The following is a 133,451-nucleotide window of genomic DNA, read 5'->3' as shown; positions in this document are numbered from 1 at the left end:
AAGAATAAAAGCATTTAATTGCAAAACCATAAAGAAGTTTATTAGAGAGCTCATATTCACCATGCAGAAGTAAATTGTCTTTAAATGAGCGAGACTTCCAATTCATTAACCATTATAGGAACATAACTAGACGTTTAACAAAGTGGTGTGCTACGAGCCAGAGCTTTTATGATTATGATAATACGTTAAAATAATGTGATAATAAATACCAATTTGCAACATCAAGCAACATACAGACTATTTTTGTAGGTAAAATTAAAAGGGAAGCAGATGATATCAGAAGCCTCGCAAATTCAAGCTCCAAATGTGTACAAATGTGTTTTTTGAGGTGTGTGTTGATGTTCAAAGAGAGCGGGTCAATGAAATGAAAACCTGGTAGTAGAACAAAAAAATGAAACTAGTGCAGCTGTGTGAGTGAAGAATAGAAACAGAAAGGAAATGAACAATCAGCAGGACAGGTTCTGTCAATAGATCAGTCGATTACATCGATCGAGACGCTCCACCTGTGCGTTTAACCCCTTCTCCTCCCTGGAGTATTACACACTTCCATTTGCTGATGGATGAAGGATTTCCCGCCACTGCCGATGACCTGTCTGACCTGGATTAAGACTTAACAGACGATGCAATATTACAGAATTGTTGAGCATCAGAGGTGGGAATCATTCGACACAGAGGAGGTTCTGACGGGTTGCAGACAGCAGAGTTAAACAATGGCAGATGCAAACCATACAATGCAAGTATAAGTTTTCGAATGAAACTCGAAGAATTTTAATATGGTGGAAAAGTTCATTTATTTCAGTAATTCAACTTAAAAGGTGAAACTAACATATTATATAGACTCATTACATGCAAAGTGAGATATTTCAAGCCTTTATTTGTTATAATTTTGATGATTATGAACAGCTTATGAAAAGCCAAAATTCAAAATTAGAATATTGTGAAAAGGTTTTCATAAGCTGTAAGCCATAATCATCAAAATTATAACAAATAAAAGCTTGAAATATCTCACTTTGCATGTAATGAGTCTATATAATATATTAGTTTGAAATAAATTAACTTTTGCACGATATTCTAAATTTGCGAGTTTCACCTGTATATCAAATATAGCATGAATTTTGCATGAATCCATAAAACAAATCACAGTTTACAACAGAACTACATCCAAATGCACAGACCACCCTCGACACACTTATGCAACGGAGTTGTGAAAACAACCCATTGGTTAAGAGATAATCAGTGCATTCCTGTCAGTTCAGAGGTCAGTCAGAAAACACTTAAAGAATGCATAAGCTTCAGATATGAATCTGTTTAAAACTTTGTGCTTGTTTGTGCACGCATGCAGATGAAATGTAATTCCTGAGATGAGAACGTGAGTGTGTTTAATGTCTGTCCAGTGCATGCTCTCTACAGTGTCTTAAGGCTCCATCGGTCTGAAATATTAATGCATCTTCTGCAGACCCAATGATCACCATCACGAGAGGAGAAGACACTGCAGGAGCTCGGACACACCGATCTGCATGTACCACGAACGTCAAACCCATTCAGGACAGCAAATCGTATCCGCTTTATTCAGTTAAAAACTGAGCTTTTGTATTATTAGTGCATCAGTGTGAAATGATGGTTAAATCCTGAGCATCGTTTAAACACCAGAGCCGGAGTTCATCTCTTTATGACCACAGTGTGGAAGGATAAAAGGAGGAGTGACGACAGAACGATAGATACATAGATGGATGGATGGATGGATGGATAGATAGATAGATAGATAGATAGATAGATAGATAGATAGATAGATAGATAGATAGATAGATAGATAGATAGATAGAGGCGAAAAATCAACGACACACACATAAAGACAGATTTACAAAAGCAGAATAGGACACAGTTAATCTATACTAACAATTATGTGCATAAAAATAAGTTTTATTTGGCATTGTATAATTAATATTAGATAGATAGATAGATGGATGGAAGATAGATGGATGGATGGATGGAAGATAGATGGATGGAAGATAGATGGATGGATGAATGGAGGATGGAAGATAGATAGATAGATAGATAGATAGATAGATAGATAGATAGATAGATAGATAGATAGATAGATAGATGGATAGATGGATGGATGGATGGAAGATAGATAGATGGATGGATGATAGATAGCCTTCCTGTAGCTCAAACATTAGAGCATTGGCGCTTGCAATGCCAAGGTCATGGGTTCGATTCCCAGGGAAAGCAAGAATTGATAATGTGTAGCTTGAAATGCAATGTAAGTCGCTTTGGATAAAAGCGTCTGCCACATGCATAAAAATGTGAATAGATAGATAGATGATAGATACTTTAAAACACATGCAGATACACTGAAATCTAAATAATACCAAAACAGCAGATTTGTAAACTTTTGGAGACTGTCTGTTCTTTTATTTCTGTTGCTATGGTTGTTTCATATCATTAATATTTAATTAATTTGTTCAAACACATGCACAAATAAACAGAATGAGGTATGTGTAGAGGACATTAGTCGTGTTTAACCCAAGAAAACACCAGCAGTCTTCATGAATCACACACCAAAAAGCGTGCTTTGTGCGTGCGTGTGTGTGTGTGTGACCCCGCACTGAACGCATAAAGCTCTCGTGTGTGTAATGTCTGCTGTGTGTCTGATCCCTGAGAGACACAGCGAGAGCAATATAGACAAGAAGACGAGCAGAATACTCAGTTCTAGGTGAGTAGAGATGGTTAGAACAACAGCAGAGGAGATTTTTCTGTGGTTGGCAACAGCGAAGGCGTGAGAATGAAAAAAAGGAGAGAGGAGACTTACTGGAATGGGGAGGAAAGCCAATGGCAACCAACCCACGCAACACCTACATCCCCCATCAGGCGCGCGCGCGCACACACACACACACACACACACACACACACACACACACACACACACACATGAATACTGAATACTGACATGAATACTGACAGAGACGTACATAAGTGTGCACTTACATTATCCTCACACTAAGATTACAAGTATGCAGATGTGAATGCATGGCCAGCGCATTGTCTCGTTGTGCACGAGTGCGCTTTACATTATTATACTGTGGCAGAAACAATCCTCCACTTAATATCTGTGCCTTTAAAACCTGTCCAGTAGACACGAAACGATAGTTGCAATATTATTTTATTCCCATTGTGACATATCCGAGTGAAACGGCTTCTCGAACAACAACAAATGTGGGCGGGGCTTGATTTTGTCTGTGGGGAATTGATTGGATGGTTGTGGTTTGCTATTGGTTGATCTCAATTGAGTGACAGGTTGCCCCGCCCTCGTCATTAGAGAAGATATCACTGCAAGATGGAGGTGAAGTTATTCTGATTCAAGATTAAAAAACAATAGGCTAATGATGTGCACAGATAAATAATTTTTACTGCATTATTCCATTAAAAATACAAATAATTGTGACCATTTTTTTATTCTATCGCTCTGTTGTGCGTTTTAAAATAATTTTTTTTGGCTTTTAGTGTATAATATAAAATATCCATAAATAACAAACAGTTCTCTTTGTGAATATTTAGGTTACGCTAATGCACACTATAGCACCCCTTGTTTCAATGTTGAGAATGAAACCTCGTAGGCTACTCACACTAAACAATATGCGGAAAAAGTGTGCTTGCATATATGATTTTGAACGCATTTGCATTGCATTGCAAGTTACTTTCAAATATCTGTCATTAAAACAGATGTAGCCCTATTATCATGCAGGCATCTAGATATAAAGATGTCGTTTGTTTTTAATAAATGGGCCATAAATAAACAGTTTCCACATGGCTAGCAAAAAAACCAACACTTGCATTGCATTACGAGTTGCTTTGACACATTTCCAAACACAACGTGTGAAATTTGCGTTCACATACTTGCATATATTATGTTTCAGGCCTGATAAACACCAGCTGATTTATACGTTCAAAAACATATTTTTTTTTATCGATGCTACTTACAATCTGAATGAATAACAAGGTCTCATGCCCCAATGCAGTTTATCGTTTTATAGTTGTTTGTGCGATGCAGGGCACTTAAAGGCCAGATTGACAGCAGGTCGCCACACATTATTTGTGGGCGGAATGGCACAGCAAGACGATAATATGTTGCCGTGCCAAGATAAGTGCTGTTTACTGCAAGCATCATCACTTATGGTGTCTCCACCTTCTGTCCATGTGTTAAAATCTCAAAATCAATGCAGTGGCCCCTCCTGAGCGACTAAACTGACCCAGCGTCGAGTTTGGCGATACCGATCAGAGAGTTGATTCTGATCTGAGATCACGGCAGTCAAGAGTCTGGATCCACATATAGATCCACCGCCTTCTTCTGATGTAGAAACACGGCCTGTCCTTCAGTCTGGCCTGCTTTTCAACGTGCTCTCATTTTCTAGTCACAAAAATAGGCCATCGGATCCTATTTTAGTCGAACCACAGTCTATCATGCTCGGAGGAGTTCACTTGGCTAAATCACCACAGCGATTGCTTGAGTTTTCAGCGTGACACTGGAAGGTTTTATGCTGTCTGTGTTTAGTAAAATAAATAAACGGGCAGATTTGAATTGTAAAGTTTTTTTTTTTTTTAGTTTTTAAAAACGAGTGCTCTGTTTTCTTTCTGTCTGTTGTATTAGAAGTTGGATAATAAGTTCAACTTATTAGATAAGTTGATCAATAGATAGATAGATAGATAGATAGATAGATAGATAGATAGATAGATAGATAGATGAAGACCGTCATAATTTTGAGTTTCTTTGTGCTTGTTTATAGTTATCGATGAGCAAACCTCCATTTACTTTGCTTGACTTTAGCACAAGTTTGTTGACTGTCTCATGATGAACGTCCTGCAGTTCCATCATCAGCCACTAGAGGTTGGCAAACTCTTGTCTACAGTAACAGTGAACCTGATTTCACAGAGTACATACTCAACATCTTTGTAGATCCTGGAACAACATTCCAATCATCCAATCAGATTTGAGGGACAAGTTTACAGCTTATGTCAAGTTTAGGCTTAAAACCAGGGTTAGGTGCTACATCAGTGTTTTTTAGGGATAGCCCTAATTAGGGAAGGGTTAGGGATAGGAACTACATTTTCGGACACAGGAATGTTGTTCCATGATCAACAAAATAAACAATTTCCCTGATTTCCCTGGTCTACATGTGTGCATTTTAAGATGTTTGAAGGCCAAAAAATGACACAACAATAGCTTATTGGTCAAGCACAGCCACAAAACAGATGCTTAATCACGGGAGTCAGGTTAAACGTTATATAATCCAATATATAAATCCATATATAATATATAAACTGGATATACAGAAGAGACATGTACAGTAGGCTATATCTAATGCTAGTGATAATGGTGAAATATCAGCATTCTTGGAACTAACATTAACAATGAGCAATAGGCCTACTTATTTAATAGTATGTATTATTCTTTGTTACCATTAGTTAATAAAAATGCAACTATTCATTGTTAGTTGTTAACTCAAGTCCATTAAATAATATTAACAGATGCAAATTTTCACTTTAATAAAGCATTAGTAGGCTACATGTTGAAATTACTGTAACATAAACTAAGAAGATCAACAAATGCTTTAGGAGTTAGGCCAATTGTTCATGTTATAAACAAATGATAACAAATGGAACCTTTTTCTAAATGTTATCAAACAATAATAAAGAATCGGAACATTTTTAATCAATATCGAGGGCATCATTTGGTCCAGAATACATATTTTTTTTAAACAAATGTTTAAAAGTATGAACAGCAAATTGAATACAATAATCTGAATGGCTGTTTGAAATATTTAAATGCTTTTCAGAAACAGAAAGTAGCGCAGCTGATTTGTTTAACACAGTCTCACCCCAAAACGTCACATATGACGGGTCTTGAAAATACGGCAACATACGACGAAAAGGGTACCCTTTAACGTCCATGTGTGACGATTCGGGTTATGGGTAGGTTTAGGTATGCGTTAGGGTACCGCTAGGAGGCGCTGCTGGTGCGCTTATGTCTGCGTCTCATATTGACGTTATAGCAGAGCCCGTCTACGGAGAGCCTGCCCACTCCCTATTAAGTCCTATTGTACCGAATTTTTGGTTGTAGTTCCACCAGAGTTCCACTGGGGGCGATCGCCTGAGTGCAAAATGAATGGGAGTCTATGGAGCTAGACGGCTAAATTTGTCCCTTTCAGCCGATTGCCATTGAGAAATCTCAGATTTGATTGTAGGTTTGGCAAGTTCAACATGGGTTATAGGTCGAAAGTTGAATGAACGAGTACTTATGTTCTTTCGATTTCTTACGGGTTGAGTTGTTGTTGCTCATAACACGCTAGCATTCTGCTAATGAACGCTGATTGGTCAGTGAATGACTGGTTACGACCAGAGATACCGCTTGATGGCATCATGGCATCCGAAGCGGGAACAGAATGTATTCTAGCAGAAACTCTTCTAGCACGTGTGTTTACCTGTGTCAGCTGTGTTGTCGATGCCTCGAGAGAAAAGAAAGTGCAGAGCTGAAAGCACCACAGTGACTGAAGGATTGCCGTAAAGCAGTAATTCTGGTCGCACGATGTGTATGACGTCATTGACATTTTGAAAGACTTTTTAAAGCAAATAAGTGACTCTAAAAAATCTAACACCCAGCAATGTGCAATTTCTTTGCATCTCCTTTCGAATACAACATTCAAATTACTAGACAAAAAATTATATCCTGAGAAAAGTGGATTTTGAGGGGTATAGCTCCATAGACCTCCATTCATTCTGCACTCGTCCTGTGAGCGCCCTCATGTGGAATCAGAGTGGAACTGCAACCAGTCAGAAGCCGGAAGTGTAGCGAGAGTGAACCTTCTCCCCTTATTAGACATTCTCTGGTTATAGGGATCTCCCAGTCACGTGACCCCTAGCCGCGTCAGCCATTTTGACGGAATACATCCGTCAGCTACTCAGTGGCAATGGATCTATTATTAGGGGTGTGTAATATATATTATTATTATACTTATAATAAAGTTATTAGTATCATTATTTTATAATTAGCCTAAGTATTTGCAATACTTTGCACTACAGTATTGATATAATTGCGTGCGCAAAATATCTCAATATTGAACAGAATCTATTTTTTCCCCCACCACTAACGTTATCTATTATTAGCACAGCGGCCGTCAGCTAACTCTTCACGTCATATCATCGCACTTATTAGCATCAGAAAAAGATACAAGAGGAAGATAAAGGAATTAGGAATCATAGATCCATATGAAGCACCACAAGTTCTTTTTTACAGGCATTAAATGTGTAGAAAAACTTCCTGACATTGAGTTCGGTGACATTTACAGCTACCTTATTCACTTCCCATCACGCAAACTTTACACCGGAGCTTCATTAAAAGCATAGCAGGCTATCGGTATCATGTCCGGCTGGGTCAGCAACTATTTGATTTGGACACCAGCGGGGAAGGATTTTTCAATCATCAGCGCAAGGTTGGTCAATGTATTTTAATCACCAAATTATAGTAACGTTACCTGTAATAATTTTTAAACTGAGTTTACAAGGAAAAACACAAAATAAAATCACCTGTTTATTGCCACCAACCACTTGTTTCTCCGTTTTATTTCTTTTGGGATACGGTACAAAGATATTCCTTTTGTATGATCACGTATGTGATCGCATCCAACTGCACAGCATCGCTCGGGCATGATAGGAATATTTCGCGACGAGCTGTAGTATCACTGGCGGTTTAGCATTTTCTATTCCGTCAAGATGGCTGCTCCAAATGGCGTGATGTCACGCGGGACGTCCCTATAGACGAATCCGGCGAAACTACCGGAAGTAAGCGGGCGCCATAACTGAGCTGTTGCTGGGTAGCGTTGCGCCATTGCCTCCTATTGGTTTAGTTGCAACTTGCGTCCACTGGAATAAACAGCCCGCGATTTACGACTGTCACTAACGTGTAACTTTTATAATGTCGAGTGGGAAACATGTTCCGTTATCAATTGTTTCAGTGGTGGCAGTACAATTTCAGTTTGGAAGAGTAAACGTTGTGAGTTACATAAAATACCCCGGGTCGACTGCCTCTGTCCGGTGCCATACGGTTTACACAGATTTCTGTAATGCTGTAAACATAGACGGCCCAATCTGCTGGTATTATTAAAGGTTTAAAATAACAAATTAAATTAAATATAATGCAGTTTTTGTTATAATAATAACAATTATTTAATGACATAAGTAAAAAATATAATAAATATGTAATATAGTGCTCAGCAAAATCTCCTCTCTAGCTATTTTTTCTATTCAATTAACATGCTATGGTCATTAATGGCTTTCCTGAGCTAAATGTAACGTTATGTGACATTGTTCTGCTGTTATATTGACCTCTTTCCATGGTTTAAAAACACTAATTGGTTGATATTATGTATACTTTCTAGCTGTACCTTACCCTTGCCTTTTGCAATGTGAAAATTAGATAAATAATGGACACAAATGAAAAACATGAATTCGTTTATTTGATGTCATTCATTTATTTATTGTTGCCAAATGGACAGATCTTTTTATAGTTTCCTCGTTAGCTAACGTTAGCCTAGCTAGCATAGTTATTGCCAAGCTATTTTCATAAATAATCTCGTTTGTACCTTCATCTGTGACTGGAGGCCACTGTCTAACATCATCAACCCAACAAGTCATTCTGCCTGGCTGTAGCTGTCATCGAGGGTGCGTTATCACGGAGGTTTGTTTACATACCGGTAACAGCTCAGTAATGGCGTCGCCACAAGATGGCAGCCTACACAGAACGCTCGTCGGATTCGTCTATAGGGGAACCCTTTTCGTCTTATGTTGACGTATGCTCAAGACCCGTCAGTATATGACGTTTTGGGGTGAAACCGGGCTGATTTGTTTACAGGGTTACCGGGGTAACAGCTGCATTTCTGTGGTTCCATCAGCGCCATCTACTGTCAGACAGGGAATGTGCGTTTTCATTCTCGTTCCATTGCCATGCTCCTTCTCATCCGTGTTGGGCTTGTTTTAGAGAGCGCACTAATCTTACCCCTGATGAAACCGGCTTTGTTAATGTTTCTTGTCTCGTTGGCAGTTACAAATTGCAACGAATCATGTAAATTATTTATAGCCTAAAATAGTGAAAGAAGGAGTCTCTAGTCACATCTGTACACTTAAAGGGTTAGTTCGCCCATTTAAGACATGAAGTTGTATGCAATCCTTACCAGCACTATAGTGCATACACACTTTGAAGCTTTGAAACGCTTGAAACGAAAATAATTTTTTCACGTAAAAACGTGAAAACTAACCAGGACTACTTTCTTGAAAAACTTCCAGCGGCCAAAACTCTGACCAGGGAGGTGACCACAGAGTGGTCTGTGCGTTTTTACGTGAAAAAATTATTTGCGTTTCAAAGCTTGATTAATTTACATCACAAAAAACACTCCAGACAAAATTCATACCTCAGTTTTAATCGGCACTATTTTCTTTCCATTTCTGTCAATCCACGCTGCTGTCAACGTCAACAGTGCACACGTTCCGATCAGCTGTTGATAGCGCGACTCGCTGACAACATGTCTGACTACGAAACTTCTGATGAAGTGTGTACAATCAAATCGTTTTCTCAGCAAATTGTACCTATATCCTGTTTTTATATTAGACTTCTTTTCACGTGATTTCCACTGGAGTCTAAACATCAGCTTGTTTACCGTACAGTTTAGACATGGGATCATAAAGTTAGTAAATAGAGCTTACCCGTGCTACTGGTACAGCAAAACTCTTTAAAAATAGTTTTTTTTCTTCTTTTTCCTCCTTGGTTGGGGATGTAATCGTCTTCGCTGAAGTGAGCACTGCACACACGAAAATCCTTGATTCTGGATATTAGCTCCCGCAGAGTAGCCGGTGGCAACCAGCCAAAGCTGTCTCATAGCTATATCCGAAACAGGAAAACGATGGAATCTGAACGGGGATCCCGGCACATTCTTGTGGTCACAACCAGGGAATTTACAAGTTCGCACCATTGTTAATTTTCTACTTTTTACGTCGTTGTCATTCGATTGTGTAAACACTACAGAACAGCTGATCGGAACGTGCGCACTGTTGACGTCGACAGCAGCGCAGATTGATAGAAACGGAAAGAAAATAGTGGCAATTAAAACGGTGTTTTTTGTGATGTAAATTAATCGAGCTTTGAAACGCAAATAATTTTTTTCACGTAAAAACACACAGTTTTGAGGCCCCAGAAACTAACCAGGACTACTTTCTTGAAAAACTTCCAGCGGCCAGAACTCTGACCAGGGAGCTGACCACAGAGTGGGTCAGTGTGTATGCACTATAGTGCTGGTAAGGATTGCATACAACTTCATGTCTTAAATTGGCGAACTCAGTGTCGGCTAGTCACATCTGTACACATAAAGAAGAGTCTCGGCTAGTCACATCTGTGCACATAAAGAAGAGTCTCGGCTAGTCACATCTGTACACATAAAGAAGAGTCACGGCTAGTCACATCTGTACACATAAAGAAGAGTCTCGGCTAGTCACATCTGTACACATGAAGAAGAGTCTCGGCTAGTCACATCTGTGCACATAAAGAAGAGTCTCGGCTAGTCACATCTGCACACATAAAGAAGAGTCTCGGCTAGTCACATCTGTGCACATAAAGAAGAGTCTCGGCTAGTCACATCTGTACACATAAAGAAGAGTCTCGGCTAGTCACATCTGCTCACAAAAAGAAGAGTCTCGGCTAGTCACATCTGTACACATAAAGAAGAGTCTCGGCTAGTCACATCTGTACACATGAAGAAGAGTCTCGGCTAGTCACATCTGTGCACATAAAGAAGAGTCTCGGCTAGTCACATCTGTACACATGAAGAAGAGTCTCGGCTAGTCACATCTGTACACATGAAGAAGAGTCTCGGCTAGTCACATCTGTACACATGAAGAAGAGTCTCGGCTGGTCACATCTGTACACATGAAGAAGAGTCTCGGCTAGTCACATCTGTACACATGAAGAAGAGTCTCGGCTAGTCACATCTGTACACATGAAGAAGAGTCTCGGCTAGTCACATCTGTACACATAAAGAAGAGTCTCGGCTAGTCACATCTGTACACATAAAGAAGAGTCTCGGCTAGTCACATCTGTACACATGAAGAAGAGTCACGGCTAGTCACATCTGTACACATAAAGAAGAGTCTCGGCTAGTCACATCTGTACACATAAAGAAGAGTCTCGGCTAGTCACATCTGCACACATGAAGAAGAGTCTCGGCTAGTCACATCTGTGCACATAAAGAAGAGTCTCGGCTAGTCACATCTGTACACATAAAGAAGAGTCTCGGCTAGTCACATCTGCACACATGAAGAAGAGTCTCGGCTAGTCACATCTGTGCACATAAAGAAGAGTCTCGGCAAGTCACATCTGCGCACATAAAGAAAAGTCTCGGCTAGTCACATCTGTACACATAAAGAAGAGTCTCGGCTAGTCACATCTGCTCACAAAAAGAAGAGTCTCGGCTAGTCACATCTGTGCACATAAAGAAGAGTCTCGGCAAGTCACATCTGCGCACATAAAGAAGAGTCTCGGCTAGTCACATCTGCACACATAAAGAAGAGTCTCGGCTAGTCACATCTGTGCACATAAAGAAGAGTCTCGGCTAGTCACATCTGTACACATAAAGAAGAGTCTCGGCTAGTCACATCTGCTCACAAAAAGAAGAGTCTCGGCTAGTCACATCTGTACACATAAAGAAGAGTCTCGGCTAGTCACATCTGTACACATGAAGAAGAGTCTCGGCTAGTCACATCTGTGCACATAAAGAAGAGTCTCGGCTAGTCACATCTGTACACATGAAGAAGAGTCTCGGCTAGTCACATCTGTACACATGAAGAAGAGTCTCGGCTAGTCACATCTGTACACATGAAGAAGAGTCTCGGCTAGTCACATCTGTACACATGAAGAAGAGTCTCGGCTAGTCACATCTGTACACATGAAGAAGAGTCTCGGCTAGTCACATCTGTACACATGAAGAAGAGTCTCGGCTAGTCACATCTGTACACATAAAGAAGAGTCTCGGCTAGTCACATCTGTACACATAAAGAAGAGTCTCGGCTAGTCACATCTGTACACATGAAGAAGAGTCACGGCTAGTCACATCTGTACACATAAAGAAGAGTCTCGGCTAGTCACATCTGTACACATAAAGAAGAGTCTCGGCTAGTCACATCTGCACACATGAAGAAGAGTCTCGGCTAGTCACATCTGTGCACATAAAGAAGAGTCTCGGCTAGTCACATCTGTACACATAAAGAAGAGTCTCGGCTAGTCACATCTGCACACATGAAGAAGAGTCTCGGCTAGTCACATCTGTGCACATAAAGAAGAGTCTCGGCAAGTCACATCTGCGCACATAAAGAAAAGTCTCGGCTAGTCACATCTGTACACATAAAGAAGAGTCTCGGCTAGTCACATCTGCTCACAAAAAGAAGAGTCTCGGCTAGTCACATCTGTGCACATAAAGAAGAGTCTCGGCAAGTCACATCTGCGCACATAAAGAAAAGTCTCGGCTAGTCACATCTGCGCACATAAAGAAGAGTCTCGGCTAGTCACATCTGTGCACATAAAGAAGAGTCTCGGCAAGTCACATCTGTACACATAAAGAAGAGTCTCGGCTAGTCACATCTGCTCACAAAAAGAAGAGTCTCGGCTAGTCACATCTGTGCACATAAAGAAGAGTCTCGGCAAGTCACATCTGCTCACAAAAAGAAGAGTCTCGGCTAGTCACATCTGTGCACATAAAGAAGAGTCTCGGCTAGTCACATCTGTACACATAAAGAAGAGTCTCGGCTAGTCACATCTGTACACATAAAGAAGAGTCTCGGCTAGTCACATCTGTGCACATAAAGAAGAGTCTCGGCTAGTCACATCTGTGCACATAAAGAAGAGTCTCGGCAAGTCACATCTGCGCACATAAAGAAAAGTCTCGGCTAGTCACATCTGTACACATAAAGAAGAGTCTCGGCTAGTCACATCTGCGCACATAAAGAAAAGTCTCGGCTAGTCACATCTGTACACATAAAGAAGAGTCTCGGCAAGTCACATCTGCGCACATAAAGAAAAGTCTCGGCTAGTCACATCTGTACACATAAAGAAGAGTCTCGGCTAGTCACATCTGTACACATAAAGAAGAGTCTCGGCTAGTCACATCTGTACACATAAAGAAGAGTCTCGGCTAGTCACATCTGTACACATAAAGAAGAGTCTCGGCTAGCCACATCTGTACACATGAAGAAGAGTCTCGGCTAGTCACATCTGTGCACATAAAGAAGAGTCTCGGCTAGTCACATCTGTACACATAAAGAAGAGTCTCGGCTAGTCACATCTGTACACATGAAGAAGAGTCTCGGCTAGTCACATCTGTACACATAAAGAAGAGTCTCGGCTAGTCACATCTGTACACATAAAGAAGAGTCTCGGCTAGTCACATCTGTACACATAAAGAAGAGTCTCGGCTAGTCACATCTGTACACATAAAGAAGAGTCTCGGCTAGTCACATCTGTACACATAAAGAAGAGTCTCGGCTAGTCACATCTGCACACAAAAAGAAGAGTCTCGGCTAGTCACATCTGTACACATAAAGAAGAGTCTCGGCTAGTCACATCTGCACACATAAAGAAGAGTCTCGGCTAGTCACATCTGTACACATAAAGAAGAGTCTCGGCTAGTCACATCTGTACACATAAAGAAGAGTCTCGGCTAGTCACATCTGTACACATAAAGAAGAGTCTCGGCTAGTCACATCTGTACACATAAAGAAGAGTCTCGGCTAGTCACATCTGCACACATGAAGAAGAGTCTCGGCTAGTCACATCTGTACACATGAAGAAGAGTCTCGGCTAGTCACATCTGTACACATAAAGAAGAGTCTCGGCTAGTCACATCTGCACACAAAAAGAAGAGTCTCGGCTAGTCACATCTGTACACATAAAGAAGAGTCTCGGCTAGTCACATCTGCACACATAAAGAAGAGTCTCGGCTAGTCACATCTGTACACATAAAGAAGAGTCTCGGCTAGTCACATCTGTACACATAAAGAAGAGTCTCGGCTAGTCACATCTGTACACATAAAGAAGAGTCTCGGCTAGTCACATCTGCACACATAAAGAAGAGTCTCGGCTAGTCACATCTGTACACATAAAGAAGAGTCTCGGCTAGTCACATCTGAACACATAAAGAAGAGTCTCGGCTAGTCACATCTGTACACAAAGAAGAGTCTCGGCTAGTCACATCTGTACACAAAGAAGAGTCTCGGCTAGTCACATCTGTACACATAAAGAAGAGTCTCGGCTAGTCACATCTGTACACATAAAGAAGAGTCTCGGCTAGTCACATCTGTACACATGAAGAAGAGTCTCGGCTAGTCACATCTGTACACAAAGAAGAGTCTCGGCTAGTCACATCTGTACACATAAAGAAGAGTCTCGGCTAGTCACATCTGTACACATAAAGAAGAGTCTCGGCTAGTCACATCTGCACACATAAAGAAGAGTCTCGGCTAGTCACATCTGCACACAAAAAGAAGAGTCTCGGCTAGTCACATCTGTACACATAAAGAAGAGTCTCGGCTAGTCACATCTGCACACAAAAAGAAGAGTCTCGGCTAGTCACATCTGTACACATAAAGAAGAGTCTCGGCTAGTCACATCTGTACACAAAGAAGAGTCTCGACTAGTCACATCTGTACACAAAAAGAAGAGTCTCGGCTAGTCACATCTGTACACATAAAGAAGAGTCTCGGCTAGTCACATCTGCACACAAAAAGAAGAGTCTCGGCTAGTCACATCTGTACACATAAAGAAGAGTCTCGGCTAGTCACATCTGTACACAAAGAAGAGTCTCGGCTAGTCACATCTGTACACATAAAGAAGAGTCTCGGCTAGTCACATCTGTACACATAAAGAAGAGTCTCGGCTAGTCACATCTGCACACATGAAGAAGAGTCTCGGCTAGTCACATCTGTACACATGAAGAAGAGTCTCGGCTAGTCACATCTGTACACATAAAGAAGAGTCTCGGCTAGTCACATCTGTCTGTACACATAAAGAAGAGTCTCGACTAGTCACATCTGTACACATAAAGAAGAGTCTCGACTAGTCACATCTGTACACATAAAGAAGAGTCTCGGCTAGTCACATCTGTACACATAAAGAAGAGTCTCGGCTAGTCACATCTGTACACATAAAGAAGAGTCTCGGCTAGTCACATCTGTACACATAAAGAAGAGTCTCGGCTAGTCACATCTGTACACATAAAGAAGAGTCTCGGCTAGTCACATCTGCACACATGAAGAAGAGTCTCGGCTAGTCACATCTGTACACATAAAGAAGAGTCTCGGCTAGTCACATCTGTACACATGAAGAAGAGTCTCGGCTAGTCACATCTGTACACATAAAGAAGAGTCTCGGCTAGTCACATCTGTACACATAAAGAAGAGTCTCGACTAGTCACATCTGTACACATAAAGAAGAGTCTCGACTAGTCACATCTGTACACATAAAGAAGAGTCTCGGCTAGTCACATCTGTACACATAAAGAAGAGTCTCGGCTAGTCACATCTGTACACATAAAGAAGAGTCTCGGCTAGTCACATCTGTACACATAAAGAAGAGTCTCGGCTAGTCACATCTGTACACATAAAGAAGAGTCTCGACTAGTCACATCTGTACACATAAAGAAGAGTCTCGGCTAGTCACATCTGTACACATAAAGAAGAGTCTCGGCTAGTCACATCTGTACACATAAAGAAGAGTCTCGGCTAGTCACATCTGTACACATAAAGAAGGGTCTCGGCTAGTCAAATCTGTTCACATAAAGAAGAGTCTCGGCTAGTCACATCTGTACACATAAAGAAGAGTCTCGGCTAGTCACATCTGTACACATAAAGAAGAGTCTCGGCTAGTCACATCTGTACACATAAAGAAGAGTCTCGGCTAGTCACATCTGTACACATAAAGAAGAGTCTCGGCTAGTCACATCTGTACACATAAAGAAGAGTCTCGGCTAGTCACATCTGCACACATAAAGAAGAGTCTCGGCTAGTCACATCTGTACACATAAAGAAGAGTCTCGGTTAGTCACATCTGCACACATAAAGAAGAGTCTCGGCTAGTCACATCTGCACACATAAAGAAGAGTCTCGGCTAGTCACATCTGCACACATAAAGAAGAGTCTCGGCTAGTCACATCTGTACACATAAAGAAGAGTCTCGGCTAGTCACATCTGCACACATAAAGAAGAGTCTCGGCTAGTCACATCTGTACACATAAAGAAGAGTCTCGGCTAGTCACATCTGTGCACATAAAGAAGAGTCTCGGCTAGTCACATCTGTACACATAAAGAAGAGTCTCGGCTAGTCACATCTGTACACATAAAGAAGAGTCTCGGCTAGTCACATTTACGTAAATAAAATACGTTAATTTTTAAAATCCACCAAAAATAACAAGCTCCGCTGGCATGTTTGGGATGCACTAATTCTTATCTTGAATACGGTTTAGGATGGATAGTGTATCAATCTGAACAGCATTGTGTTCATAAAACATTGACAGCACAACTTTCCCCATAGCCAAATATCATGAATAACATCATGTGATGACAGATCATTTTGTCTGTGTGTTTTGATGTGACATAAATAAATGCAAATGAATATATATATGATTTACCAGGAACTGTTGATGAGAAGAGGGAGGATCAGCTCAGGCATTTAAACTCATGATCACCACAGCTCGTTGCTCTGAGGAACCAGCGGCTGGATGAGGAGCATCAGACCACATTGTAAGTATTCACCTCTTCTAAAAACAGATTGTTGTAAAGCTCTTCTAGTATATTTCCATCTCAGTATTTTCTCATTGTTCAGTAAACATATCCTTTAAACAATACATTTACTTAGAAGTAAAATTGCATAAGATTTTAAGAAGGGTAACAAAACCCTCCAATTATAATGCACAGTTATCATGCTTTTCACTTTAGATTTCTGTTCCAAATAACTAGTAATTCCTTCTAAAGGATTTAGTAAAACTTGAGTCATTACTAGTGGGTTACCATGATCTTCACTTTAGAATTATTTGCATTAGTCAAATTGGTAACACTTTATCATTAGTCATCAGAGTATTAGTAGACTGTCTTGTTAATATCTGCTAACACTTTATCTGATGCTCCTCAACAGATATTATACTGACTATAAGTAACTTTGCAACTATGTCAACTTATTCTAACCCCAACCAGTCTAAAAATACTCCACTAACACTCTGTTGTAGTTGCAACTTTATTTTGATGGTTCCTTTAACACATTCTGTAGATTATAAGTTGCAACTACAACAGAGTGTTAGTGGAGTATTTAGTGGAGCTGCAACTCAAACTTTGGGTTGCAGCAAAGTTAATTTATTAATAAAGTCACGGGCAGCTGTTTGTGCTCCTAAAGGTTTCGTACAGTATGTGTGTGTGCTTCAATCAAATCAGCGAATTAATATCGAAACATTATTAAACTGACTTGGAACTACCTGTGCATTAACCAATTATATTGCACAGCTTCCAGCCAATCAGAATTGAGTATTCAGACAGACCATGCAAATTATTGAAATTTTAGTTATATTTGTTTTCTTATTATTTTTTTTATTTTTAACATTAGCTATTATGGATATAAATAATTTAAATAAATTCAGCTTCACATTGAGACTACAACAGATCCATATCTTAGAATTTCACAAGTGTTAAAGCACACACACACACACACACACACACACACACACACACACACACACACACACACACACACACACACACACACACACACACACACACACACACACACACACACACACACACACACACACACACACACACACACACACACACACACACACCGAGACTACAACAGATCCATATCTTAGAATTTCACAAGTGTTAAAACACACACACACACACACACACACACACACACACACACACACACACACACACATACACACACAAATGTTATTTCATCAAGGCCACCAAAAAAGTAAAAAGGTTCAAAGAAGTGCAGAGAGCAAAACATTTTGAGGGTTAATCATTTACATTTTGCTTTCATTTAAATGACTGGACATTCCTACTAATATAAAAAATGCTTAGGCTATATTATTACAAAGGGCCTAGCTTATACATTTGTACATTATTTAAGTGCATTACACAACCCATCTTATATAACATTTTAAAGTAATTAACATGACATTTGGCAATATCATCATTGTTAAAAAAAATTCCCAATTTAGTATTTATATCAAGCCACAAAAAATATATTTACAGAAAACAATTCAGGGGAAATTCCTCATTCAAACCTCAACTTCAAGTCAAAAGTTAATTTACAATCCCAATGTAAAAGTCTGAGTTCAACATTACCTCATCTTTGAAGATGTACAATTTGTCCAATAACTATATATAAACTAAAAAGTACCCAATTCTAATTAGACTTTGGTATCGAGAAATAAAATCGAGTTGGCGTCAATTTCCGCGTTAAATTTAATAGAGTCAACAGTAACGTTTAAAGATAGAAGGAAGTCATCAAAACAGTTCTGTGTCAGGGTTGTTTTGATGACTTCATTCTATTTAAAAAAATATGGTTAACACTATTAAATTTAACTGAGACACTGACACCTACTTGGTGTGGATCATTTTCTTCTTTTATTGCATGATAGATGCACATCTATTTATTACATTGCTGAGGTATTCAATGGAAAGTAGAGAACAAGAACAGCCTCTGAAATACTATACATTTTAGGACATCTACTTTGCATGATGTGCGCACTTTAACAATGTTTTGTATTTTTTCCTTCTGCAAGAACAACTATGACGAGTAAAATCTACTACGGCTCGAGTGACAGCTTGAGTGACAACTGCACCGACGTAGACAACGTGTTGAAGCGCTACTACCTGCCCGTCATGTACGGTGCCATCTTCATCGTGGGCGTTGTGGGTAATATCACCGCTCTGCTGGTCTACGTGCTCAAAGTTCGACACTGGAAGAGCAGCACCATCATCATGGTGAACCTCGTCATCACTGACCTTCTCTTTATGGTCAGCTTGCCCTTCTTGATCTACTACTATGTCCTCAATGACACCTGGACGCTGGGGGTCGCCATGTGCCGTTTTGCCCGATTCATGTTCCACTTCAACCTCTACGGCAGCATCCTCTTCCTCACCTGTCTGGCCATCTTCCGGTACGTGGCGATCGTGCATCCGTTGCACACGTACAGCATCAAGCAGAAGCGATGGGGCGTGTTGGCTTGCTTCTTGGTTTGGGTCGTGACGATGGGCGAGTTAAGTCCGATTTTTAACGTGTTTGACGCGGTTCCAGGGGACAATAAGACATACTGCTTGGACTTTGCGAGCAACAAAGTAGAAATCGTCTGGCCATATAGTTGGGCTTTGACCGTACTGGGATATTTGCTTCCTCTGGTCGTGGTCTGTCTTTGCTATTGGCGCATCATTGTAGAGCTAAAGAAGGGTCCTCATATGGGAAGCAAGAAACGGGTTAAAGCAAGGCGACTCATCGTGTTAATATTGACGTGCTTTATTGTTTGCTTTCTTCCCTATCACGTGCTACGAGCTCTGAGAATCTACACGAAACTCACTCTGGAAACCGACTGCATGCTGGACCGTGGCGTTCATGCCGTCTACATTATATTGAGGCCGATCGCTGTACTTAACATAATTTTCAACCTGCCGCTCTACACGCTGTCGGGGGACTTTAAGCAGGCCTTCATGGATCTGTTCAAATGTGACCGGCTCATGAGGATCTTTACATTACCTGTGATCAACAAAACCACGACCAATACCTCATACAATCAAAGCAGCTGAGTCTCAAGCCACTGTTTCAGTCTTACTAGCCAGAGTCAATGCCACTGTGAAATAGTGTCATTTACTAACTCTCATGTCTTTCCAAAGCTTTCTTACTTTTGTGGAATAAAAAAGTTGATATATGATATATGTATATATGATATATGTATTTTGTTGAACTTCTTATAATATTAAGGGATATTCTTAAGCACCAGGCCAAGAAAATAGTCTAAACCCCCTTAATCATAATATAATAATCACCTAAATGTACAGCCTCAAGTGGTTTTATACTGAAAACATAGCTCAACCACTAGAGCCTGGTGCTAACATGAAGTGCATGCATGAAATGACTAAATGCAAGTAACTTTGACTAAAGGTGTCTGACAAATGCATGAACATAAATATGCATGTAACCAACCCAAAGCCATTTCAGGACAAACAACCTTTGTTGCCCTCAACATGTCAATAGCCTATGGGCGCCACAATGGTCAAAATGGCCTTGATGTAAACAAACAATGATGCAAATCTGTAAAGATGGCATTGCATTACTCCTGTTTGTGGCAGCTATATGTCTGTGTTTATTCATTGTGTGCTTGCTTTCCTTTATAAACATTGACTTTATGATGATGGTGTAATGTAATTTGTTTGTCATACAAGATTAACAGCAGTAAAAGTGAATCACATTTGCATTTGCAGCGCCAGAGCTGCTGACCCCATCCAGCCCTCTGTGTAAACCTCCTACTCCCTCTTACCTGATGGGACAGGGCTTACCCAGAGAAGTCTATCACTGCTGTTCCGACTCAGTGAGACTATTGGATAACACTGGGAAAGCGTGTCCTTTCCATTGGAAAAGGAACACGGCAGAAGCAGCCACATCCTTCCCCAAAGGAGTCATATGGAGATAACATATGGACTAACCTCGTGGGGTTGTTTGCATATGGAATTACTGTGTTGACACCAATCTCCTAAGAGATGGGTTCTCCCAAGGGAAGGACACAGGCTTCCGTTTAGGAGCAACCATGTAAAAAAGCAACATATGGGATCCCTGCAGGGTCACACATATGGTACCCAGCCTAGACCCGGTTCTCAAGGATTCAGCGGCATATAGGTCTGGCGACGGACGCTCCACCACGTCCAGCTGCCGAGGGTGACGGAGGACTCAACAGGTTTTTCACTCTGGAGACATAAGCGCAACCGTGGGCGCAGCAAGCTGACAAGAGACGGGCCTCACCCGCCTCGCCCCCCTAAAGAACCTGACAAGCAGGTCGTGCTTCCCAACCAACTTGCCTCCTATGGAGTCATGATATGCAGAAATAGCGGCAGCATAAACTCTAAGGGTGGAGGGAGACAGCCTTTGCTCCAACCCGTTCTGCAGGAAGGATAGCATGATGCTAATCGAACATCTTCAGGGGTCCTCTCGGTGAAAGGAACACCACTCGACGAACAGATTCCACTTCGACGCGTAAGCGTGTCTTGTAGACGGTGCTCCTGCCGAAGTGATGGTGTTAAGTACCTCTAGGGGTAAATCACCTAGAACCTCCACTTCCCGTCCCGGGACCAGACATGGAGATTCCAGAGGTCTGGACGCGGGTGCCATACGGTGCCTCATCTCTGAGAAAGTAGATCCTTCCTCAGAGGAATGTGCCAGGGAGGGGCTGTCGTGAGGAGCATTAGTTCTGGGAACCAGGTCCAGTTGGGCAAGTAGGGCGCAACTAGCAAGACCTGCTCCTTGTCTTCCCTTACTTTGCAAGTAGGCTCACTGGGGGAAATGTATATTTGCGAAGGCCCCGGGGCCAGCTGTGAGCCAGTGCATCCGTGGGAATCAGGGAATAAAACAACTGACAGTGGGTCGTTTCTTGAGAGGCATACAGGTCTACCTGAGCGGCTCCGAAACGAGACCACCTTGTTGGTTGATGTCCGCCACGGTCGCAGTGTTGTCCATGCGGACAAGCACATCTTTGGCCTGTAGCGGCCTCTATAGACGGCTCAGAGCAAGATGTTCTCATTTCGAGGCGTTCTAGGTTGCCCGTCTCGGGGCCTCTAGCTCCTGCGCTTGTACAGCCGAGAACTGCTGGGCATAGTTCTCGACCATGTCGCCGAAGAGGCCGGACTAGGACACGGCTAATTAAGAATCCTGACTTTGTCGGTACCCCTTATGTCGGCCAGATACAGCCAGAGATGGCGTTCCTGGACCACTAGTGTGGACATCACACGACCCAGAGACCACGTAGCAGCCTTCATCGCTTGAAACGCGACGTTTGTCGCGGTACGAAGTTCTTGTAGAACTTCTGGATCGTGACCACCCTCGTGCAGGTCTTTTAGTGCCTTGGCCTTGGCCAGAGGTGGCTTCCCCACAGGACTGATAAGTCTCGCCGGTTAGACCAGACAAGTGCTCACAGGCCCGGGAAGGGAGACACGGATTCCCCCGTGAGGTGGAGTTTGGACACAGTTGCATAGCAACAGCCCATTCCAAGAGGAAATCGATATGTAACCCATTTAGAGGCCCCGCCATCAAGGGTGATGAGGGGGGAAGACTTACTAGGTTGGTTTCGAGCAATAAAAGGTGCCGTCCGCGACTAACTGATCTCTTCATGCACCTCTGGAAAGAAAGTCACTGGGGCGGGGCGCTGAGAACCATCCAGAGAAGCCAATCATCCAGCCTCGAGGGCTCAGGACACGGTAGAGGATTCCACATGAGCCGATCCTCTCTGTGACCCGGGAGAGCATAGCTGTCATTTCTCATTAACTCGGACAATGCTACGGTTCTTGAATGAGTTAACACAGCCAGGCTGTGAAAAAAGTCAGGCTCACCCTTCGATGTAGCGATCGATATCCAGTCATTGGGGGGAGCCCCAAATGATACGACTGGTACACACCTTTGAGATGGTCCAGCCCGTTGCTGAGGGAGTTCCACTGGCACAAGGCTAGGGGGTTGGTTCCCCGAAGGAAGAGCTCTCACCATGATCATCAAATCACCCACGCTACAGCGCGAAGTAACCCTCTGAGAAGGATTAGATCGACGCAGAGTCACGGGCCGAAGGTCTCCTACCTCTTTCGAGGTATTGGAGTCTCGACTGCAACTCCGAGATGGTCATCTTCCATATATATATATAAATAAAAAAAAAAAATGTAAACACTCATAAAATCCATCACAACATGCTACTGCACTAGAGCTCCTAATGTTGCTGAGAATGAGTGAAGGTTAGCCCACAGTGTAGTCAGGCAACTACAAATCCAACACACTTGTAACATTTTTACAATAAGACAATAATTTAAAAAAAAATGCTTTCAGTGGTATCTACACTGTTAAATAGTTTGGAATACAAAGCACAATGTCTGTTAATAAAACACAATTCCAATTAAAGGTTGTATCAGCGATTGTGGGTGACGACGTCACTTCTGTTTGTGTTTGAAGCGAGATCCCAAACAAACCAAGTTAGCTCGCCCCTCCCTCCCGTTTCGTGCATCATGAAAAAAAAACGATCATGCACGCGCATTTCTTAGCTAGAACTACCCAAGTTTAGTCGAGCTTCGCTCAAATTATTTCAAGAAGGATATTTTCACACACAGTTCACATCCAAACAAGTCAGCACTAGCAGCTACTCACCTGTCCAGAAGAAACATTGCAACCTCGGCGTCCGATTATTATTTTTTTTAACTTGAATTTCTTTCCACCGTTCAAACGCCTTACCCGATAACTATACGTGTCTTGGAATAAACACGATGGTATTCCCTCGCCCTAATCCTCCTCCTCTTGGGGATTGACTCAGCCATGTTCAATTTCTCTTGTTGATAGACGCTGGCTTCTTCTTCAGCCCCGACTTCGCGTGCAGCCGTGCACAAGCGCAAAAACTCACAACACCCAGCCCCTGTCGGTGATTGGTTGGAACACTGTTTATTTTGGTTTTGAGTGGTTGGTGAAACCAATTGTTTTTGTGTGCAGATCTCAGAGCCTAGGCTGCCTACAGAGATGAGTTTTTTTGACGGCTTGCTTGTGGAGCGGGCAGCTAGCGGATCGTTAGGAAAGATTAGATGAATGTGATAATTTATGTTTGGGCCTGAAATCTCTGATACAACCTTTAAATATTGTTAAACTGTAATATGTATGTTTAATAGGATACTGGGGCTAATATGAGTGTTATACTCTATTAATGATATACAGTACAACCGCTAGTGCTATATATAGTTGTACATAATTATTTAAAAATAGTAAATAGCGTAGATCATGGGATGGTGGCTACGGGCCCCCACACACTGTCCTTGCATAGGGCCCAAGATTTGGTGCTACAGCACTGTACAGTATAGTACAGTATATACTCCATTCAAAACAGCGGTAACTGTGTTTGAATAATATCTGCATGGCACAATTGACTCTGCAGAGTCAAACTCAAACTTCTCAACAAACAAACAGAACATTTTTACTTTCAGTTGCTCAGTTGATAGTCTTTGCTCTTGCAACAGTGTTACGAAATTCCAGCTGATGTTTATGTTTAGCTGTTTTACAGTAAAGGAAGAGGAAATGTGAAGCCTCCATCAAACCCTAATAAGATGCAAAATAGGGCATGTACAAAATATTTTTGTCTCAATTTATACCTTATATGGAAGGTTTCTTAATCAAACTTTGTGTTGTTTTTTTTGTAATTTACGTGAACTCAAGTCACCACTTTAGTGGAAGGGATTAACTAATGAAATCAAATTAGATGAAGTTCCTTATCGACATTACCTTGTATTAAATCTCATGAATCATCTCAGATTTCATCAGTTGTTCACACACACACACACACACACACACACACACACACACACACACACACACACACACACACACACACACACACACACACACACACACACACACACACACACACACACACACACACACACACACACACACACACACACACACAAGGAAAAGCCTCTCATTGACTGGACGAAAAGGAAGAAGCAGCTTCTGCATATTTATTGTAAATAAACACTTGTTTGGTTTCCAAGGTGATTAAATCTAAGAACAAAATGAAATGGGATTTCCCGGTTAACTGATGAGAAGTCCACTTCCGTGAAATGAAATCACATGGTGTTTCTCGAGATCTGCTTGCAAATTGCAGTTAAGAGTTTGATGGTTTGTGGATATATGCATTGAGACGTTCCTCTGTCCACAAAAGTTTTATATAGTAACCAGTGACAGATAAATATACAATTATGCAACATCACAAAACTGACTTGTGTGATGCTGCATAGTCATTGACCAAGATGTGTGAGACGTGAGTCATTGACATTGCATAAATAACTGTTTCTCAATCTACCTTTGAATGAGGTGAGAATAGAGACGTCTTTCTTTCTTGAACAAACGCCATGAGAAAATGTCTCTTTCACAACAGAAACCATTCCCCCGGTTTCACAGACACGACTCAAGCCTCCCGGACTAAACTGCATGTGTGAGTTGTTTTAGCTGAAAGCAACTTGCACTGATATATCTTAAACATATCTTGAAATATGTCAGTGCCATTGTTTTGTCTCAAGATGAACAGTAATGTTTATTTTTATTTTTCTAAGGCATGTTTATAAAAGCTATAATTTGCTAAACCCTCATTGAACGAAGGCCAAATCCTGGTTTAATCTGAGCCCTGTCTGTGAAACCAGGCCATTGTGATTTACTACATTTCATGTGCGCATAAACTTGGTCTCAGATGTTTCTCCTAAAATTCACTAAGAAGTATAAATAAAAATGCACAATTAATTTATATTTCATGTGATTATTTTCTAATTCATATTCAGAGTTTTAAAGTGAGATCACTCAAGAGAAAGTCTCCATTTGCTTGATGCATGTCATTGCAAGGAGATAATCATAAAAAAAAATCATTCATCTCATTCATGTCATGAATAGTAATAATGAATATATTGGGACATGATCAATATATATGCCGATCATCATGAAAGCACTGAGAGTGTTGCTGCTATACACACCATATACTGTCCTGTAAGTAGAAATACAACAACAACAACAAAAATCTGTGCAGATTTACTGCTAAACAGAAACAATATCGCTAAAGTGGTTTCATAACTGTCACACAGTACGGTGCCATTTCATTTTTGCATTTCACTGATGTGATATTTATTGTTTTATTTCCTGCTTTCACACACAGTTATGTCACTGGTACACACCTGAAGTCTCTGGTGGCACGCGAGGGAGTGAAACCAGTTCACACACTTTCACAGAAAGGTTGTAATGATGTTGTAAATTCAGCTTTACCATCATAGAAATAAATGACATTTTGTAAAACATCAAAACAGAAAAGTTATTTTAAATTGTAATAATATTTCACAATATGACACCAAATAAATGCAAACCTCAAACTTTTAACAGTGATGTTGGTGTGCAGAAGAGATTTCTTTCAGAAGCATTACATTTTTTTCCCCAAAACTCACACTGGTACTCTACGCCTATGTGGTTTCAGTTTTTATTTAAGTGTGAGTATTACTTCCTCTAGTGGTTAAACTGGAGCACTGTCCCTAAGATATATTTTCTCCATGACTATTTGGTTCTATAATTTTTTCAGTGATGACCTTGGCGTCATGCTTTATTTTAACCTAAAAGGAAAAAGCACCGCTTGCAATATATTGTCTACTAACTTCCGTTTTGTACACATGACCTGTCCTCCTGTACATGATCAGTCTATCATGCAAAACACACAACAAAATAATCGTTGGCATCTTGGATGAGAGATAAAAATCATTGTGTTCATAAAACATTGACAGCAGTGGAATTAACGTGGGCTTGTCAGTACACACTTTCCCATAACCAAATATCAAATGAATAAGATCAGACCTGTGCGGCTCTAAATCCCGCCCATAGGATCATGTGTTGATAGATCATATTGCCTGTGTGTTTTGATGTGACATAAATGAATTCAAATGAATGGGACTGACATTTAGCACCCGGAACTGTTGATCATTAGAGGGAGGATCAGCTCAGGCATTTAAACTCATGATCATCACAGTTCGTTGCTCTGAGGAACCAGCGGCTGGATGAGGAGCATCAGACCACATTGTAAGTATTCACCTCTTCTAAAGACAGCTCTTCTAGTGGTTTGGCATTTCATTATTTTGTAATTGTTCAGTAAACATATCCTTTAAACAATACATTTATTTAAGGGTTAGTTAATCCAAAAATGAAAAATGTCTTAATTACCCTTATGTCGTTCTAAACCAGTAAATCTTTATCTCATCTTCGGTACACAAAGGAAGATCTTTTTTTGTGAAATCTGAAAGCTTGTGGTTTAGTCCAAAAGTCTGTAGATACTCGATCGCTTCACGTGATTAAAAGATTTAGTTTTGGCTTTTATTCACATATTAAAGTTCGTCAACTCACACATCAGTTGTGGTAAACGGTAGCTTAAGCATGTTCGGTTGACGCGTGAGAACCAATGAGGTTCATTCTCGTGTTACGCATCACGTTTGAGCTTCTGCAAGAACCAATGAGGTTCATTCTCATGTTACGCATCACGTTTGAGCCTCTGCAAGAACCAATGAGGTTCATTCTCATGTTACGCATCACGTTTGAGCTTCTGAAAGAACCAATGAGGTTCATTCTCATGTTACGCATCACGTTTGAGCTTCTGCACGAACCAATGAGGTTCATTCTCGTGTTACGCATCACGTTTGAGCTTCTGCACGAACCAATGAGGTTCATTCTCGTGTTACGCATCACGTTTGAGCTTCTGCAAGAAACAATGAGGTTCATTCTCGTGTTACGCATCACGTTTGAGCTTCTGAAAGAACCAATGAGGTTCATTCTCATGTTACGCATCACGTTTGAGCTTCTGCAAGAACCAATGAGGTTCATTCTCGTGTTACGCATCACGTTTGAGCTTCTGCAAGAACCAATGAGGTTCATTCTTGTGTTATGCATCACGTTTGAGCTTCTGCAAGAACCAATGAGGTTCATTCTCGTGTTACGCATCACGTTTGAGCTTCTGCAAGAACCAATGAGGTTCATTCTCGTGTTACGCATCACGTTTGAGCTTCAGCGAGAACCAATGAGGTTCATTCTTGTGTTACGCATCACGTTTGAGCTTCTGAAAGAACCAATGAGCTTCATTCTCGTGTTACGCATCACGTTTGAGCTTCTGCAAAAACCAATGAGGTTCATTCTCGTGTTACGCATCACGTTTGAGCTTCTGCAAGAACCAATGAGGTTCATTCTCGTGTTACGCATCACGTTTGAGCTTCTGCAAGAACCAATGAGGTTCATTCTCGTGTTACGCATCACGTTTGAGCTTCTGCAAGAACCAATGAGGTTCATTCTCGTGTTACGCATCACGTTTGAGCTTCTGCAAGAACCAATGAGGTTCATTCTCGTGTTACGCATCACGTTTGAGCTTCTGCAAGAACCAATGAGGTTCATTCTAGTGTTACGCATCACGTTTGAGCTTCAGCGAGAACCAATGAGGTTCATTCTCGTGTTACGCATCACGTTTGAGCTTCTGCAAGAACCAATGAGGTTCATTCTTGTGTTACGCATCACGTTTGAGCTTCTGAAAGAACCAATGAGGTTCATTCTCGTGTTACGCATCACGTTTGAGCTTCTGAAAGAACCAATGAGGTTCATTCTCGTGTTACGCATCACGTTTGAGCTTCTGCAAGAACCAATGAGGTTCATTCTAGTGTTACGCATCACGTTTGAGCTTCAGCGAGAACCAATGAGGTTCATTCTCGTGTTACGCATCACGTTTGAGCTTCTGCAAGAACCAATGAGGTTCATTCTCGTGTTACGCATCACGTTTGAGCCTCTGCAAGAACCAATGAGGTTCATTCTCGTGTTACGCATCACGTTTGAGCTTCTGAAAGAACCAATGAGGTTCATTCTCATGTTACGCATCACGTTTGAGCTTCTGAAAGAACCAATGAGGTTCATTCTCATGTTACGCATCACGTTTGAGCTTCTGCAAGAGCCAATGAGGTTCATTCTCGTGTTACGCATCACGTTTGAGCTTCTGTAAGAACCAATGAGGTTCATTCTCATGTTACGCATCACGTTTGAGCTTCTGTAAGAACCAATGAGGTTCATTCTCATGTTATGCATCACGTTTGAGCTTCTGTAAGAACCAATGAGGTTCATTCTCATGTTACGCTTCACGTTTGAGCTTCTGCAAGAACCAATGAGGTTCATTCTCGTGTTACGCATCACGTTTGAGCTTCTGCAAGAACCAATGAGGTTCATTCTCGTGTTACGCATCACGTTTGAGCTTCTGAAAAAACCAATGAGGTTCATTCTTGTGTTACGCATCACGTTTGAGCTTCTGAAAAAACCAATGAGGTTCATTCTTGTGTTACGCATCACGTTTGAGCTTCTGAAAGAACCAATGAGGTTCATTCTCATGTTATGCATCACGTTTGAGCTTCTGAAAGAACCAATGAGGTTCATTCTCGTGTTACGCATCATATTTGAGCTTCTGAAAGAACCAATGAGCTTCATTCTCGTGTTACGCATCACGTTTGAGCTTCTGAAAGAACCAATGAGCTTCATTCTCGTGTTACGCATCACGTTTGAGCTTCTGAAAGAACCAATGAGCTTCATTCTCGTGTTACGCATCACGTTTGAGCTTCTGCAAGAGCCAATGAGGTTCATTCTCGTGTTACGCATCACGTTTGAGCTTCTGAAAGAACCAATGAGGTTCATTCTCATGTTACGCATCACGTTTGAGCTTCTGAAAGAACCAATGAGGTTCATTCTCATGTTACGCATCACGTTTGAGCTTCTGCAAGAGCCAATGAGGTTAATTCTCGTGTTACGCATCACGTTTGAGCTTCTGTAAGAACCAATGAGGTTCATTCTCATGTTACGCATCACGTTTGAGCTTCTGTAAGAACCAATGAGGTTCATTCTCATGTTATGCATCACGTTTGAGCTTCTGTAAGAACCAATGAGGTTCATTCTCATGTTACGCATCACGTTTGAGCTTCTGCAAGAACCAATGAGGTTCATTCTCGTGTTACGCATCACGTTTGAGCTTCTGCAAGAACCAATGAGGTTCATTCTCGTGTTACGCATCACGTTTGAGCTTCTGAAAGAACCAATGAGGTTCATTCTCATGTTACGCATCACGTTTGAGCTTCTGAAAGAACCAATGAGGTTCATTCTCATGTTACGCATCACGTTTGAGCTTCTGCAAGAGCCAATGAGGTTCATTCTCGTGTTACGCATCACGTTTGAGCTTCTGTAAGAACCAATGAGGTTCATTCTCATGTTACGCATCACGTTTGAGCTTCTGTAAGAACCAATGAGGTTCATTCTCATGTTACGCATCACGTTTGAGCTTCTGTAAGAACCAATGAGGTTCATTCTCATGTTATGCATCACGTTTGAGCTTCTGTAAGAACCAATGAGGTTCATTCTCATGTTACGCATCACGTTTGAGCTTCTGCAAGAGCCAATGAGGTTCATTCTCGTGTTACGCATCACGTTTGAGCTTCTGTAAGAACCAATGAGGTTCATTCTCATGTTACGCATCACGTTTGAGCTTCTGAAAGAACCAATGAGGTTCATTCTCATGTTACGCATCACGTTTGAGCTTCAGCGAGAACCAATGAGGTTCATTCTCGTGTTACGCATCACGTTTGAGCTTCTGCAAGAACCAATGAGGTTCATTCTTGTGTTACGCATCACGTTTGAGCTTCTGCAAGAACCAATGAGGTTCATTCTCGTGTTACGCATCACGTTTGAGCTTCTGCAAGAACCAATGAGGTTCATTCTCGTGTTACGCATCACGTTTGAGCTTCTGCAAGAACCAATGAGGTTCATTCTCGTGTTACGCATCACGTTTGAGCTTCTGCAAGAACCAATGAGGTTCATTCTCGTGTTACGCATCACGTTTGAGCTTCTGCAAGAACCAATGAGGTTCATTCTCGTGTTACGCATCACGTTTGAGCTTCTGCAAGAACCAATGAGGTTCATTCTCGTGTTACGCATCACGTTTGAGCTTCTGAAAGAACCAATGAGGTTCATTCTCGTGTTACGCATCACGTTTGAGCTTCTGCAAGAACCAATGAGGTTCATTATCGTGTTACGCATCACGTTTGAGCTTCTGCTAGAGACAATGAGTTTCATTCTCGTGTTACGCATCACGTTTGAGCTTCTGTAAGAACCAATGAGGTTCATTCTCGTGTTACGCATCACGTTTGAGCTTCTGAAAAAACCAATGAGGTTCATTCTTGTGTTACGCATCACGTTTGAGCTTCTGAAAAAACCAATGAGGTTCATTCTTGTGTTACGCATCACGTTTGAGCTTCTGAAAGAACCAATGAGGTTCATTCTCATGTTATGCATCACGTTTGAGCTTCTGAAAGAACCAATGAGGTTCATTCTCGTGTTACGCATCACGTTTGAGCTTCTGCAAGAACCAATGAGGTTCATTCTCGTGTTACGCATCACGTTTGAGCTTCTGAAAGAACCAATGAGCTTCATTCTCGTGTTACGCATCACGTTTGAGCTTCTGAATGAAACAATGAGGTTCATTCTCATGTTACGCATCATATTTGAGCTTCTGCAAGAACCAATGAGCTTCATTCTCGTGTTACGCATCACGTTTGAGCTTCTGAAAGAACCAATGAGGTTCATTCTCATGTTACGCATCACGTTTGAGCTTCTGCAAGAGCCAATGAGGTTCATTCTCGTGTTACGCATCACGTTTGAGCTTCTGCAAGAACCAATGAGGTTCATTCTCGTGTTACGCATCACGTTTGAGCTTCTGCAAGAACCAATGAGGTTCATTCTCGTGTTACGCATCACGTTTGAGCTTCTGCAAGAACCAATGAGGTTCACCAATTGAACCTTGTTCGCTGATCAACGTTTATATGTGAATAAAAGCCTAAATTCAATCTGTTCATCATAGTGATCAAGTCAAGTATTCAATGGCAAGTAGAGAACAAGAACAGTCTCTGAAATACTATCAATTTTTAGGACATCTACTTTGCATGATGTGCGCTCTTTAACAATGTTTTGTGTGTTTTTCTTCTGCAAGAACAACCATGGCGAGCCACCTTTACTACGGCTCGAGTAACAGCTCAAGCGACAACTGCACCGAAGTGGACAATCTCATGAAGCGCTACTACCTGCCCGTCACGTACGGTGCCATCTTCATCGTGGGCGTTGTGGGTAATATCACCGCTCTGCTGGTCTACGTGCTCAAAGTTCGACACTGGAAGAGCAGCACCATCATCATGGTGAACCTCGTCATCACTGACCTTCTCTTTATGGTCAGCTTGCCCTTCTTGATCTATTACTACGTCCTCGATGACACCTGGACGCTGGGGGTCGTCATGTGCCGCTTTGCCCGATTCATGTACCACTTCAACCTCTACGGCAGCATCCTCTTCCTCACCTGTCTGGCCATCTTCCGGTACGTGGCGATCGTGCATCCGTTGCACACGTACAGCATCAAGCAGAAGCGATGGGGCGTGTTGGCTTGCTTCTTGGTTTGGGTCGTGACGGTGGGCGAGTTAAGTCCGATTTTTAACATGTTTGACACAGTTCCAAGGGACAATAAGACATACTGCTTGGACTTTGCGAGCAACAAAGTAGAAATCGTCTGGCCATATAGTTGGGCTTTGACCGTACTGGGATATTTGCTTCCTCTGGTCGTGGTCTGTCTTTGCTATTGGCGCATCATTGTAGAGCTAAAGAAGGGTCCTCATATGGGAAGCAAGAAACGGGTTAAAGCAAGGCGACTCATCGTGTTGATATTGACGTGCTTTGTTGTTTGCTTTCTTCCCTTTCACGTGCTACGAGCTCTGAGAATCTACACGAAACTCACTCCGGAAACCGACTGCATGCTGGACCGTGGCGTTCATGCCGCCTACATTATCTCGAGGCCAATCGCTGTAATCAACATCATTTTCAACCTGCCGCTCTACACGTTGTCGGGGGACTTTAAGCAGGCCTTTAAGGATCTATTCAAATGTGACCGGCTCATGTCGAAGACTAAGGGGATCATTAAAGTGGCTGTGATCAAGAAACCCACGACCAATACCACATATGTGCAAAGCAGCTGAGTCTCAAGCCACTGTCTTAGTCTTAATGGAACACTCCACTTTTTTTTTGGAAATAGGCTCATTTTCCAGCTCCCTGAGAGTTAAACAGTTTTACCGTTTTCGAATCCATTCAGCCGATCTCCAGGGTCTGGCGGTAGCACTTGTAGCATAGCTTAGCATAGATCATTGAATCTGATTAGACCGTTAGCATCTCTCTTAAAAAAAATTATCAAAGACTTTCGATATTTTTCCTATTTAAAACTTGACTCTTCTGTAGTTACATCGTGTACTAAGACCGACAGAAAATGAAAAGTTGTGATTTTCTAGGCCAATATGACTAGGAACTATTCTCTCATTCCTGCGTAATAATCAAGGAACTGCAGCCGTACAGCAGCGCAATGATATTACACAGCGCCTGAAAATAGTCCCCAGCTCCGTAACTTCCAACGTGACCGGCACTAAGTGTGTAATATCATTGCGCTGCTGGTACGGCAACAGTTCCTTGATTATTACGCAGGAATGAGAGAATAGTTCCTAGTCATATTGGCCTAGAAAATCACAACATTTCATTTTCTGTCGGTCTTTGATTGTCTGAATGGATTCGAACTTTAACTGTTTAACTCTAGGGGAGTTGGAAAATGAGGCTATTTACCAAAAAAGTGGAGTTCCTTTAAGAGCCAGAGTCAATGCCACTGTGAAAACCACTTTATGAAGGGATACTCCACCTAAAAATGTATGTTCTGTCATCATTTACTCACTCCAAACCTGAAGGACTTTCTTACGTTTGTGGAATATAAATACGATACTGAAATATCTGAAACACTTCAAATACTCATTTTCAACATAATACTGTAGATACACAATACCAGTTGCGCTTTCTCTCTCACACACAAACACACACACTGCTCTCACTCACTCGTTTCATTTGCTCCGGATGAATATTGTATAGTATAGTAATTTATAGTATTGAAAATGTAGCTCAACCAGAGCTAACAATACCAAGGTCATGGGTTTGATTCCCAGCAAATGCATCATGAACCGTCATGACGTCTCACAAATGCATGAACATAAATGTGTGTGTAATCAAACCAAAGCCATTTCATGACAAACCACCCTCAGCATGTCAATAGCCTATGGGCGCCACAATGGTCAAAAAATGGCCCTGATGCAAACAAACAATGATGCTTATCTGTAAAGATGATATTGCAATGTTCCTGTGTGTTTGGGGCAGCTGTATGTCTGTTTTTATTCATTGTGTGCTTGCTTTCCTTCATAAACCTTGACTTAATGATGATGGCGTTGTGTAATTTGTTTGCCATACAAGATTAACAGCAGTAAAAGTACTTAAAAAAACATTTGCATTGTTTACTTTTTGGTATGTACAGAGACAAACATTTCAATCAGAGATATAATATATAACTGTTTGAATAATATCTGCATGGCACAATTGACTTCTCAACCAACAAACTGATGCTATTTTATTCAGAACATTTTTACTTTCAGTTGCTCAGTTGATAGTCTTTGTTTTACATAACCTGATGGAAACTGGCTCATTCATATGGTCTGAATGGAGTAACTGGTTAAACAAATTCATCAGAAAAAAAGTAGTCGTATAACAGTGTTCTACGCAATTCCAGCTGATGTTTAGATGCATGTTTTACAGTAAAGGAAGAGGAAATGTGAAGCCTCCATCAAAACCCAATTGATATGCAAATCAGGGAATTTTGTCACAGTTCACACATTTTACAGAAGATTTCTAAATCAAATGTTTAACATAAGCTATTGTTTTTAAACTGTTTTTTTTTCTTCTTTTTTTTCTCGTGAATTTAGTGGAAGGGATTACTATGTTATGAAATCAAATTAGACTAAGTTCCTCGTCGACTTTACCTTGTATTAAATATCTCATGAATCATCTCAGATTTCACCAGTTGTTCACACACACACACACACACACACACACACACACACACACACACACACACACACACACACACGAGGAAACACCTCTCATTATTATAAATAAACACTTGTTTAGTCACCAAGGTGATTCAATGGTGTTCACCAAGGTGATACTGGTGTTCCACAAGGATCTATCCTGGGCCCTTTACTTTTTACTTTATACATAAACGATCTTCCTTCAGTCTGTCCTAATACTAATATTCAAATGTATGCAGATGACACTGTTATTTATATACACGGACGTAGTGTGTCACAAGTTGCAAACGACCTTACAGAATCCCTGGTTCATGTTGCAGCTTGGCTAGAACATTGCTGCTTACAGTTAAACATCTCTAAAACAGTGTGCATGTTTTTCACCAAAACTAAGAATTTAAGTATAGTGCCAGATGTATCTGTATCAGGTGAAAAATTACAAGTTGTATCTGAATATAAGTACCTTGGTATTCTGATTGATTCTAAATTGTCATTTAAGGCACAGGTTAAAAAGGTCTGTAACCAGGTCAGATTTAGTTTATCAAATTTTAGATTTATTCGTGATTATATGTCGTCTAATGCCGCTTTAATGTATATGCAGTCAATGATTGTTTCTAATATTACCTACTGTTTAACTACTTGGTCACACGCTAATATCACTACTCTGAAACCACTAGAGTCTTTGTATAAACAATCATTAAAAACTCTTGATAAGAAATCAGTTAGGTTTCATCATTGTTCCATATTAGAAAAATACAACTTACTAAACTGGGATAACTTGATCAAATATGTACATATTTGTTTGATGTTTAAGACTATACATAGCCTGTCTTCACCACTAAAACAGTTTGTGAATGTTAGAACAACTACTCAACGATTTACAAGGGGTGGGGAAAGAGAGGATTGTATTATCCCTTTCAAAAAATGTAAATTTAGCCAGGCTGTATTTTCGGTAAAAGCTGCAATGGAATGGAACTGCGTCCCACTAAACATTAGACGATTAGATGCGTTTGGTCCATTCCAGTTTCAGCTTAAAAAATGGTTACTGACTACTCAACACTGTCAACATTAGCATTGTATCTTTGACAATGGACTTTGTTGTGTTGGTTTCTGCTCTGCTTTTATCTTTCTCTCTATTTTTATTACCATTATTTTTAATTTCTATGCGTTTTGTGTATGCATGTATGTGTATGTGTATGTATATATATGTATATACGTGTCTATGCGGATATATGTATATGCTTATATATGTGTGTATTTATGTGTATATGTATATATGGTCATATGATGTGTATATGTGTGATGTTTTGTCTCTGTTTTTAGGGTGACTTTTTCTTAACATTCTGTCAAGGGTCTACAGATGTAAAATAGCCTTTTAGGCTAATTCTGGCACATTTACATTTATGTTTATTAATGTGCATTGCCCCTGTAAACACAATAAAATGAAAAAAATCTAAGAAAAAAATGAAACAGGTTTTTCCAAGCTTCCCGGTTAACTGTATGAGAAGTCCACATCCGTGAAATGAAATCACATGGTGTTTCTCGAGATCTGCTTGCAAATTGCAGTTAAGAGTTTGATGGTTTGTGGATATATGCATGGAGACGTTCCTCTGTCCACAAAAGTTTTATATAGTAACCAGTGACAGCTAAATATACAATTATGCAACATCACAAAACACTGACTTCTGTGATGCTGCATGGCGTGAGTCATTGACATTGCATAAATAACTGTTTCTCAATCTACCTTTGAATGAGGTGAGAACAGAGACGTCTTTCTTTCTTGAACAAACGCCATGAGAAAATTTCTCTTTCACAACAGAAACCATTCCCCCAGTTTCACAGACAAGACTCAAGCCTCCCGGACTAAACTGCATGTGTGAGTTGTTTTAACCGAAATCAACTTGCACTGATATATCTTAAACATATATATCAGTGCCATTGTTTTTGTCTTTTTTTTAAAGGCATGTTTATAAAAGCTACTTAAATGCCTTAATTGAACGAAGGCCAAATCCTGGTTTAATCTGAGCCCTGTCTGTGAAACCAGGCCATTGGGATTTATATTTCATGTGCGTATAAACTTGGTCTCAGATGTTTCTCCTAAAATAACTTAACTTATAGTTGACAGGTAAGAATATAGAAATTTGTGGGTAAGAATTTGATGAGAAATTTTTGAATTCATATTCAGAGGTATTTTTCTCAAGTCAAGTCAAGAATATTTGTATAGCGATTTCACAATACAGATTGTATCAAAGCAGCTTCACAGTATTAAATTAAAATAATAATAAAATGTCCATGTTTGGTAATGCTAATCAACAGTATTATTCATTGATTAATTAAATTGAATATCCCCAACTGAGCAAGCCAAAGGCAACAGTGGCAAGGAAACGACAAACTCCATCAGGTGACCTAATGGAGAAAAAAAACAAAACCTTGGGAGAACCCAGGCTCAGTCGGGGGCCAGTTCTCCTCTGGCGGTTATGAACTTTCTCAAAAGAAAAAAAGTCTCCATTTGCTCTCCATTTTATGTCATTGTAGGAGAAAAAAACTGAGATAATAAAGAAATCTCACTCCTGTCATGGACAGTGATAATGGATATATTGGGCCATGATCAATATATACCGATCATCATCATGAAAGCATTGAGAGTGTTGCTATACACACCATATACTGTTCTGTAAATAAATAAATAAATCTGTGCAGGTTTACTGCTAAACGGAAACAATATCGCTAAAGTGGTTTCATAGCCGTCACACAGTACGGTGCCATTTCATTTTTGCATTTCACTGATGTGATATTTATTGTTTTATTTCCTGCTTTCACACACAGTTATGTCACTGGTACACACCTGAAGTCTCTGGTGGCACGCGAGGGAGTGAAACCAGTTCACACACTTATAAAGGTTGCTCATAAAACTGACATATTAAAACAATTGGTATTCTAAAAATATACAAAAGGTATGTATCTACTCAGCTGTTAGGAATGATAATTGGCATAAAAGATGACAGTAAAGAATGTTACAAATACAGATTATATTTCAAATAAATGTTGTTCTTTTGAACTTTCTTATTCATCAACGAAACTTGAAAAACTAAATGTATCATCGTTTCCACAAAAATATGAAGCAGCACGACTGTTTTCAACATTGATAATAATTATAAATGTTTCTTGAGCATCAGATCCTCATATTATACTGATTTCTGGAGGATCATGTGACACTGAAGACTGCAGTAATGATGCTGAAAATTCAGCTTTGATCACAGGAATAGTATTTATTCACAAAGAAAACAGCTATTTTAAAATGTAATAATATTTCACTGATTTTACAATATTTTTTTATCAAATAAAAATGCAGGCTTGGTAAGCAGAATATACATAAGAGAGATCACAAAAACAAAGATAATCTTACAAACTTTTAAATGTGTATATATGTGTATATTTTAGATGCTGTAACTGGTCACAATGTTTAGTGTTCACTAGTTAAACCGGTTGTGTGGTGTGACAAAAAAGTAAAAGAGCAACTTTTCAGTCTCAATAAATATGAGCTTGCCAAAACTTTAATAATTAAATAATAAACTGAAAAATGTAAAATGTCAACTACCCATCTCTTAACTTTAGAGCTTTATGATGATTATACATTAATACGCATTTTTAATAAAAGTCTCAGCTCTCAATCATCAACTGGAGTTGAAACAAGATTGCAAGTGAGATACAATTGTGGCGTTACTTTATCAGAAGTGTGGAAAACCTCAAAAAAACCTCACGCTGCTTTCTAGTGAAACTAAACAATACAAATGTGTACAATGCAAAATATTCATTCTGATTTTGAAATCATATGGGAAACTGCAGTGAAATAGCTATGCAGAAATCTTATAATTCTAGCAGAACAGGCTTAACAGGTTTATTGTGTATTTTTACACAGGTTTATACCATCACCTTTGGCTTTTGTTTGCTTAGTTGAGGACACTTAATATTCAACAATACAACAGAAATGAACCATCACTGAACTTATTAAAGCTGGACACTGTCTTCTAGATCTACAGCAGAAACACAAAGCAAAATGATGTCCAAAACACGTCTTTTCAACGTCTTTGTCACAAAAGTTGGACGTTGAAAAGACGTCCACTGAGGAGCCAGAATGAACGTTTTTATGACGTCCGTGTTCTGCACGTCCGATATAGACGTTCATCGAACCTTCGTACAAGATTAAAAACTAGTTCAAATGTGGCCATTGTGGACATACTTTCAACATAATTTATGGTCACATTTAGACATAATTACTTTGACTATTGCTGTCAGATGATCTTAGTGAGAATTAACAGAGGTTTAGATGTTGATATTTGTTTCATTGTCACCATTGTTGTGATCAGTGTTTGCTCTAGTTGGGCTCTTGTTCCCTTTCTTTTTACTTTAGCTTTTCTTAGACTGCTTTAACTGTGTGTTTGTAACACAATTGTTGTTGCAGAGAAAGCCAAGAAAAAGTATGAGGTTTTATCAGCTCAATGTTGATGATGACATAACCATTACAAAATGGGCATCTAATATTGTATTTAAACTTGTGTGTTTATATATGGCATTCGTAACCACCAACCTTGTGGGCCTGCAGTATTGCAATAGCATTACAATTATCACTTAGGTAGAAAAAAGCATGTGCACATGATGTTTTTGAGGAAATTTATGATGAAGTCACACACAGACATAGATATCTTGGATATGAATCACAACAATGGTGACAATCAAAACAAAAAAGCTTGGGAATTAAGGATGAGTTTTGTACTATGAAAGCTACCCATCATGCATTGCAGCATGAAGCTTTTTTTTAGTGTCACAATTGTTGTGAATCATATGCAAATTATTGATGTCTGTGTGTGAAAATGATACATTTGCTCAAAACATCATGAGCACATGCTTTTTATACACCTTCAAATAAGTGATAATTTTTATGCGTTTGGTACCAATATTGCAGTTCCAAAAGGTTGGTGGTTATGAATGCCAAAGCATCTGACAACATTAGATTCTTGTTTTGTGATTATATCATCATCAATAAGCTGCAAACACCTGACCATACTTATTATTTGCTTTCAGTGCCACAATAATTGTGTTATACAAACACAGTTAAAGCTGGCAAACAAAAACTAAAGTAAAAAGAAAGGGAACAAGAGCCCAACTAAAGCAAACACTGATCACAACACTGGTGACACTTCCAATGAAACAAATATCAACATCTAAACCTCTGTTAATTCTCACTAAGATCATCTGACAGCAATAGTCAAAGTAATTATGTCTAAATGTGACCATAAATTATGTTGAAAGTATGTCCACAATGGCCACATTTGAACTAGTTTTTAACCTTGTACGAAGGTTCGATGAACATCTATATCGGACGTGCAGAACACGGACGTCATAAAAACGTTCATTCTGGCTCCTCAGTGGACGTCTTTTCAACATCCGACTTTTGTGACAAAGACGTTGAAAAGACGTGTTTTGGACATAATTTTGCTTAGTGGGAAACTTTGTTGCATTATTGTCCAGTTATCACTGTAAAAAAAACAAACAGTTTCTTCTCAGTGAGCATTTAATCTTGTTTAGGCCTGCTCATGACACAAAGTAACACAGCCTATTTGACCTGTTGAGACATGCACCCGTAAGCTGTTTGTGACATTAAAAAAGCATGAAAATGGTCTGTTTCTCCCATTAAAATCTGTTGTATAACATTATCAGACCATGAATATATTGCAAGGAGCTTTTCTAACCTCCTAAAAATCCCAACCTCCATTATTAGTCAACAAATAAACATTACATTCTCATTCATCTCTTATTCCCTAAAATGAAACCTCATCTCAACAAGAAGACGCCTCAAAGTTTGTACTTCCCCACACAATCATGTTTGAAGTCAGTCAACACGCGCCCTTTGTTCAAATCTAGACCGCATTATAAATAAATAAAACATTTTACCACATTGTGCTAACAATTAAATACATGGAAAGCATTGTCATGTTAATTAAAATGATAGTTTCTTGCACGCAAGTTCACATTTGTAAGTGTACATCCTTCTTACTTCTGGGAAATTACAGCTGTAAACACACACACACACATTCACACACTGACCTCTACACATCCAAACCACAATTAACATGTTCTCGGCCGAAGAGCTAACCCAAGTCCGCTTTCACTTGTTTTTCTATGTGCAAGAGAACAATGCGGTATTTGATACCAAACTCAGCTGGCATGAAAATGTCACGTCAGGTCACTTACGGGAAGTAATTAAACCCAAAAATTAGAGCAGGCGAGAAATGTGAGGTAAAATCTGCTGGGAAATGAATCGGCAAGACTATTCCCCGTCTCTATTCATGCAGGAGTGGAAACATGGCGTTATATCTGCTGCTGTTTCCAGCGGGTTTCGTCCTTCAGTGCAATTGGCCACACATCTACGTAGGCGAGGTTCCTAAGAAAGAAAGCCACAAAGGCCTCAATACAGAAATACACAACATCGTACTGCTAAAAATGAACCAGCTTTAAGGTACACCAGCCAAGCAAATATAAAAGTGACAGAGAGACGCCGAAATGATTTTATTTCAGTCACTTTGCTAACATGGACTGAGCAAGGGTAAATGTTTAAGGTTGGATAGTTAAATATTTGAATGTTGAATTATTTGGACAAGAGTTTTTAATCAGCCCACATGATTTCGGTGACCTTACCAGTCACCCGACTTTCTGAGTATAGACGTGAAAATGCACTTTCCAAACTGAAATGGTTGTAATTTATGAATGCTTTGGTATATACAGACGTAAGGTTGGTCTCTTTTTAAAGAAGACAGCAGATTATTGCTAAAGTAAAAAGCACTTCAAAAAATTAAAGTGTAAAAAAGTTGTAGAAGTTTAAGTTTACTGTAAAACAAATGCATTGAAAATGTAAACGAATGTAATATAAAACATTTTATATTTTAAAGAAAATATATATTTTTTACAAAATTATTTTTACTCTTTCAAATCAAAGCCATTTGTCTAAGTTAATTTCACAGAAATTTAAGTTCATATGAGATTTTGTGTAGGCGTAATACCAAAAATAGCCACCAGGTAACACCCATATTCTATTTAATTAATTTGATGCGTTAACAAATTAATACATTTCTGACACAATATCACTTCTATCACAAAACAGTCACCAAATGTGGAGTCTCAGACCTTTCCGACAATGTGTTTTGTCAAGATTTAAAAAGTTTTGATTGTAAAAGTTTTATAATATGAAACATGACACCGCCCACTAGGGGGAGGAGCTAAAATGATTTAAATGATTAGTTCACTTTCAAATAAAAATTTCCTGATAATTTACTCATCCCTATGTCATCCAAGATGTCCACGTCTTTCTTTCTTTAGTCGAAAATAAATTAAGGTTTTTGAGGAAAACATTCATGTTTTTTCTCTCCATATAATGGACTTCAATGGCAACCAACGGTTTGAAGGTCCAATGCAGCTTCAAAGTCTCGACACGATCCCAGCCAAGGAATAAGAGTCTTATCTAGCGAAACCATCAGTAATTTTCTAAAAATAAATAAAAATGATATACTTTTTATCCACAAATGCCTGGTACCCTCTCTGAGATGCGCCACGGATTACGTCATCACGTTGGAAAGACGTGTTTACAAAGCGAACGGGCAAAGACTAATACACGTACCAATAATGATATGCACACGTAAAGACCATTTTAAACAATAAACTGACACAAATACATATAAATATGTGTCATTCAACATACATACATCACACTTGTAAACACTGGGTCGGTACTTCCGACTATGTCTTGCGTGACCTTTCCAACGTGATGACGTAATGCGCGGCGCATCTCAGAGACGGCACAAGACGGGCATTTGTGGTTAAAAAGTAAATAATTTTTATTTCTTTTTAGAAAATGACAGATCTTTTTGATAGATAAGGCCCTTATTTCTCGACTGGGATCGTGTCGAGACTTTGAAGCTGCACTGAGACTCACATTTGGACCTTCAAACCGTTGGTTGCCATTGAGGTCCATTATATGGAGAAAAATCCTGTAATGTTTTCCTCGAAAATCTTAATTTATTTTCGACTAAAGAAAGAAAGACGTGGCCATCTTGGATGACATGGGGGTGAGTAAATTATCAGGAAATTGAAAGTGAACTAATCCTTTAAAGAATGACAAACAAGCGTTGACAAACAAACACAAAAAAATCCTATGGGTTTTTAATGGGGCCAGTGGTGAGCAGAGATGTTTCAGTGGTGAGACCGACTAACAGTTCACAGACTGCTTTCACATTAGTAATTTGCTAATGAAGTTACAAAGACAAAATAAAACAAGAATAAAAGCAAATAAGCAAAACTTGAAGGAATTCTTTGGGTTAAGGTCAATCAGCATTTGTGAGAATGTTGTTTACCATAAAAAATATATTTGAACTTATCCCTTTATTTATTTATTTTTGTGGAAAGATAAAGCAAAAAAAGGTACATTAATTATTCTGTTCACAAGTATTTTTCTGAGCTGTAAAGCTGTTTAAGTAATCATTTCTACAGTACTTTACTTGTGTTAACAAGCACGTGTTGTGGCTAAACTATTGAAACAGCGAGTGTTTTAACATTTATTGATTGGCCCCATTCACTTCCATTGTACTGTACGGTTTAATACCCCAATGCAACCAAGATTTTTTTTTTTTTTTAAGGAGGGACTTAACAGTGAGAAAACAGTGGAAAATGTATTTTGTAGTAATCAACTTTACGGCACAAATGCTGTCGACTGAGCTAAACTTGTACCTGGGAAATTCCTTGAGGTTAAGATAATACCATATGGTTAAAAATTCAAGCAGCTTTGGTATGATCAGCACTAAATGTGTAGGTGATGTTTAAATGAAACATTTGGTGATGTTTAAAAAAAAAAAAAACCTTCAATGGTAGCTACATTTGACATAATTTAACTTCAGAAGTTTCGGTTACACTTTATTTTAAAGTCTCCCTGTGGTGAAAATCCAGCTTTTAGTGTTGTTTATATGTCTGTAAGTTCATAAGTGGACAGCATTGCTGAGTATTTTCTGCTTAAAACTGCAGTGAACCAAAGACAGTCTCAAAAACACGGTTAGAAATCGCTGGTGTTTCTGACGTCACACACTACCTTGTAACCAATCAGATCAACGTGTGATCGTCAACCAGTGGATCTCTGAGCGAGTGAGTGAGTGGAGGCGGGCTCATTTGCATATTCATAGAACCGCGTATACTAAATGAGGCAAGGGCGTCGAGTTACATTCAAGATATTTTAAGGCATGAATATTTTTTTTTTCCAATGACAAAACCTTTAAATATGTCATTTTGGTGATCAAAGATAAGTTTTAAGGGATACAATTATTGACTACAGAGAGACTTTAATGTGTCAATGTTACAGTGTAATTATGCATTTAGGTAATATTAATATTAATTAACTACACATACTTACTATAGGGTAAGGATTAGGGTTTGGTTTAGGGTTAGTTGCATGTAACATGTAACGTGCAACAAGGACACTGTAATATAAAGTGTTACCGAAGTTTCTTATATAAAGTGGTACCGAAGTTTCTTATATAAAAAAGAATTGCATGTCAAATGTCACATCAAATTACATAAATTTGATCGCTCTGTGAGTCAGTGTACTAATTAAACATAATGTGAATGTCTGATATGTTTAGAGTTTAAATAAGAGTCCTCAAACAGTGCACAGGTAACCAGCACTTAAGATTATCAGTAACATTTGGCATCATCACATTACATTTTGAGTTGTACATTAGATCATTACAGAGAGAAGTATACAAACAAGAAAACTCCAAGTGTACACACTAACAAGAGGCCGAGATTGAGGACAATTTTGGTTTTTGGAGGTTCTCTGAGCATCTCGGTTGCACTCCTGATTTCATCTCCAAAAGCTGAATCCGCTTCCTCTGAGCTTTTACTAAAACCACAGAACCAATCCAAACATTTCACACATCGTCTCTTCACTCTTCCTGCATGTTTGTGGGTGTGTTGAGACTCCAAGTGGCCATTTGGAAGTATTTCAGGGCCTGTTTGAACAACCTGAGAAGATGGTTTCATTTCCACGTCATCCGATGTCTTCTCTTTTTTAGTTTCTTCTGAAATCTGATGAAGTTTGTCTTCATCTCCCTTCTCTTTCGTGTGCGCATCTGCGTGTGTATTCCTGTTGCGTAGTCCCCACAAAGTAGTCGTAGCAATTTGTTCCTTGCTTGGTGGATTTGTGCAAAGACTGACGACTACTGTCACAAGCCCTGAAACCCAAAACAACACAGCCGCCACATACATGAAGTGAATATCCTTGATGAAGGACGGACGGTCATCAGTCGTGTCGCAGTCCGGCTCTCTATAGACAAAGGCAAGAATTAGTCTTGTGGCTCCAAGTAAGAAGCCCACAATGCCACCCCAGAATGCACCGGTTTCATTGCAACGTTTCCAAAGGACGCCAAGCAGGAAAAGTGCAGCAATGGGTGGCGTAAGATAATCAGAAACCTCCTGAATGTAGAGGAACATCTGACCACCTTGCAACTCAATGACGAATGGGACCCAAGCTATGCTAACGGCCACTATGAAGACCACAAACAAGCGTCCCACCATCATGAGCTCTTTGGAGGAAGCTTGACGGCGTACCATCTTATAGATATCAAGGGTGAAGATAGTACTGGCGCTGTTAAAGATGGAGTCCAGGTCGCTCATGAGAGCGGCGAGCATCACGGCCATCATCAAGCCTCGTAATCCCACGGGCATGATGTTCATGACGAGGCGAGGATATGCGATGTTTGTGCAACCGGCTTTGCTGTTGCAAACTTGCATGCAGTGCTCTGGACTAATGCAAGCAAGCTCATCAGCAAAAAGCACACGCGAGATCATCCCTGGAATCACTATGATAAACATCGGGAGGACTTTTAGGACGCCGGCCATCAAAGTCGACCCTTTAGCGTGGGCAATATTACGGGCTGCAAGGACTCTCTGGACTATGACCTGGTCGGCGCACCAGTACCAGATCGAGGCTGGAGTCTGGCCTAGAAGAAAAGCAGGCCACGGCAAGTCTTTGTCCATAGGACCTCTTAAGATCTTAAACGAATCTGGTTTGGGAAGCACATGGCAGGAATTCGTGTAAGTGACGTTACTTTTTAGCTCGATGGCAGTGATGTTGGGAATGGCGTTCATGTATCTGGTGTGCAAACCCTCGAGACCTCCAACCTTAGCTAAACTGATACCCATCAGGCACAAAGCGCCCGATATCATGAGGAATGCCTGCAGGGTGTCCGTGTAGATGACCGCCGCTAGTCCGCCAGTGACCGTGAGAAGAGCAGTCATGGTGATTAGCAGGATCACGGACACGTAGAGGTTCCAGCCGAGGGATTCCTGGATGAAAAGCGCCCCGGAGTAAAGATCCACGGAGAGCTTGGTGAAGATGTAGAGGAGGAGAGTTAGGCACGCGAAGAAAACTTTCAGCCGCTTCCCACCGAATCTTTTGGAGAGGTACTCCGGCATGGTGTAGACACCGGAGTGGATGTAGACCGGGATGAAGACCCAGCCCAGGAGCTGGAGGAGTAAAATCGCATTAAACTCCCATGCAGCGACGGCCAAACCGCTCGCAGCTCCTGAGCCGGCGAGGCCGATGAAGTGCTCGCTGCCGATGTTACTGACGAACAGCGACGCACCGATCATCATCCAGTTCATGGAGCGGCCGGCGAGGAAGTATCCGCTCACGGTTCCTCGATTTGCCCTCCACATCGCAAAAAACCCAAAGCACAGGACAAGAACGAAGTACATGGCAACGACAGCGATATCTGCTGCTTCCATTGTTGATGCCATTTTTTATTTGTTGATGGATCAAGACATAGGATTCGGTGGGCCACATGTAGCAAATAATTCTAAAGGAGGGACAACAAAATGTACATTTAGCAAATATGGTACAGATCAGGAAATAAAAGTACAACTTTTTAGTATTTTAGTCGAATTTTAGTGTTACAATTTATGAAATACTGTCCTTTTCATTTGTTACTGTACTTGCATTTTTCCCTTTACATTTATTTTAATTTTTTGTGAGCTCACATTAACTGCAGCTAAAAATATTATTGATATTCTTAAAGTCCCCCTGTAGTAAAAAATCTAGTTTTTAATGTTGTTTATGTGTCTATGGGGTGTTTTTAATATGCTTTAAGACAAGCCACGTACACACTCATTTGCATATTCATAGAACCACATTCAAGCTATTTTAAGTCATGAAGATTTTTTTTTTCCAGGGGAAAAAAACTTTAAATATTTAATTTTGGTGACCAAACATGAGTTTTAAGGGATACAATTATTGACTACAGGGGGACTTAAAAAAATATATATATATTTTTTATCCTCGCCTTTTTAATTCCATGCTCTGCAACACATAATATGTTGTAAATATGCAAAACATCTGCTTTTTTAGAAATTAATAAAAATAAAATAAAAATCAGTTGAAGTGAAATAACCTCAAACTTATTTTTTATTTTTTTAGTTGTTTGTGGATGATGTTGATGTTAATGTGATGAACTGCAGGACAACTTAAGGAGAACTGACTTCATACATCCCTCAAAATCACCACATGTGTCAAAAATGAAAAATATCTAGTTCAGTCATGAAACTCCAGAGGGCCTGTACACTTATACATGTAAGTTAAAATCGTAATGTTTTTAAATAATGTATAAAATCATTAAAAAATAAATAATAATATCATCCATGAAAAGTAAATTTGCATGTTATTTGTCATCTACCATCAAACCAGAAGATTATTTAAAAGTTAACCATCGTTATTTAAATGCAGAATTAAACGTTAAATCCGTTATACAACTTGATAAGCACTAAGAAACACCCTGCACAATAATAACAATAAAACATATGGAAAACTAGCTGAAATTAGCGTCACAATTCATGAACAGTCTTACCAGAGATCGATGTGATTTCTAAACGTTAACAACTCAAACTTAAAACTTACCAGAGATGCTGTCAGTGCACTTGAACCTGTGTGTGTGTGTGTGTGTGTGAGGAGGAAACTGTTTATCTCCTCCATCCATTTACTGCCCCCCGCGCGCGTCCGCGCTCATGACGTCATCGAACCCGCGCATCCGTTCAGCCCCCGAGCCCACCCGCGGGAAGTGATGTGATGATGATGTGGTACAGTGATGTCGTCAGAGACTCGAAGCCTGACACAGTTCTCCAAGCCAGGATCGCTAAAGAAGTCATTAAAGTTAATATAAAATAAAAAGAATGATATTTTGTTAGCCTTTATGGAAAAATTATTTATATTGTAATGATTGCCTCACTAGATTTACTAAATTTTATGAATCTGGTATGCATTTAGGAAAAAGGAAGAATTTTGTTTTACTTTTTTTTTCTCTGTTTATTGTTCTTTCTTGTATGACTTGTTATTTTGTTTAAAGATACGTGATATCTGTCATCCTGAAGCAATATTGTTGTACGATGATGATTACTGTATAATTTGAATTCTTTGTTAAAAATAATACTAAAAAAAAATAATTCTCCAAGCCAGGTACATTATTACTAGGGTAGGCCTATACTATTGATTAGAATGAAACATATATAACACATATATGAAACATATAACACACACACACACACACACACACACACACATATTAACATTTGAAGTGGATCAAAAAAAGTTCATCAAGCCGTCCTAAGACAAGAACGGGTATTGTTCAAAATGCTTTAATTACTTTGAAAAATAGTAGACTTAGTAGACTACTGAATGATTAACATTAAATATATGCAACATGTCCATTTTTTAAAAAACTTTTTTGTAAGTATACAGAGCAGGACTATTTAATGTATTGTTTATAATAAAATATCAATGATAATATGACATAAGCCTATATTATATCCTATTTCATGAGGTTGACATGTGACTCAAAGAATAGTACAAGGCTTTTTTTTATAGTGTGCTTTAATTTTTATGGGTTACTGATAATCTAAACAGACAGACTTAACTATAGGCTACTGCATTATTATGAATCACTAAAATCACTATCTATGTATTAAATAGAGAATGTTTTTTGTACGCTGTCTAAACAAGATCCCATATCAATTTACAGGTAGTCACCATGGTATTTTGTCATTATTACCATAGTTGTCATTAGACACAACATCATCTAACTGTTTTCATAACGATCTCCTCATGTTCAGCATACTAGCTGTGAGTGCTAGATAGCCAGAAGAGATAACCTAACCCAAGAATGATTACACCACAGCAACAGGAACATGACATGAGATAACATTTCCATCTTCACAACATGTGGGGGAAATGTTTTCACATGGAAAGTGCTATTTTGGTGAAGCAACATTTGTGTCTGTATTTGTCTTGATTAAGCATTTGTTGTATCCCAACTATTATATTGTAATATATTTAATTTATGTGTGTGAGTGTTTAATATGTGTGTGTGTGCACTAAACGCAAGTGGCAGTGCAATGACTGCAACTACATATAATCACCAGATGGTGGCAGCATTGTCTTTCAGTTCAGAAGTTTCCACGAAGAAGTGTTATATAATCACCGAGTAGTAGTTAGTACATGAGAAGATAAAGATCTTTTTGTTGTATGAGGCCAGGTGTGACTATGTAGGTCAAGGCTATAAACATACAACACTAGTGTGGAATCACAATCTGTTTAGTGCTGTACGGTGTGTGTAGCGTATCATAATGTAAATTACAGTCCAGCTCTTTACAATAACATAACATTAGTAATATGTCAGTTTTTTGGACATGCAAGGTGACTGGACATGTACAGGCGAAACTGGAAAAATTAGAATATCGTGCAAAAGTTAAGTTAATTTCAGTAATTCAACTTAAAAGGTGAAACTAATATATTATATAGACTCATTACATGCAAAGTGAGATATTTCAAGCCTTTATTTGTTATAATTTTGATGATTATGGCTTACAGCTTATGAAAACCTTTTCACAATATTCCAATTTTGAATTCATAATCATCAAAATTATAACAAATAAAGGCTTGAAATATCTCACTTTGCATGTAATGAGTCTATATAATATATTAGTTCCACCTTTTAAGTTGAATTACTGAAATAAATCAACTTTTGCACCATATTCTAATTTTTCGAGATTCACCTGTTTTTCCGGACACAGATCATGATATGGTATTATTCCGTACTTTTTGCTTTTTATGTAATGGTGGGAATTTCTAGCATGACAGCTTTTGAAAACAGTACACCCCCCCCCCCCCCCCCCCCCCCCCCCCCTGCAGTAGAGTTTTGATTGACAGCTCTCCTTCAGTGTGCACTAGGGGGCAGAAGAGCTCAAAGCTGACAGTGTTCAAACATGTAGTGAAGACCAAAGCAGCGTCTGAGGACGTGTGCTGCAAACCCTCAGGCTATTTCTGCAGTAGTATACTAACATATTACTCTTACTAGTTTGGCAGTATAGTATGCACTTGCCCACTTTTGCCCAGTATGCAAATATTCTATATGCATACTTTGCATATTTTGTTGGTTATGGTATTCCACAATGCAGAGCACTTTCCAAAATGATCAATAACAGAAAGTCACCATTCACTTTCATTGCATGAATGCGGTCAGCTTGTATATGCATTTTGCTTGAATATGCAAAATCATATGGATTTCACAAGACATGAGAGTGGATAAATGATGACAGGATAACATAAAAACCTCCAAAATCTTATTTCGAGGTGTTCTTCATCTTAAATCGTTAGTTTAAAAATAGTTTTGCTATAGTGACACTTCCTCTGACCGCAGCTTCAGGCCCCAGAAGCCATTGAACACAAATAGAAGGAAGAGAAATAGGTTAGTCGAACCCTTGGGTTGTCTGAACACCGGCTCCGACTGATTCTGTGTGTGTGTGTGTGTGTGTGTGTGTAGTAGAGGACGACAGAAGATCCCTCCATCTATGTGCACTTTCTTGCTGGCATTGTGCATTATGATTATTGTTGGCTCTGTGATGAATAGCTTATGCTCTTCTATTGCAAGTCGCTTTGGATAAAAGCATCTGCTAAATGAATAAATGGAAAAATGTAGAGATAGAGATCACAACAATTAGCACCATTTGTGCTACAGACATGAATGATACCTCAAATAATACATCGTTTCTTGATTAATATTTTGTTACATTGCATTTAAGTGTGCATTTTATCAGTGCATGCAGGTCCTGGGAATCAAACCTATGACATTGGTGTTACTAATGCCTGTTACTAATGCCTTGTGAAGATACACAGTTGCAAAAACTGCAGAGCAACACCCAGATAGCCACATAACAACACCCTGGCAACCATCTGGAACACACTAGTAGCAACACCTTAGCAACATAACAATGCTTTGGCAACCCTCTAGAAGACCCTAGCAACCACAGAGTAACATTCTAGCAAACAGCCACAATATTATAACGGTTAAAGGGGTCATGAACAGTCTTTAAAAAAATATATATTGTTGTCTGAGGTCAACTTATGACGTTCGCTTGGTTTTTACATTTAAAAACATCAAAATGAATAAGTAATCGGCTATTTTCTACCCTGGTTTTGAGCCTAGCTCTTAAAATACTCGTTTTTTTATGGGCGTGCCGCATTGAAGACATGGAAGTAAAGACTTTAAAACGAGCCGCTCATTCATAAATTCGTAAGATCTTTCCTTCATGCTGTGGAAACACAAACCGGGATCAGAACACAAGGAGCGCAGCGCGGGACAGGGGCGGGGCTACAGAAGGGGCGGGGCTACATTTAAATTCAAACGTGGCACATACTCAGTATAGTTGTGCTTGATGAAATGGCTTCATTCAGCTGCAAGCACTGGACACATGCACAACGACTTTCACTCTTTGTAGGTCAATGACATCCACTGGAGCTCGACAGAGACCGTGGCATAAAAGAGCAGTTCTTCCTCAAAGCCGTCAGAGAGTGAGCGTTTGCTTCATGTGGTGTGGGCCACAAAACTTCACACACATTATAATAATGAGGACATGCTATTTTTGTCACACAACCAACAATGAAAGCATGCAAGGCCTCAGCAGTGCCCGCGACGCTCGCTGCTTTACGCAAGAGTTCGAGTGCTAAACGCGCTAAGACACTTATCATGAACGCTAATGATGGACAGCAGTGGACATGTTTCTATTACAAGAGCAGGACATGTTTCTGATAACCACGGGCACACACGGAGCTCATCAGACCATTTTAGAAAACCAAAAGACGTGTGTTCATGAGAAATGATTGAAAAGAGGAAGAACAAATAAACGTTTCTCAGAAATGCATTAGAATGTATGTGAACATCCCAGATGAAGATGCTCTTTCATATCTCAGGACACTTATAAGCAACATTATTTTGGTATTGTTTATATGCAATTAAATATTTTATATTTTAATTTTTTTCTCAGATTTTTGTTTTAGTTTTAGCAATTTTACTCTTCAACTTAAACATTTTTATTACATTTAGCTGCAAGGCAAAAAAAAAAAAAATCTAATATTTAGCATAGCCTATTTTATGTTTCAGCTTTATTTAAATTACCTAGGCTAGGCCTATTTTAGATTTAGTTTTAATTAATGTCAGCACTGTTTATTGAGCTCTCACAGCCCGATCTCACGAAAGTGCGTATCTATACGACGAAAGCTATTTCTCGTGCCATTTATACGGCAAAAATAGTTTTTGCGTGCACGATACGCAGTTTTCGCGGTTTTTGACGCATTTGCACTTTGTGGCGTGTAATATGCACGCACTCCCCACCCCTAATCCTACCCAAGGGTTTTCAGTGCGTATAGCATAGGCCTAAGCATGCAAAAAAAATGTTTTGGCGTATAAATGGTACGAGAAATAACATTTGTGGTATAGAAATGTTTCTCCTAAAATGAATAAGAACAGACCTGAGTGACTGTAGTCATCTGAGTTCATATCTGATATCTTAGATTAATGACTGGTATATTGAGCACAGTTTGAGATATTGTTAAAATGCATGTGATGCAAAAAAAGTCTCCATTCACTCTTTAATCTCATTGCAGTCTTGGAGAAAATCTGTTATATTAAAGACATCTTGTTATTTGTCTTTCCCATGAAGTGATTAACAGTATAGCCTACACTCTAAAAAATGCTGGGTTGTTTCAACCCAAATTTGGGTCAAATATGGACAAACCCAGCCGTTGGGTTCACTTTTTTTAACTAAAAATGTTAACCCAACGGTTGGGTTCGTCCATATTTGACCTAGGTTTGGGTTAAAACAACCCAGCATTTTTTAGAGTGTATGTTGTAACCCTGTCAGTTTAGTCCACAAATAAACGTACGATTGATGCGTTTGATGTTTAAAGTTGGACTTTTTAACCATCACTCACTTTAATCTTTAAATGAACAGCTTAGAGAATTACTGCAGACAATATTTGAAGCAACTAAAAGACAGTTACAGCTCCTCTGAAACACCAGACTTAAATATGCCACTGCATTAATAGCAGAATATCAAAGCGAGTGTTTCTCAGAACGCACTTCACTATTCTTAGACCGGCCATGAAACTGATTTGTATTAAACACAAGGAGACGGATAGCTTTACAAGAAACCTGAATATGCTGCAGAAACCTAGTCTGATTGTATCTTCTCAGTTGGCCTTTAGCATTCTCCGTCCAAACAGAAAATAGTTTATGGTTTGGTTTAATGTGCGGGCCGTCCTGTCCGCTTAGTTTACTTGCGCCGAGTGTTGTATATGGCCGGGAAGGATGTTTAGAGTGGTTTTGTGAACATGAGGTGCGCCGACGAGGATCCTTCTGCTGCCTTGAATGGATCCCAAGACTCACTCTACTCCACAATCTGCATGATATTCTGCTCATCTGTCATGAGCGTATCACTAGCTTTATATATTCAATTTGAATGAGGTGTAGGTTGTACTTCTGCAGTTTGCAATATGAAATCTACATGTGAAACTCGAAAAATTAGAATATCATGCAAAAGTTCATTTATTTCAGTAATTCAACTTAAAAGGTGAAACTAATATATTATATAGACTCATTACATGCAAAGTGAGATATTTCAACCCTTTATTTGTTAATTTTGATGATTATGGCTTATAGCTTATGAAAATATTCTAATTTTGAATTTGGGGATTTCATAAGCTGTAAGCCATAATCATCACAATTATAACAAATAAAGGCTTGAAATATCTCACTTTGCATGTAATGAGTCTATATAATATATTAGTTTCCCATTTTAAGTTGAATTACTGAAATAAATGAACTTTTGCATGAGTTTCACTGTAGTGTGCAGCATAATGACCTTATTTGCAGTAATGTGCACTGTGAAATACCGTCTGTAACCCACAATGCATCTTCCATTTCCAATTTTGAACCAGAACTAATGTCAACTTCAGTATTTTAACACAATCAGATTTAATTTTTTAACCATCTGGCATTTTAAATCCAATCTTGTGTAAATATATACCTATCTGGCAGAAATAAGGTGATCCGAAATTAGGCAACTTCTTGACTTCTTCAAAAAATTACAAAGTAAAAAATTTTTTTTTTGGTGTTGATAACTGAATGTCCCTTGAATTAAACATGCATGTAAAAAGGGTAATATGACATAAATGTAGCATGCTGTACTGGGTGCGTTCCCGCCATGTTGTAGCCTAATTACCGTAATTACAAGATTGTAAAAGCGCTCATGCCCTCAGAGACGGTAATTACAGCTTGTACCACGTGACCGCTGCAGCGTTGAGAACATAAACCACTTAACTGTACTGTATGATATATTAATTATTTTGAGATTTAATCCCATGATACTTGTGCAATGACGCTAATCCGAGTCCACAAGACGGAGGGAAGTAAGCGAGTAAAGGGCATAAATGTGAAGTGGAACAGCCATGGTGTGAACGCAGCAACTGTTTTGAAATAATAGGCATTTGGAGTTCGTGTACAGCTTCGTCATCTCGTTAATTCTGTAATTACAACATGGGCGTGAACACTGCAAATGTGATGAGTAATGTGCATTTTTAAAGGATTTTAAACCCAATTTTGGGTCAAATATGGACAAACCCAAACGTTGGATCAAAAATGCAATTAAAAAATTTAACCCAATGGCTGGGTGTGTCCATATTTAACCAACCCAGCATTTTTTAGAGCGCAGAAATCACTTTTAAGGACTACAACAAACGGCTGGTAGGAACTACAATGAGCTCCCGGGCTGGTGACATCACAAAATGGAGGATAACATCATATCCACTGTATAAAAAAAAAACATACCACCCTGAACCGTCCTGTAATTCCATGTTTGATATTTGTTCAGCACAATCCTCTTGTTTGTTAACATTGTCGGGCTCTAACTGCTTTGAAAAAACGAAGACTTAAAGTCCACATGGTATACAAATTTACCATATTTACTTTGTTTGCCTAAATTGATCGTTTTTTTGGTGAACAATTCATCCATGCAAGTCAATCCACACAAAAAAATGTTTGGCTTCGTAATCTTTAATTAAAATCTGAAAATGCCCCTCTGATGTCGGTTTGACGGTTTGGTGTCTGCTTAACATCCGTAACCACGCCCCTCAAACTGACAGTAGACAGGCTGAATGAAACACCTACTTTTCTAGATCCAATCAGGTGCTAGTTGGAAAAAAGCCACGCCCACTATTTTTCCTCATTTAGTATTCCGTTTCTCTCGGAAATACGTCACAACACTGAGATAAAGTCGGTATAATGTGTCATGCTGACTTTAAAACGGAGAAGTTTAGAAACTCTGCCGACCCCGTTTTGCGTTTTGAATCTCCGGAGGGCGTTTTAGTGAAGACGGTCAAAACGGAGGACTTTAGAAACGATGACGCAGAAGCTCACGCTCGGCTCTATGATTGGGTGTCATCAGTCATGGCGTATCCTTCCCTGATTCGTCAGCCACCCGTCACATGACCCGTCCCCGGGAAGAGATCATACAAAAGCAGCTTGGACTACGTAACATTGGAGACTGCAACATGGATAACGAATCACAAGCGTTACTGACGTTGATGTCTTTGCTAGCAGCTGTTGTGCAAGTCAATTCTGCATTTTACAATGATAACTACCTACATGCGCCTGTTTACACCGGCACGCGCACGCCCAGTGTTGGTGAGTGGTCACGTGATCCACGTTTTCAGTCGTTTTAATGTGGACGGAGATCAATTCTAATACGCAGCTAAAACGCTGGTGTGGACTGAGATCGTATTCGTTTTAATTCTCCGTTTCTAAACGAGGTTTAGAGCTCGAGGTTATGAAGGGGCGGGACATTTCCCGAACACGTGCTAAACGCTGCCAATCACAACACACTGGACCAGCTAACCAATCACAGCACATTTCGTATTTCAGAAGGAGGGGCTTCATCGAAAACGACGTGTTCAACCAGACTGGGGAGAGAGGAGCTTTAATAATGTAAAATACATGAAGAATAATGCGTTTTTTGAACAAATAAGCATGAAAACGTATTCTAGTATATGGCAAAAACAAAATCAAGACTTTGTAAAAGGGTATATTAGGACCCCTTTAAAAACCGTTAGGCCTATATACTAAATATCAACAGCATGTTTGTGTGCAAATCAGAAACTTTAAGGGTTAAACGAAGCCTTTTCAGTCTGGCATGGAAAGTGTCATATGGATGGGAGCGACTGCAGAGACTCGATGGCAACACACACTCGCTCAGTGATGGATGGATGTGTGCCCTGTGCAGCAGACGGCCTTACAAGGAGAGCTGGACCTGTTTGAGCACAGGCACATCGATCCAGCATTGTCAGCGTAGAGTTATATCTCGCCCATAGACTTTTTTAATGTTTTTGAAAGAATTTCTATTCTGCTCACCAATGCAGAAGTAGTTTGAGCAAAAATACAGTAAAAATTTAAATATTATTAATATTTAAAACCGCTGTTTTCTATGTAAATATATTTTAAAGTGTAATTTGTATCCTGTGATCAAAGCTGAATTATCAGCATCATTACATTAGTCTTCAGTGTCACATGATCCTTCAGAAATCATTCTAATATGTGGATTTGCTGCATTTCATTATCAATGTTGAACAGTCGTGCTGCTTCATATTTTAATAGAAACCAGGATACATTTTATTTTTTTCAGGATTCTTTGATGAATAGAAGGTTCAAAAGAACAGCATTTATTTGAAATAGAATCTTTTGTAACATTATAAATGTCACTTTTGATCAATTTAATGCATCCTTGCTGAATAAAAGTATTCAAAAATCGTACTGCCTACATACTGTATGGTAATGTACTATATATTCATTAATATATACAAAAACACAAAAAGTATAACCGTTATAACACTTTTTCTCCTTTTGAATTTGCAGTGAAATATGACCGATAAGTCTTTTAATAAATGTGCATACCGTGCAAATATATTCATAAGCATGCACAATATGTGTTGGCACAGTGACTAACTTGAGTGTAAATCTGTGCAGAGCTCCGTTCCTCTCCACTGTTCCTCTCCATGCTGGGTTGACATTGTTGCCATGACGTTGACGAGACACCAAAGGATTCCTCGTCTGTCTGAGCGCTGCGGTTTAACATTTACACTGAGGAGTGATGTTCTCATTACACTCCTCACCGTATTTCACCACTCAGTCCTGAGACTTTAAAAGCCACTGGAAAATGGAACAATGTTTATGAGTTAGCGACAGTATACCAGAGATCAAATGAAGACGCCTCTTTCCAAAATTGACCATGGTACTGTCATAGTATTTTGAGCACGATACCATAGTAAAACATGTTGTTTTGAACATGCACCAAGATAATTCTTTGTTTTTTTTCCAGCACTACGATAATATTTGTAATACTGTATCATGGTGTAAAATTCTGATAATCATATACAGGTGAAACTCGAAAAATTTTAATCTCGTGCAAAAGTTCATTTATTAAAGTAATTCAACTTAAAAGGCCCTATCTTGCACCCAGCGCAATTGACTTTGTACACCGACGCATGTATCAATCCTATTTTACACCCGCGCACAGAGGACTTTTCCCTCCACAGACGCACGTCGGTAAATTAGGAAATGACTTTGTGCTCCCGGGGGCGGTTCAGCAAAAAGAGGAGTGTGTTCCGGCACAAACGTTCCCTGGTGATATTTTGCAGATTCAGAAAACAACTCCGCCACTGACCAGGAGAAACAGAGTCTAAAGACAGTGGCGCGTTGCGCGTTAGTGATATGCTATTTTAAGGGCGCATGCTTGGCCATTATGTAGCGTGTTAACGCGCATCCACTTTGATTCTCTTATCTAAACAGACGCAGCAGTTTTCATTTTTGCAAATCATACATTATTACAAGGAAAAATATTACCACACGAGGGAAATCATTGTTGTGTCCATGAAGATGTGAAAAAAATAGGCATAAATATAGCAACACATTTACCCAAATTATTATACGCCTGTTTAACCGAAGCTAATTTGTGTTTCTCCATCATCCCCAATGTCACTTCTCTGTGTTTTACGGCCCTGACGAGAACGTCGGTCTCCTCGGCTGTGAACCGCTCCTGGCGTGCGCTGGCAAACCCGCCGTTATAATAGCAATCCGCCGTTATAATAGCGATCCGCCGTTATAATAGCGATCCGCCGTTATAATAGCAATCCGCCATGGAACAAGCGCGCCGGCTCTTAAAGGGAATGTGAGAGGACGCTCTGATTGGTTTATTTCACGTTACGTCCAAACCACACCTATGAGTAATGAAGCGACTTCAGACCAACACATTTTAGATTTGCGTCGGGCGTAAGAGTCGTTTATCCCGCCGGTATAATAGCAACAGCGCCCGGGATCCGCCCACAAAGTTACTTGCGTTTCGCGTTTGATACTTGCGTTTCAGAGCGTTACAATAGGGCCCAAAAGTTGAAAATAATATATTATATAGACTCATTACATGCAAAGTGAGATATTTAAAGCCTCTATTTGTTATAATTTTGATGATTATTGTTTACAGCTTATGAAAACCTTTTCACAATATATTTTTGAATTTGGGGTTTTTCATAAACTATAAGCCATAATCATCAAAATTATAACAAATAAAGCCTTGAAATATCTCACTTTGCATGTAATGAGTCTATATAATATATTAGTTTTACCTTTTAAGTTGAATTACTGAACTTTTGCATGAAATTGACATTTTTTGAGTTTCATCTGTACTGTATATATTCGAGAACTTGTACTTGCATTGTATTGTTTGCATCTGCCATAAACTCTGCTGTCTGCAACCCATCATAACCTCCTCTGGGTCGAATGATCCCCACCTCTGATGCTCATACCATGGTTTAAAATGATGATAATCATATAAAAGTATTGCACAACAATTGCTATGGTTTTTGCGCTGGTGGTTAATACATGTTTCTATATGAGGTTCAGGGTTGCCTCAAGAGCAGAACTGCAAATATAAGTGAGAGTGTCAAATTAGAGTGAATTCGAGAAGAGCGACAGACTGCAGCTAAAAAAAGAAAAGCAGAGGAAAGTGGAACATGCTGCAACACAGAGCGAACAAATTGCCCGTCACACAGTTGACGAACGTCTTTCCAGTCCCACACAGCCAATCAGCAGCAATTACAGCCGAAGAGTTTCCCAGCGAGAGGAAAAAGATCAGAAATAAGCAGGTGAAGAAGAGACTGTCATTTCCTTTCGTTTTTGCCAAAACCTTATTGACACATGCATAAAAAATATACGGTGCCATCATATATAGAACTCTTCACAAATGACGTGTGGTCATTAAGATATGACAATTATCATAAATAATGTGCTATTTCAGATTTATCTGCACACGACCCCATGCGAAAGGATACAATTTATAAATTTGCAAGTGGATGCCTGTGGCAAACTACATTTGCATTTCCACAAAGAAAAAGCTGAATTTGCAAGGCAGCAACATAATTGTACAAGTTTTAGATGAGTTTAGGTTTTAGTTCTCGGCTGTACAGTACAGTTCAATATATAGGTATATATATATATATATATATATATATATATATATATATATATATATATATATATATATATATTATAATAATAAATGAATAAATGTAACGTTAGTAATGTTAGAAAAGATTTCTATTTCAAATAAATGCTGTTATTTTGAACTTTCTATTCATCGAAGAATGAAGCAGCACAACTATTTTCAACATTGATAATAATCATAAATGTTTCTTGAGCATCAAATCATCATATTATCCTGATTTCTGAAGGATCATGTGACACTGAAGACTGGAGTAATGATGCTGAACATTCAGCTTTGATCACAGGAATAAATTACACTTTACTATATATTCAGATAGAAAACAGCTGTTTTAAAATTGTAATAATATTTCACAATATTACTGTTTTTGATCAAATAAATGCAGCATTCGTGAGCAGAAGAGACTTCTTTTAAAACCATTAAAAATCTTACAGGCACCAAACTTTTGAACCAATCGTAATGAGTTATACACATATGCAAGATGAGGCAGTTAATATTATAACATTTTGAATTTATTATTATTATTATTGATAATTTATTACTTTTTGAAAACAAAAGCACTGGACCATGACGTCATATCCTGTTCCTTCTAAAATAACTCTGTATTAATTTTACATGCTTATTATCTATTGTGTCCACCTTTAATCAGTTGGTTAACCGTGTCACTCATTCAATAACCCACTCCACAGTCTTTCACCAATCACAGTTCAGTATGCAAATAAAATTCAAGAGCGAAGACCAATCGCTGTTCAGTTTGCATGATGACAATGGTGAACATTCTAACAGTTTCAAAGGGACGGTTTCCTCATTTTCTTAAAAAGTATAAAGTTTACAAAACCCAACAAGCACACTTGAGACTGACATCATCTAGAAGAGAAAGTTGGAGAGGAGTCTGTATAGCTTTAGGGCTGAATTAAATGGCAGAAGTTTAATACTGAGGAAAAGAGATTGAGAACAAACCCAGAGCAGAATGTTTGCAGAGTGCAAACACTGAATCTCCTCTATCTTTCATGTGGGGGCTTTTTTTGTTCAGGAATGGAGATAAAGGCCCTCAGAAGCAGACAAAGGCCGACCGATGCCCTTGAGGCGTCACTGCACACAAGCGTCCTTGTTACTGGGGGTCTTTTGGCCTTAATGCACGGCGTTGAGTTTCAGCTCTACTTGCTCAAGCTGTTAGCGGAGCTTCAAGTCCAGGCCCAAGGCCCAAAGATTCATCCTAAGCGAATCGTGACCTCTGTGTGACTCGAACTAACTGTGTGTAGCAGTCAATGAGTCGACATTTCTCCAGCTCGAGGGGCGGCCACACATTCATACCCATGTACAGTAAAGGCAGGGCTGTACAGTGCGACATATACCAGTGAAACTCGAAAAATAAGAATATCGCGCATAAGTTCAGAAATTCAACTTAAAAGGTGAAACTAATATATTATATAGACTCATTTCATGCAAAGTGAGATATTTCAAGCCTTTATTTATTCTAAGTTTGAGGATTATGGCAGTTTATGAAAACCCCAAATTCAAAATTACAATATTGTGAAAAGGTTTTCATAAGCTGTAGACCATAATCATCAAAATGATAACAAATAAAGGCTTGAAATATCTCACTTTGCATGTAATGAGTCTATATAATATATTAGTTTCACCTTTTAAGTTGAATTACTGAAATAAATGAACTTTTGCACGATATTCTAATGTTTCGAATTTCACCTATATATGTTGCACGTGCTACGAAAAAATTGGTCTGTGCGATGAATACATTTACCACTGTAGCACACGTGCGATACAGTTTTGCATGTTCATAACACTTTCATAACACTTCATAACATGCTTGTTTGTGTGTGAGATTGATTGCGCACTACTTGGTACAGTAGTCGTAGTCTTTTGAGTGATTAATGGATAATCATCCTAAATGGATAACTATAATGTATGGCGGAATAGCACTTGTAATGTAACTACTCGTGTAACTGTATTTAAATAGGGAAACGTGGAGGTGTTTGGTCGCTTCTAACTTCATCTCTGTTTGGTCCCTAATGAATAAGCTGGGCTAAGCTAAGTGCTATCAAAGTGTCACCGCGCGCCAGAGCGATTAAGAAGAGGTATGTATAAACTTGTCTTAGTTAAGGGAATAACAGTTTAATATGAAAAAACGGTGGAGTATCCCTTTAAAACTCGTGTCCCGGCTGCATTGAGCCATTTTGTCTAACTCCATTTCCCACAATTCCTAAGTAACGCTCCCATAATTTCTACGCAGCTGCTAGTTGACGAGAAAATGAAGTGCTATTTTCAAGTAATCCACGAAAACCCCAAAAACTAGCCCGTGAGGAAGAATCGACAGAAGCCATTTTTTTCAGCATCGGAAGAATTGATACAACTAGGTTACTAGTCGACTCAAAACAATGACTAACTCTTTAATACAAGAATTTAAGTGATTTTAGTATCAATCAATTTTAGCCGAGGGACAAAGATTGAATGCTGTTTTTTGTTTTCAGTCATGATTGTAACAATAGTTCTGATTAAAGAGATAGAATGCGTTTATAAAGACTATTGAGAGAGAAATATGAGGTAATATTGTAAAGGTAACGGAGATAATTGCAGTCGCATTGCATATAGTGTTTTTGTCTGTCTCTGACTCTGAACTGCAAAGGCCGCCTCTGCGCTTGTAAACACGGGCTGTGTGAGAATGTGCGTAGGACTTTTATCTCTTAAGTTGGGTGATTCTGACCCCGCTTGGGTGATTAGGAACATTAACATCACTGATTCACCTCCTGGCTGATCATCCAACGCTCTTTCTCACATCAGTGCCTGTTTACACTACAGAAAGAGAAACTTTGAGGCTAGATTTACAAAGGTTGTTACAGACAAACTAGGTTTGCTCTGATGGAGTATGTAGTTACTAGGGTGTTACTATGCAGTCGCTATGGTGTTCTGGGTGGTTGCTAAGATGCTCAGAATGTTGTGGAGTTGCTAGGGTGTTCCTATGCAGTTGCTATGGTGTTTCGGGCAGTTATGGTGCTTAAAGTGGTTTATTGGCTTGTTCTTGGTCTTTGCTACAGTATATTGTTTTGGTAGTTGCTAGGGCATTTATATGCAGTTATTATGGTGTTCTAGTTGGTTGCTATGATGCTCAAAGTCTTGTAGAGTTGCAAGGGCTGGTCGTGTCTAAAAGTCAAAGTGGTTTATTGGCTTGTTCTTGGTATTTGCTACAGTAGATTGTTTTGTTAGTTGCTAGGGCGTTTCTATGCAGTTGTTATGGCATTCTAGTTGGTTGCTATGATGCTCAGTGTTTTGTTGAATTGCTAGGGCACTTTTATGCAGTTGCTACATTGTTCAAAGTGGTTTCTAAGCTGTCTCTAGGATGTTCTTGATCTTTGCTGCAGTCGAATGTTGTAAGTAGTTGCTAGGGTGTATCTAAGCAGTTGCTATGGTGTTCAAAGTGGTTTCCAGACTTTTGCTAGGATGCTCTTAGTGATTTTTTTTATTGTTGTAGGTAGTTGCTAGGGCATTTCTATATTGTTGCTATAGTGTTCTGGGTGGTTGCTACGATTGTTAAAGTGGTTTCCAGGCAGATGCTAAGATGCTATTAGTGCTTACTAGAGTGTTGTATGCAGTTGTTAGGGCGTTTCTATGCAGTTGTCATGGTGTTCAGGGTGTTTTTTAGGCTGTTGCTAGGTAGCATTTTTTTTTTGTGTTCACTGCAGAGTTGCTAATCAGTTCCTTAGGTGTTACTAAACAGTTTTAACATTGTGAATTCATCCTTCTTATATCTTGTATCTTATTTTATATTTTTTTTTTCTTCTCTCATGTTCGAAATAAAGATTTCAATCAATAAAAATAAAATAAAAAAATCAATCCTGTATCTAAAAAAAATACTACTTTTTCGATAAATCTTCAAACATGATATAATCTTTCAGGTCTAAATTAATTTCTATTAATGCTTAACATGTAGTGTGACCGCCCCTATCGCATTACAGTTCACCAGTTGATAATGCTTGGCTAGTTAGAGGGATGGGTTGGTCAGAATTGTTCGACTCTGGATGGGTTGGAGAACCAAACTGAATGATGCACACAGTACGACAATGAACAACGTCACAAAATCACAGATAAAACATCGTCTCTCCCACTGTGACATGGGTTCAGCTCCTCCCACGTCTTGCAGAAGGAGAGTAGCACCATATTCAGAAGAATCATGGTATAAACTAGTATCTTTAAACCCTGATCTGGAAGCAAACAGTCTCTTTGGAGCTTGATGTAGTGTAATATAATCCTTCAATTTGTCAAAATCTGCTTGGATCTTGGCAGGTATCTCCTCCGAGTGTAAAAAAGTCTTCGTTAACACTTCTTGTTTCAATGCAGACTGTTGATAAATCCAACAAAAGTGTTCCCGGCTGATATAAGAATGTGTTTAGTGCAATATTTGAGTAATTCTCCCTGGTCGTTGACTCTGATTCAGTAGTTATTTCCTCTGAGAATGTAGTTGCTCCTTCCAGGCGGTGCATAATGTGACGGGACGTGTCCCAGCGTTTATCAGTTGTCACCACGCCGTCCAGGACGGAAGAGGACAACTGTACTGTCTTTGTCAATCCATCTCCAGCTCCATGAGTTTGTTGCGAGAGCGTGGAGTAGCTGTAGCTGTTTTACAGCAGCAGTGAGCACAGACCAGGCCCAGGACCAGAGAGAAGACACCCACAGTTACCGAAGCAAAGATCCCGTACAGCAACGGCAGCTTCATCGAGTCCCACACTGAATATATGCACATAAAGAAGTTAGTGTGCATTCATAAAGAATAATGATAAAAAACAAGACAAATTAGTTATGATTTAAACAGCTTTAGAGCTAAATACAAGTTTTAATATCATTTATAATAATTTAAATGTTAACATGCATGCATGCATCAATGCTTGCATAAATTCATAAATAAATATTTAAATAAAGATTTTGCATGTGCATTAAGAATATGTCATGAAAGCATGATATCAGATCTTTGATAGATGTGATGTTTTTCTTCTGTCATATGACTTCATAAGCCTGGGAAAAAGTCGAAAGATTTTAATGGTGTTTTTGGGCCTCTTTTTGGCGCTTGAGAGATTCACTATGAATTGTTGTACGGAAAAGAGCTGTGTGAACAATTTCAAATGTTTCTCCTATTTATCTTCTAGTTTTTTTAAAGACTTCCTGAAGACTAAAAGGATGACAATCCAACTTTTCCTCTACCAAGCAAATGCACAAGCTGTTTTAATATTACACATGCATGCTCCAACATGCATTGATACGTTTTGCAAGACTGTAATATTGTCATGGGAGTGAGTGTCAAATGCTGGCAGCCTCCCATTAGTGTATAAAAACCTGTTAAACTTGCATGACTTTGTCTGAGTGTTACATTAGCAATTCTGTGAACTCCTGTTACTCATCTTAGAACTTGTTCAGTTACAGTACAGGCACTTACATGCGAACTTCACGTTGAGGAACACTCTCTGTGAGGAGACGTCCGGCGCTTTGCTCCAGATCCCGGTGGCGGGCGAGCGGATCCAGGGTGTGACGGTGCAGTGATAGTCTCCGGCGTCACTGTCCTGTGTGCTGTGGACGTTCATGGCGAATCTTCTGGGTCCCAGGCGCTCCAGGCTGCAGTCGCTGCTGTCGTTGCGAGGGGTTTTGTGCACGACGCCCCAGCGGTCCATACTGGCCAACAGGGTCTGGCTGCTGGAACCCCTCAGACGACTCAGGATCCACTTCATCTCGTACGCTACATCATCTGATGGGGAAGAAATCACAGAATTATCATTAATACACACTGCAAAATAAAGCTGCGAGGGCGTTTTACCACAGTTAAAGGAAGTTAAGCTCGAACAACGGCATTTGGTGATTGGTGAAAAATGTATTTCCCCCTTTCCCTCTTCTTTTGTTCCAAAGCAGATACAATCTGGATGACAGTGAGGAATGTACAATGGAAGTCAATGGTGCCAATCTGCAAACGTTAAGCCACAAGACGTAAACAATATGAGAGTTAACACTATTTTACATTGCTTACTAAGTTATATCCAATTTTACTACAATATTGCCATGACAACAGAATACTTTAAACCCTAAATTGACTGTAAAAATTATTATTTAAAAAGTAAATTTAAATAAGTGTAAATAAATGTATTTTAAAAAATGTGCGTAAATAAATGCATTTGAAAAAATGTGCATGAATTATTGCATTTTTTTTTTAAATCCATAAAAAAATGCATTAACAAATGCATTTAAAAAATGGCATAAACACATGCATTTACAAAAATGCACAAATAAAAGCATTTAAAGAATGCATACATGCATACATGAGCTTAACTTGTGTAAAACCTGGAATATACTTTTAAGAGGTGTTCATCCTCTGCTCAGTGTGCAGAGAGTAGTGAAGTGAACACTGCGTAGAGACCCTGTGAATTTAGTTACAGAGCTCCATCGAATTACAAATTCTGGCATGTGTTTTTTTCCCTCTCAATATAAAACAATAACCTTGTGTCATAAGAAGATATTAAGTTTAAGACTTAAATCTACCTCAATCTGGAGCATAAAAATCTGAGAAAAAAATGCATCTAGATACAAAAATACTACCAACGAGGACATATTTTTAAACTGCAAATCTCAAAAAACCCTTTCATTTGAGATGCATTAATTTAAAGATCTTCCACCACGTTTTCTAGCATAGCTTATTATTACGGAGGTCGTGCCAAGATCTCATCAAATTGCAAATCTTTCGGCTCCATTTCTTGCAAAAGTCTTTTCCCCTCACTAACACATACTGGTTCAAAGAACACAAGATCAATTAGAAGATGTGGCATGTCCAATAAAAATAACGCTTTCCATCTCCCGTCACTGTAATGGCAACGAAATGCACATCTATGCACAGATGTGGCTGACGCTGTTGAGAGAAAGAGTGAAAGCGACGACTATAAAGCCATGATGGTCCCAAACTAGCAATTAGACTGACTGTATGACGGCCCACTGCTGTCAAACCCACGCACTGACTCAAAGACCTGAGCAGCGGCGTCCTTTACAACGACCCCCTCTCCAGTGTTACACAGATGAGGAAGACAAAGTGGAGAAGAGGAGGAGGAAAACAGAATATGAGAAAAAGAAAAAAATGACCAAAGCATTACAGGAACTTAACCTAGAAGAAAATGTTATCGCTCTTTATAGCTCAGGAAACGTGTATGTAATTTTACAACATATTTGCTATGACAACAGAATGCTGTAAACCCTAAAACTACTATAAAAAATGATCATTTAAACAGCTTTACAACTAAAATAATGCACAAGTTTTACTAGAAGAATTAATATAAATGCACTACTAGATAAATGCACAAATAATCAAATGGATAAATAAAATGCACAAATTAATATATAAATGCATAAATAAAAATAAATAGATCCATAAAGAAATGCATGAATAAACAAATAAAATGGAAAAATGGACTCGGTGAGTGAACGGCAGTGTAATTGACTGAGTGACTGAGTGAGTGACTGAGTGACTGAGTGAGTGATTGATTGAGTGAGTGACTGAGCGAGTGAGTGATTGATTGAGTGAGTGAGTGACTGAGTGAGTGACTGAGTGAGTGAGTGACTGAGTGAGTGAGTGAGTGAGTGAGTGACTGAGTGAGTGACTGAGTGAGTGAGTGAGTGACTGAGTGAGTGATTGATTGAGTGAGTGACTGAGCGAGTGAGTGATTGATTGAGTGAGTGACTGAGCGAGTGAGTGATTGATTGAGTGAGTGAGTGAGTGAGTGAGTGAGTGAGTGAATGACTGAGTGACTGAGTGAGTGACTGAGCGAGTGAGTGAGTGACTGAGCGAGTGAGTGAATGACTGAGTGAGTGAGTGAGTGAATGACTGAGTGACTGAGTGAGTGACTGAGTGAGTGAGTGAGTGACTGAGCGAGTGAGTGAATGACTGAGTGAGTGACTGAGCGAGTGAGTGAATGACTGAGTGAGTGAGTGAGTGACTGAGTGAGTGATTGACTGAGTGAGTGACTGAGTGAGTGAGTGAGTGAGTGTGATTGACTGAGTGAGTGAGTGAGTGATTGACTGAGTGAGTGAATGACTGAGTGAGTGAGTGAGTGAGTGACTGAGTGAGTAAGTGATTGACTGATTGACTGAGTGACTGAGTGATTGACTGAGTGACTGAGTGAGTGAGTGAATGACTGAGTGAGTGACTGAGTGAGTGAGTGATTGACTGAGTGACTGAGTGAGTGAGTGAGTGAGTGAGTGATTGACTGAGTGAGTGAGTGACTGAGTGAGTGAGTGATTGACTGAGTGAGTGACTGAGTGAGTGACTGAGTGAGTGAATGACTGAGTGAGTGAGTGACTGAGTGAGTGAGTGATTGACTGAGTGAGTGAGTGAGTGACTGAGTGAGTGAATGACTGAGTGACTGAGTGAGTGAGTGAGTGAGTGAGTGAGTGACTGAGTGAGTGAGTGATTGACTGAGTGACTGAGCGAGTGAGTGATTGACTGAGTGACTGAGTGAGTGAGTGAATGACTGAGTGAGTGACTGAGTGAGTGAGTGACTGAGTGAGTGAGTGACTGAATGAGGGAGTGAGTGAACAACAGTATAATTGAGTGAGTGACTGAGCGAACAACAGTATAATTGAGTGAGTGACTGAGCGAGTGAGTGAATAACTGAGCGAGTGAGTGAGTGAGTGACTGAATGAGGGAGTGAGTGAACAACAGTATAATTGAGTGAGTGACTGAGCGAACAACAGTATAATTGAGTGAGTGACTGAGCGAGTGAGTGAATAACTGAGCGAGTGAGTGAATGACTGAGCGAGTGAGTGAATGAATTAGTGAGTGAATGAATGACTTAGTGACTGAGCGAGTGAGTAAATGACTGAGTGAGTGAGTGAATGACAGTGTAATTGAGTGAGTGACTGAGCGAGTGAGTAAATTACTGAGTGAGTGAACGACAGTGTAATTGACTGAGTGAGTGAGTGGATGACTTGGTGACTGAATGAGCGAGTGAGTAAATTACTGAGTGAGTGAGTGAGTGAGTGAGTATATAACTGAGGGAGTGAACAACAGTGTAATTGAGTGAGTGATTGATTGAGTGAGTGAATGACTGACTGAATGAGGGAGTGAGTGAACGACAGTGTAATTGAGTTAGTGACTGAGCGAGTGAGTGAGTGACTTAGTGAATGAGTGAGTGAGTGAATGACTGAGCGAGTGAGTGAGTGAATGACTGAGCGAGTGAGTGAATGACTGAGCGAGTGAGTGAATGACTGAGCGAGTGAGTGAATGACTGAGCGAGTGAGTGAATGACTGAGCGAGTGAGTGAATGACTGAGCGAGTGAGTGAATGACTGAGCGAGTGAGTGAATGACTTAGTGAATGAGTGAGTGAGTGAATGACTTAGTGACTGAGCGAGGGAGTGAATGACTGAGCGAGTGAGAGAATGACTTAGTGAATGAGTGAGGGAGTGAATGACTGAGCGAGTGAGTGAGTGACTGAGCGAGTGAGTGAGTGACTGAGCGAGTGAGTGAGTGACTGAGCGAGCGAGTGAGTGACTGAGCGAGCGAGTGAGTGACTGAGCGAGCGAGTGAGTGACTGAGCGAGTGAGTGAATGACTGAGCGAGTGAGTGAATGACTGAGCGAGTGAGTGAATGACTTAGTGAATGAGTGAGTGAGTGAATGACTTAGTGACTGAGCGAGGGAGTGAATGACTTAGTGACTGAGCGAGTGAGTGAATGACTGAGCGAGTGAGTGAATGACTTAGTGAATGAGTGAGTGAGTGAATGACTTAGTGAATGAGTGAGGGAGTGAATGACTGAGCGAGTGAGTGAGTGACTGAGCGAGTGAGTGACTGAGCGAGTGAGTGAGTGACTGAGCGAGTGAGTGAGTGACTGAGCGAGTGAGTGAGTGACTGAGCGAGCGAGTGAGTGACTGAGCGAGTGAGTGAGTGACTGAGCGAGTGAGGGACTGAGCGAGTGAGCGACTGAGAGAATGAGTGACTCAATGAGGGAGTGAGTGAACAACAGTGTAATTGAGTAAATTACTGACTGAGTGAGTGAGTGTGTGAGTGAGTGAGTGAGTGAGTGTGTGACTGACTGAGTGAGTGTGTGAGTGAGTGAGTGACTGAGTGAGTGTGTGTGTGAGTGAGTGACTGACTGAGTGAGTGAGTGAGTGAGTGAGTGAGTGACTGAGTGAGTGACTGACTGAGTGTGTGAGTGAGTGAGTGATTGACTTAGTGACTGAGCGAGGGAGTGAATGACTGAGCGAGTGAGAGAATGACTTAGTGAATGAGTGAGGGATTGAATGACTGAGCGAGTGAGTGAGTGACTGAGCGAGTGAGGGACTGAGCGAGTGAGTGAGTGACTGAGCGAGTGAGTGAGTGACTGAGCGAGTGAGTGAATGACTGAGCGAGTGAGTGAGTGACTGAGCGAGTGAGGGACTGAGCGAGTGAGTGAGTGACTGAGCGAGTGAGTGAGTGACTGAGCGAGCGAGTGAGTGAGTGACTGAGCGAGCGAGTGAGTGAGTGACTGAGCGAGCGAGTGAGTGACTGAGCGAGTGAGTGAGCGACTGAGAGAATGAGTGACTCAATGAGGGAGTGAGTGAACAACAGTGTAATTGAGTAAATTACTGACTGAGTGAGTGAGTGAGTGTGTGAGTGAGTGAGTGAGTGAGTGAGTGAGTGAGTGAGTGAGTGAGTGAGTGAGTGAGTGAGTGAGTGACTGACTGAGTGAGTGTGTGAGTGAGTGACTGAGTGAGTGTGTGTGTGAGTGAGTGACTGACTGAGTGTGTGAGTGACTGACTGAGTGAGTGTGTGAGTGACTGACTGACTGAGTGAGTGACTGACTGACTGAGTGAGTGACTGACTGAGTGAGTGAGTGAGTGACTGACTGACTGAGTGACTGACTGACTGAGTGAGTGAGTGAGTGACTGACTGAGTGAGTGACTGACTGACTGAGTGAGTGAGTGAGTGACTGACTGACTGAGTGACTGACTGACTGAGTGAGTGACTGAGTGAGTGACTGACTGAGTGACTGACTGAGTGAGTGACTGAGTGAGTGAGTGACTGACTGAGTGAGTGAGTGAGTGAGTGACTGACTGACTGAGTGAGTGACTGACTGACTGAGTGAGTGACTGACTGAGTGACTGACTGACTGACTGAGTGAGTGAGTGAGTGACTGACTGACTGAGTGACTGACTGACTGAGTGACTGAGTGAGTGACTGACTGAGTGACTGACTGAGTGAGTGACTGAGTGAGTGACTGACTGAGTGAGTGACTGACTGACTGAGTGAGTGACTGACTGACTGACTGAGTGAGTGACTGACTGACTGACTGAGTGACTGACTGAGTGAGTGATTGATTGACTGACTGAGTGATTGATTGATTGAGTGAGTGACTGACTGACTGACTGAGTGACTGACTGACTGAGTGAGTGACTGAGTGAGTGACTGACTGAGTGACTGACTGAGTGAGTGACTGACTGAGTGACTGACTGACTGAGTGAGTGACTGACTGACTGAGTGACTGACTGACTGAGTGAGTGACTGACTGAGTGAGTGACTGACTGAGTGACTGACTGACTGACTGACTGAGTGACTGACTGAGTGAGTGATTGATTGACTGACTGACTGACTGATTGATTGATTGAGTGAGTGACTGACTGACTGAGTGAGTGAGTGAGTGACTGACTGACTGACTGAGTGAGTGAGTGACTGAGTGACTGATTGATTGACTGAGTGAGTGACTGACTGAGTGATTGATTGATTGAGTGAGTGACTGACTGACTGAGTGACTGAGTGAGTGAGTGAGTGTGTGAGTGACTGAGTGAGATGGAAATCCCAGTTATGCTTCTTTTAAGAATTAACTTGATCTCAGATGTTCCTCCTGAAATATATCGTTAATAAAATAAAAACAGACATAAATTAGTCAATAACTGATAAATTAAGAAGACAGAGCAATACAATTAATGTGAGCACATTGTTGAGGACGAGATGCATGTGAGATTGAGTCGTTTGTTCAGGAGAAACATCTGAGAAGCAGGAGACTCTCCATTTAATCTCAATGCCGTCTATGAGAAACAACTGAGCTAATAAAGATCTCATTGGTGATTTATTTTTAATCCTGTGATGAACATATAAAGATGTACAGAGAACAAAAGTGCACTGACCTGGAGAGCAATAGATTTGAGTCATATTCGATATCCTGCTAATTACAGTTATTCTGAGGATTCGTCAGAGAGGATTGTGGGTAATGCGGTTAATTATAAGCCCAGTGCTCATGTTTGACCAGGCTGCTATTGTGCTACGAGAAATCCTTGGACGTCTAATTTATAGCGACGACTGTTTGAGGGTGATGTGAATGTTAAAATGAAAAAATATCTTGTTGCTATGTAATTTCACCCTCCTTCCATGTACATCTGTGGTATTTCATCACCAGTTTTACCGTCTAGCAGGCGAAAATCATAAATCCGACAGGGATTTGTTCGAGTATGAGCACTAGTACCAGTGAAACACATTTTTGAGGACTGATGTGCATCTAATCGGTGGATGATCAACTCTTCCGGTAATGGCAAGGTTTAATCTTTACGACGTGTCGAGTCATTCCCTTGCGTTTGAGAGAGCGAGACGCTCTCAAGCAGAAATGCTAAGGCTCCATTATCCCTCCTACGATCTCCATCCCGTGTCCATCCTGAACTAATGTGTTTGGAACTTGACTTAGAATAATGAGGAAAGGGTCAGCGGTTGGAGTGCGTTTGATAGAGTTTGTGGGGAAGGAGCGGACGAGGTCACAGCAAGGCATTGTGGGATATGAGCTGACAAACACACGCACACATCTGGCCTGAGGGACTTATAAATAGCGAAAAGCCATTCAATTTAATGTGCTCAACCCCAATGATTTGCACAGGGGTCACAGATTTTTGTGAATCCTCCAAACGCACATGACAGACTTCCGAAGGCCTATTCAAACACATTTTCACTCTGAGACAAAATTCTAAAGTTAACATTGAATAATGTTTATTATTCCGTTTGTAATAATGTATATTATATCTTTATGAAATTAAATAATTTCTCATTTTCTTTCACTAACCAGTTAGATAAAATATTAAATTGAAAATTGAAAAAGTAAAATATTAAATGTATTAAGAATAAATACAAATATTAAAAACATAAAATAAAAAGTGTAAAAAAAAACATTTATTTCAGTAATTCAACTTAAAAGGTGAAACTAATATATTATATAGACTCATTACATGCAAAGTGAGATATTTCAAGCCTTTATTTGTTATAATTGTGATGATTATGGCTTACAGATTATGAAAACCCCAAATTCAAGATTAGAATATTGTGAAAAGGTTTTCATAAGCTGTAAGCCATAATCATTAAAATAGTTTCACCTTTTAAGTTGAATTACTGAAATAAATGAACTTTTGCACGATATTCTAATTTTTCGAGTTTCACCTGTATATATATATATATATATAGGCCTATATATCATTTTATTTTACAGTTTCATTAATTTACTCAAATTGTGTGTGTATATATATTCGATTTTCAATGTGGTCTCAGACATTTGAACCCACAGTATATCATAAGCATGTGTGGAGGGAGAAGCAAAGGCACGTCCCGCTGGTAGAGACACAGACGGAGACTAGGACCTGCTCTTTTCTGGGACAGCAGCAAACACGGTTGAAGAGCCACCGCCGAGGGGAAGTACATGCTGTTCATCCCCTGAGATTACAGTGTTACTGATGCGGCAAGACTTTGGCCTTAGGAGAAAATAAAGCAGCAGAGAATGAGAGCTAATAGTGGAATGATAGATTACAGCGAGTTAAAGCATTCGCACAGATAAAATAACACGGCAGGATGTGTCTCCAGGAAGAAAGTTGTTCGGATTTCAGCTGTCACACTTTGATCTCAACATGACGTGATAATACTGTTATATACACACACACATACTCATAACAAAACACACACAGGCTCATAAACACACGAGAATAGGAAAGAAAACTCATAAAAAAGATCTCATTTGAGTGTTGTTATTGCAAGCTAAAATTAAAACCATTAAAAATTGTTTTTATTAACTGAAATAATGAGGGGAAAAAAACTATTATAAGTATTCAATGAAAAACGTAAACGTAATGGAAAATTAGAACTGTCGCCTTGGCAACTAGTAGAAGTACTAAAATAACAAAAAACAGAAATAAATCTAAATACATTTTTTTTTTTAAAAATCCAAAACCTTATAAGAATGACAAAGCACCTACCAATTACAAAAACTAAAACTGAAAATATAAAAATAAAAGCTAAATAAAAATAAAAAATATAATATTGTATAAATAAATCTGACATAAGATTAAAAGACATTAAATATAGTGCTCACGTGACTTTATCTGCATGTAAAGTGTGTATATTAAGTTTAGGATGTGTGCGCTCAGAAAACTGATACGGCTTTAAAACGCATGCAGATATAAACTTTCATGATGATGAAGAACTAATGTCACGTCAGCGCAATACAGATGATAATCAAAAACAAACATGTTTTGTTTGTTGTTTCTGGAGTGTCGGAGAGGCTCCGCCCTCTTCTAGAAAGGGGGCGGAGCAGCAGCTCATTTGCATTTAAAGATACACACATGACAACAGCTTGTTTTTCCTTCCACCCAGAAAGGGGCATTTACAGCATGATCTGAGGAGATGCTGAAACTTTGCAGACACATTCTGGGAAGAACGGAGACATTACATCTTGTAAAAAAGGCGCATAAATGACAGAGCATTTTTACGCTATAAATCCATAATTTATGAGGATGATGTCTTGATCGTCACGCAGTGTGACATGTTAGTGCATGCTGAAAAACACACACTGGGTGACCCAGTTTCACATGACATCCGTTAATGAAGTCTTTTTCCCAACATTAAACATTCATTTCCACGTTAGTACCGCCACTAAGAACAAGTGCAGACACGTCCGGACCCGATTCCAGTAACATCCTGATTAAAATCAATTATTGCCTCATTTCGACCAACATTTAACCTCTGACAGGTTACAAATATTTCCAAGAAAAAACGTCATCATGAAAGTGAAATGTGAAAAGTGACTGCAAGAGTCGAAATGTTTGCGTCATCCAACATGTTTTTGCATTTTTTTGTGTCAGTCGCACACACACCTTTAAGAAACTATTAGACTTTCACTTTAGTTATATCATTTCTTTTTTACATTTCAAAAAGCGAGTTGACTTCAGTAAATATTAAAGTCTCAAGTATGTGTACTCTCACAAATAAAACAAATCTAAATCTAAAACAACTACTCAAAAAAGGGATTACCAACTGAACACCTCTACAGAATTACATGTAAATGATATTGTGCAGCCAGTCGATTATTATTGCAAAATAAATGCTGACTGCTTAACTTGATGTACTTAACTAAATCTACTACTAACTACTAAACTACTAAAAATGACAATAACAGACAACCAATTCATCAAATGGGAAATCTAAAAAATCTAAACTAATTCAAAATATAAATATAAAAGTATCTCATATATATTAAAACTGTAAAAGCTCATGCTGTGTATCACAAGTAATAAATTAAAGTACATGATGTTGTCCATCTAGTTTAATCGTTCACTTTGTTCATTATAAAAACACATTAAGGGCCCTATTGTAACGATCTGAAACGCAAGTATCAAACGCGAAACGCAAGTAACTTTGTGGGTGGATCCTGGCGCTGTTGCTATTATACCGGCGGGATAAACGACTCTTGCGCCCGACGCAAATCTAAAGTGTGTTGGTCTGAAGTCGCTTCATTACTCATAGGTGTGGTTTGGGCGTAACGTAAAATAAACCAATCAGATCGTCCTCTCACATTCCCTTTAAGAGCCGGCGCGCTTGTTCCACGGCGGATTGCTATTATAACGGCGGGTTTGCCAGCGCACTTACATGATGGTAACGGTGATTTCCTAGTCTTCAGAATTTAGTTTCCTAGTTCTTGACGGACAACACACTTTACCTGATGTCCTCATATACTGATGTGTCTCGCCACTATTGACCAAACAGGTTTGATCCGTCATTACTACAATTAGCCTGAATAATTTGCGTAAATGTGTAAGCTAGATTTATGCCTATTTTTTCACATCTTCATGGACACTACAATGATTTCCCTCGTGTGGAAATTTGTTTCCTTGTAATTATGTATGGTTTTCAAAAATATGAAGTGCTGCGTCTGTGTAGATGAGAGAATCAAAGTGTGTGTGTGTTGTTCACGCTACATTATGGCCAAGCACGCGCGTTTAAAATAGCGTATGACTAACGCGCCAGCGCCACTGTCTTTAGACTGGGTTTCTCTTGGTCAGTGGCGGAGTTGTTTTCTGAAACTGCAGAATATCACCAGGGAATGTTTGCGCCGGAACACACTCCTCTTTTCACTGAACCGCCCCTCCGAGCGCAAGTTCATTCCCTAATTTACCGACGTGCGTCTGTGGAGGGAAAAGTCCGCTGTGCGCGGGTGCAAAACAGGAATGATACATGCGTCGTGTACAAAGTCATTTGCACTGGGTGCAAGATAGGGCCCTAAACATATTGTGGTTATAAGAGGTTGTGACTGTGACACAAAACAACAATAAAAAGCAAAATAGTTCAAAGTTAATGGAGAATATAAAGTCTGTATTTCTCGATGTACCTCTCAGATATTCTCTTTTCCTTTCACAGCACACATGAGCCAAAATCTCTGAATAGGGATAGATGTTAGGTGGACCAAAACCTCATTGTTTGAGCTAACCTCGCTTGAGCAAATTTACTCTAGCAGTGTGAACAATCTTTCATTGAGTAATGATGCATCAAACCGTGTGACGGTAAACACACCTAAAGGAAGTCGATTACGGAAATGGGTGATAAATCAACAGTAAAGTAAAGTAAGCACGTGTGTGATATGCCTCAAAACCGCTTGATCTTTAGGGTTGGAGAATAAAAGAGAATAAAGTGAGGATTGTGTTGCAGAAACTCGATGTCAACAAACCGGTTTGAGCGTGCAGAACTCAAACAGAGCTCGAGTTTCTCATGTCTAGTGCTTGTTTGTGGAACAAAGATCCACATGCTACATGCAAACACAAGCACATCTGCAGAAACTTCCTCTGCGTCTCGCTGTGAAGCGGCTGATATCGGCCGGTGTGTGTGGAACATCTCAGGAACAGGGTTTGCATGATCTTTCTCAGCTGTGCCGAAGTGTTTAATGACCAGCGCAAGGCTGATAACAGCAGTCAGCACGAGCCACGCTTGGAAAAATAACTGGAACATTGCATAAGATGAATAGATTTTAACTTGAAAACTACTGTGATGTCTTGTCAATTTACTGTTTTCACTGTAATGCTTCCTTTTTAAATGGAAGCCACGGAATCAAGAATAAAAAAATTTAATTGCGACTTTTTATCTTACAATTCAGAATTCGCACTTGTTTCAATTCTTACAATTCTGAGAAAAAAGTGAGTTTCTCACAATTGCGTGAAATAAAGTTGAAATAAAAGTAGCAATTTACTTTTTTACTTTTTATTCCGCGGCAGAATCAAGCTTCAATATTTACCATAATTAAAGGGATACTTCACCTATGGAAAAATTAATGTGTATTTAAAAATGGTAATTTATGTAGTAGAAATGTGAAATTATTTTTGAATTTGGAGCCTTCTAGACTGAAGAGAGAAAAGCCAGAAAATGTATTTGTGGCTCATGTGGATGAAAGACAACAACTCCCAGAATGCACTTGCTTCGCTGCCCTACGAGGCCACTCCCAAGCCACGCCTACCGGAGAGATCGCAGTTAAACAACAAGCCTAGGCTACTAGTGAGTCTCCGTGACGAGTCTTTAGCGTTCTCCAGTCGCCATTCATCATGTTTTACTGCGGCGAGCAGGACGAGACTGACGGCCGCGGGAGAACGCCGGTCTCGTATCTCTCACGGAGGAGCGGGAATTTTTCTTAGCAATGTTAAAACGCACATCAACCGATCACTTGTTTAGCGTTCATGTAAACACTACATTCATATTCCCCAATCGGGATGAATTCAGTTAGAGTGAAACAAAAGGTGTGCATGTAAACAATGAATGGCGACTGCAGAAAGAAAAAGCAGAATCCCGGACATTTTGGACGATCTCGACGGCCGGACATGTCCGGGAAAAAGAGGATTGTAACCGCTACTACTCAGCTTTCTCCACAGAACAAGAGCCCGTTAGCTTAGCTTCCAATAAAAGATGGCTGATACTATTTATGCATTCTGTGAGTGAGATCCAGCCTCTATGGGCGGGTTGAAAACATGCGGATCTAGCGCCCTCAACTGGCTGGAGTCTCTCGCCTAAAAAAAAAAAAGCCACCAATGACGCAAAATGACGATCTTTGCATCATCGGAAGATTTTTTACAGACAAAATATACATAAATCTCTCGTCTCAGGGGGATATGAGGGAGGGAAGCATGGTTATTTTAAAAATACTAACTACAAGTTTTCTACTGATACAAAGGTTAATGCCAAATCCTGAAGTATCCCTTTAAATGCATGAAACATCAATGAGATATACAGTAGAAGAAAAGGTGAAAATTTAACTTATAGTTTTGAAGGTCTGAGAAACCATAGATGCCTTTAATAATGTATTTTTATAAAGATATTTGCTAGATAAAGAGATAGCACTATCCTTAAAAAAATCACTGCCGTTTTCCAATTAAAATATATCGACATCTTCAAAACAAGATCAATTTAATTGAGCAACAAACTGCATTAGATATAAATATATATTGAATTATGTTTATTTTCATGTTTAAAAACATGAATCTAACAAGACTTAGTTCATGCTTAAAACTCTTCACTATAAAGTAATTAAACTGAGATTTATTTTACACTTGTAGTGTAAAGTAATTCATACTGAGCATTAATCTGTTGTTTTATGTGCAGTTGTGTATGTGTACTCGCCTGTGTTGGGAGACGTGCCGCTCACACTGACGTCACACACCATCTTAGCAGTTTCCCAGGGGAAAACACTCGTTGTGTCGGAACTGATGGACACACCAAACGTGGGACCTTCAAAACAGGACAAAAATAGCATCATTCCAGCCTTATAAGATTGACATATATATATATATATATATATATATATATATATATATATATATATATATATATATATATATATATATATATAGAGAAAGTTAAAAACAGCAGCATTTATTTGGAATAGAAAATTGTGCAACATTATAAATGTAGTTTATATACTTATAAACTCATAGACTTTAGTTTAGGGTCCAATTTGGACATGTTTTCATTTATAAGCATATGTAGAAGTATTCTGTATTGTTCATGTTACCTAAAGTAGTTAACTAATCTTAACTAATGAAACCAGGTGTTACCGTAATTTGGACATGTTTTCATTAAAGGATTAGTTCACTTTTAAAGTGAAAATTCTGTCATCATATACTCACCCTTAAGTTGGTTCAAACCTGTATGAATTTCTTTCCTCTGCTGAACACAAAGGAAGATATTTAGAAGAATGTCAGTAACCAGACAGTTTTTGGTTCCCATTGACTTCAATAGTAGGAAAAAAATATACTATGGAAGTCAATGGGAACCAAAAACTGTCTGGTTACTGACATTCTTCTAAATATCTTCCTGTGTGTTCAGCAGAGGAAAGAAATTCATACAGGTTTGAAACAACTTAAGGGTGAGTATATGATGACAGAATGTTTATTTTAAAAGTGAACTAATCCTTTAATAAGCCTATGTAGAAGTACTCTGTATTGTTCATGTTACCTAAAGTAGTTAACTAATCTTAACTAATAAAACCTAATTGTAAAGTGCTACCGTAATTTGGACATGTTTGGTCATGAGATTCAAATCCTCTACCTTTGTGTGCGAAAGCGACCTGAACCTTATTGGACACTCCTTTGGCCATCTCGACCCAGTCTTCCCCGGCCTGCTTCGTCCAGGCTTTCATTTCACACGAGTAGAAGCCGCGATCGGACACTTGCACGGCTTGGATACGAAACTGAAACTCCCTCTTCCCGGTCTTCACCAGCATCAGGCCGTCCCGTCGGCCCGGCTCGCCCCAGTCCTCCAGCTGAAGAACCGTTTCCGGGCCCAGCGAGGCCAGCTTGCGGCTGGGAGACCCGACGGCCTCCTCGGACCGGACGAGGATGGAGAAGGAGGCTCCCGGCGGGAGGTTTTGCACGTTGGCCTGGCAGCTCATCTCAAACGTGGAGCCAGTGGCCGTAGCTTCACGGAGACGACGGGCTACGACACCGAGAACAGGACCTGTGAGAGATCTCATTATTAATATCTCAACTGTTCATCCAAGCCAGGAATGAGATTACATGGAGATTTTAATGTCTATACGTGAGGTTTCTCTCCTCCGACCGTTCATAATCACTGAGATGCAAAAGTCAGAGATCTCAATATTATGAACTCAAACATTCTCATCAAGTTGAGCTGCTATCCATATTGCTACAAGCTATAAATATTAACAAACAATACAATGCAAATGATACACCAAGCGTAATAAAATTAAAGTAAATATTTTTTATTAAATAATAATATAAATTATGTGATTATCATTTATATTATAATTATAATAAATAAATAAATCATATCATTATTATTATTAATTATGTGACTTATTATTTATATAATATAAACAATAATACATATTTAAATAATAATAACATTAACATAATAATAGCATAAACATAATAATACTACTTATTATTAGTATTATTATTAATTATGTGTTTATTATTTATTATAATAATAATAATTGAAATAAATACTAATCATCATTAGTAACATTATATAATAATAATATAAATAATTATACATATTTAAATAATGTGATTATTATTTATATTATAATTATTATAATAACAAATATTAGTATTGTATTATTATAATCAATGATGTGATTATTATTAATATTAATAATATAAATAAATATAAAACAATAATAACAACATTAACATTATTATTATTATTATTAATAATAATAATAATTATTATTATTATTGTGATCATTATTTATATTACAATTATGATCATATAAATATAATAAATCTTAAAATAAATTATTATAATAATTGTATTATTGTTATTATTAATTATATAATATTAATATAAATTATTAATATTATCATTATTATTTGTAAAAGCACTTTGTGTATTCAGACCTCCGTTGGCTCTCCTCCTAGTGCGTTTAAGGAGAAACCTCTGAGACAAACTTGAAACTTGAAACTGAGAGCTGGGAACTCGGAGCTCTGAATGAATGTGCGCAGCGATACCGAAAGAAAGAAAGTTATTGGTCTTGTGTGTTACATAAGACAATTTATTGCCAAGTCTCTTGGAATATGAAAAAGTGTCCCAATATAGGAGCGACAATATTAGATAATGGCAAAATTATGCCAAATGTTCTTAGAGGTCATTAAAGCAGCAATTGCAGCGGCATAACAGTGTTGAGCATAACCGTACGGCATGTCAGAATAAACTGCACCCTGTGGAGAACGGCACCAGTCCAGCGGCTCACAAAACACATCAGAATATAATCATTTGTAGTGTACCTCCTCATGAAACTGAGTTCTCCATTACAGAAGACGTTGCTGGTTGAAGTCAACCGGTGCAAATGCTTCCATGCATACATGTATTGCGTTCAGGTAATTATAGAAATGATGCAGGAAATCAACGAGCTGGGATGTCATATGTCAGACCAGAATAGAAGCGTGAACATCTGAGCTGCAGTATTCACAGGTGTCGGAGGCAAACCAGACACCTTATGTGTCTGATATTGGTAACACTTTAATATTGGTAAACTACCTCAATTTACAGGAAATAAGAATGAACAATCCTTCTACAGCAGCATTTATTAATCTTAGTTCATATTAATTTCAACATTTACTAATAGTTAATGCACTGTGAGCCAACATGAGCAAACAATGAACAGCTGTATTGTTATTAACTAACATTAACAAAAATGAATAAATACTGAAACAAATGTTTTTTCTTATTGTTAGATCATGTCATTAACTAATGTTAACTAATGAACCGTATTGTAAAGTGTTACCTTGATACAGGTAAGACTTGAAAAAGTATAATATTGTGCAAAAGTTCATTTATTTCAGTAATTCAACTTAAAAGGTGAAACAAATATATTATATAGACTCATTACATGCAAAGTGAGATATTTCAAGCATTTATTTGTTATAATTTTGATGATTATGACTTACAGCTTATGAAAACCTTTTCACAATATTCTAATTTTGAATTTGGGGTTTTCATAAGCCATAATCATCCAAAAATTATAACAAATAAAGGCTTGAAATATCTCACTTTGCATGTAATGAGTCTATATAATATATTAGTTTCACCTTTTAAGTTGAATTACTGAAATAAATGAACTTTTGCACAATATTATACTTTTTCGAATTTTACCTGTATCAAGGTAACACTTCACAATAAGGTTTATTAGTTAACATTTCCTACTAAAACGTGCAAACCCCCAGAAGATCACCTAAGCGTTTAAATGCATGCACACTTACGCTTGTTAGCAAAGCTGACTTTAAGCGCTGGGGTCAAACGCTCCACAACCTTTTTCCAGTTCCCATGACGAGTCGGGATCCACGCCGTTACGCCACACGTATATTCCCCAGCGTCGGCGTCCGTCGTGTGAAGGAGGCGGAGCCTAAATGTGGAAGGCTCCGCCCTGGTCGCTGTAATAAGCCCCGCCTCCATGCGATTCTTGTACGTCTTGCCTGGCACGAGGGTCCCGTTCTCATCCAATGACGCGATAGTGCGAGAAGACACTGGAACGTCACCAGGAACAGCGTCTCGGTAAAGCCACGACACTCCCAGGCGTCCGCTGCGAAGATTGGACACGTTTGTAACTTTGCATTCCAGCTCCGTCGGGTCGCCGAAGAACTTTGCGTTCGCAGATGAGTTTAGGACAACGGTGTAGTCTGGATCTGTGAGAGACACAGAGACAATACTCAAAATAAATACAACACACACATTAAATAATGATGTAGAGTAGATTTGCACATTTTTAAAGCATGCCGTGCATGATGGGATGTGTGTTTTAGCACATTGCTTGCAGTAATGCGTTTTGAGTGTTGTGATGTTTCCATATGGTGTTATGGTGCTCACTAGTTCAAGTCAAAATTGATTCTTGCCTTAATAAACACCAAATAAAACATCCCCTTGTGGTGAAAATCAAGCTTTTAATGTTGTTTATATCATGTCTGTGTGGTTTTTTTAATATGTTTTAAGACAAAGCATGTGTAAGTTCATAAGTCGACAGCATTGCTGAGTATTTTCTGCTTAAAACTGCAGTGAACCAAAGACAGTCTCAAAAACACGGTTTGAAATCGCTGGTGTTTCTGACGTCACACACTACCTTGTAACCAATCAGATCAACGTGTGATCGTCAACCAGTGGATATCTGAGTGAGTGAGTGAGTGGAGGCGGGGCTCATTTGCATATTCATAGAACCGCGTATACTAAATGAGGCAAGGGTGTCGAGTTACATTCAAGATATTTTAAGGCATGAAGATTTTTTTTTCCAAGGAAAAACGCTTAAATATGTCATTTTGGTGATCAAAGATGAGTTTTAAGGGATAAAATGATTGACTACAGGACTTAAAGTTGTAAATCTAAGTTTCACACTTCATGTCGGGCTGTTCATTGCCTCCACGTCGTGCATTAAAATCATTGAACCAAACAGTTTCTGGTCCACATTGCCTTCCACAATACGGGGGAAAAAATACTATGGGAGTCAATGGGCACCAGATACTGTCAGAATCTCTTTAACTCTGTCCCCGCCAGCATTATTTTTAAGTTGCTAGTCAAGCGCCAGCATTTTTTAATCATTAATATTTTTGGCTGAACTATCCCAAAGTGACTCAGTCCGTGTCTGTTGAAGAAAAGTAAGCTGGATTAATGATTAAATGGTGATGAAAACTAATTCTTAAGCAGCGAAAAGAATGACAAATGTTCCTCACACACCTCCAAACATCCACTCACGTGCACATTCACACACTCATCGTTGCTGTCTCTAGGCTCTCAGCGCACCAGTGTCAAGTGTGTGTGGGCAGCCGGCCCGGTCAGTGAAGGACTCCCTGCGTCTCTTCCTCTACAGCTGGGACCTTCATGCTCGGGTGAGCAGTGCTAGAGACACACGGAGACTTACAGCGGGCCAAAGCCAGTGCTATTCTCCCACACGGACAACCTTGACATAATCACATGACGTAAATAGCTCAGGAAAACACATGAGAGAAGCACGGGAACACAGGAAAATCATCCAGACAATCGTTGGCATACACAACCCACTGAGCATCACATGTGGTGGTGGGTTTTGCGTTAAGCTTTTTGGACGTCACGCCGGCTGAGTCACTGCGACCATCTGTGCGTTGTGGCTCTCATCCGCATCACTTCCTGTTCGCTAAGCCCCTCCCACTTATAGCCATTTACTTTGGGGAACATCTTATTGGCTCTGATAAAGACTACTGAACACATTCAGCAGAAATAGTCTAGACCAGATAACCCAGCTGGTGCTTAAACTTAGTCTTAGCGCTGGTTACCAGGGTACGGTGTGTTTTGAGCACTTTTAACCCACTTGTGCTGAGTTTATATTTTTATTTTATCGGAATGGTTAGAGAAAACATGGTAAAGATTTTGACACTTGCAGTGTGAACACAAAAAAAATTAAAGCTGCAAGAAGCATTTATCGGGGTTCAAGCTTTTAAGGCCTTTAAGCAGATTAGCATCAAAAGACATTAAGATTTATTTAGCAAGTATTTAACCACTTACGTCATAGATGGAAAATACCATTTACAGCCAATACAGGCAATTTACCATAAGAAATATATGGTTTTCAAAGCTTTTTGACAGTTATAGCGCCACCTATGGTCCGATCTCCATAAAACTTTGCATGCTTGTTTATTATGTCACATATGCCCACCAATTTTCATGAAGTTTTCGTTTAGGATTTATAGGCTTTCGAGTGTATTTTGTCATGCCCCTTTTCTAAATGACCCTGTTACAGCCACCCAAATGCACCTATGGGCCAATCGGGGTCAGACTCTGATAGGTTCTCCCCAAATTGAGGCCTACCATCTGGCCTGGTTTCAAGTCTCTAGGCCTCACGGTTTGGCCTGCACGATCAGTTTTACAAATCCTTACAATTACAATAGGGTTTCAGCATTTAATGCTTGAACCCCTAAAAATCATGGACATGATTCAAAAAGGTTAAATGGTCCTGAAAACAATAGTCAGACTTGTATTAGTCACAGTAAAAAATGAGCGTATTGGGAATGAATGAGAAACTAATTTTTATCTAGTGGAGACTATTGGTACTGCGGCCAAACAAAATCTCGCTAAAAGCTCATTTTATGAAATAATGACCTCAAATTTGGAGCTTGTTTAGATTTATGGCTTTGATTTTCTCACAGTTTTAGAGTAAAACGTGTTTTGGAAAATAAAAAAATATATATTTTTATTTTAGTGCATTTTTCCTAATAATAATTTAAAAAAAAAAATGTATAACTATTTTCAAGTTCAGTTTTTTTTTACTTTTTTTAAAGTTGAAGCTGGAAGTTTCATTTTCAGGTCTATGCTCAAAAAGTGAATAAATGGATTATAACTCCTGCATACATATAAATGAATACCATAAAATCACCTAAAAATGCAAAATATTAAATAAAAAAACATTATTGCTCTAAAATATAGTACAATCATTTCAAATTCTGTAACTTTTGACCATCAAACGAAGAGCATCAAAGGGTTAATACAAAAAAATGTGCTCAAAAATAAAAAATGTTTCTAGATAGACTTTGTTTGATTGACTAAGTTTGACTTTGGATTGCAGACATTGGCAAATCTTCGAGATCTTGTATGAAACACAAGATGGGGTCTTTATACTGAGATACAGAAGAATTAAAATCTCCTATCTATAGGAAAAGCAGCTGAGATATTAAAGTTAATAGTCAATTTAACCTGCTTGTGGAAGCAAAAACCAGCATTTCTCATATAAAACTAGACAATTTAGATGGTTCAACCCAGCCCCAGTCATTGGTAACTAAAATTAAATTAAAAATAGCAAAAATAAATAATATTAGAAGCAAATATTTTAAATTAAATGCTTAGAAATAGACATAAAACAGAAGTTGTAGTAAAAAATTCAAAATTAAACAAATTAAAAATAAAACATACAAAATCGACAAAAGCATTAACAAAATTACGACTCTAAGATTAAAATGAAAGCTGATTAATAATAAAAAAATTTCAGCATTGCCAGTCAACTAATAACTTTTTTAAGTTAGTTACTGAGTCTGTTTCTTTAGCTGAAGACCTTTCTCATTCCGAGCACAGCTTGGTTATGAACTTTTGGGATCAAGTGAGGAGAACCAGGCAGCGAAAGAGAGAGTTCCAGTTAAAGAAAGATAAATAAAGACAGGACGAGAGCAGGTCTACAAAGTGTTTCTTTACAGAGCAGACAAGATGAATGTCTGAGCGGAGCTCTATAGCCGGTCGCTATGGACGGGAACCGAGTGTCCTGGGAACGAAACGAGGCTCTCAAAGTGACTGTCAATCACGGTTCATTAAGAGCCTCTCCACTCCAGACATTCAATCTGCATTATCAGACTTTATCTCACACTCGCTCTCTCCTTTCAGCGTGCTTTTGTCTCCGTCTTCCTCTCTCCATTTGGTTCTCTCGCACTTTCTTCTGGTTTTCTGCACACCTGTCTGAAGAATGAGCCGTTGGAGCATCAGGTTAGTCCTCGTGTGTTTGGTGGAGTTGTTATTCAAATACAGAGAGACGGATGAGACGAGAAAGCGGAGTGTAGATTACAGGTCACATGATCCGGGCCGTTTCTCATCAGCACTGAACTGGAGATTAGTAACCAATGGACACCTGATCATCTCGAAATTATTGGGAATAGAAGAGACTCACTTACGGTGGTAGGATCAGAATATAACTAAATACGACTAGAACACGTAACTGACTGAAGAAACACTTAAATTAAAATTATTTTATAAAAAAAAGTGAATCAAAATATACAGAAAGAGAATCAATAAATAAATAATAATTTTATGAATCAGAATAAAATATAACTATTATATATAGTTATATATAACTATTATATATTATAATAAATAATATGTTATCAATATGTTATCAATTTATTAATTTAATTTGATTTAAAAAACATTATGGAATACTTAAATAATTAATAATTAAATATAAATTATAAAAATATTAATAAATATATAAATAATCAAAATATAAATTGAATAATCAAAATATAATTTTAGAAATCAGAATACAGAATAAATAAACAGAATAAATCAATATATAATTATAATTTTGATTAATAAATGAAAATGTAAATTTGGAAATCAAAACAGAATAGAGAAACCTCTCTTCTTAAATAAATCAGAAAAGAAGGTTAATAAAATAAAAATAAAAATATAATGTTATAAAATAAAATATAAAAAGTTAAAATAATTGAAAACCAAGCAACTCATGAATACACACACACGCACACACGCACACACACTCGCGCACACACACGCACACACTATAACACTATAGAGACTAGAATTAACGTGCTGGTTGCTGGGCTCACCGGGTCTTAAAGTCATTAACGCTAATGAGTTTGAGCAAGTCATCCATCAGTGCAAGACAACATGAAAAACGTCTCCTGAAATCCTGACAGAGACTTCAGCTGTTTCCACAACAATGAGATGTGTGAGCATATGGCATGGGTTCAGGCGGTACAGTACGTCAGCGTGATGTTAGTGCACTTCACTGCTTTGATCGAGAGTCGTCCACAAACACACTGCTCTTCAACACCGGATGATCACGCCAAATACTACAGAGTGTGCGACGACATTTATTACACTCATCAGACACACGATAGCAGACGACAGCACCTTCACTATCAAGACAACACAGACTTTGATCTCGCAATGCAAAAATAGGCCACAAACAAACGTGCTACACACACACACACACACACGTTTCTCCGAGGAGACGAAATAAAGACATCCAGATCACGTGTATTAAAGAGCTCAATGATACACTCTAAAAAATTATGTGTTGTTTTAACCCAAATATTTGGGTAAAATATGGACAAACCCAAACGTTGGGTTAAAAATTTAATTTAAAAATGTAACCCAACGGCTGGGTTTGTCCATATTTGACCCAAAACCCAGCATTTTTTAGAGTGAAGAGCAAACACAACAAGACAAATATACAAGAACAAGAACTGAGTCATTTGGCACTCGTCTGAAAACAATGTTGGAAGGAGAGATACACACGTCAAAAGCTGTGGATTGGATATTACACACTGTGCATTGTCCGTTCTGTCAAGATGAAAATGTCTTTATTAGTGGCGTTTGCAAAGTCAAGCATCACTAGCTATTGCTCATGTCACTACAATCAAAAATAAAGCTTCTCAATAGGAATCAATGGTTCCATGAAGAACCTTCAACATCTATGGAACCTTTTCATTCTACAAAAGGTTCTTTAGAATATTAAAATGGTTCTTTAAAGAACGGTTCTCCGAACTGTGAGTGTGAACAGCAGCGTTATATTCTGATTAACATAGAAAAAAATATTTTATTTTTAAAGTTGGAAATAAAAAGCAGATTATTGTAGAAGGTACTATTAAGAAAATACTATTTCAGTCTTTTTACTTCAAAATTTTACATTAAATTGAATGTTTTACTTGCGGTTTCTTCGCAATTATTTTTAAAATTTACTAGCAATTTCTGTGAAAAAAATTTCAAAGTAAGTCCTACTCCAATTTTTATTCAGTGCACAAACACTTGGTCAAATAGTAAATTTTAAGACTATTTATGAACCTTTCATTAAAACCTTTTGACGCATGAACTATATTTATAGTCGATACTTTCAATAACTCTTATCTTAATACTCTTATTGTGAGGCCATCACGATTACCTTCCCTACTAATGATCCCGTTCAAAATATTTTATTCAACAAAGATGCACTAAGTACACTAATTACACTTGACACCAATTTTGGGTCAAATATGGACAAATCCAGCCGTTGGGTTACATTTTTAAATTACATTTTTAACCCAACGTTTGGGGTTTGTCCAAATTTGACCCAAAATTGGGTTGAAACAACCCAGCATTTTTTAGAGTGTATATTTATAATGTTAAAGATTTGATTTCAAATAAAAGCTGTTCTTCTGAACTTTCTGTTCATCAAAGAATCTTGAAAAATAAAAAGAATCAGTTTAACGACTGTTTTCAACATTGATAATAATCATAAATGTTTCTTGAGCATCAAATCATCATATTAGACTGATTTCTGAAGGATCATGTGACACTGAAGACTGGAGTAATGATGCTGAATAAATTACACTTTACTATATATTCACATAAGACAGTTATTTTAAATTGTAATAATATTTCACAATATTACAGTTTTTACTGTAAATAAATGTAGCTTTGAAGAGTCTTTTTTAAAGGAACACAGTAAAGCAAAGATTATTGGTAAATTTTATATCATAAAAAAAACTACTAATTTATTGATTGATTAGTTTATCATCCCCACGGGGATATTTTTGCTTGAGTTTCAACATGCGTACACACAAAGAACCAACAATGTACATAAATACAAAAACACCCAATATTTTTTTTTTACTAGTTTCTAATTTACTAGAAGTTTCTACACCATCAAACTTGTAAATCCTACATCAAATATGTTTCCAGGTGATTATATATTGCCTAGAGTTTGCTCATAAAGATGCATCCCAGAAGGCAAGAGTAATCATGCTGGCCTTTTAGCAAAGCGTCTAAAGAGAAGGAAGTGAGAAAATAAAGGAGAGAACAATAATACTTTTCAGCGTCCCACACAAAAACATGTTCTCAAGTTCAAACATTAGCAGTTCTACAGGTCGGCGTTTCGGCATGAGACCGGTTTCTTGGAACCGCGTGGAGGAACGAGAGCCAAAATGTTCAAAGCTGATCTTACGAGTGTAAAAGTTGCTCTTTTAAAGAGGACCGCTTTTTTTTATGCTTTTTCACATGTTTATCTGTCTTTAGTGCGTAATGTTGCTGAAAAAGTCCCTCCAGCAACAGTTATTCTCTATATGAGTGTCAGTAGCCGCGTTTCCATTATACTTCAAATTGCGTAAATTGAAATAGCGAATTGAAAATACGCTTAAAGGTACACTGTGTAGTTTTTTAAGTATTTTATTAGCTAAAATCAATGTCTTTATTCATAAATATGTCCTCATTGGTGTAAAATTACCTCTGCCAATTACTATTACCTCTGACTTATCCTCGTAAGCAAATCATTTCTTATCTTTATTTACATGCGACAGGTAACTCCATAGAAGCAAAAAATTTATTTAAAAGGAAACGTGACCGGAGAATTAAAAAAACGAGGGTAAATATGGGGATAGCTTTTCCCAGGTGGAAAGAGCTAATGAAGGAGAAAGACTTTGAAAGGGACACTGAAGTTTAGAGCTTTCTTCTCGACAGGTAAGTCAATGTTACGTGTCTAAATTTCAAGCTTTTTTTCATTGCTTGGTTGTGTAATTCATTATGCATAACAGTAGAACATGTAGTTAACCTCGATGAAGTGCTATTGGAAGACATGTTGTCATCGCTTCTTGGTACGTAACGGCTACCGTAGTTGCAACACGCATTTGAAAAAGCGAGGCGCTAGAGAGCACTATTCGTTTTACAATTTCGTCGCTAGATGGGAGAAATTCGTACACATTGTACCTTTAAATGAAACACGTCAATTTTGCAAAAACTCACATTTATCGCAAAAACGTTTTTACGCTCGCATGAGGAGGTTTTTCACGCAATTCAAAAAAGGAATGTTTCGCAAATCTGCGATGGAAACAGTTTTTGTGCATTTACAGTCACCTGACGTAGATGACGCAGTGTGATTGGATAGCATACGAGACATATTTCTTTATTAAATTCATAAAAGACAAAATATTTACAGGAATACTGGATTCTAAACCTCAAAGAAATGCCACAATCACGAGCTTGCAGCAGAAATAAAGGAGAAACACCCAGAAACACATATGTGCCGCTCACATGGATCTTTCCTTGCCATTAATGCTTGGATATCAAGCCTACGTCTCCTTCCGTTAAAAATAATGGCTAGTGCGGAGACTGAGATATATATATAAATCATATCAACTGATCGCGAGAGGGAAAAAATTACGTTTTAGTCGCATAACTTTGGTTAATGGAAACGCCTTCATTACGCAATTGTTTGTTATCGAAATTTTGAAAAAATCGCAAAAGCTTTGCGCAAATCTGTAAAGGAAACGCGTCTACTGTTTCTGAACTCCTGAAACGCCTCCATTGTAGTCTTGAGTTTTATCCGGGAACGAACACGTCACAATATGCCTAATTTAAATCATTAATATGCAGAATAAAGGGGCGGGGCCTGGTTGAGATAGTTAGTAATGTGTTGAAACTGGCGGTTATGGTAAGGGGCGGGACATATTCCAAACACACTAGAAGCGCTCGACCAATCACAACACACTGATCCAGCCAGCGAATCAGAGCACAGTGTGCTATTCAGAAGGAGGGGCTTCATAGAGACAGGAAGTAAACAGAGTGTTACTGACAGACCGGGAAGAGAGGAGCCGCAACAATGGAGAATATGAGGAAAATAATTAACATTCAAGCAGGAAAACCTGTTCTAGTAGAGCCTAGAAACATCATCAAGACTTTGTAAAAGGGCATAATAGGTCATATTTAAAGATCTGGAAACACAATGAGATTCTCTTTAACGTTTTTACAGACGTTTGTGCTCACATAATGCAATAATAGCATTTAATTCTCAGAGATTAAAGAGCTTGTGTAAGTACAGTACGTGTGTGAGCGGGTGTGGATTTACCACACAAACACTAATGCTCTTCAAATTATTATTTTTAATGCAGTAAAAGTCAAGAGTCCTGCGATCTGGAGGCAATTTCTTTATAGATTAATCTGCTGTTGTGCTAGTGTTTCCAGATGTGTACCAACCAAGATGTTTATCGTCACATCACTTCGAGAAGTCACAGACAATACGTGATGTATTTTTATGGCTCAGGTTGTTTGTGTGCAATGCTGGTGGGGATTTCTTACATTAAAACCCATTGAAACCCACTAAGCCATACCTAAATCTAACTTTTTGTTCTCTAGGAAATTTGAGAAAAAAAGAAAAAAAAACATGCCAAATACTAAAGGAAACCACTTGGACAGCAATTTGGGATCAGTGAGATTTAAAACAATGTTTTTGAAAGAAGTCTATTATGCTCACCAAGGCTGCAATTATTTAATATAAAATACAGTAAAAACAGTAATATTGTGAAATATTATTAGTATTTGAAATAATTTATTTCTGTTTGAATATAAAGTACATTATAATTTATATCCTGTGATCAAAGCTGAATTTTCAGCATCATTACTCCAGTCTTCAGTGTCACATGATCCTCCAGAAATCAGTATAATATGAGGATTTAATGCTCAAGAAACATTTATTATTATTATCAATGTTGAAAAAGCAAAGAACACAAATGGAGTGGAGAAGGTAACATGTACAGAGGCGTCAACATGTTCACTGTCTCCTGCCGCTGAGCCGAATGGATATCGCCGGTGCTGACGAGAGAATGAACACAAGAAATATACATATTTAATCTCTACATACATTTATATTTTCCTTTATGAGTAGAATCTAACTGAAGTATATTCCCAGAGTGTTTAGGAACACTTAAAGGGGTACTTCAATGCTGGAAAAATGGGCTTTCAATAAAAACTGCGCTGTCTTTTACAGTAGAGAGGCTTTTTTTTTATTGCAGCTACCAAAACAAAGTCTCTTGACTAGAGAAAACAAAGAAGTTGTTTTCCCTTTTGCCAAATACTATAGGTAGGGAAACTTCAACACCCATAATGCACTGGGCATGTTGCCAACCAAGGCAAATCCCACAAGTCTCTGAATGAATGAATGAATGAGGCATTTAGTGCTTTTCATTTGTACTACTGTACACCCAAAGCACTTTACAGTCTCCTCAACCACCACCAGTGTGAGCATCCACTGGCCACAGTACAGCGGCGCCAGCGCGCTCACCACACACCAGATACAGGTGGAGAGAGAGGAGAGAGCCAGTTCAGTGGATGGGGATTATTAGGAGGCCATGATTGGCAAGGGCCATTGGAGGGAACGTGGCCAGGACACCGGGGTTACACCCCTACAGTCTACTATCTGTCTACACTGTGTTGAAATAAACAGCATTTAATGCATTCCAACAGTGTGTGATCATGAAATGCATATAAATCTGCAGGGGTTTATGAATGTGTGTGATCATAAGTGTTGTTTATATACCATTATAGATTCATATTTTGATATTTTCAGCTTCAGTTTCATTTTTAGTCATTTTGTTATGTGCTTTTGTTATTTTTATTAGGATTTTTTTATATTTTATATTACTATTTAGATTGTACAAGTCAAACACGGCTAATGAAGACGCATTACACAAAGTTAGCATGACTTTTATGATATTTTCTGTCAATTTTGGATCTTGACAATCTGCTGTAACAAAATTCAACATGTTTCAAAATCAACGAGACGAGTAAGCAACTCCAGAGCTTCCCTTTTACGGTGAACTACTCCTTCTCTTCCTCTGTATCTCCGCACAGAATAAACAGGTTGAAGCTCTTCTCTGTTAATCACGCTGACAACGAGATCCCGAGCAATTAACTGTGACGTCTACATGAGCGACTGGCTTTTAGCCTGTAGATCTCGACAGCGGTTCTCCATCAGAACGGCCACCCACAGGCCTTTGATGCATTAGTACACACACACACACACAGACACACAGACACACAGACACACAGACACACACACACACACACAGACTCAGACACAGACACAGACACAGACACAGACACAGACACAGACACAGACACACACACACACACACACACACACACACACACACACACACACACACACACACACACACACACACACACACACACACACACACACACACACACACACACACACACACACGCACACACGCACACACACACACACACACAGGTCTAGCTGAGATTTTATACTTATACAGTATACGGTTATTAGGGCTGGACAATATTCTGAATATTCTCACACTTTTGTGACCCTGGACCACAAAACCAGTCATGGGTCAATTTTTTTTTACAATTTAGATTTATACATAATCTGAAAGCTGAATAAATAATATTTCCATTGATGTGTGGTTTGTTAGGATAGGACAATATTTTGGTCGAGATACAACTATTGAAAATTTGGAATCTGAGGAGCAAAAAAATGTAAACATTGAGAAAATCTCCTTTAAAGTTGTGCATTTATGTTCACGATTGTGCTGCATTCACTCACAAAAATACATGTTTTACATATTTAAGGTAGGAGATTTACTAAATATCTTTATGGAACATGATCTTTACTTAATATCCTCATGATTTTTGGCATAAAAGAAAAATCTATAATTTTGACCCATACAATGTATAGTTGCTATTGCCACAGATATACCCGTGCGGCTCCAGACTGGGTTTGTGATCCAGGGTCACATTTGTGATCATTTGGCAACATGAACATTTTTGTAAGATTTTTTTATGATATAATTGATTTATTATGTCTTCTCAGATACATAAACTTCAAAACCAAAAATGGTGATTAATTTCCATTAAACTGCCTATGTAAGAAACTGTTAATCGAATGTTAATGTTAATCGAAGTCAATTTTCACATATTTAAATATTTTAGTCAAAAATATATATAGGCAAGTATATACTACCGTTCACATGTTTGGGGTTGGTAAGATTTTTTAAATTGAAATGCTCACCAAGTCTGCATTTATTTGATTAATATACAGGACAGATTTAGAAATATATATATATATTTTTTTAAATAGCCGTTTTCTATGTGAATATATAGTAAAATGTAATTTATTCCTGTGATTAAAGCTGGATTTTCAGCATCATTACTCCAGTCTTCAGTGTCACATGATCCTTCAGAAATCAGTATAATATGATGATTTGCTGCTCAACAAACATGTATGATTATTATCAATGTTGAAAACAGTCGTGTTGTGGAAACTGTGATATATTTAATTTTTTAGGATTCTTTCAGTAAAAAGTTCAAAAGAACAGCATTTACTTGAAATTAAATCTTTTGTAACATTATACATGTCTTTACTGTCACTGTTGAACAAGAGTAAATAAAGTTGTGTTTAAAAACAATTATTCTCAGTGGGAAAAGTGTGGAAAATATGGCTTGCTTATTTTTAAAAACATTTACTGTGTGTTAGTTAAATATCGTGCCAGCAATTACTGAATGATTCATCAAACATATTTACAAAAAAAAAACTAAATTAAAGCCATTTCAGAGAGAATAAATAAATAATGAGATATATGCATACCATTAAAAAGCTGAAAATTATATCTGAGCAATATCATCCAGCCCTAATTGTCTGCGAATCCTCTTTTAATAGACAACCCAAGGCCATCGACAGAAACACTCAGCTGACATATGGAAAGATATTTTCAAGTGCACGAATATAAACGACATATGCTTTTAATGTCATTTAAATACCAAATAATCAACATCAAATTAATATTTTATGGATGAGGCCATCAGCTCTGGGTGAAGCAGAACGCATTCATACGCACTGGTAACGAGCCTCAGATGGCATTTTCTTGAAATGTCACCCACAAAATGCGAGATGCAACGGGGTGTTCATGATTGTTAAGAGTCGTGACTGATGCAGTGTCAGCCGCGTTTACATTACCCTTCAAATTGTGCAAATTGAAATTGCGAATTGAAAACAATTACGTAAATTACGCAAAAAACTCCCATTTATCTCAAAAATATTTTTACGCTCACAAGAGGTGGTTGTTCAGGCAATTCGAAAAAGAAATATTTCGCAAATCGGTTTCAAACAGTTTTTGCGCATTTACAGTCACCTGACGTAGATGTCTCGTATTCTGTGTTTGGACAGAATACGAGACATAGTTGTTTATTAAATTCATAAAAGACAAAAGATTTATAGGAATACTGGATTCTAAACCTCAAAGAAACGCCACAATCACGACCCCGAAGCAGAAATGAGTGAGAAACACCCAGAAACTCCTCATATGAGCCGCTCACAGTATAAGGGTCTTTCCTTGTCATTAATGATTGGATAACACACACACACACACGTCTCCTTCCGTTAATAATAATAATGTCTAGTGAACGAAACCTACCAACGTTCGTTGCCATGATTTTTTAAATGACTTCTCGCGAGAGGAAAAAATTACGATTTAGTAGCATAACATCGGTTAATGGAAACGCCGTCATTTCGCAATAGTTTTGTATGAATATTTAGAAGAAAAAAAATGGAAACGTGGCTAATTACGTGAAAAACTCCCATTTATCTCAAAAAAGTTTTTACGCTTGCATGAGGAGGTTTTTTCAATTTAAAAATAAATATTTAGCAAAACTGCAATGGAAACAGTTTTTGCGCATTTACAGTCACCTGACGTAGATGACGCGGTGTGTTTGGACAGAATATTGGACAGAGTTGTTTATTAAATTCAGACAAAATAAGACAAAATATTTACAGGAATATTGGATTCTAAACCTCAAAGAAATGCCACAATCACGACCTCGAAGCAGAAATGAGGGAGAAACACCCAAAAAATCCTCATATGAGCCGCTCACAGTATAAGGCCCTGTTTACACGAGAACGCTCGCGGGTGAAAACGTAAAAATATTTTATCGGATGTGCCTTTCGTTTACACGGCGACGGCGTTTTTGGGGCTTAAAAACGCAAAAAAAAGTGAAACCACCCTCCAGAGTGGAAATCTTAAAAACGCTCCACCGTTCCCGTCTAAAGGGTAAAAACGGTAAAAATGCAAAAGTCTGCTAGACAGTGAAGGCGTCGCGTACGCATTTACGTCACAGGCATGCGCCAGTACAGGAAAATAACAAAACATTATCAAACTAAAATATAGCATTAATTTCATTAAAAAAAATAAATAAATAAAAATCTGTCATTTTTGAGCGACACGTGAAGAGCGCCGAGGGTTAAAGCAGCGGCTTTACCATATTAAACATGACAAACTGTGTCAGCGTCTCTTTCACTTTCAGTGCTTCACATCGCCACCTAGCCGTCTGGAGTGCACACTACATCCAATTTCACACACTTTTGCGTCACCATATGCACGCAGATTTTCCCCCCATAACGCTCGTCTAAACGCAGAATAAAAAGTGATAACGCAACGCCACTTTTGGGTTTTCTCTTCAAATCGTTTCCATGTAAACATAGCCTGAGAGTCTTTCCTTGTCATTAATGATTGGATAACACAACTACGTCTCCTTCCGTTAATAATAACGGCTAGTGCAGCGCCTGAGATATATATAAACCTACTAACGCCCATGCCATGATTTTTGGGATGGTTTATCGTGAGAGGAAAATATTATGTTTTAGTTGCATAGCATCGGTTAATGGAAACGCCGTCATTTCGCAATAATTTTTTTTGACGACATTTACAAAAGTTTAGCGCAAATCTGCAATGGAAACGCGGCTGGTGAAACGAGGATGATTTCTCTTACTTTGCTTGATAACGTGAACTCGTACGGGGTCAGAAATCTTCTCCGCGGCCTGGTACCATCGTCCACTCATTTGCTGAACCCACACGCTCACTTTACAGGAGTAGAGTCCCGTGTCGGACATCTCCACGCCGTGAACTCTCAACTGGAAATCCCACTTCCCCAAGCGCCTCACGTCCACGAGCTCAGACGAGCTGTTCCTCAGGCCGTCCCGGCTCAGGTGTGCCAGCGTGCGGCTGGTGTTCAGCATCCACGTCACCTCCAGCTCCACGGACAGCTCGGCGTGGACCGAGACCGAACAGGTGAGCAGCAGCGGCTCTCCGGCGGATAACGTGCTGTCGTCCTGAACCACAACCGTCAGGGAGTTCGCTGAGGATTTCAGAAACAAAAATCACTCAGATCGTAATGATACAAAATACATAACCAGACTTTTTTTTTTGGGGGGGGGGGGGGGGTACACTGGTAACACATGTTACATGTACTTACCATAGTAATAACAGTAAATTATGCATAATTACAATCAACTAACCCTCAACCAAACCCTAATCATACCCTAACCCTATAGTAAGTACATGTAGTTGCTTAATATTACTCAGTACTTAAATATATAATTACACAGTAACTATGACACCTTAAAATAGTGTAACCCTTTATTTGAAGGTGACGTAGTTACATTGTACTTACTCAAATAAGTATTAATTAAATACTTACTCTAGCAATAACAGTAAATACCAGCCATAAACCCCATGTTGTTCCTTGGGTTATACTTTATTTGGTAACACTTTATTTTACATACGTTACATGTACTTACCATAGCAATAACAGTAAATTATGCATAATTAATAACAAGTAACTAACCCTAAACCAAACCCTAGCCGTAACTCTATAGCAAGTATACATGTAGTTAATTCATACGGTAACACTTTATTTTACAGTGTCCTTACATGTACTTACAATAGTAATTACAGTAAATTATGCATAATTACAATGCAACTAACCCTCAACCAAACCCTAATCCTACCATGTAGTTAATTATTATTACTCAGTACTTAAATATGTAATTACACTGTAACAATGACACCTTAAAATAAGGTGTAACCCCTTTATTTGAAGGTGATATATAGCTGAGGATTTCAAAAGGCAGAGATGGAACAAAAATAACAAAAATAAATACATGACTTTTTCAGCCATAAACCTCATGTTGTTTTTTGGGTTACACTTTATTTGAATGTGACGTAGTTACATGGTACTTACTCAAATAAGCATTAATTAACTATATGTACTTACTATAGAGTTACGGTTAGGGCTTGGGTTAGTTGTAATTATGCATAATTCACTGTTATTATACGTATAGTAAGTACATGTATTAACGTGTAACTACGTCACCATTAAATAAAGGGTTACACTATTTTAAGGTATCATTGTTAAAGTGTAATTATATATTTAAGTACTGAGTAATATTAAGCAACTACATGGTAAGGTTAGGGTTTGGTTGAGAGTTAGTTGCATGTAATTATGCATAATTTACTGTTATTACTATGGTAAGTACATGTAACATGTAACAAGGACACTGTAAAATAAAGTGTTACCGTATTAATGAACTACATGTATACTTACAGTTAAGGTTTGGTTTAGTTACTTGTAATTATGCATAATCTAGTGTTATTTTATAGTACGTATATGTAGTAACGTGTAACTTCACCTTAAAATAAAGTGTTACCGTTTATTATTACCTAAAGATATTAAAAATATTTTTTTAATGGCGTAGCCTTGGGAACTAAGTAAAATAAAATGACGTTGAAAAAAAATATAAAAAAAATTATAAAAATTTAAGCTAAATAAAATTAAAATTAAAACTACTAAATATGAATTTGAATAAATATGAATAAATTAATTTAAAAAAACTATTTTATATACACTCTTAAAAATGCTGAGTTGTTTCAACCCAATTTTGGGTAAAATATGGACAAACTCAAATGTTGGGTTAAAAATGTAATGTAAAAATTTAACCCAACGGCTGGGTTTGTCTATATTTTACCCAAAATTTGGTTGAAACAACTCAGCATTTTTTAGAGTGTATATATATATATATATATATATATATATATATATATATATATATATATATATATATATATATATATATATATATATATATATATAAAGAAAAAGTTAAATGCGTGTTATTTTAATATTATTTTTATACTATTATAGAATTTATACATATACATCAAAATTATATATAACACACATTTAACTTTTTCTTCAAAACAAAGAAATAGTTACAAAAAAAACATAACACTAATAGTCATTGTGATTTATGAGGAATGTGAGGAACAGACCCAAACTTTATAATCATTTTCATGTTAGTTCTGATGTTAACGGCCCCGATACACTTCAAGCGGAAACGAAGAGTGAACTGGTGTGACGTCATATCAAACTAAATCAACCAAACCCTAGTTCGTTCTGGAGTTTGAAACTTCGCTTGCAAATGCGAACTTTCCGGAAATGTCAGTTCTAGCCCGGCTGGCAAACCTGCGTTTTATGGCACTTTCAAGGCCTGCGTTTATGGCCTTTTTTTTGCTGTTTCTACTATTATACTTTTGTTATATGAAAAAGAGCAGGAGGAAGAATCTGCAGAACATCTACTTTTGAGTTTAGACAAAAAAAGAAAGAAAGTAATTTGGGTTTGCAATAACATGCGTGAGGAAACGGGGGAACTATTCCTTTAATTTCTCCAAGCAAACTCTCAATCATTTCTCTGGGGAACAATGTGATGTTCAGTACGTCTCGCTTAGATCGCACAGTCTGCTTTGTGTTCTCTTAACATCTTTCGGTTACAATCTCACACAACACAAAGTCTCTGAGAGTTTGTGTAACGTCTGCTGGATGTTCTCTCCCGCAGTCGTCCTGATTTTAATTAAAAGCTCTGCAGTAACATTGACAGTGTATATGGTAACCAGACAGGAATTTCACCGGCAACGAGGATTCACACAGCCTGGTTTATGAGAAAGGTCTGAAGACATTAAACAAGAGAAAACTGGACAATAGAGCAGATCTATTCTTCTCAAGGGAGACGTTGGAAGGATTGAATAACCATAATCGAAACTCTTTCGTTTCTCTTTTTCCTCCAAATGCAACTTATTTATCATATGAGCAAATTACATAACAGCGATTCATCATAAGTACTTTTATCATATCAAATCAGATTATTTCATGGCATAATCTTTGATCATGAATCTATAGTTTCCCAGGAGAGCACAACAACACAACTAAACCGATAAGCAAAAACACAACAGAATAAAGCAATAATGCAACAGAATTAAAAGAATAGTTCACTCACAAATGTTCACGTCAGAATTTTCACTAGATTCACTTTTCCTTTTAACCACACTTTAATATTAATAGATGTTTGTTTTTCAAGATTTGACAATGCATAATGTTTTACAGAATTTGAATGTAATTTATAATTGAATTTCATACATAATTTAATTTAATGCATAATAAAAAACGAATAAAGTTTAATTTGATTTAGTGCATAATTTAATATACAATTAAAAAATATATATAATATAATTTAATTTAATGCGTAATTTAACATATAATTTTAACAAAATAATAATAATATAATAATTAATTTAATGTAATGCATAATTTAAAATACACAATTTAAAAAACAAACTATTATAATTTATACTTCAATGTAATGCATATTTTAATAAACATAATTAAGAAACTCATATTTTATTTATAATTTCATTTCATTGAATGCATAATTTAATTTACACCATTTTAAAAAACAAACTAATATAATTTATACTTTATTGTGATGCATAATTTTATATACATCATTGAAAAAAATCTAATAATTTATCATTTATAATTTAAATCATGTATTATATAATTTATAATACATGATTTAATTTACATAATTAAAAAAGTAAACTTAATAAAAATGACAAAAACCTTTGTTTAAAAAATTTAAAAATTAAGCTAATTAAAAATATTATAATAGTATATAAATACAAGTAAAATATGAAAATCTAAAAATATAGATGCATTTTGTCTCCAATGTTTCTCTTAAAAAATGAGAAATGTAAATAAACATAATTATGTGTTGCATCACTTTTTACAAATATTTCGACTGAATTAATTCCATCGCGTTGTGGCTTCATTCTGTTGTGCTCCAGACTATTTCTATCATGTTGCACCTCTTCTGATGCAGAAATGATCTCACCTGTGGGGGTGACCGTCACTTCCCCCATTTCCATCGTCTTCTCCTGAATCCGCTTCCAGACTCCCTGCTCTCTCGTCCACAGTCTGGCGGAGCACACGTACATCCCACCATCTTCCGGCATCGCTCCGGAGAGCACGAGACTGTGCGAGACTCCGTTTCCCATTTCTAGACGCATCCCGCCATCAGTGTAGCGTCCCGTGAACCCGTCGCCCACCGCCACACCCAGATCTGGACCACAGGTCAGCAGGTCCTCTAGTAGAGACGAGCCCTTCTGGACCGACCAGGTTAACGACAGGTAAATTCCTTCGATGAAGCTTCGGGAGACGTTGCACAGGAGTCTAATGGATCCGCCCTCGGGAACCGCCGGGTTTGGGGTGTCGGGAGCCACAATGAGACTGTTAGGAACGACTGAAAGATAAAGGGTGCATCAGTGTCTTTCCTCTTTTTAATTCAAAACATTATAAGCTGTTAAAGTTTTACATGCAAAAATAAAAAAAGCATTCCAAGGCAAATGCAACCAGTGATTATAACTGGTTTGAACGACACTTTGTCTGTTTTAACACTCAAGAATTACAGTAATCATACAGCAGGAAATGTCATTGCACACCGTCATCAAACCGTTGGACTAAGCTTATATACAGACACACATATAAATGGAAAGATACAATAGTCTGACAATAAAAGCCAACTTTGTGTCTGCCAGGTCTAACCACATGAACATCATTCATCACCAGTGACAGAACCAGATCGACAAGTTTAACCAACCGTGTGGAAACTGCCATTCTGCCGGAAAACAAGTTAGCTCTCTCCACACAGTGCTTTACGGGCTATATCACAATTAAATATGAATTGTTGGCCCAAATCCACGAGCATGCAAAATTATAAAAAATGAGAGGAATCTATAATTATGAATGTGGGCTGTATATCGAGTTTACTTGTTTCACTAGTCTCATGTTTCAAAACTGTATGTATTTTCTTCCATTGTAAGTGTGTAAATAGACGGAGAGAGGGAAGGACGAACATATGGAGGGATGGATGGTAAGTTGGACAGATGGCTAGATAGATGGAGGGATGGATAGACAGACAGACGGATGAATGATGGATGGATGGATAGACAGATGAATGATGGATGGACGGATGGATGGATAGACAGATGAATGATGGATGGATGGATAGACAGATGAATGATGGATGGACGGATGGATGGATAGACAGATGAATGATGGATGGATGGATGGATGGATGGTAAGTTGGACAGATGGCTAGATAGATGGAGGGATGGATGGATAGACAGACAGACGGATGAATGATGGATGGATGGATAGACAGATGAATGATGGATGGACGGATGGATGGATGATGGATGAATGATGGATGGATGGTAAGTTGGACAGATGGCTAGATAGATGGGAGGGATGGATGGATAGACAGACAGACAGACGGATGAATGATGGATGGATGGATGGTAAGTTGGACAGATGGCTAGATAGATGGAGGGATGAATGATGGACGACGGATGGATAGACAGCCAGACGAATTATTGATGGACGGATGGATAGACAGATGGACTGATGGATGGATAGGTGGATGGATGGATGGATGGACATATGAATGATGGATGGATGGATGGTTGGATGGATGAATGATGGATGGATGGATGATGGATGGATGGATGGATGGATGGATGGATGAATGATTGATGGATGGATGGATGGATGATGGATGGATGGATGAATGATGGATGGATGAATGATTGATGGATTGATGGATGAATGATAGATGGATGGATGAATGATGGATGGATGGTAAGTTGGACAGATGCTAGATAGATGGAGGGATGAATGATGGACGATGAATGGATTGACAGAAAGACGGATGACTGATGGACGGATGGATGGATGGATGGGTGGGTGGGTGGATGGATGGATGGATTGATTGACAGATGAATGATGGATGGATGGATAGACAGATAAACTGATGGATGGATAGAAAGTTGGACAGATAGCTAGATGGATGGGTTGATAGACGGATGAATGATGGACGGATGGATGGATGGATGGATGGATGGATGGATGGACTGATGAATGATGGATGGATGGATGGATGGATGGATGGATGGATGGATGGATGGATGGATGGATGGATGGACTGATGAATGATGGATGGATGGATGGATTGATAGACGACGGACAGAGAGACAGATAAATGGATGGATGGTTGGACAGATGGATGATAGATGGATAGATGAACAGATGGATGATAGATGGATAGATGAACAGATGAATAGATAGACAAATGGACGGATGGATGGACCAAAGTAACATAAATAAGTTAACTAGCCTGAGACGCTGTACTGGTCTTGGCTGGTAAATGAACTGTGATTCATATGATTTTTCATATGATTACGCCTCAACCTTCTACAGTGAGTGTGTGTTACGCCTCAACCTGCTACAGTGAGTGTGTGTTACGCCTCAACCTTCTACAGTGAGTGTGTGTTACGCCTCAACCTTCTACAGTGAGTGTGTGTTACGCCTCAACCTGCTACAGTGAGTGTGTGTTACGCCTCAACCTTCTACAGTGAGTGTGTGTTACGCCTCAACCTTCTACAGTGTGTTACGCCTCAACCTTCTACAGTGAGTGTGTGTTACGCCTCAACCTGCTACAGTGAGTGTGTGTTACGCCTCAACCTTCTACAGTGAGTGTGTGTTACGCCTCAACCTTCTACAGTGAGTGTGTGTTACGCCTCAACCTTCTACAGTGTGTTACGCCTCAACCTTCTACAGTGAGTGTGTGTTACGCCTCAACCTGCTACAGTGAGTGTGTGTTACGCCTCAACCTTCTACAGTGAGTGTGTGTTACGCCTCAACCTTCTACAGTGAGTGTGTGTTACGCCTCAACCTTCTACAGTGAGTGTGTGTTACGCCTCAACCTGCTACAGTGAGTGTGTGTTACGCCTCAACCTTCTACAGTGTGTTACGCCTCAACCTTCTACAGTGAGTGTGTGTTACGCCTCAACCTGCTACAGTGAGTGTGTGTTACGCCTCAACCTTCTACAGTGAGTGTGTGTTACGCCTCAACCTTCTACAGTGAGTGTGTGTTACGCCTCAACCGTCTACAGTGAGTGTGTGTTACGCCTCAACCGTCTACAGTGAGTGTGTGTTACGCCTCAACCTTCTACCGTGAGTGTGTGTTACGCCTCAACCTGCTACAGTGAGTGTGTGTTACGCCTCAACCTTGTACAGTGAGTGTGTGTTACGCCTCAACCTGCGACAGTGAGTGTGTGTTACGCCTCAACCTGCTACAGTGAGTGTGTGTTACGCCTCAACCTGCTACAGTGAGTGTGTGTTACGCCTCAACCTTGTACAGTGAGTGTGTGTTACGCCTCAACCTGCTACAGTGAGTGTGTGTTACGCCTCAACCTTCTACAGTGAGTGTGTGTTACGCCTCAACCTTCTACAGTGAGTGTGTGTTACGCCTCAACCTGCTACAGTGAGTGTGTGTTACGCCTCAACCTTCTACAGTGAGTGTGTGTTACGCCTCAACCGTCTACAGTGAGTGTGTGTTACGCCTCAACCTGCTACAGTGAGTGTGTGTTACGCCTCAACCTTCTACAGTGAGTGTGTGTTACGCCTCAACCTTCTACAGTGAGTGTGTGTTACGCCTCAACCTTCTACAGTGAGTGTGTGTTACGCCTCAACCTGCCACAGTGAGTGTGTGTTCCGCCTCAACCTTCTACAGTGAGTGTGTGTTACGCCTCAACCTTCTACAGTGAGTGTGTGTTACGGCTCAAACCAGCGGACAGGAGGGAAGTTAGTGTGATACTAGTGTTCATCAGGAACACCGCTTATCTACAGCACAGCATGTCCCGCTGAGAGAGGAGACATGAAGACAAACCCGACAGGCCTCAGAAATGCTGTAACAGGAGTGGTTTCAAGAAGTCACCATCATCAGACAGACCTTTAGCAGATCACCATACAATATCTTCAATACGGAGTCAATGTTCGTTCGAGTTCACATTGCGATCTCTGACTTTGATAGCAATCTGAGCACAGTCTGAGACGCTGTTGAGATTACTGGACTCTTTCTGAGAGGCATTTGCATTTAATCCCATTGCTGTCAGGAGAAACAATTAAGATGTTTTACATGTCCTGTGGGTTCTTACTCAAATCTGCTGTGATTACACTAATTTTCAAGACGTTCAGTCAGTGCTCATGAACTAAAGATAATGATAATATCATTAACCCAGTGAATTTTGCATAATGAACGCTGTTGGCATTCAGAGAGACGTGCTAGTCCACAGATAGAAATAATTAAGTTTCCACTGCAAAAATGGTTTTGAACAAATTAAACAAAAGCCGTTAGCAATTAATGCATTGCACAACTTTTTTTTAGAGAATGATCTTTTAAATGTGTTTGTATTAAAAACATTACTTTTGTATGAAATATTTTCTGCTCATGCATTATGCATTTGTACGCAATGTTTTACGCCGGATGAGTTTTAACTACTTAAAACTGCATATACATAATCACCTTGCAGCTGGACATCTGCTTCATATTGATATTAAACAATATTTTTGAATTGCATAAAATTACTTACCGTAATTTAGACAGGCTTTTAGCAGATAAGCATAAAATCTTGAGATATTTTGAAGTAATATTTCACAATATTAATGTTTTTACAGTGATAAATAAATGCAGCCTTGGTGAGCACACAAGATACATCTTTTAAAAACATTTTTAAAAATCCAAATTATCCTAAACTTTTGATTGCAGAAATGTAAATTAACATAATTAAGTCTTAAAGAAAGAATCAACCGATGGATGGATGGATGGATGGATGGATGGATGGATGGATGGATGGATGGATGGATGGATGGATGGATGGATGGATGGATGGATGGATGATAATATCATTAACCCAGTGAATTTTGCATAATGAACGCTGTTGGCATTCAGAGAGACGTGCTAGTCCACAGATAGAAATAATTACGTTTCCACTGCAAAAAGGGTTTTGAACACATTAAACAAAAGCCGTTAGCAATTAATGCATTGCACGACTCTTTTTAAGAATGATATTTTAAATGTGTGTTTGCATTAAAATCATTAGTTCTGTATGAAATCTTGTCTGCTCATGCATTCTGCATTTGTATGCAATGTTTTACGTCGGATGAGTTTGAACTCTTTAATGGAGGGGTTGATTATGATTTCACTTTTCTAGCTGTAGTTAGTGTGTAATGTTGCTGTTTGATCATAAACAACATCTGCAAAGTTACGATGCTCAAAGTTCAAAGCAAAGGAAGATATTTTTGATACTTTTTAAGGACTACAACAAACGGCTGGTAGGAACTACACGAGCTTCCTCCCGGGTTAGTGACATCACCAACCATAAAATTTACATAAACCCCGCCCCTGGGAACGCGATTTATATATTATCATGACAGAATATCCTAATCAGTGACTATAAGATAACTACACATAAGCTTCATAAATTCATCAACTAACCATTCAGAAATGTCCTGTTCTTCTACATGTTGTCACTTCTTCTTGAGTCTTTCCATCATTGTCTGAATCCGGTTTGAACATAAAATTCTAAAAGTTTTTGAAAATTGCAGTGTGTGTGTGTGTGTGTGTGAGGTAAAAGGACATGAGCTCTTGAAGCTCCGCCCCCTGTGCCGGGAGCAGCAGCTCATTTGCATTTAAAGGGACAGACACAAAATGGTTCGTTTTTGCTCGCCCTCAAAAAGTGACAATTTTAACATGCGATTATTGCGATATAAAAATATCTGTGGTGTATTTTGAGCTAAAACTTCACACACACACTCTGGGGACATCAGAGACTTATTTTACATCTTGTGAAAAGGGCATTAAAACCACCTCTTTAAAACAGCATACACATGCTCACCTTGCAGCTGGACATCTGCTTTATAGTTTCCACTTATAATGGAGTCAGTGCTCGGGGTACTGCAGTGGTAGGTGGCGCTGTCACTAACTCGAGCCTCTTGAATTCTCAGTTCCACTGCGTTGTCCGCTAGTTGGGACACACTAATGTCGCGGCTCCTTATGCGGTCCTGAAGAGGGCGATCTGAGAATGTTTGGTCAAACGTTGAGATCACATTGATGGATTCTGTCCCTCGCGTTACCGTCCATTCGAAGTTCTGCTCACTCGGGCCCTCATAGTCCGAAACATTACAGCGAATAGACAACGGCTGGCCCTCGACCCGGAGCAAAGGGCCCCGAGACACCGTCACCGACCTGCAGTGGCATAAACCTTTAAAACACAAACACAACAGAGCTTTATTGATTGCTCTTTATATCATATTTCATTTAAATTATGTCAATATGAAATGGTGTTGGTAGAGCATTTAATGTGTGAAGAACAATCAACGTCAGTAGGGACTTTTATTGTGGTTTATTATGGTTTTATCCATAGTGTAACCCGTAGTTGTTTCCTTAAAGAGCCGTTTCTACTTGATTGAACCCATTCCACTTGGTATAAATTAATGTATTTAGGTGATTTTGGCTAGAGTAAAGCCAGTTCATTCAGAAAGGATTTTAGCAGATTTTAGCAGATCAGCATACAATCTTGTAATATTTTGTAATAATATTTTTGATCAAATAAATGCAGCATTGGTGAGAGACTTGTTTAAAAAAAAACTATTTTATCAAAACTTTTGACCGGAGAACATGAGTGAGTCTTACAGTAAAGAATCAAACCCCTTTTATTGTGATTTATTATGATTTTATCCACACCGTAAAACGGTAACCTGCAATTGTTTACTAAAAGAGCTATTTCTACATGACTGAACCCATAAAAACTTGTTTTGTTGGTAAAATGAATGGATTTAGAAGATTTAGCTATATTAAACTATATTTTTGACTTGCATCAAATTACTTAATATAGACAGGCTTTTAGCAGATCAGCATAAAATCTTGAGATATTTTGAAGTAATATTTCACAATATGAATGTTTTCACATTAATAAATAAATGCAGCCTTGGTGAGCACAAGATACATCTTTTAAAAATCCAAATTATTCTAAACTTTCGGAGAAACGTACATGAAAATAATTAAGTCTTAAAGAAATAATAAACCCAAGGTGGGATGGATGGATGGATGGATGGATGGATGGATGGATGGATGGATGGATGGATGGATGGATGGATGGATGGATGGATGGATGGATGGATGGATGGATGGATGGATGGATGGATGGATGGATGGATGGATGGATGGATGGATGGATGGATGGATGGATGGATGGATGGATGGATGGATGGATTGATGGATGGATGGATGGATGGATGGACGGATGGCTAGATAGACGGATGGATGGAAACACAGTTGGCTAGATAGACGGATAGACAGATGGATGGATGGTTGGATGGATGGATGGATGGAAAGACAGTTGGCTAGATAGACGATGGATGGATGGATGGATGGATTGAAAGACAGTTGGCTAGATAGACGGATGGATGGATGGATGGATGGATGGATGGATGGATGGACGGATAGATAGATGGATGGATGGAAGGATGGATAGAAAGACAGTTGGCTAGATAGACGGATAGATAGACGGATAGATAGACGGATGGGTGGATGGATGGATGGATGGATGGAAAGACAGTTGGCTAGATAGACGGATAGATGGATGGATGGATAGACAGATAGATGGATGGATGGATGGATGGATGGATGGATGGAAAGACAGTTGGCTAGATAGACGGATAGAAGGATGGATGGATGGATGGATGGATGGATGGATGGATGGATGGGTGGATGGATTGAAAGACAGTTGGCTAGGTAGATGGATGGATGGATGGATGGATGGATGGATGGATGGATGGATGGAAAGACAGTTGGCTAGGTGGGTGGATGGATGGATGGATGGAAAGACAGTTGGCTAGATAGACGGATAGATAGACGGATGGATGGATGGATGTATGGTTTGAAAGACAGTTGGATAGATAGATATATGGATAGACGGATGGATGGATGGATGGATGGATGGACAGACAGATAGATTAAAGAGCTATTTTTACCTGTTTTAACCCATAATACTTTTTATTGGTATAAATTAATGTATTTAGGCGATTTAGGTGATATTAAATAATATTTTTGACTTGAATAATAAAAAAAACAGTTAATTTAGATGTTATCCTTTTTCGGATACCAGTTTTCTTCAGTGCACGTGTAACTGAGGAAGCATCACTAATTCACTAATCTGATAACCTGATTTCTGAGTTTCATAAGCACACAAGTGCATGCTGACTATAGTTTGGCATATGGCACTTTACAATGGGATTATGAGGATTATCTTCAAAGCACATGATGGCACTTTCATAAAAGACCCCAAATGCAAATGAATCGCCATGCTAATGATAACTCTGTCTCTCTCACCCCACTAGACTTGCAAATGACACCAAACGAAAAAAGACTATCCTAAAATATTCCTTTCTCACAGGAAAGCTCCTGAAACACAGGCTGACACGTTGAAGGAACCTTCTGGCAACTTCAAACCTCGAGGAGACACAGGAGAAATGTGTTTGTAAAACCTTGTTATTTTCACCACATACTCATTTATTTTCTTTTGTGCTTATTAAAAGTCCATTGGGATTCCTGTCAGCATGGGGAAATAACACAATCTTAATGTTCAGCTTTGAAGTCGATAGAGCTAGTGTTTAAGAGACCGGTCTATATTATAAATGAATAGAACAGCAAGAAAATAGAGGAGAGGTTATTATATATATATATATATACCCTACATGAAGTAAAAAAGGTTTGATTACATGCATGAGAATATGTGCATATGCAAATAAATGCAATTTAGTGTTGACCATGTAAATCTAAGACTGGTAAGAAATCAAGACATACATTTCTATAATAAGAGGTTTATTTGGACTCATGTAACATACAACGCATCAGAACAGTAAACAGGTTCACCCTTATTTTCTCTTTGGCTTGATCTGAGTAAAAAATGAACTGTCCTTCAAAGATTTTTTGCAGTATTTTTCGGTTCAACAAAGAATGTTTTCATAAACAGCAGTTTTGGCTGCGCAGCGTTCACGATTTGCTATAAGGCTCTTTGAAGATTAAAACGTTTTTGGTGTTTCATGACAGGTTCTTCAGATCAGTGTTTTGGATTCTGGGTATACTGAAGGTTTTCTACAGAATTAGAGAATAAACTGTTCTTTGCAGAACTTACAGTGATTATCTATTACATGAAACCTTTTCCATTCAGATTTGAACCTTAAAGTATCAGGTTACCTGCCATTCATGTCACAACACTCAGCTTCCAACTTTCATTTTGTCATGGCATGTCATGTTAATTATAAATGTTAATTATTTAATATTTTGCTAGTCTTTCATTTTTATTGACTACTATTTTTGACCATGAAAATAAAAAATAATAAAAAAATCAATACAATTTTATAATAATGACAATACAAGCATTAGTCATTTTATATGCAAATGCTACACTTTGTATTACCGTAAGTAAGATACTATAAACTTTGCATTTTTGACCACACAATTAAACAAAACAAAATCTAGGCAGAACAGTTCAATAATGATGCTCACTCATTCAATATGCAAATACTATCAATATGCATAGGCTATATGTACTACTCCCTTTGAGGTATTTACTATGAAATTTGACCATGCAAATCTAATAATAGTAAGAAATCAAGGCAGAACAATACTATAATGTTTGGGAGATTTAATTAGATCTCATTTTATATGCAAACATATCAATATGCCTATGCTATATTTCTATTGAAAGTAGGCTACTTAGTTATACATTTTGACCATGTAAATAAACATTTTATAATGATTGATGTTGAATTAGATCTCATGTTGTGCAAAGCAGCGATTTTTTGTAACGCTGTAGAAAGTGAAATCTACTCAATTTGACCCTTAATATCACTAACCTGTCATCAGGTTCATATTAAATCAAAGCTAATTTACACGTCGCCACGAGAAGCATATTTTTTAGTCACCTTTAGAGAAAACACTTTGACTGTTTCTGACTATTTGCCCTGACAGGAACGCTGTTACTCGTGTCGATACATCATGCTGAGGGTTTGTCTGTGTGTTCTGTTCCCGAAGGAAACTCACCGACAGCGGCGAACAGCAGGATCAGCGCGCGCGTCTTTCCCATGTCCACCGCTTACTCCTGATATGAGCTGAAGACGGACTGAAGGACAGGCAGGCAGACAGACAGGTTCACACACACACACACACACACACACACACATACACCTGTGATCAGGAGAGAGAGAAAGACCCTCGCTGGGATGACGTCAGGATCGCAGTGTGTGAGAGCGAACGTGAGATGACTGACGCGCGCGCGCCCGTGATTGATTCAAGCTCGTGGAGGTTTAACGACCGAATGACGGAAGTGAAGCGGGATTCCCTACGTCTCTCTCTCTCTCTCTCTCTCTCTCTCTCTCTCTCTCTCTCTCTCTCTCTCTCTCTCTCTCTCTCTCTCTCTCTCTCTCTCTCTCTCTCTCTCTCCCTCTCTCTCTCCCTCTCTCTCTCTCTCTCTCTCTCTCTCTCTCTAGGACAGACAGACAGACAGACAGATAGACAGACAGACAGACAGACAGATAGATAGATAGATAGATAGATAGATAGATAGATAGATAGACAGACAGATAGATAGATAGATAGATAGATAGATAGATAGATAGATAGATAGATAGATAGATAGATAGATAGATAGATAGATAGATAGACAGATAGATCGATCGATCGATCGATAGATAGATAGATAGATAGATAGATAGATAGATAGATAGATAGATAGATAGATAGATAGATAGATAGATAGATAGATAGATAGATAGATTATTCAGTAACCTATTATTGCAATTTTAGTAATATATAAGTTCCAGTTCCATTCTGCAATCATAACTATATTCTGTTTAGTAGAAAAATGACTTTTTTGAATTGAGTTATCATTCTCTCAGCTCAGCAATGTCGAGGCGTATAAGCCTACTATGCCATCTAGTGTTGAGAAACCTACAGTTATAGTAGACACTTCCTAAATGTGACTTTCAGTACCCTTGAGGGACAACCTTACAGAATAACCTGGAGTACACCGACTCACTTCATGTTTTTGGTTCACTTCTTGTTTGCCCAGCAACATTCTGGCTGTCGACTCTGAGCCATTGACCCCTAACCCTAACCCTAACCCAAACCCATATCGGCTCATTCAGTGTATATATGAGCATTGATTATTACACTGCAATCTTGAATTTGTGGTGCATCTTTATTATCAAGAGTCAGTTACTGTGCCGCTATCTTGGTACATAAGTGAGGTTTCAGTTCGGAGAAAACAGAGAGAACTGAGAATAAAATGTTAATCGATTCTGTATTTCCTTCTGCTTCTACAATCAGATGGAGACCGCTGCATTTTGAGAGATTAAAGCTCTATACACACATTGTCTGTTAGCATTTCTCAAAAAAAGTGTTTAAAGTCCTCCTGTAGTCAATAATTGTATCCCTCAAAACTCATGTTTGATCACCAAAATAACATATTTAAACGTTTTTTTTCCTTGAAAATACCTTGAATGTAACTCTACTTATTACACCCTTGCCTCATTTAGTATACGCGGTTCTATGAGTATGCAAATGAGCCCCGCCTCCACTCACTCACACCAGTTCAGAGATGCAGTCCCTTTTATTTAGAATATAGGCTGTACAAATGTCATTTACATCTTTTAGTTTGTTCTCCCATCTAGCGGTGAAATTGTATTTTGCATTTAAACGAATAGTGCTCTCTAGCGCCTCACTTTTTCAAATGCGTGTTGCAACTACGGTAGCCGTTATGTACAAGAAGCGATGACAACATGTATTCCAATAGCACTTCATCGAGTTTTCTTTCGGGTGATGAAGTTCGTTATTTCAAACAAACTGCAACTTGACACACAACGAACATGAATCTTGAATCTTGATCCTGCATTATGAAGTAGCCGGGACAGTGCCAAGCGCCTCTCTCTGATCTCCTTGTCCGTCTCAGCCAGCCCGATCTCACGGCAATTCGTACGAATTTTACGAGGTGGCTAATTCGTAGCAATTCATACGACCTCACTCGTAAGAATTTGTAAGTTTTTTGCTAAATCGTACATATTTTACAAGTTGCCAAAATCGTATGAATTCATACGAATGACCTACCCCTGACCCCGCCCCTAAACCCATCACGTGGGTTTAGACAAATCGTACAAATTCATACAAGTGAGGTCGTACGAATTAGCCACCTTTTAATCACTTGTACAAATTCGTACGAATTGGTCGTGAGATATAGCGTTGTCTCAGCTGGTTTCAGTCACGTGACGCTGGCTCTGAGCGAAAACGCGGTGTGGAAACGTGTTAGTGCTTTTTGTCCCCTAATATAGTTTTTCAAAATGGCGGAACGACATGGAAGCCTCCTTGGACTTACCCGTCCCATGTAAATAAAGGTAATCAATTATCCGCGTATACGAGGATAAGTTGGATCATTGGCAGAGGTAAACACCAATGAGGACATATTTATGAATAAAGACATTGATTTTAGCTAATAAAATACTTAAAATAACTACCCTTACAGAAAAGACACGTGTGTTTTTGCACATGTGAAATTCATGTGGTTTTTCTGTAAGGGTACACAGTGTACCTTTAAGGAGAAAATACTCAGCATTGGTGTTGACTTGTGAATTTACACATGGTTTGTCTGAAAGCATATTAAAAACATCACATAGGGGGGACAGGGGGACTTTAAACACGTTTCCTCTTCAATAACGTTGTTTAATTGCATGCACACAGTGAGGCATACAGCCCATTTGCACAACTTCACCTTGACACATACATCATACTTTCAATAACTGTCCCCAGCAGTTTCGTATTTGTGTTTCTGGTGTACTAAAAAAGTGATAAACTTATTTTAGCCACTTCCTGTGGACAACCAAAAACAGGAAACTCCTACATATAAAATGAGTAAATCTACGCCACAGTCTTGTCATTTCCATGAGTAAAAACAATCAAAAAAAGTGTTTGCTTTTTATATTTTTATATCAGTTTTACATTCTCCTGAAAAAAAAAAACTGCTCACACATAATGTGCTTTGTGGCTTCCTTAGAGGTGTATCAATCTCACGCAGAAGAGATTAAAGTGTTTCTTATTTCCATGATGACAAATTTCTGACCAACACCAAGATTAGCACGCACTTCTCTATTATCATAACCGTGGAAAAAAGATCTCATGATGATGATGATGATGATGATGATGATTAATTGGAAAAATTGCCACGATGTGCATTCAACTTTTCTGGCTTCACTAGTGCATTTTGTAATGTTTTTTATTAATCATCCCTTCAAGTTTAATGCATTCAGACAGTCCTTTCAGACATTTTTACATAGACAATATTCAAAACTTTTCTTCGTTCTTTATTGTGTAAACGCATCACTTACAGTATTTTCCTCAAAATTCATTATTACTTTTAGCTTAATATATTTATTAATAACTTGCTTTCTTTGCCCAACTGAAAAAGTTGAAAGAGTCAATATTTTCTAATATTTATTAATTTTCTAATTAATATAGAAAATTCTAATATTTACCTGATGTTTTTTCCAACTTCACTGCATTTTCGCATTTTACTTGAATCTGACAGGCCAAATTTATCACAATATAGGATGCTGTCATTTGCAGGCAATTGTTCTAATTGTGTATGGAATATTTATGCATGTCACATAATTTATTTTTATTAAGTGCTAACAGAACAAATGCTTTAGAAAAAAATCTCAATTTACCACATGACTGGCACACAAGAGTAAACTTTTTCTCATGCATTATTATTTTTTTACCATTTTAGAACAAGCTATGGAGCAACATTCACTGTGTGGCTGGGATTAATAATCTGATAGGGAAACAAGTTGAACTCTTAAATGCAGTTTTCATCTTCAGAGGCCATCATCTCCCACGCACAGGAAAACAGCAAACAATAGCAGAAAAGCTGACATGACTGTGGGTGAAATGAGAATGCAGTTAACCACATCCCTGAGGCCTTCACATGCTGGTTAGATGTGTAGATTTTAAGTGTAAAAACGTCACCACGGAGCACAAGAACCGAAATGAGTTTTGCATAAAGCATTTGTATTTGCACCATGATTCGGTGCAATTGTTACAGCACTGTCAAAACCAATTTATGTTGTGTCTTTATATTGTCAGAAGTCCTTAAAGGAGAAATAATGCAAAAGACAGAACTTAAAACTTTTTAATAATTTAAATAAACTATTTAAAATCATAAGAATTGCTATATGCAAAAAACTAAAATATATAAATGCCTTTATTTAATGTAATAAATGCAAATTGTACACCTAAATAATGATACACAGGAGGATAAGGGAAACAAATCGGGTTAGTTGTAGGCTATATACATAGGCTAAGGATGATTCCCTCTCAAACAGCTGTCATGTTGTCTAGAATAGATAGCCTAATAAATAACAAATTATGCATCCACAGCAACAGATGTAAGTATAATATTCAAGAGCTCTGTTGTATTGTTTAAAGAGACGAATAAGAACATGAGAGAAATGACCTTGAAATGAATAATTCGTGTAAGAATTACAATCGTTCACTCACGCTCACCTTAAAAACAAACAATTTTGAGGTTGTTTTTCATTTAGGCTATAGATACATTTCTCGGCCTCTTTAAACTCTAAAAAAAGATATATATATATTCGTAGACAAGTGATAATCTATTATTTTAAAGCTACACTGTGTTACTTTTGGCGCAATCGCGGTTGAAGCATAAAACTACTCGCGGAGGAACATTGTTTATTATGTGAGTTGTGCTTCGGCTCCGCTGCGCGGATGAATCTGATGGCTTGAGGCGCGCGCTGTGGCCATGTTTGTTTACAATGATCGCTTTATCAGTGCTAATGTCAGTAACGACATCAAAACTTTCCCAGTAACGAAAGACAGACGGAAATTCCCCCAAAATATGTCATATGAGCAGATAAGTAGGCTATCTTATATCCCGTTGTTGTTATTTGGACCTATTGAAAACAATTGTTGCCAATTTAACAAATGCTATTAATATCAGATAATGTTGGAAACTATAACTTGGGATGGCAAGAAATTGGTATTGTTTCTGTAATGTATTACAGTTACCATCCGAAATATTGTTTTGTGAACCTAGTCAGTGAGTTCACAGCAAATGCGATGCACATTACGTTGATTCGTGTTTTATTACATTTTTTCCCCTTTATTTACTGATATGAGGTAAACGCACGGAATAATAAAAATATCCAGTTTATTAATTAATATAAAGCACACATTAGTATAAATAATTGTTATAGGCCAAAAGAAGATTGGATTTTGTAAAAAAGTTAATATTTTACATTGTAATTCGTTGTAAAGACTTGGAGTATATAGCGCACATGTTGTAAAGACTATTATTATGGTAAGCTTGTAAATCTATTTTCCTTGTATGGACAAGAACAGCTTGTACATTCTGCCTAATGCAAAAAAATAAAAATAGTTTAGTAATAATAGCTAACAGTTGTGTTAACTGTTATCATTTTTAGAAAACTCTATTTTATAATTACACTCTTACAATCAATATATGGCTTATAGTCAATGAAAATCCTTCTAGGAAAGTCTCATATAGCTACTATGGTTTAGTCTCATTCCATTGGTCGGTACGGCTCTTGATTCCTCTTGTTTCTGTGGTGATTGCTCCTCGGCTGAGGTAATGGAGGCGGGTCGTCCTCGTCGTCCTGAGGCGGTGGAGGGGGTCGAGCACGGATCTGGGCTTTGGGTTGAGTCTGGCTTCGAGGAGGGGTTTCCGGAGATGGGCTGCAGGGCATTGAGTCTTCTTGCGGGACGGGGGGCGCCGGTTGCCCTCTAGCGGTCTGTTTGGATCTGCTTGTACCGTTATGACCTGGGGTAAGTTCTGCTAGCCTGAACTCTTCCTCATCTGGAAGATATCAAAGACAAGATGTTCATCAACTGGCATTGTTCAGATGTGTGTGATCTAGACTGTAAAGTTAATCTGTTATGTGAGATGTGGACTGATGAGGATTTTTCAGAGAGATCATATTTTACATAATATGATATAGCAGCTAGTAATATACCTGTATCAAGTTCTTGATTTGTGTAATCCTGTTGTTGTATCTCTTTAGAAATAAAGACATTTATAAAACCATGAATCCAAGTAGCCTAACCAACAGATTGTTTAGTGTTTGCGTCTACTGGCAATTAATATATTAAATTAATACCAAGTAACGCTTATTCTACATACAGTGGACAGTGGATATGATACATTTGTCTAGTTTTTTAAAAGTGGATTCTTGGAAAACCTGTTTTTAGTGCCGATTGTTCTGTAAAATGCCACAGAAAACCACATAAAGACGTTTGTATACAGGATATTATGCGGAGCTCGGTTATATCCGTTTTCTAGATCTGTCTGGTGCCGCCTAAACAAAGAGATCTGGCAAATGCATTACGTAACAGTGGCCTAACATATTCATAATGTACAAATGTTAAGCATAAAACTTTTCTTTTTTTTTAAGAATCATTGTCAACATGTTGAATCTAACACATATGAGAAACATGACACTGTGGTAAAACGCTTCACTTTCCTGTTTTAAACTTGTTAATTATAACAACCAGTTTCTGAGCAGACACATTTGAACGTTAATTTTTTTTAATGATTTTATTTAAATGCCTGTATTTAAGAGTTGGCATTTAAATATGCTGAGAATTGTGCCGGGAACTTTTCAAGCTCAACCAGGACAACCACAGCTTCAGTTTGATCTTTTGTTGAAAACACAAATGCTCATTGATTTATTTTAGAGGCGATGATGAAGACGTCACTGACCTTGTTGACGCTTCGTACGTTGCCGACAGCTTTTACACGAACAGATGATGAGAACACAGGTCAGCAGAAGCAGAAGGCCTCCTCCGCCGGCTAGGATGCTAGTCATGATCCAGAAATCAAAGCCAAAGAGTTTACCAAAACCTGGACCTGAACCTGTAAGACACGAACCGCATGAAATCAATAACAGACAAGTGGATCAAACTGCATCTATGTAATACGATCCAACGTGATTTCATGAGAGAGTCAAATGTTTGCACACACTTTATTCTTAATTAACTTTAAAAAACAATTTGATCTGAAAACTTCCATTTAAATGCTTAGAATTATTGTGTAGGCTAATATAGTTGTGTAAATGTATTCATTTCATTTTAATGTCTTCTGCTGGATGATTTGGATTGGATAGGGAAGTAAAGCATCATCAAGTGTGCAGCATGCACGTTCCTCCTTCAATAATCTACAGTACGACCCAGTACAGTACCAAGTGAACCATTTTTAATGTAGTCTGGGTTGTGTTTTCTCTCACTTTGCATAGTTTTGTACCTTGGGAATGTCAAGTATGTTGGCAAATTCATATACCATTGAGTCGAATGAACACACCATTTGGCATGCATAAATTAAGCATTATTTATCTTAACCTTTTTTTTTTTTTTTTGGTCACCACAAAATTCCCAGACTTGTGTCATTTCATAGTTTGTTGACTTTGATATTGAATGAAGAACATGGTAAAGAAATTTTTTTTTAATTTCAAATATAAAAAGTAAGTGTTTGTGCGGCCTTAACATGCTTGAAATGTGAAACTGTATTAACTTGGATATTTGAGTTATCTCAGCAAGTTCAATCCAGAGAAAAAAATTCTAATGATACATTTTAAGTTGTGATAGCTAATTGCATACATTTTTTAACTGTGAATAAATGTGTCCAAAACCTTTGACTTATCTTCATAAGTACACAGTTTAACACCATTTTGCAGAGTCAACGTGAAAAATACTGTTGTTTTACTGTCATAGATTCACGATTGTACGTCAGCAGCGAAAACAGGAAACGGCCCAAAAACCAGTTCATACAGTATATGGAACAAAAGTGAAATCGTGAAAAGTGCCAGAGCTGCACATCTTAATGTTTTACGTAATTTTTCAAGTTCAGATCTGTTTAAACCCTCAAAGGTCTAAATTTAGATGTTTCCTTACAGACAACAAGAGCATGTTTAACCATTTCAAGCATAAAACGCATTAAATAGGACATACTTACATGACACTGTAATACTATCACTTTTGTCTTTGCTGACAGGATTGTGTGCCTCGCATGAGTACGGTTTATTCTCCTGTACTTGAATATATGACAAGAACACTTGAGGTTTATTTTCATTCTGGATAATTTTGTCTTCTTTATACCAGGATAGAGTCAGATCTTTTGTGTTTCTGATGTCACAGGAGAGAGTCGCATTCCCATCTTTTGTGCAGCTGATCTTCACAGCAGGTTTAGGGGCCTTTTCTGTACCAGAAACATGGCAGTTATTTCCTGTAACTACTATAGAAATATACAGTCTGATTTTGTAATTATTATTGTGTTTGAAGGGTAGAAATATTTGTCATCTTACCGTAAACTTTAATTTCCACATCTCCTCTACCAAGCTCTGTACCCTCATTATTAAATGTGTTGAATGTATATTTGCCCGTGTCCTTCAGACTAACACTTGAAAATCTCAATGATCCGTCTTCTTCCATAGATACACCGTCATATTTTCCTTTGACAGTCCCATCTTTCCTGCGAAGAACGTTGCCGTGTGTGTCATGGACCCATCTTAACTCAAAAGGTTTCACATTGTTTCTTGTTGTCAGCTTAATGATGCAGGACGTTCCCACTAGTAGATCTTTTCCACATGTCTCTGTTGAGACTATAATAAATAAAATCATATTAGTATTTAATAAAACTCAACAGGGTTCAACTGCTCTTGTTTGGTTCACTATGAGGAAAAAGTGTAAAAAAAGTGAATGAATAATTCTCAGGGTGGTTAGTCAGACACTAACTTTAGACAACACAGTTCAATATTATATTGCCACCAAAAACAAGTTAATTTAACACACCCTGACTCCTAACAACAACAGGATCTGTCGTCACACTATACGGGGAAAGTTGTCACAATAAGGGATCTGCGCAGGGCAGCCTATATATTAAATCAGAACTTAAACAGTAAAATTATTATAAAAACAGCTGAAAGGTAAAAGGCCACTTAAATACCAAACCATTGTTATGGCCAACAGAACTTAAAGTTGTGTAAAATTACGACACATATGCCCTGACCTGACATTTATATATCTATAAAGAAACTGTTCAAATCTGCCTTTGTTATATAACGACTTGTGTTTCTCTTGTGTTCCTCTGTTTATCCAACAGATAGTTACCAAAAATAATATGATACTGAAACTTCACAAAAAAAATATATTCTAATTTAAGACAGTTTTGAACTAGATGTTTGAAACCAACAAATCAGTGCTGGATAAAATAAGCATTTGTTAAATATGACTTTTGACTCAAAACCTTATAGTTTCTGAAATACAGACTTTCTGCTAAAAAAATAAAGGTTCCAAAAGCGAGTTTGAGCAGCGACAGAAAAAAACACATTTTGCGTCCCCAAAGAACCTCTCAGTCAAAAGCTCGTAAGAAGCATTTCTTTCTTATTTCGAGGAACATTTAAATAATCTAAAGAACCTTTTTCCACTACAAATAACTTTTTGTCGGATTTAAAGATTCCATCCATGTTAAACTTCACAGAAACATAAATACCAATACAAGACCTTTATTTTTAAGAGAGTAACACTATAATTTAACTACATATCTAAATGTTCGACTTTCTGTGAGTGTCTTCTATTAAAGGTTGACACGAACAAACACTCACAGCAGTTTGCATGTAAACGTCACTCGATTTGCATTTAAAAGTGTCCAAAAATTACAGTAGAGGTGCATTTGTTCAAGTGTCCACTATAATATCGCATTTGCTTTAAGGGAATATTTTAACTGATCTACCACTTAAAAATGGCCTTCACTAGTGTTTCTGACAAAGGCGGATTTAGATGTTACAGTGACTTGATCAAATTGAGTTGATATAAAATAACGCAGTATCAAATGCTAATATGAATGACTATTCTTGATATCTTTTAATCGCATCGCAATATTTGATCTCAACTACAAAATATATATTTACAAAATATACAAGAAAAACTGTTTCTCCACTTCAGTCTATTAACATATCTATACAAAATGAAGTCAGAACTTACCAGAGAGTGCAGCGAAGCCACAGAGGAACAAAAGTAAGAGATTGTATTGGCAGCTCATTGCTCTTCTGAACACAGCAAATGTTCCAGAACCTTTTTCACAATCAACTGGAGGAAACAGAAAGAATTTCCTGTTTGGCGATCAGAGAGTTGGCGGTTATATGCAGTCAGAATCATGAAGTAAAGAAGATGTCAGTTGTGCAGAAATTGAGACGGCGCTTCACAGGTGTGGAAGGATGTTATCTGCTTTACGAGCAGATGTTTGTGTCTAACAGATATAGAATAGATCTGATGGTTTGAGATGTTGGCCAGCTATTTTTATCTTTGGTCTTGCGGACTAGAAAGCTGGCAAGCACTGATTTATGAATAAATAAATATATTTGATACTATTTATATATAGAAAAGACTGATGGAAAGGTTTGTTGTTGATGTTTTTCATATTATCTCATATTGGATCTAGGACAGTGGTTCTCAACTGGTGGATCACGACCCAAAAATGGTTTGCATGTCTGTAGCAGTGACCTGGTGGCTTAAATACATAATTGCGTGACAATTTAAAAGTCATACAATGCTGCCATCTTGTGAGCAACTTTTCTTTGTGCATTAAAGGGGAACTGTTATGCCCTTTTACAAAGTCTTGATGTTGTTTTCAGGCTCTACTAGAACAGGTTTTCCTGCTTGAATGTTGATTATTTCCTCATATTCTCCATTTTTGCAGCTCCTCTCTTCCCAATCTGTTAGTAACGCTCTGTTCACTTCCTGTCTCTGAAGCCCCTCCTTCTGAAAAGCACACTGTGCTCTGATTGGTCGGCTGGAGCCGTGTGTTGTGATTGGTCAAGAGCTTTGAGTGTGCAAAGGCGGCACTTTATTAGGCTACAAAGCTAAAGTTCAAAAGCCTAAGTATATAAAGTTATGAAACTACAGATTCATGAGACCAGAGATCGCCCGTTAGATTTACAAGGGGAATTATATCTCATGTTTTTAACCACTACAGAGACATCAGAGTCAGCAGCAAACGCCAGAAGGACAAGACAAGGTAAGGCTGTTCACAGCAGGGTAAATAAGCGCTCGTTGATCGCCTAGATCTCACAACTACCAATACGTCAGATAAAATGTTCAAATATATGCTATATTTATCAATAAACCACAGATTTGAATTTTACGCCCCACTTCAAGTTATGCCCCTTCAAGTTACCCGCCATTTCAAGTTACACCCCTTTATTTTACGCCCCACTTCAAGTTACGCCCCTTCAAGTTACGCCCCACTTCAAGTTACGCCCCTTCAAGTTACGGTCCCGAGATCACTACTGCGCAGACTCAGGTACCGAGATCACTACTGCGCAGATTCGGTCCCGAGATCGCTACTGCGCAGACTCAGGTCCCGAGATCGCTACTGCGCAGACTCAGGTCCCGAGATCACTACTGCGCAGATTCGGTCCCGAGATCGCTACTGCGCAGACTCAGGTCCCGAGATCGCTACTGCTCAGACTCCGGTCCCGAGATCGCTACTGCGCAGATTCGGTCCCGAGATCGCTACTGCGCAGACTTAGGTCCCGAAATCGCTACTGCGCAGATTCGGTCCCTAGATCGCTACTGCGCAGATTCGGTCCCGAGATCGCTACTGCTCAGACTCAGATCCCGAGATCGCTACTGCGCAGATTCGGTACCGAGATCACTACTGCGCAGACTCAGGTCCCGAGATCACTACTGTGCAGATTCGGTCCCGAGATCGCTACTGCGCAGACTCAGGTATCGAGATCGCTACTGCGCAGATTCGGTCCCGAGATCGCTACTGCGCAGACTCAGGTCCCGAGATCACTACTGCGCAGATTCGGTCCCGAGATCGCTACTGCGCAGATTCGGTCCCGAGATCGCTACTGCGCAGATTCGGTTCCGAGATCGCTACTGCGCAGATTTGGTCCCGAGATCGCTACTGCGCAGATTCGGTCCCTAGATCGCTACTGCGCAGATTCGGTCCCGAGATCGCTACTGCGCAGATTCGGTCCCGAGATCGCTACTGCGCAGATTCGGTCCCGAGATCACTACTGCGCAGATTCGGCCCCGAGATCACTACTGCGCAGATTCGGTCCCGAGATCGCTACTGCGCAGATTCGGTCCCGAGATCGCTACTGCGCAGATTCGGTCCCGAGATCGCTACTGCGCAGATTCGGTCCCGAGATCAATACTGCGCAGATTCGGCCCCGAGATCGCTACAACGCAGATTCGGTCCCGAGATCGCTACTGCGCAGATTCGGTTCCGAGATCGCTACTGCGCAGATTCGGTCCCGAGATCACTACTGCGCAGATTCGGTCCCGAGATCGCTACTGCGCAGACTCAGGTACCGAGATCGCTACTGCGCAGATTCGATCCCGAGATCACTACTGCGCAGATTCGATCCCGAGATCACTACTGCGCAGACTCAGGTCTCGAGATCGCTACTGCTCAGATTCGGTCCCGAGATCGCTACTGCGCAGACTCAGGTCCCGAGATCACTACTGCGCAGATTCGGCCCCGAGATCACTACTGCGCAGATTCGGTCCCGAGATCACTACTGCGCAGATTCGGGCCCGTGATCACTACTGCGCAGATTCGGTCCCGAGATCGCTACTGCGCAGACTCAGGTCCCGAGATCACTACTGCGCAGATTCGGCCCCGAGATCACTACTGCGCAGATTCGGTCCCGAGATCACTACTGCGCAGATTCGGGCCCGTGATCACTACTGCGCAGATTCGGGCCCGTGATCACTACTGCGCAGATTCGGTCCCGAGATCGCTACTGCGCAGATTTGGTCCCGAGATCACTACTGCGCAGATTCGGTCCCGAGATCGCTACTGCGCAGATTCGGTCCCGAGATCGCTACTGCGCAGATTCGGTCCCGAGATCGCTACTGCGCAGATTCGGTCCCGAGATCGCTACTGCACAGATTCGGTCTCGAGATCGCTACTGCACAGATTTGGTCCCGAGATCGCTACTGCACAGATTTGGTCTCGAGATCGCTACTGCGCAGACTCAGGTCTCGAGATCGCTACTGCACAGATTCGGTCCCGAGATCGCTACTGCACAGATTTGGTCCCGAGATCGCTACTGCACAGATTTGGTCCCGAGATCGCTACTGCGCAGACTCAGGTCTCGAGATCGCTACTGCACAGATTTGGTCCCGAGATCGCTACTGCACAGATTTGGTCCCGAGATCGCTACTGCACAGATTCGGTCCTGAGATCGCTACTGCGCAGATTCGGTCCCGAGATCGCTACTGCACAGATTCGGTCCCGAGATCGCTACTGCACAGATTCGGTCCTGAGATCGCTACTGCGCAGATTCGGTCCCGAGATCGCTACTGCACAGATTCGGTCCTGAGATCGCTACTGCGCAGATTCGGTCCTGAGATCGCTACTGCACAGATTCGGTCCTGAGATCGCTACTGCACAGATTCGGTCCTGAGATCGCTACTGCACAGATTCGGTCCTGAGATCGCTACTGCACAGATTCGGTCCTGAGATCGCTACTGCGCAGATTCGGTCCCGAGATCGCTACTGCACAGATTCGGTCCCGAGATCGCTACTGCACAGATTCGGTCCTGAGATCGCTACTGCGCAGATTCGGTCCCGAGATCGCTACTGCACAGATTCGGTCCTGAGATCGCTACTGCGCAGATTCGGTCCTGAGATCGCTACTGCGCAGATTCGGTCCCGAGATCGCTACTGCACAGATTCGGTCCCGAGATCGCTACTGCGCAGATTCGGTCCCGAGATCGCTACTGCACAGATTCGGTCCCGAGATCGCTACTGCGCAGATTCGGTCTCGAGATCGCTACTGCACAGACTCAGGTCTCGAGATCGCTACTGCTCAGACTCAGGTTCCAAGATGTCAGCGCCATATCGGGACACTGGCGGCTTCACTTCTCACCAATGGAAGAGAGCGAAAGGGCGTCGGCCCTCTTTTTTTACAGTCAATGTGTGGGACACTCAGCGAGACTGTTACGGTGTGTGTCTTGTGATGACGTCATGACTCTGTTTCTTTTCTTTGTGTCTGAGTTCATTATTAGGTCCGCACCTGTGTGTCATTATACACCTGTGCCTTGTTAGAGTCTCTACTGCGCTTTTGATCCACTATAAAGGACACTGAAGCGGAGCATGGCAGGAGAGAGGAGAATCAGCAAACAAGCTTTTCGTTTTCTTTTGATTTAGTTAATTTACTTTGCTGTACGTTTTGTTAATGTCTGTTACCTTCATATTATTTGAAGTTTAGTATGCCTGTATCTGTGATACGTGTTTCGTGAGTTTTTATATGTTTTGTGAGTGTAATAAATGTTAACGCAGCGTACTCGTGTTTCACGTGTCCTTCTTTATGTTGTGAAACCCTTACGTAGCCACTTTTAACAAAAGGTTACAAACGCTTTGATCTGCCCTTGCTGCAATGTAAATATGCAGCAATATGACTCATACACACGTTTATCTTGGGAAAATATTCTTACTGCTGTCTCTATTCGAGCTGGCATCTTACGACAACATCTCGTTTTGAGTTTGACATATCGTGTGGTTCTGTGTGATTTGGACTACTTCAAGTTACGCCCCTCTCTTGCAGTCCGCAGACAGACCCATCTCACGCTCTTGCATCACCAAATCACTGTAAAATGTAGGTACCCAGGGTACTGTCTACACTGTAATGTAGATTATGATACGTTTTGCTAATGAAATAAAAAGTTTGCTTATTTGCAGATCAATATATATATAGGTAGTTAAATGTCTGTGTTTATCTTTCTTATTAGTGCTGAAGAATGACTAAAACTGGCTAGAAAAAAACATTGATTAGTGCTTTTTACTATTTAAGTACTTTAAAAATGAATTACCTTTGTACTTTTACTAAGGTAATTCTGAAAATGAATAGGCCTAATTATAATTTACTGGATATTATTGGATAATATTTTATTGGGGTATCTGTACTTTTACTCAAGTTGCCTACTTCATCCACCACTGCTAAAAAGAAAAATAGTTATTTAATATTTAATAATAGTCTTAGTTATTTTTCTTGAACCTTAATTAGTAGAGAATGAATAGTAGTTATTCAGGAGGTAAGACAGAATTAATTAGTTATTGATTAACTAACTGTTACTTAACACAATCATACAATTATATTACATAGCCTACTGATTCGTTAACACGTCTTCCTTAGTAGTTAACAGTAGGGAGTGACTTAAGTGTTAATGAAGAATAACCTGTTAGATCTTCAGTAATTCATTATTGGTTATGCAGAAACAGTTTTCTAAAGCGTTACCGTTTATCTGTCAAACGATCACACGTGAATCGGTAGACTACATGTCGAGGCATGCACATTTAATTGCACAAAGCTCAATAATACACTTAAAACATCGAGAAATCAGAGAAACTTACTTTGATGGTCATGTACTAATACTTTTAACACCAAAACGCCAACGAACATCCAAATAACTTCTAGTGCGCAGCTGCCGTTCTGGAAGCATCGGGTATCGCACTCAAAAATAACCATCAAAGTCCCTCAATAGAAGTCTTCTTTCTCCGGGAGCTTTTTATACTCTTAGAGAAAGGATATAGCCCATAAACATTTTTCACACAATCAAGCAGAGGTTCTCTTGTATTTCTGTCTGCCACAAGAGGGCACGAAAGATCATGAAGCTCAACCTACAGACTCGAGACAGACGCCAGCTCTGTTACATGCCTTCACTAGATTATACACACAAACCCAAGGAGATCGAAAGAGAAGAAGAAAAGCAGTGAAGATGTTCTTCAGATGTTCTCATATTCTCTGGATCTTGATCCTCTCGGTTTCAGGTAATACTTCAGATTTTAGTACAAAAACATATAGTGCTGTGATGGTAATGATATCAGGAAGTTATATCATGGTTATTTAGCATTTACAAAACACCCTAAGACACTCAACGCTTCAGAAAAAAAAATATTACGAGTATTATTAAAGTGCATGATACATGTCGACATTTTTTAATTTTTGGTCATTTTGAGTATAAGAAGTCTTAGCTTTAAAATAAAATCAAACCTCTTAAATTGTAAATGTTTAATTTGGTGACTTGGAGTTTCAAGAGTGGTTCAAAATTACAGCCAAGAAAGTCAATTGCACTTTGAATTTGATTGAATATCTTAAATCTGACAATTAAGTAGAACTGACAGAAAACATTTAGAAAACTAAGCGTCTGTTAAAACAATGATGGAAACTCCGTTTTTTTAACATTGTTTTGGGGAAAAAATATACTAGCATAGTCAAAGTTGCTTATAAGTTTCCTGCTGTCAATATAATGTGGCAATATATACTTTCTCTCCTCAGGCGATAATGTGATGAAAGCGGTGAACAATGACATCGCGTTCACTCCAGTGTCTGGATCTGTGTCTCCCCGCACCACCAGCATTACATGGAAACACAGAGACAATGCTGGAGTTGTTGTGAAGGTCATTGAATGGGACCGGGAGGAGGACAGCACTGAAATTCCCAACCCCAAATTCAGATCCCACGCAAGCCTGGACAAACACACTGGAGAACTCACTTTAAAATATCTACAGCTCACACACACTGGAGTTTATACCGTCGACATCAACAGTAAAGAGCAAAGAAAGCAATTCTCTCTGACTGTCATTGGTGAGTCAAAATAACCTGCACATTTCATTTTCATCATCATAATTATCTACATATTACAGCTGTGTTAAATAATGTATAAATAATACAACTATGTATTAGTTCTGGGTCATATAACAAAAATGTATTTAAAAAAATTTTTTTTATTTTTTTATTATCATTTTCTTTTTGATGGACACACACGTGTATTTTTTATATAGTTTTATTATAGTGTGAATTGCCTTTTATTGTCTCATGTAAAAAAAAAAATGTGTGTAATTTCTTTATGCTTTTGCCATGTTATCAGTTTTTTTAAATATTGCTTTTAGGTTTGATTTATTTTTATTTATGTTTTAGTTTTAGTTATCCAGTTATAATTTAGTGCTTCATTGTAACAATGTTTCAGTTTATTTAATTTAGTTTAAGTTTTTCACCTAACATTTTATATTTTATTTTATATTATTCTAATTTATTATATTTTATTTACAATTTTAGCAATTTTGTTTTGTGATTTTGTCATGTTATTCATTTTTCATAGGTTTGAATCAATTTTATTTTTATTTTAGTTTTTCAGTTTATAATTTTAGTGCTTCAAATAAACTTTTTTTTTTTTTTGCCACAGCAACATTCCTAATTTTAGATTAGTTGAAGTATTTAATCTATTTATATTTTATTTATTTATAAAATATTTTAGCTTTATTTCAATTAACAGATTAAAAAAAATAGTTTTAGTTAATGATAATAACGTTGCAATACACCGGTAGGCTTAAAATATATATTTTAATTAAAATTAATAATTATAAATTACATACAAAATATACAATATATTGGGTGCATATTTGGGCTATATATATATATATATATATATATATAAATAACTACACTGTTGTTCATCTTAATTCACAGAGCCTGTCCACAAACCTTACATTAGAAAAGAGTGTGTATTGGGAGAGATTCCTGTATGTTCCTTGAGTTGTGGTGATGATGATGGAGCCTCTGAAAGTACAGTCGTCTGGAAGAACTCGGCTGGAGAGACGCTGTACGGACGAGATCGCTACACGAGGACATTAACAATGACCAAGACCGGTAACCCAGAACAAGCCTACATCTGCACACTGAAGGGCGCAGTGAACGAGGAGACCAGTGACCCAGTGTATGAGAGAGATCTGTTTGATGGTAAGAACATGAATCCCCTTACTGGAGATCATCAGGCCACAACCATATTTTACACAAGTATGCAAGCGCTTGGTGTTCAGTTATGAATTGCATGCGGGTCAACACTTTTTGCACAACCACGAATCGTACAATTTTAACCAAACGTAAAAATAGTTATTTCTCTTAATTCCGAGTTTATATCTCACACTTCTGACTTTTTCTTTCTCAATTCCAAGTTTACAGTGCTATGCATAAGTTTAGACACCCATGCTAAAGTTGACTAAAAAGAGGAATAAAAAATCATCTTTTGGAAATTGAACTTAATGCCTTAATTTAAAAAAATAGGAAAAATCCAACCTTTAAGGACACCAATTTTCTTTGTGAATGAATAATGTATCGTAAATAAATAAATTTTCTTCCTTAAAATACAGGGTGCATAAGTTTGGACAACCCTATGTTAAATTCCCATAGAGGCAGGGAGATTTTTATTTTTAAAGGCCAGTTACTTCATGAATCCAGGATACTCTGCATCCTGATAAAGTTCCCTTGGCCTTTGGAATTAAAATATCCCCACATCATCACATACCCTTCACCATACCTGGAGATTGGCATGGAGTACTTTCCATAAGATCATATCTCAATGCAAATCAAACCAGCTGTTAGGCTAACTGAAATAAAACCATGCCAATCTCTAGGTATGGTGAAGGGTGTGTGATGATGTGGGGATACTTTAATCCCAAAGGCCAAGGGAACTTTATCAGGATGCAGAGTATCCTGGATCCATGAAGTAACTGGCCTTTAAAAATAAAAATCTGCCTGCCTCTATGGGAGTTTAACATAGGGTTGTCCAAACTTATGCACCCTGTATTTTAAGGAAGAAAATTTATTTATTTACGATACATTATTCATTCACAAAGAAAATTAGTGTCCTTAAAGGTTGGATTTTTCCTATTTTTTTAAATTAAGGCATTAAGTTCAATTTCCAAAATATGATTTTTTATTCCTCTTTTTAGTCAACTTTAGCATGGGTGTCTAAACTTATGCATAGCACTGTATATCTTGCACTTCTGTTTTTTTTCCTCACAATTCTGAGTATAAATCTCACACTTCTTACTTTTTCTCTCTCAAATCCAAGTTAATATCTTCAAGTTCTGACTTTTTTATCACAATTCTGAGTTTCTTACACTTCTTACCTTTTTCCCCGCTTTTTTTTGTTTAAATCTTGTATTTCTGACTTTACTTATTTCTCCAACCTTTGTCTTCGAATTATGAGATAAAAACTCACAGTTGTTAGTCATAATGTCTGAATTATGAGACAAAAAATTACAATTATGTTTTTGTTTGTTTTTTTAAATCTAAGAAACAAGCTTCCACTGGCCAGCGCTTGCATACATTTGCATACCTGCGTAGGGCTATATATGTTTCTGGCTATATTCTATCATTTAGATAATGCCATAATTCAGTAATGCAAGATACAATTGAATAATTCCCTTATTAATTAATAACCTTAAAAATCTAATTAAAGTAATGTTTTGTGTTCACAATAAGATCTATAGCATGCATTTAGAAAACAGATTGGTGTTTAAACTGTAATAACCTATTTTCTCTACATAGATTCAAACACAGTATCAGTCATCATTGCAATTGTCGTCCCTGTCATCGCCGGGGTCGTGTTCTTGATCCTGTTATTGATCCTGATTATACGGTAAGCCTGTATTTAATCTTCCAAACATTTGAAGTCCCAAACTTGAGGAAATTTGCCATTTGACATATTTTTTACTTCCATAATGTCACATTCTTTGTGAAAGCAGATTTTGTAATGCAGGACTTGATTGTATCTGGAATTTATTAACTTGTGCTTAGTCTAGACTCATTCGCAGTAAAAATAAGAATGTGTATTTAGTATAAATAGGGTTGATTATAATTTCATGTTGACTGTAAATTATTAATTTGTCACTGTTGTTCTTTAAGGTGTTTGCGGAGACACACTAGTAGAGTAAGTGTATTTTCTTAATTCCTTGTGGAAAATCTTTACTGTATGCAACATTATATATATATATCTCACATTTCTGACTTTTCTCTCGATTTCGAGTTTATATCTCACACTTCTGACTTAAAAAAAAAAAAATCACAATTCAGAGTTTCTTATACTTCTGACCCTTTTCTTGCATTTTTGAGTTTAAATCTTGAACATCTGTCTATTTTCTCTCATTTCCGAGTTTTTGTATTTCTAACTTTTTTCCTCACAATTCCGAGTTTAAATCTTGTATTTCTGACTTTACCTATTTCTCCAAATTTGTCTCTGAAGTATGAGATAAAAACTCACAGTTGTTAGTCATAACGTCTGAATTATGAGACAAAAAAAATTACAGTTATGTTTTTGTTTTGCTTTTCGTGGAAGAAACAAGCATAACTTGCAAACATTCGCATACTTGCGTAAAGTTTGCTATATATCTTTCTGGCTATATTCTATCATTTAGATGATGCTATAATTCAGTAATGCAAGATGCAAATGAATAATTCCCTTATTAATTAATAACCTTAAAAATCTAATTAAAGGAATGTTTTGTGTTAACAATAAGATCTATAGCATGCATTTAGAAAACAGATTGGTGTTTAAACTGTAATAACCTATTTTCTCTACATAGATTCAAACACAGTCATTATTTCAATTGTCGTCCCTGTAATCGCTGTGGTCCCGATCTTGATCCTGTTCTTGATCCTGATTATATGGTAAGCCTGTATTTAATCTTTCAAACATTTGAAATGTGTTTCTTGATCATTTGCTCAACACAGCATTTGAACCACTGTCCCAAACTTGAGGAAATTTGCCATTTGCATTATTTTTTACTTCCATAATGTCACATTCTTTGTGAAAGCAGATTTTGTAATGCAGGACTGGGAATTTATTAAATTGTGCTTAGTGTAAAGACTCATTCTTGGTTGATTATAATTACATGTTGACTTTCAATGAATAATTTGTCACTGTTGTTCTTTAAGGTTTGTGCTACTTGGGAGAGACACTAGTAGAGTAAGTGTATTTTCTTAATTCCTTGTGGAAAATCTTTACTGTACGCAACATTATATAAAAAAATTAATAATTAATCTCGGTCTCTATGGGTTCTGAGCAGTTATATACACAGTTGATGAATTCAGTCGGTTTCATGACCAATCAGCATCCAAGGAACTACTGTATACTGTATGTTTTTTATAATGTACATTTAAAAACGAGCATATTTTTTACTGTTTTTTTGTCCTCAGAAATGACATTCATGAGAGAATGACTGATGCTCATCATGAACCTTGTGACTCTTCAAATGCAAAGCCACATGTGGATCTTCTCGACACATTTTACTAAAGCATCTGCTCTTAACGTCTGTGCCTTCAGAACTGTTACTGTCTCTGCTTCTGAAAATATACATCTATATGGTTAAATATGCAAATACGTTTTCAAGGAGGGACAAGATGAGATTATTTTACTATAGTAGCACCAAACAGAGAGTAGCATATACATAAACAAATCATCCTGATTCATTTTTATTTTGTGGGGAAAAGCAGAGAAGGCATTTAAATCTGTTTTATGGAGCTACCAAGAAAAAGGGATTGTTGTTCTGCGCTCACATCCAAAATGTGATGAGTTTAATAAAGGGACATGAACCAATAAAATAGTAAACATTGAATGCAGTGTAAATCACTTTGAATAAAATCTTCTGTAAAATGTGAATGCATCTAGTGTGGTTATATTTCATGCATTTATAGTTGTGGTTTGTAGTCTTGCTGGACACACACACACACACACACACACTTGTGCCAAACACCCATTTAATCCCACTGGTCACAATAGTAGTGACCGTAAAGAAAGTGTTCATTTATGAAGCTCTAAGAATGTTCTTGACTGCTGTTTTAGTGCACTTCCGGCAAATATGGAGAGAATAAA

General features: G+C 38.6%; 6 protein-coding genes across 8 annotated transcripts; 3 read left to right on the top strand and 3 right to left on the bottom strand.

Moving 5' to 3' along the window:
- The first annotated feature begins 16,716 nt into the window (after positions 1-16,716).
- Positions 16,717-20,492, top strand: LOC307000687 (2-oxoglutarate receptor 1-like). Its single transcript, XM_079616470.1, has 2 exons — positions 16,717-16,827; positions 18,870-20,492. Exon 2 carries the CDS (start codon positions 18,877-18,879, stop codon positions 19,885-19,887), a length of 1,011 nt encoding a protein of 336 aa, XP_079472596.1. The 5' UTR covers positions 16,717-16,827; positions 18,870-18,876; the 3' UTR covers positions 19,888-20,492.
- Positions 20,493-26,863: 6,371 nt separating this feature from the next.
- LOC307000382 (2-oxoglutarate receptor 1-like) lies at positions 26,864-34,241 on the top strand. The gene is made up of 2 exons (XM_079615939.1): positions 26,864-26,914; positions 31,887-34,241. Exon 2 carries the CDS (start codon positions 31,894-31,896, stop codon positions 32,914-32,916), a length of 1,023 nt encoding a protein of 340 aa, XP_079472065.1. The 5' UTR covers positions 26,864-26,914; positions 31,887-31,893; the 3' UTR covers positions 32,917-34,241.
- Positions 34,242-43,009: 8,768 nt separating this feature from the next.
- On the bottom strand, positions 43,010-47,895 carry slc5a3a (solute carrier family 5 member 3a). The gene is made up of 2 exons (XM_079616506.1): positions 47,819-47,895; positions 43,010-46,724 (listed from the first exon to the last, which is right to left on the bottom strand). Exon 2 carries the CDS (start codon positions 46,663-46,665, stop codon positions 44,611-44,613), a length of 2,055 nt encoding a protein of 684 aa, XP_079472632.1. The 5' UTR covers positions 46,666-46,724; positions 47,819-47,895; the 3' UTR covers positions 43,010-44,610.
- Positions 47,896-63,276: 15,381 nt separating this feature from the next.
- Positions 63,277-111,989, bottom strand: ptgfrnb (prostaglandin F2 receptor inhibitor b). Its single transcript, XM_079615928.1, has 9 exons — positions 111,741-111,989; positions 107,530-107,895; positions 101,628-102,035; positions 97,394-97,759; positions 82,312-82,734; positions 79,637-80,044; positions 78,710-78,817; positions 65,237-65,542; positions 63,277-64,533 (listed from the first exon to the last, which is right to left on the bottom strand). Exons 1-9 carry the CDS (start codon positions 111,781-111,783, stop codon positions 64,370-64,372), a joined length of 2,592 nt encoding a protein of 863 aa, XP_079472054.1. The 5' UTR covers positions 111,784-111,989; the 3' UTR covers positions 63,277-64,369.
- Positions 111,990-115,861: 3,872 nt separating this feature from the next.
- On the bottom strand, positions 115,862-127,368 carry cd2 (CD2 molecule). Its single transcript, XM_079617351.1, has 6 exons — positions 127,150-127,368; positions 121,761-121,865; positions 120,083-120,379; positions 119,734-119,976; positions 118,486-118,638; positions 115,862-117,582 (listed from the first exon to the last, which is right to left on the bottom strand). The coding sequence occupies exons 1-6, from the start codon at positions 127,262-127,264 to the stop codon at positions 117,290-117,292; spliced, it is 1,206 nt and encodes a 401-aa protein (XP_079473477.1). The 5' UTR covers positions 127,265-127,368; the 3' UTR covers positions 115,862-117,289.
- Positions 127,321-133,236, top strand: LOC307001160 (uncharacterized protein). Of its 3 annotated transcripts, XR_013798179.1 has the most exons (8): positions 127,321-127,566; positions 128,075-128,383; positions 129,266-129,535; positions 131,129-131,219; positions 131,486-131,510; positions 132,163-132,247; positions 132,515-132,545; positions 132,776-133,236. XR_013798179.1 is itself a non-coding variant. In XM_079617352.1 (6 exons), exons 1-6 carry the CDS (start codon positions 127,515-127,517, stop codon positions 132,779-132,781), a joined length of 753 nt encoding a protein of 250 aa, XP_079473478.1. In that variant the 5' UTR covers positions 127,414-127,514; the 3' UTR covers positions 132,782-132,915. The 3 variants fall into 3 exon arrangements, 1 of the variants encoding a protein (XP_079473478.1); XR_013798180.1 differs by lacking the exon at positions 131,486-131,510 and having other exon boundaries at positions 127,414-127,566; positions 131,129-131,227; XM_079617352.1 differs by lacking the exons at positions 132,163-132,247; positions 132,515-132,545 and having other exon boundaries at positions 127,414-127,566; positions 132,776-132,915.
- Positions 133,237-133,451: the final 215 nt, after the last annotated feature.

This window comes from Phoxinus phoxinus (genome assembly GCF_949152265.1).
Source record: "Phoxinus phoxinus genome assembly, chromosome: 6".
In the NCBI taxonomy this organism is placed as follows: Eukaryota; Metazoa; Chordata; class Actinopteri; order Cypriniformes; family Leuciscidae; genus Phoxinus; species Phoxinus phoxinus.
This window is presented reverse-complemented; position numbering and strand designations above follow the sequence as displayed.

Bases quoted from the DNA above. Each gene is read 5' to 3' on its own strand.
- ptgfrnb (XM_079615928.1), bottom strand. From the start codon at position 111,783: ATGGGAAAGACGCGCGCGCTGATCCTGCTGTTCGCCGCTGTCG. The intron at 80,045-82,311 runs GTAAGTGTGCAT...GATCTCTCACAG, and splicing joins AGTCAGCTTTGCTAACAAGC to GTCCTGTTCTCGGTGTCGTA. The intron at 65,543-78,709 runs GCGAGTACACAT...CTTCCCCATCAG, and splicing joins CGGCACGTCTCCCAACACAG to ATGATGTAGCGTACGAGATG.
- LOC307000382 (XM_079615939.1), top strand. From the start codon at position 31,894: ATGGCGAGCCACCTTTACTACGGCTCGAGTAACAGCTCAAGCGACAAC.
- LOC307000687 (XM_079616470.1), top strand. From the start codon at position 18,877: ATGACGAGTAAAATCTACTACGGCTCGAGTGACAGCTTGAGTGACAAC.
- slc5a3a (XM_079616506.1), bottom strand. From the start codon at position 46,665: ATGGCATCAACAATGGAAGCAGCAGATATCGCTGTCGTTGCCATGTAC.
- cd2 (XM_079617351.1), bottom strand. From the start codon at position 127,264: ATGGTTATTTTTGAGTGCGATACCCGATGCTTCCAGAACGGCAGCTGC. The intron at 121,866-127,149 runs GTAAGTTTCTCT...TGTTTCCTCCAG, and splicing joins ATTAGTACATGACCATCAAA to TTGATTGTGAAAAAGGTTCT. The intron at 120,380-121,760 runs GTAAGTTCTGAC...TATTTATTATAG, and splicing joins TGGCTTCGCTGCACTCTCTG to TCTCAACAGAGACATGTGGA.
- LOC307001160 (XM_079617352.1), top strand. From the start codon at position 127,515: ATGTTCTTCAGATGTTCTCATATTCTCTGGATCTTGATCCTCTCGGTT. The intron at 128,384-129,265 runs GTGAGTCAAAAT...CTTAATTCACAG, and splicing joins ATTCTCTCTGACTGTCATTG to AGCCTGTCCACAAACCTTAC. The intron at 129,536-131,128 runs GTAAGAACATGA...TTCTCTACATAG, and splicing joins TGAGAGAGATCTGTTTGATG to ATTCAAACACAGTATCAGTC.